Source organism: Dasypus novemcinctus, chromosome 6 (genome assembly GCF_030445035.2).
Source record: "Dasypus novemcinctus isolate mDasNov1 chromosome 6, mDasNov1.1.hap2, whole genome shotgun sequence".
Lineage (NCBI taxonomy): Eukaryota > Metazoa > Chordata > Mammalia > Cingulata > Dasypodidae > Dasypus > Dasypus novemcinctus.
The window spans coordinates 14219408-14363586 of record NC_080678.1 but is presented as its reverse complement, the minus strand read 5'-3'; the positions used below and the strand labels follow the sequence as shown (position 1 = coordinate 14363586).

The 144179-nt window shown below is 39.5% G+C and overlaps 3 protein-coding genes, 1 long non-coding RNA gene, 1 other non-coding gene and 1 pseudogene across 13 annotated transcripts; 3 read left to right on the top strand and 3 right to left on the bottom strand.

Moving 5' to 3' along the window:
* Positions 1 to 28001: 28001 nt before the first annotated feature.
* Positions 28002 to 44130, top strand: PSTK (phosphoseryl-tRNA kinase). 2 transcript variants are annotated; one of them, XM_004474596.5, is made up of 6 exons: positions 28002 to 28691; positions 30895 to 31186; positions 31410 to 31608; positions 38404 to 38479; positions 38985 to 39078; positions 40942 to 44130. In XM_004474596.5, exons 1-6 carry the CDS (start codon positions 28476 to 28478, stop codon positions 41142 to 41144), a joined length of 1080 nt encoding a protein of 359 aa, XP_004474653.2. In that variant the 5' UTR covers positions 28002 to 28475; the 3' UTR covers positions 41145 to 44130. The 2 variants fall into 2 exon arrangements, with proteins under 2 accessions (XP_004474653.2, XP_071071741.1); XM_071215640.1 differs by lacking the exon at positions 40942 to 44130 and adding an exon at positions 39470 to 39667 and having other exon boundaries at positions 28388 to 28691.
* Positions 41587 to 66402, bottom strand: IKZF5 (IKAROS family zinc finger 5). 8 transcript variants are annotated; one of them, XM_058298184.1, is made up of 6 exons: positions 66127 to 66396; positions 65717 to 65849; positions 64588 to 64735; positions 50870 to 51042; positions 48619 to 48801; positions 41587 to 45731 (listed from the first exon to the last, which is right to left on the bottom strand). In XM_058298184.1, the coding sequence occupies exons 4-6, from the start codon at positions 51000 to 51002 to the stop codon at positions 44788 to 44790; spliced, it is 1260 nt and encodes a 419-aa protein (XP_058154167.1). In that variant the 5' UTR covers positions 51003 to 51042; positions 64588 to 64735; positions 65717 to 65849; positions 66127 to 66396; the 3' UTR covers positions 41587 to 44787. The 8 variants fall into 8 exon arrangements, with proteins under 8 accessions (XP_058154167.1, XP_058154168.1, XP_058154162.1 ...); XM_058298185.1 differs by having other exon boundaries at positions 50870 to 51055; positions 66253 to 66396; XM_058298179.2 differs by having other exon boundaries at positions 50870 to 51055; positions 66127 to 66382.
* Positions 66403 to 66483: 81 nt separating this feature from the next.
* On the top strand, positions 66484 to 128959 carry ACADSB (acyl-CoA dehydrogenase short/branched chain). The gene is made up of 11 exons (XM_004474594.4): positions 66484 to 66675; positions 75331 to 75490; positions 80747 to 80847; positions 86135 to 86341; positions 86889 to 87059; positions 87767 to 87892; positions 116564 to 116656; positions 121641 to 121730; positions 125090 to 125227; positions 126475 to 126574; positions 128116 to 128959. The coding sequence occupies exons 1-11, from the start codon at positions 66634 to 66636 to the stop codon at positions 128184 to 128186; spliced, it is 1299 nt and encodes a 432-aa protein (XP_004474651.2). The 5' UTR covers positions 66484 to 66633; the 3' UTR covers positions 128187 to 128959.
* LOC139439138 (mitogen-activated protein kinase kinase kinase 3 pseudogene) lies at positions 68599 to 69904 on the bottom strand (annotated as a pseudogene).
* Positions 72060 to 74679, top strand: LOC139439211 (uncharacterized). The gene is made up of 3 exons (XR_011648982.1): positions 72060 to 72140; positions 73120 to 73183; positions 74631 to 74679. It is a non-coding gene; the product is annotated as an uncharacterized lncRNA (long non-coding RNA).
* LOC111759463 (U6 spliceosomal RNA) lies at positions 82174 to 82280 on the bottom strand. The gene has a single exon (XR_002793437.1). It is a non-coding gene; the product is annotated as a U6 spliceosomal RNA (small nuclear RNA).
* Positions 128960 to 144179: the final 15220 nt, after the last annotated feature.

Genomic DNA, 144179 nt, shown 5'->3' with positions numbered 1-144179 from the left:
ACCACCCTCCAAAGACAGAATGAGACTTCATTAAGTGTCATAAGAAGCCCTAACAGATGTCAACGTAACCAACCTTGTGAATATAAAACTAAAATTCATGAGTAGACCAGGAAAATAATCCTCACTCATGTGTCATGTCCTTTATTTTTAATCTTAAAAGAGGCTCTGGTATTTTGCCTCTTTTACGTTATGGTCGTTTGTACTTTGATATTGGTATTTTCTTAACCTTTGTGAGTGTTTCAGTATTAACACTGTGAAAACTTTAATGTAACTTTGAGTACATTTTAATTGCCTTCTTTTTTTAAAACCCAGTCATCAGTTGGGCTTTACAATAATTACGTGTAACATATACATCTGTCTGAATATATTTCTACTCTTGACCAAAATTTTTTAAGAAACAACACAAGATTTGGGGCAGGAGGATGGGAAGGGAGGATATGTTATTGAGTACTACTTACAAAAGACTTATCTGTAAGTTTGAACTTGGAAGTATAGTTTTCGCTATCTAGGCTCTTCTCTATTTAACCAGCTTTTGCTTTAAAACAAAGTGTTTCTTAACAATGAAAAAGAACCTGCTAAAGATAAAACAGGAAAATTTCATTAAAAAATATATTATTTGGACATCTATTTTCCACTGGTGCTAAAATATGCCCAAATATGGGATGGAATTCAGAATGCCAAGAAAAAGAGCCAATGTCTGGGGAGCTGATGTCACACAGCCTGTGTCCTGACTGGTGATTGGACAGTGGCTCTTCAGTCTATTGGTTTGGACAGAAGAATGAGCTTCTAAAAGCGATCTCTTCAATCTCAAATCTGAGTTTTTCCTTACAGGAATAATCAGAACTTTATCAAATTAATAGCTTAGGGATTCCTGGGAAGATGCCCAGCTTCCTAAAGCTTCTTTTCATTGTGATTTTGTTTTACTGCCCACTCTCATCCAGCTATCAGGATGAAATAGTTGATCCTGAGGAGGCCCCGGCTTCCCTGGACAGGGCGCTGCCTGACTCTGACCTGGATGTCTGCGGTGAGTTCCCGTTTCTCATCTGACTCACCTAGGGCGGTCTCAGAAGGCTAGCTTCAACAGATTGTGTGTTCCAAACACACGGGATTTCCCAGGAGGGTTTAGGGTGTAGGAGGGAGAATGGCAGGGGAAGGCATGATCTAGAACTAAAACAGGATGAGGGACAGGGGACCTCTGGAGAAGGGGCTCCTGGTCTGAGCGTGTGGAAAGGGTCTCGCAGCCCTCTAGAACCTCTTAAACCCTGGGATGGTATGACCCTTTACCAGTGGGGGGATTGTAAACTTTTTTTCTTAAAACATGTCACTTCCAAACTGGAGTTGCCTACTTTGGGCATTTTGGAAAAGTCATTCCCTTAGCCATTCCCGTAGGAGCCTTTTAAGGCTGATGTGTGTAGTAAGCAGCCAGTACTGACTCTAGCAGAATTTCGAGAGCCCAGGTTCTGGGGTGGGGGACCATTTGCTCAGGTGCCAGCCTGGGCTTTTGTTTATAACGTGCATCACTCCGCGTGAAGAAGAGCTGGCAATTCTTCCCGCTCCCCGCTCTTTGGCTTTCTTTCTTTCCGGATTTTGTATTTCAGCCCTTTTTCATCCACAAACAAACCCTTCACCCCACCCCTGGGCTGGCTTAGACGCCATCCTAGGCCCCTTGGGAAGATTCCCTGGTGTTGCAGTGGCAGAAGGCCCTGTCGTTGGGGGTTCTGTGAGGTTGCTAAGGGGCATGGTGGGCGGGCGGCTGCTGTCACTGCTGCCTGCCCCTCTCTGCCTAGAAAAATGCAAGGACCTTGACATGAAGATGATGATTTTGATGGGCATTTGTGGCACCGGCCTGCTGGCCTTGCTTCTGCTGCTTGGTCTCGTCATATATCTTCACATCAAAATGAGCAGGGCAATAAAGTAAGTCACTGTGGGCCCAGGGGATCAAACCAAAGGGCTGCCTGGCACGTGCTGCTGGAGCAGGGCCTTGCCCTGTGGCCTCACCCCGGGGAAGGTCAAGAACAACAGGCTGGCTTCAAAAGGCAGTTAGCATAGAATCTTGGCTACTTTTTTTTTTTTTTTTAACCTCCATTCTTACAGTTGTGAGCTCACAAATAGAATGTTCTCAGCCTGGCAGCTCCTGAGTCAGGTTGCTTTGCTGTAACTTTGATTCATTGGATTTATGATCTAGTGTTTAATTCAGCACATTGGCTGAGTCCTGGAGACTTAAGACTCTGCAGCCCATCCTGTGTGAATGAGTCTCTGCCTTGCATGCAGTCATGACAGGCTGAATAGGTGGCCTCTTGCCTGAATTTGGCAGGTGGTGCCTGGGGTGAGTGAGGTGAGCCTTTCAGCAATGGGAAAGCTAAGCTGGGTGAAGATACTGGGGGGCACTGGCAGGGGGGTGCAGGACAGATAAAAGCTAAAGTTTGAGGAGAGGATGGGAGAGGTTAGAAGCAGTTTGTGTTTGCATTCTAGGAAAGTGAAGACTGTGAGTTAGAGGGTAAATCCCCAAGCCCAAGGCTTGGCAGACTGCAGCCTCTTCCCAACATGCCCTGCACTATTGGATGCTGCTCAGTGTTCTCCTGGACTCCAGAGTTCCAAAAGTTGGTTCAGATAGTTCCTGTCAAAGAGTTGTTTTGGTTCCTGGACCTTCTTCTCTGCCATCTTCCTATAAACCTGTAATGAAAAAAATTTTTTGTGTGTGTTGTGTTTTTCTTTCTTGTGCTTTTAGGCCTGGCAGATCCCTGAGGGATCAGTGTGATACTAGCCTCACAAGGGATTAGAGGAGTTAAACAACAGTACAGACCAACTAGATGTAACAGACATATATAGAACACTTCACCCAACAATATCAGAATGAACATTATATTTTCAAGTGCACATGAGTCATTACCCAGGATAAGACATATACTAGAACAAATGAGAAATCTCAATAAATTTTAAAATACCAAAATCATTCAAAGTAAATTCTCTGACCACATGGAATAAAGCTAGAAATCAATAACAGAAGGAAAACTGGAAAATTTACTAAGTATGAAAATTAACACATTCTCAACCCATGGATTAAAAAAGAAATCACAAAGGGTGTTAGAAAATACTAAGAATAATGAAAATGAAAACATAACACACCAAAACTATGGGACGCAGGAACAACTGTGCTCAAAGGGAAATTTATAGCTATGAAAGCCTATATTTAAAGGAAGAAAGATCTCAAAACTACTTCATATCTTGAGGCATTAGCAAAAGAAGAGCAAAGTAAGCCCAAAGTTAGCAAAAGAAAGGAAATAATTAAATTAGAGCAGAGATAAATGAAATAGAGAATAGAAAGGGTTGAGAGAATCAACAAAACTAGATGATTCTTTGAACAACAGATCAGATAATCTAGATGAAATGGAAACATTCATAGAAACACACAAATTACTGGGTGGCGGACTTGGCCCAGTGGTTAGGGCATCTGTCTACCACAGGGGAGGTCCGTGGTTCAAACCCCGGGCTTCCCTGACCCATGTGCAGCTGGCCCATGTGCAGTGCTGATGCACGCAAGGAGTGCCCTGCCTTGCAGGGGTGTCCTCCGTGTAGAGGAGCCCCACGTGCAAGCAGTGCACCCTGTAAGGAGAGCTGCCCAGCGCAAAAGAAAGTACAGCCTGCCCAGGAATGGTGCCACACACACGGAGAGCTGATGCAACAAGATGATGCAACAAAAAGAAGAAGAGAAGGAAGAAGCTGGAAACTGCAGTTAATATCAGTGAATGTCACCCTCTGTGCAGTACCTTCCATCCCCCATCTTCTAGCAGCATGGCAGGTAGCAGTAGGGATTGCAGCCTGAGCTCCCGGTGCAGCTAACTGGTGCCAAGATGTGTTATAAAACTTTCATACCAAAAGCACGAGCAGCAAAAGAACAAATAGATAAATGGGACTTCCTCAAAATTAAAGCCTTCTGCACCTCAAAGGAGTTTGTCAAGAAAGTGAAAAGAGGGCCTACACAATAGGAGAAAATATTTGGTAAACATATATCTGATAGGAGACATATCTTGCATATATAAAGAACTCCAATATCTTGAAAATAAAAAGACAAACAGACCATTTTAAAAATGGGAAAAAGATTTGAACAGATACTTCTCCAAAGATGATATACAAGTGGCTAAAAAACACATGAAAAAAATGCTCAAAATCACTAGCTATTAGGGAAATGCAAATCAAAACAACGAGATACCATCTTACTCCCATAAGACTGGCAGCTATAAAAAATCAGAGACTACAATTGTTGGAGAGGATGTGGAGGAATGGGAATGCTCATCCTCTGCTAGTGGGAATGCAGAAGGATCCAGCCATTCTATGGGACAGTTTGGTGGTTTCTCAAAAAACTAGCTATAGATTTGCCATATGACCCAGCAATTCCACTGAAGAACTGAAAACAAGGACACAAACTGATATGTGCACACCAATGTTCATAGCAGCATTGTTCACAATTGCCAAAAGTTGGAATCAACCCAAATGCCCATCAACAGATGAATGGATAAATAAAATGTGGTATATACATACAATGGAATACGACTCAGCTATAAGAACAAATACAGTACAAACACATGTGATAACGTGGATGAATCTTGAAAACCTTATGATGAGTGAAGCAACCCAGGCATTGAAGACAAATACTACATGACCTCTCTAATATGAAATAAGTAAACCAAGCTATCTCAGAGAGCTAGAGACTGGATGATAAACTTAAAGGAAGTTGGGGGGTAGAGGAAGGTTTCGAGCTGACCCCTACATGGGTGAAATCTATGATAAGCTGGAGGTAAGTATTTGTACAGGGAAGGGATAAAATGGGAGCGTAGGGATAATTTTGAGTGGGGCTGTGTGGGCTTTAGGGGGGCTAGGGATGGGAGGATGGGTCAGATGGCCCAAGAAATTGGGAGGGTGGGGGGAACATTTGAACATAGGAGATTGTCAGGTATGTGGTTGAAATTATAATGCAGAGAAAACTCTTTAGAAAATATATAGGAGGTGGCGGACTTGGCCCAGTGTTTAGGGCATCCGTCTACCACGTGGGAGGTCTGCGATTCAAGCCCCAGGCCTCCTTGACCCCTGTGGAGCTGACCCATGTGCTGTGCTGATGCGTGCAAGGAGTGCCCTGCCTCGCAGGGGTGTCCCCGTGTAGGGGAGCCCCACGTGCAAGGAGTGCGCCCTGTAAGGAGAGCCGCCCAGGGCGAAAGAAAGTGCACCCTGCCCAGGAATGGTGCCGCACACACGGAGAGCTGAAGCCAAAAGATGACGCAACAAAAAGAAACACAGATTCCCATGCCACTCACAACAACAAAAGTGGACAAAGAAGATGCAGCCGATAGACACAGAGAACAGACAACTCGGGAGGGGGGGGGAGTGGAGAGAAATAAATCTTAAAAAATATAAATATATATATCATACGGAAGGTTACCTGTTTAAGATGCTTAAGGGGGTCATCTGGCACAAGGCAATCTTCTAGGCAGTGAGTGAGTGCTCATTTTGTCATAGTGGGTTATATCACTGGGCGTAGACCCATACAATGAGAGTGAAGGTATACCCACATCCTGGGGAGGACTGATGTTCTCAAACAGAGGGAACTGTATCTCTCGAGAAAATTGGTGGCTCCCAATGGGTTAGGGCAGTCAAGTATGTCAGGCCCTCAACATTTTTGCAAGTATCTCTGAATATGGTCCTTCAAGTAATGAAGATTGGTTGTCATGGTGGGCCCTGAGGGGAGGAGAAAAGAGGTGTTGAATACATGGAATCAGTGTAACTGTGGGGCAATGGAAGTGTTCCACAAGATCATGCAATGTGATGGATATGGGACATGTTCAATTACACCAAAAATGTATAAAAGTCTATAGGCTAAAATATAAACCATAATATAAAACATAAGATAACTGAAAACTTAGAAAATTGTATAGTCTAAAATATAAACCTTAATGTAAACCCAAATGGAACCATGTTTGAAAGCTATTGTTTCAATTTCTGTTCATTAGCTGCAGCAAATATAATATGACCATGTAAAAAGATCCTTGTTGGGGAAGGGATAAAGGGTTTGAAGGTGGATATGTGGGAGTACCATATATTGTATATGTGAATTACTGTGATCTAAAACTTATGTGAAGACAAACTTAATAATTAGAAAACAAAAAAAAGGAGGTAGACACTGAGGGTGAAATGGAAGAAATTGCCCTGCCACTGTACATACAGGGCAAACCTATAGCATTGATGAAAGGCAAAATATCAAAAACAAAGCTTTTTCATTTTTTCTTTTTGATACTCCAGTTTATTTTTCCTTTATTTAATTTTTCTGAATTACTATGTATTCTATATCTAACTTTAAACCCATCACTATATTCCATTTTACTATTAATGGAACCTGGCAATATATTGGGCTTCCTTTTTGAAGAAGTTTTGGACTACAGAGAGGTTCAACTATGGTGGGGGAGGAGCACTTGTGTGGGGTATTATTGATGGGGGACACATGGTTGGGAGGGAGTTCTCCAGGACATGTATACAGGGTACATAGAAATGTTTGGGTATTTTCATAGTGGTTTCAGTTGGAAACGACAGATGAGAGAGTGCTGAGTTCCTGGCCAGGGGAACTCTATAACATTTCCCAGTGGAACAGCAACAATCCCCCAAGTGCAATGGCAAAGACCAACAAAGATGAATGATCCAACAATGAGCCCTTGATACTGATGGCTCTGATTATGAGCCTGTGTGCCTGAAATATGAACTAGGCCTAGAGCTGCAGGGTGCCTAAGAGTTACCTCCTGAGAGCCTCCATGTTGCTCAAATGTGGCCATTCTCTAAGCCAAACTCAGCATGTAGATGCATTGCCTTCCCCCCAGCATGGGACATGACTCCAGGGGATGAGCCTCCCTGGTGCTGAGGGATTACTACAAAGCACCAACTGATGATGTAACTAGAAAAAGAACTTAAATAAAGAGGTCGACTCAGACTGGCAGAATATCTCAGCCTACATGTAATATCAGGTGCTAAAAACTGCTTTTTCACTTTGGATAAAAGGGGGAAATGGAAGGGACAAGTGAGTTTATATGGCTATAAGTCTCCAAAAAAGAGTCAGGAGGTCATCAGAGGGGTGATGCTTATGCACACCTCAGCAGGGTACCAGAGACAGCCAAGGTAGATGGAAACCCAGGTGCTGGTTCTCCTGAGGGCTGCAGAGACCCAAAGATTCTATGGTCATGGCAGATGGCGCTGGAGTTCAGGGCCATGTCAATTGGCCCTAGTTTGGAGTTTGTGTTCCTGAATGTGATGGAGTTGGACTCAGATATGACTTTTCTACACATGCCTCTTCTGTTACTTTTACCAGACCTGTGGTTGGCATTTGGGTTGGTGTATACTCAGGACACCTGAATCTCTGAACTGTCCATGCGACGGCCAGGCCCTGGACCTCAGCAGACTTGCGACTCCTACCCTCTGGTTTCTTGGACTTACCCTGGCCAGTGGACAGGGAGGTGAAGAGGGTCAGCCACCACACCAGGGAGTCAAGAGTGCCTACAGCTGCAAGCAGGAGAATTGCATCCATCATCCATGTGGAATCTAAGCCCTCTCTTAAAGTAGAGGGGGACTGGACATAACCATCCCAGGGTCCACATGATGGAGGAATGGAGTATGGATTAGAGTGGACTTACTGGTGTTCTGTTGGGGAACTATTGTGATTAGTAAGGGAAGAAATTGTAGTAGTGATGTGGAGAGGGTGGCCACAGTGGCTGCTGATGGTAGGGAGACGGAAGAAGAGATATGGTCTGGGGGCATTTTTCAGGATTTGGAGTTGTCCTAGGTGGTGCTGCAGGGATGGGTACTGGACATTGTGTGTCCTGTCGTGGCCCACTGGGTGGACTGGGGGAGAGTGTGGACTACAATGTGGACCAGTCCATGTGGTGCAGTGGTGCTCCAGAATGTATTCGCCAGGTGCAGTGGATGTGCCGCAATGATGGAAGAGGTTGTTGATGTGGGAGGGTTGGGGTGGGTGGGGTGGGAGGTATATGGGAACCTCATATTTTTTTAATGTAACATTTAAAAGAAGAAAAAATAAGTTGCAGAGAACTTTAAAAAAATATTACATTGTAAAAAGAATAGAAAAGCACATTATGATAAAAAGATCCATTCAATAAAACTTTTCTGAGCTAAAAAAAAAAAAAAGATGTGTTATTAAGACCTAGTCATCCATCATCCATGTGGAATCTAAACCCCCTCTCGATATAGATGTGGAGTGTACATAACCATTTCAGGAGCCACAGGATGGAGGACTAGAGTATGGATTAGAGTGGATTTACTGATATTCTATTCATGAACTATTGTGATTAGTAATGGAAGAAAATGTAGCATTGCTGTGGAGAAAGTGGCCATGGTAGCTGCTGAGAGTAGGGAGTGGAAAGAAGAGATGTGATGTGGGGGCATTTTCAGGACCTAGAGTTGTCCTGGGTAGTACTGCAGGGACAGTTAGTGGACATTGTATGTCCTCCCATGGCCCACTGGGTGGACTGTGGGAGAGTGTAAACTATAATATGGACCACTGACAATGTGGTGCAGCAGTGCTCAGACATGTATTCACCAAGAGCAATGAATGTCCCATGATGATGGAGGAGGTTATTGTTATGGGAGGAGTGGGGTGAGGGGGGTGGGGAGTATATGGGGACCTCATATTTTTTTAATGTAACAATAAATAAATTAAATAAATAAATAAAAAGACCTAGTCACCCAAAATCTGGGCGAGTGTGATCTGGTCACTGATCGCTGACTTTGATCAGCTACTTCAAGTCACTGGGGGCTAGTTCTGTGGGCAATTTATCTACTATGAATATATCCAGAAGAACTGAAGACTGTGACACAAACAGACACCTGTACACTGATGTTCACAGCAGTGTTATTCACAATTGCCAAAAGGTGGAAGTATCCCATGTGTTCATCAACCAATGAATGGATAAACAGAATGTGGTATACACATACGATGGGATATTATGCTGCAGTAAGAAGAAATGAAATTGGGGCAAATATGATAATATGGACGAACCTTGAAGACATTATACTAAGTGAAATAAGCCAGATACAAAAGGACAAATATTGTGTAGTCTCAGTAATATGAACTAAATATGATGAATAAACCCATGGAGTTAAAACCTAAAGTATACATTATTAGGAGACAAGAGGAGGACTGCAAAGGGGTACTGATGCTTCATGTATGTAGACGTTTTAATTAACTTGACTGTAAAAGTGTGGAAATGACAGTTGATGGTAACACAGAGTAACAACTATTTTATTTGTAATAAAAATATATTTTTAAAAATAAAAAAAATAAAACTTGAACCAATATTTGCTGCTTAATAAAAAGTGAAATACATGAATAAATTAAATGCTTCCCCCCTTTCCACCTTAAAGAAAAAGGAAACTTCAAATCAACTATCTTAAATATGTTCAATGAACTAAAGGAATCCATACACAAAGAACTAAAAGAAAAAGAGGGAAAAATGCTCTGAACAAAATAAAGAGATGGAAATTATAAAAAGGAACCAAACCAATTTTGGAGCCACAAAGTACACTAATTGAAATGAAAAACTCCTTAGATGGTCTCAACAGCAGATTTGAATAGGCATTAAGAGAGGATCAGTTTGGGGGAACCTCTGGGAAGATAAAGGATTAAAGAGGCTGAGGGCTCACCTCTCTCCTAGAAAAATAGCTAGAGGACAGGCAGAAACTGTCTGGAAAACTTTTCTAGGGCTGGGGACACCAAGTGAAGGCTAGTCACCACCCAGAAGAAAGAAGGGCAAAGGAGGAAAGTCTCAGATGGCTGGAAAAATCCTGTGAGTAATGTACCCCCTCCCCACCCACTTCAGAGCAAACAGCACTGGGTCTTCCAGCCCCTGGCAGATGGGTACAGACTGACAGGATACAGACTGACAGGATACAGACTGACAGGTTTACAAACTGACAGGGTTACCTTCTTCCTCTAGAAAACAGAGGGAGAGATGACACAGCCTACGGCAAATCCAGATTTTGCTCAGGGAACTTGGTTTGCTGAATTGAGGGGTGCACACTTCCAGGCCAGGTGAGGCCATGACATTGTCCACCCTGCGAGTTGGCAAGGAGCCACGGAAGTTGCTGAAGGCAGGTAGAGGGAAAAGAAAGTGTGATATTGGGCATTTTCAGGACTTGGAGTTGTCCTGAATGATATTGCAGGGACAGATGCAAGACATTATATCCTGTCCTAACCTACTGAGTAGACTAGGAGAGAGTGTAAACTACAACATAAACCATAATCCATGCTGTGTAGCAATGCTCCAAAATGTACTCATCAAATGCAATGAATGTATCACACTAATGAAAAGTTTTTGACGTGGGAGGAATGCGGGGTATGGGGAGTGAGGTATATGGGAACCTCATATTTTTTAATGTAACATTTTGTGTAATCTTTCTCTTTTTAAAAAAGATAATTAAAAAATGGGGAAAAAATCCTCAATGTAATACTGGCAAACCAAATCCAACAGTATTTTTTTAAAGGATTATGGAAGTGGATGTGGCTCAAGCAATTGAGCTCCCACCTACCACATGGGAGTTCCCAGGTTCAGTTCCCAGTGCTTCCCAGTGCTTCCTAAAGAAGATGAGCAAGACAGCAAGCTGACTCGACAGGCTGGTATGGCAAGCTTACGCAACAAGATGATGGAGCAAGAGACATGAGGAGGAAAACATAGTGAGAGATGCAACAAAACAGTGAGTGGATGTGGCTCAAGCAATTGAGTTCTCCCGCCTACCACATGGGAAGTCCCAGGTTCAGTTCCCAATTCCTCCTAAAAGGAAGACAAGCACACAACAGACACAGCAAATGCAAACAACAAGGAGGTGGGGAGAAATAAATTATTTTTTTTAATGAAAAATAAAAGGATTATACACCATGACAAAATGGGATTTATTCCAGGAATTCAAGGATGGTAAAACATAAGAAAAACAATGTAGCACACCACCTATATTAGTTAAGCAAAGAGGTGCTGATGCAAAATACCAGAAGCCCATTGACTTTTATAAAGGGTCTTTATTTGAGGTAGGAGCTTACAGATACCAGGCCATAAAGCATAGATTACGTCCCTCACTAAAGTCTATTTCCATGTGTTGGAGCAAGATGTCTGCCAATGTCTGCAAGGGTTCAGGCTTCCTGGGTTCTCTTCCAAGGTCTTACTTCTCTCTGGCTCAGGGCCTCTGTTTTCTCCTCAAGGTGAGCTGTAAACTATGAGCCTCTCTAGACTTTGCCTCTCTCCACAAGGTCAGCTGTAGACTCTCAGGCAAATGGCTGTGTCTCACTCTCTGGGGTTTCTGTCATGTCTAAGAAGCCGTCTCTAATCTTCTATGTTCTTTTCCTGGTTCAGGTCCTCTCTTCCCGGTGCTTGCTTCTCTTTCCTCTGTGTGCTTACTTCCTGGGATTCCAGCTTAAGACTTCAGCATAAAACTCCAACATCAAACACTTATAGCATCAGAAAGCTCCAACTCTGTCGTTTGCCATGCCTTTTATCTCTGAGTCCCCACCTACCAAGAGGTGGGGACTGAATACCCTACTGATGTGGCCAAATCACAACCCTAATCATAATTTAATGATGTCCAGGTACAGATCAATTTGCAAACATAATCCAATATCTATTTTTGGAATTTATAACCATATCAAACTGCTACACCACCTTAATAGAATGAAGGAAAAAAACCATACGATTATCTCAACTGATGCAGAAAAGGCATTTGACAAAACCCAACGTCCTTTCAGGATAAAACATCCGGAAAAGTAGGAATAGAAAGGAATTTTCTTAACATGATAAAGGTATTTATGAAAAGCACACAGCAAATATGAACAAGAGTAAAAAAAAAAAAAACTGAACAAATTCCCCTTAAATCAGGAATGAGACAAGGGCCCCCATGTCAAAACTGTTATTCATTATTATACTGGAAGTTATAGCCAGAGCAATCAGCTAAGACAAAGAAAGAAAAGACTTCCAAATTGGCAAGAAAGAAGTTAAATTATCCCTATTCAGAGATGATATGATCATATTGTATTAGTCAGCCAAAGGGGTGCTGATGCAAAATACCAGAAATCAGTTGGTTTTTATAAAGGGTATTTATTTGGGGTAGGAGCTTAGAGATACCAGGCCATAAAGCATAAGTTACTTTCCTTACCAAAGTATATTTCCACGTCTTGCAGCAAGAAGGCTGCTGATGTCTGCCAGAGTTCAGGCTTCCTGGGTTCCTCTCTTCCCAGGGTGTGCTTCTCTTTCCTCAGTGTGCTTACTTCCTGTGGCTCCAGCTTAAGATTTCAGCATCAAACTCCAACATCAAAAGTCCAACATGAAGAACCCTCAACTCTCTCTGTCCTTTTCCATGTCTTTTATCAGTTCTTTGAAGAAGCTTGGGAAGTGCGTTGGCTCTGAAAGCTGTTGTAACTTTTAGGACTGCTCGTGAGCTCTGCATTGCTTGGAGGCTACTTCACCATCTTTGCCAGAGAAACTCATATCCTCATTTGTGAATTCAGAAGGACTTGATCTTTGCTTTCTAACATCTAGTCAATCCACCAAACACCTCTATGGGTGAATATTCTTATCCTCATTTCGAGGACAAAGGGATGAAGTCCCTGGGATGAAGTCCGAGCCAAGAGTGGAGCCAGAATCACTCAGTGCTGACTCCAGGGTGGCAGAAGAGTCAAATGAGGGAGAGCTCACACGGGGCCCTGGGAAGCAGCCCTCTACTCCATGGGGTCTCCCCAGGACCACAGGAATGGGGCTGGAGCACCCAGGGCCTGAGGATGAAGGTCACAATCCTGCGCATGGCCTTCAAGGTGTCCCCATCATGCCTGACTTACCTCCCAGCCTCCTCGCCCACTGCCTGTCCCCACAGCCCGTGCTGTTCACCCCACTGAGCCTGTCCCCCTTTTGGCTGGATGGGCCCCCCCCTCCCCTCCCTGGTTGAATCCTGGTCCAGCGAGGCTGCACCCCAATGCTCTCTGCTCCTGAAGCCTTCCCTGATCCCCCTGCCCCCTCCCTCTTAATTACTTCTCTTCCACCTCCCCAGACCCTTTTGCTTTAACTCTATGGAAACTGGAAGTTTGATTGACCTAGGGATTTCCAGGCCTTGCTTTTGCCCCCTGAATGGAAACTCAGCTTGAGCTCAGGAACTAAGGAGTCTGCATCTGGCCTTCCCTCGCTGAACCCACTCCTAGTCCCAGGAGGTGCCCAAGTAAGGAGGATCTGGGGATTGTTAGCTCTTCATGGTACTAAAATGACTCTGCAAGCGTTTTGTATTCCTCCCTGCTAAGCACCTTCTCAGCCACAGGACCCGGTTTGGGATGCGTGTCGCATCCTAAAGGAGAAGCTGTGGGCACCTCCCTGAGGAACTGGCCAGTGCCTCTCCTGGGCCCCTCTTTACCCGAGGCTACTGGATTGCTCAGTTTGATAACATTTTGGGGGTGTGCTTTGCAGATTTATTCAAGGTATTTGTGAGCCCTTAAAGACAGCGGGATCTCTGGATTCATATGTGCCTAATTAGGTGTCATGGCAATGACACAAATCTAAATTATGAAAAACTGGTAACAGCTTGGCCCACCTGAATCTCTATGTCCAGATACTGCAACAACTAACTCAGACATGGTTTAGGAATTGCCTACGTTAACAAGTTGACCCCAGTGCCCCCAGCATGCTTAGAAGTGTTTGCCTGTATTCCAGTGGAGACCCTGGAGGCAATGGCTCAAACCCTTCCTTGCAGATGGGGAAACTGAGGCTCCTGGACAGAAGTGACCCTGTGGGCCCCACAGCAGGGCAGACTGTGAACTCATGTCTGGTTCTGGGACCTTCCCCTCTCCTCCCTCCAGATCCAGTGCCCTTCTACCATCAACCTTCTGGAACCCTCTGAAATGTTCTCTTGTTCCCCATTCTCTGTCCCCCTAACTCCTTGACCCAGATGCTGAACTTTTGCCTCTGAGCTGGAAGTCTGCAAAGAAAGTCACAAGGGAGGTGCTGTTTTTGCTTTTTGCTTTGCATTCTAAATAGTACCTCACCGGTGATCTGCATTTAACAACTCTCAGGAGGGCTGAGAGTGATGTGAGTCCGCAGAGGTCTCACAGAAGGAGCAAGGGCAGCAGTTGTGCTCAGAACCAGTGAGGTGAACTGCATGGAGCAGCCAAGGCAGAGCCACCTGCTCTACCTGTGTGGGAAATTTCTTATCTTTCACACTCACAAGGACTCTCACCAAGTTCACTGATTTTGCACGTGCCCATCCTGGGACTAACACCTGGGTCAGGTGTTTGCAATCACCCTGATACCTGCAAGACTGCACCTCAGAGCAGCCCCGGGCCCAGACTGCATCAGCCTGGATGCCTTTCATCCTTGACCCAGGACCATGTCTGCCTCTTCCATCACTCCTTCTGGACTGCTTCTGGATTCTCATCTTTACCTTCAGACCCTTCCATCGAGGATGACCTTATGAGGGCCCTGACAAGTGCCCCAAGAAGAATCCAGTATTGCCAAGAGTGGACCTCCCTAATTGAAACCCTTTGCTCTCTGAGCCCAATGGTGTCCAAGGGTCAGGAGGAAATAAAGACCTAGAGATAATGGACCCTCGGGCTGAGGGCAGGCTGAAGTTTCAGACTGCTTCTGAGTCTTCTGTAACACCCAAACCAAAGACCACCATTTTTCCAGAATGTCAAAGAGAGGATTCTATGTATTAAACTCCAAGAAGAATTTCACACGAGGTAAAAGCTTTGTGTCATTCAAAGACATCATGTTTCCTTTTTGCCTGGGCTGCTAGAAGTTTTGGTCTAATCGAAGTTTTCAAACACTTATTTTTTCATCTCAAGCATCAAGCACAATGTAACAAATAACAGGAATTACTGGAGGCAGAGAAGATTATTTTCAGTGTTGCACACTTATACCAAAGTACATAAGTATAATTTTATATAGTACATAATATAATGTAAACATATTACAAATTGAATAATAAAACATTCTACCACAAAAGAAATATTGCTCAGGAAGGTTTTCACGCCCACCGTTCCTAAATCAGTCTCCTGTTTTTTGTTCGTTGGTTTTACAGAAGCCAGGTGGGTGATGTTAAGCCCTGCACATTCCTACATTCTTCACAGACCTCTTCTGCTCTAGTGGCCACAGGTGTGGCAGCTTTGACCTGGGCGACACTGCTGACATTGTTCAAACTCTTTGCCTCTCTTTTTACATCAATACGTGCCTTTTGAGCTCTCAAGAAGAAATCACAAAGAATTGAATTAAACCTTAAAAAAAATATCTGCTGCAGTTTTCAGGAGAGTCTGGGAACTTTGAGTCTGGAGCCAGTCAAACATGTGACGCCAACCTTGGATTAAAGCTCTCTACCCGTGTCCTAAATTCCTGTGTAATCCCTGGGCTCTGGAATTTATTGTCTAGCTCACAGGCTTTACTTTCCTAGAATGTAAACACGATCTACTTCCTACTACTCATCTCTCCCATCTTTGCAGTTTCCTCTACTCAAACAGTAGCTCTTCTCTGTCTTACACCCCCTTGCCAGGTGTCCCCCAGGATCTTCACCCAGATTAGCTTTCCCATAGGCTAACAGGCTCACCTCACTCTTCCCAAGGCACCAGCAATGAATGAGAGAACACCTCAAGAGCTCCCTAATTCAGGCAAGAGGCAATCAATTCAGACTGTCTTCTGAGTGAATGCAAGATCAAGACATATTCACACAGGATCCTACTCAGACTCTTAAGTCTCCAGGGCAGAGGAGGGCTGAGGCAATGTGCTGATCCAATGAATCAACGTTACGGCGAAGCAGCCCAAGTCACAGGGTTTCCAGGCCGAGAACACTCTATATTTATGCGTTTACAACCCCAGTAGTGAAGGAAACAAAAGCCAAGATTCTACACTAACCTACCTTCATTTTGCAAACCCACCTGCTGTTCTTGACCTCACCCAAGGCAAGCAATGCCCCTGTGCAAGCACAGAGCACCCATCCATTCCATTTTGGGAGTTTTATTCTCTGTGACTCACTTCATTACGCTGACCAGTTTGGAGAAAAGAAGGATGATAGCACTTAGCAGCACAAAAGTAGCAATCAGTAACCTGCCACGAATTCCCAACATATCCCTTGTCTTGAGGTCAACATCTAGGCAGAGGTTACAGGCAAGCAGTGACTGCAGCTACCCCGACACCAAGCCCCTTAGGTACCTGTGTGTGCTTCCTTCATTTCTTCTGAGTTTAAAACACCAGGGAATCTTCCCAGGGAGGCCTAGGATGGATCCTAAACCAGCCCAGGGGTGGAGAAAAGTGTTTATATGTTGGTGATAAAGGACTGAAATACAAAATGTAGGGAGGAGAAAAAACAGAGATGAGGAAGTAGTAAGAAGCGTTTTCTTTTTCAAATGTAATAATGTGCAGTTGTAAACAAAACAGGCTTGCACCTGATTAGATAATTTTCCTTGCTAATACCTGGACCTCCTGAACACTGCCACAGTCAACACTGACTCCCAAACTGTACATCAAGTTTTAAAAAGCTCTCCTTGGGAAGTGTCTGTGGCTCAATCAGCTGGGTTTCTGTCTGCCATATGGGAGGCCCTGGGTTCACATCCTGGGGCCTCCTTGTGAAAGCAGGCTCGCCCACATGCTGCAGAGAGCCGCCTGGCCTGCAAGCGCCACAGAGAGCTGACTCAGCAAGGTGATGCAACAAAAAGGGAGACAAGCAAAAATGCAGAAGAGCACACAGCGAATGAACACAGAGAGCAGACAACAAGCAAGCCACAAAGGGGGGGGGGGGAAATAAATAAAAATACAGATACAGAAGAACTCACAGCAAATGGACACAGAAAGCAGACAGCATGCAAAAAGCCACAAGGGGTATGGGGGATAAAAATTTTCAAATTAAAAAATTAAAAAAAGATGTCCTATGGGAATGGCTAAGGGAGTCAGAGTGACTTTCTTTTCAAAATGTTATGCTTCATAAATGCAAATCCATTTTGTGATACATGTTATGAGAAAAAAATTTTTTCAATTCTCACATTGATCACAGGCTCACACCATTTCAGAGTTTAAGGAGATTCTAGAGCCACCAGGCAGCACCTTTCCTGAGAAAGAGTGGGAGTGTCCTGCACAGAACAGAAGCCCGTTTCTCCAGAAGCCCCTTGCCCCTCACACTATCTTTGTTCCAGGTAACATGACTTCCTCTGCCATATTCCCTCCTAAATTCTAAATCTTCATGGGAAATCCAATTTGTCTGGAATAAGTAATTTGTTTCAACTAATATTCTGAAATTGGGGGGAAGTGTGCTAAAAGAGAAGAATACATAATCTGACTGCTAAACTTACTTACCACAGTCAGCCCATCCAGAGCTGGAGGAAGGTCAACCATAAAACAAAATGAAAAAGAAAAAAAAAAAACTTTACAAAACAGGACGTTTTATCAGGAATTTCTTAAACCTGTAATTTGAGAGAGAGAGGTCTAGTGATCCTTCTTAGATACACTTCAGCTCTAAGGCTGAAGAGCTCCCTTTTAGAAGTACAGTCTAACAGACAGCCACCACCCAGCCACCACTCAGGACACACGCTGTGTGATATCAGCTCTAGGGCCTCAGCTCTCTTTTATAGAGTTCTCAATTATCTTCCATGTTGAGGTATATTTTAGCCACCTGGAAACACAGAGATGATTTCAAATCATTTAATTAAAAGTTTTTGCCTTTTCAGGTTTTATTTCTTCCAGAATAATTTCAGGGTTGGATAATGAAGAGCAGGTTTGAGATTTCAATTTAAACAATAAAAAGAAAAGAGCAATGGGGGAGATGAATACCTAAAATTACCTATACCCCCAAAATTTCAAATATACAGGACTGGTTAGCCTGCATGTTTTATCCACAAGATGAAATGACATGTAATCCCTTAACAGGATTCAGGTATAGATTGAGACTGGAAGATTATCACATTTTATAGTTAAGACAAAAGATTTACATACAAAACAGAAAATTGTACTGGATACCTGTTCTATCAGGTTTGTCTGACTTCAAGGTACTCATACCCACCAATCCAATAAAATTAAATAAGGAGACCCCTGGTGCAGACAAAATAGTACAGACTTGTTCCCTGTTCATCCCTGCTAACTACAAATATAATCCCTGAAAATAACACAAGAATCAAACAAAGGATAACTCTTAAAGTTAGCACCTGAACGGACAACCTGGCAGCAGAACAGAGAAGGTAACCCAGCCCAGGTATTTCCCATTCCCAGTCTAGCAACAGAAGGTCACTCAAGGGGGCTCCTTTCTCAGCTGGGTCTAATGGGAGTCTCACTGACAATTCCAGAACAGTCCAGCAACAGGGGCAAAGTGGATGGATCAGGAGCTGTGCTGAGAACAACTGGAAAAGGGACATGTTCTCTTTCCGTCTTGGTCCTGAGAGTCCCCTCCTATATTGAGACAGCAGGGTAGCCGGTTAGGACCGCAGAGGGGATCCCACCACAACAGGCAGCCTGGCTGAGAAGCAAGATTTGTCCTTTCAGGCCAGAGATCACTTTTTCTCTGAAAGTAATCTTCCTGAGATAGCAGGAAGCCAGCGGAAACTCCTTCCACCCTTCAGACAGCATTATCAGGGACCAGTGGGAGTTCCAGTCCCACTATATAAAAAAATAAACCAAAATAGTACCACTAAGTCTCTGAAAATTAAATTATCATTGGAACCTGACATCACAAAACTGGGTCAAGGCCCCACTCCAATCAAGATGATCAAGTGGATTCCCCAGGTTTCCATCCTCTCATAGAAATTTTAAACAACAAAAAAGATCTAGAAGAACCATGTTTATTAATGATCTAGAAAACTATTAAAGGTCTGCTGTAAGAGGGTAACTGGGTGAGTGCCAAATCAAGAAAAAGTCTATTTAAATATGGTAGGATCTTGTGGTTCCCTTGCTGGTTGCTACCCTACCCCTTTGCCCGCTTTACAGGGAGCCAGACCATGCATCAGGTGCAGGTCCCTGGTACCAGTTCCAAAGGGAGCAGAGTAACCCTCTTGCATATACAGAGTACATGCATGTCAATGCCAATCTATCTGATGGCAGCCTGAGTAAATGAATCAGGAAACTTAGCACAGGCTTGCCATTCTAGAACTTGTCCTGTGCCTGAGGTAGCCTGCAGATTACTGTGGGAAAGTAGTCAAATTGTAACCTGGGGTGGCAGACTGCTGACTGAGGATATCTGGCTATGAACCTAGAAAATAGGTCTTGCCAAGTTTTGATGGGCACTTAAGATAAAAAAAAAATGAAGCAGACCATTCCATAAAGCAAAATACTAACAGTATATAAGGGAACTTACAGACCGGGAATCTGGTCCTGGGTGGCTTCGAGATGTTCAGAGTAGTGCTGTGTACCAGCCAGCAGGTTATAGAGCATTATATAGGGCAAGAACAGTGCCAAATCAGGATTTTCAAGATTGGAAAGATGTTTCTTAGAAGTTACTGATATGCACCAGGAGTAGTTTAGTTCAAATAACTATAGTGCTTAGGAATTTGCACATGCATTTTTATGATGCACTTATGAAGGGGGAATTATTTGTCTCATTTAGGAATGTATGGCTTCTCTGGTTTATGGCCTCATAGAGGGGCATTCAGGGTGGTGCCTGGACCATGAGAAAGCATGGTTTCCTGGAGGGAAAGGGAACAGTCAGATCTTTGTAAATAGGGGAATTCCTAAGGCCATGCATGTATGCCTAGGACAAGATATAAGTTCAGAAAAGATAAGGGAGGACTCTATGCTTTTGCCTTGGGTTGTTCTCTAAACTTATTTTTAGGATAGCTAAGCTCTGAAGGAGAGCACTCACAGGCTAATGTAAAGCACTAGAAAACGTGTTTTTTTTCTTTTCTTTCACTTTTTTTTCTTTCTAATAATCTCCTGCATTCAAAGAAATCTCTGTCATACACCAGCTGGGTACAAACTTAATGAACAGATGAATCAGTGTTTAAATTCCAGAGATACATTAAAATATCAAAATGCCCAGGTTGTACTCATATAAAGAAACAAGAAGTTATGGCCAGGCAAAGGAGATTAAAGCATTAGAAACCCATCAATGTGGAGGACCAGACATAGGACATACCAGGTCAACTTTTAAAAAATGGTCCTAAATATGCTCAAAGAGCTAAAGGAAAACATGGCCAAAGAACTAAAGGAAATGAGAAGAATGATAGATTAACACAGGGTAAATATCAATAAAGAGATTGAAAGGTTGAAAATGAACCAAACAGATCTGAAGACCAGAGAAACAAAAATAAAAAATTCCCTAGAGGGAATCAACAGCAGATTGGAGCTAACAGAAGAGAGAATCAGTGAACTTGAATTCAAGACAATTGAAATCATTCAGTCCAGACAGCAGAAAGGAAAAAGAATGAAGAAAAGTGAACAGAGACTGAGAAACCTGAGGGACATCACCAAGCATATCAATATATGCACTGTGGGACTCCCAAAGAAAAAGAGGGAAAGAAAAGGGCAGAAAGACTACTTGGGGAGCAAATGTGGCTCAGGCGGTTGAATGCCCCACCTCTGACATAGGCGGTCCCAGATTCAGTTCCCTGTGACTCCGGAAAAAAGAGAAACAAACAACAAGCAAAACAAATGAAAAAACCAACTCAGGGAAGCTAATGTGGCTCAATGGTTGAGTGCAGGCTTCCCACATATGAGGTCCCAGGTTTGATCCCCATCCCTTGGTACCTAAAAAAAAAGAATATTTGAAGAAATCATGGCTGAAAACTTCCCAAATTTAATGAAAAACCTGAATGCACACATCCAAGAAGCTCAACAAACTCTAGACAAAATAAACCCAAACAAACCCACACTGAAATAGCTGAAAATCAAACTGTCAAATGCCAAAAGAGAGAATTTTGAAAGCCACAAGAGAAAGGCAACACAATGTGTACAAGGGATCCACAATGTGATTAAAAATACTGATTTCTCACTGGAAACCATTAAAACAAGAAAACAATGGGATGATATATTTTAAATGTTGAAAGGAAAAAACTGTCTACTAAGAATTCTATATCCAGTAAGACTATCCATCAAACATGAGGGGGAGATTAAAAATTTTCAGAAAAACAAAAAACTGAAGGAGCCTATCACCATTAGATTGACCCCACAGGAAATGCTATAGGGAGATCTGCAGATTGAAATGAAAGGATTCTAGACAACAGACCAAAGCCATATGAAGTAATAAAGATCTCAGGGAAGGACAAGATGGTGGCAGAGTAAGGAGCTTCGAGAGTTAGCTCATCCTTCAGGGCAGTTAATAATCACTCAGAGCTATCCTAAGCATCTGTTTCGGGGCCCAGGAGACCAGAAGAGCATCCTGCAACATCCTTGGAAGAATGGGAGGAGGGGACTGCCTATCTACAGTCAAGAGTCATGAGTAGCGCACTCCATGCCATGGAGGCTGGTGCCCATCCTCCGCTGAAGGCACAAGCCACCTCAGGAGCTATTCCATGGCTGGAGATGGAAGCTCCATTTCCCAAAAACCAGGGAAGAAGAATGATTGGGTACCAATTTTAGCTACTGATTAGTAAATGTAGTTGGCTAAAGTATAATAGTTAAGAATAGCTAAAGTTTGAACCTGTCCAAGTCAGAAAGAGGCCAGTAGTGACCATTTTAATTTCATCCCCAGCATGAAGGGAAGCAGGGCTGATTGAAAATCACAGTGACAATAGGGACAGGACTTTTTCTACCCAGATGGGATTGCAGCCCTAGCCTAGGTCCCAGTCCCAAATGCCAAAGACAGAGAGAAGATTCTGAGAGCAAGAGAAAAGCAATGCATTACATACAAGGGACACCCTATAAAATTAAGTGCTGATTTCTCATCAGAAACCACGGAGGCAATAAGGCAGTGGTAAGATATATTTAAGATATTGCAAGAGAAATACTGCTAGCCAAGAATCTTATATTGGGCAAGGTTGTTGTAGCAGTTTGATATGGTTATGAATTCCAAAAATAGATATCGGATTATGCTTGTAATCTGATCTATACCTGGGCATGAATGAGTTATGATCAGGGCATCGCAAGGAATAGATTTGAGGGCTTCTGTTGTTGGAGTTTTGATGTTGGAGTTTGATGCTGAAGACTTAAGCTGGAAACCCAGGAAGTAGCTCCCAGAGGAAAGAGAGCCAGCCCCAGGAAGAAAGAACCTTGAACCCAGAGAAAAGCAAGCCCCAGGAACATAGGAACCCAGGAAACTTGAACCCTCACAGACATCGGCAGCCATCTTGCTCCAAATAGACTTTGGCGAGGGAAGTAATATGCTTTATGGCCTGGTATCTGTAAGCTCCTACCCCAAATAAATACTCTTAATAAAAACCAACCATTTTCTGGTATTTTGCCTCAAGCACCCCTTTGGCTGACTAATACAATTGTCTTTGAGAAATGGGGATTAGATATTCATAGATAAATGGAAACTGAGAGACCAGCTTTGGAGGAAATACTAAAGGGAGTGCTACAGTGTGAAAAGAAAAGACAGGAGAGAGAATGGAAGAGAGTCTAGAAATGAAGATCATATCAGTAAAGTAATTAAATGTGTAAAAAGAGTGGTGAAAATAAAATATGACAGATAAAACCCAAAGGTCAAAATGGGTGAAGAACTGCTTTACAGTAATAACACTGAATGTTAATGGATTAAACTCTCCAATCAAGAGACACAGACTGGAGGAATGGATAAGAAAATGTAAGCCATCTATATGCTGTCTAAGAGACTCACCTTAGACCCAAGAATATCAATAGATTGAAAGTGAAAGACTGGAAAAAGAGATTCTATGCATGCAGTAACTGAGAAAAACAAACACTGGAGTAGCAATACTTACATTGGATAAAATAGACTCTAAAAGCAAAACTGTTATTAGAGTCAAGAAAAGACACTATGTAGTAATAAAAGGGGCAATTCACCAGGAAGAAATGACAATCATAAATGTATATGCATCTGGGCTCTGAATAGTCAAAAATGTCTTTAAAAAAGAAGAATGAAGCTGGAGGACTCTCACTTCCTGACTTTAAAGCATATTACTTAGCTACAGTGGTAAAAAAAAAAAAAAGGCAAAAAAAAACCCACCAAAAAAACCCCCAGCTTGGTACTGGCATAAAGACACAGATATTGGCCAATGCAACCAAATCAAGGACTCAGAAATAGACCATCACATCAACAGTCAAGTGATTTTTGACAAAGCTGTTAAGCCTACCCAGCTGGACTAGAACAGTCAATTCAACAAATGGTGCTTGGAGAACTGGATAGCAATATAAAAAGTAAAGAAAGAGGACCCTTATCTCACACCTTATACAAAAATTAACTCAAAATGGATCAAGGACTCCTAAACATAAAAGGGACAACCATAAAACTCCTAGAAGAAAATGTAGAGAAACATCTGAAAGATCTTGTGGTATGCAGTAGTTTCTTAAACCTTACACCCAAAGCACGAGCATCAAAAGAAATAAATAAATGGGTACCTCCTCAAAATTAAACTCTTTTGCACTTCAAAGGACTTGTCAAAAGGGTGAAATGGCAGCCGACACACTGGGAGAAAATATTTGCAATCACATATCCAATAAAGGTTTAATATCCAGGATATAGAGAGAGAGCATATAACTCAACAATAAAAAGACAAACTACTTGGTTAAAAGATGGGCAAAAGACTCGAAAAGACAGTTGTCCAAAGAAGAAATACAAATGGTCAAGAAATGCAACAAAAAATGTCTAACATCACTAGTCATTAGGGAAATGCAAATCCAAACTACAATGAAATATCATTTCACACTAATTAGACTGGCCGCTATGAAAAAGTCAGAAAACTGTAAATGTTAGAGGATGTGGAGAGATAGGAATGCTTATTCACTGTTCATCAGAATGTAGAACTGTACAGCCACTGTGGAAGACTGTTTGGCAGTTCCCAAGGAAGTTAAACATAGACTTGCCATGTGACCTGGCAGTACCATTACTACATATATACCCAAAGGATCTGAAAGCAGTGACACAAATAGATATCTGCACACAGATATTCATAGCTTTATTATTCACAATTGCTAAAAGTTGGAAACAATCCAGGTGTCCATCAACTGATGAATGGATAGACAAATTATGTGTATATACAAGACAGAATATTATGCCCCGGTAAGAAGAATGAAGTCGTGAAGCATATGACAACATGGATGAACCTGGAGGACATTATGTTAAATGAAGCAAGCCAGACACAAAGGGCCAAATACTGTATGACTGCACTATTATGAACTAAATATATTATGTAAACTCATGTAGTTAATAATTAGAATACAGGTGACCAGAAAATTGAATGAGGGTAGAGAAAGGAAAGCTGACAGTTAATCTATTGTATGACAGTGGTTGAAAGGTAAAGTCTAAGGACATGTATATTACTAGAAGAAAAGCTAAAAAATGTACCATGGGACTGTATAACATAGTGAAACCTCATGTAAAATAAGAATATGGGTGATATTGCATATATAGGAATGTTTTTACAAAATATAAATACAAATAGAGAGATGGAAACAATAGCAGTTATGTATGGTGGGGAAGTATAGAGAGATTGAGAGGTGATGAATTTTGTTTGGTTGGTTTTTGTTTTTTAGCATTATTGTTTTTGTTACTGGAATAATGAAAATGCTCTAAAAATGACTGAAGTGATGAACGCAAAATTATGTGAGTATTCCAAATACCACTGATTGTACACTTTGGATGGGTTTATGCTTTATTAATATGTCTCAATAAAATTGACTGTAAAAAAAAATGTACATGCAAACATGGGATGCCCCAAATTACATGAGGCAACCACTGGCAAAACTGAAGGGAAAAATAGATGTATCTACAATAATAGTTGGAGACTTAAACACACCACTCTTAGCATTGGATAGAACATCTGCAGAGGAACAATAAATAAACAGGGAGCTTGAATAATAAGATAAATAGACTAAACTTAACAGATACATATAGAACACTGCACCCCAAAACAGCAGTATATACATTCTTCTCAAGTGCTCATGGATCGGTCTCCAGGATAGACCATACGTTGGGCCACAAAGCAGATCTTAATAAATTCAACAAGATTAAAATTACACAAAGAACTTTCTCTGATCATAATGCTCCAACAAGCAGAAAAAGGGAAAATTCACAAACATATGGAGACTAAACAACACACTCTTAAATAATCAGTGGGTCAAAGATACATTGCAAGAGAAATCAGTAAATATCTTGAAATGAATGAAAATGAGAACACAATATTTTAGAACCTATAGGATGTAGTGAAGGCAGTGTAGAGAGGGAAATTTATAGCCCTCGTGCTTACATTAAAAGAAGAAGAAAGAGCTAAAATCAATGTCCTAACTGCACAGCTGGAGGAAGTGAAAAAGAAGAGCAAATTATTCCCGAAGCAGGTAGAAATAATGAAATAACAAAGATCTGAGTAGAAATAAATAAAATTGAGAACAAAAGAACAATAGAATAAAAACAAAAACTTGGTTCTTTGAGGATATTAACAAAATTTACAAAGCCTTAAGTAGATGGACAAAGAAAACAGAAGACACAAATAAAATAAAAAACGAGATAGGGACACTACCACTGACCTGCAAAAATGAGAGAGATCATAAGAGGATTCTATGAACAACTGTATGTCAAAAAAAACTAGACAATATAGAGGAGGTAGACAAATTCCTAGAAACACACAAATCACCTACACTGACTCTAGAAGAAATACAAGAACTCAACAAATCAATCGCAAGTGAAGAGACTGAAACAGTACCTAAAAGCTCCCAAAGATGAAAAACCTGGGACCAGATGGCTTCACAGGTGAATTTTACCAATTATTCAAAGATGATCTAATACCAATCTTGTTCAAGCTCTTCCAAAAAATTGAACAGGAAAGAACACTACCAAACTCATGAAGCAAATAGCACCAGAATACCAAAGCTAGATAAAAAAATTATGAAAAAAAAAGAAAATTACAGACCCATTTCCCTAATGAATTGGATGCAAAAATCCTAAACAAAATAATTGCTAATCAAATTCAACAACACATTAAAAAAATTATTCATCATGATCAAGAGGGTTTCATACCAGGCATGCAAGGTGGTTCAACACAAGAAAACCAATTAGCGTAATACACGACATTAATAAATCAAAGAAGAAAAATCACAGGATCCTATCAATTGACACAGAAAAGGCAATGTGCACTAACGTACACTAATGTGAATGAAGATGGTAAAAAGACTGGATTGAGGGAAGCGAACTTGGCCCAGTGGATAGGGTGTCCGTCTACCACATGGGAGGTCCGCGGTTCAAACCCCGGGCCTCCTTGACCCGTGTGGAGCTGGCCCATGCACAGTGCTGATAGGTGCAAGGAGTGCCTTGCCACACAGGGGTGTCCCCCATGTAGGGGAGCCCCACGCGCAAGGAGTGCGCCCCGTAAGGAGAGCCACCCAGCACAAAACAAAGTGCAGCCTGCCCAGGAATGATGCCACCCACACGGAGAGCTGACACAAAATGACGCAACAAAACACAGATTCCTGTGCTGCTGACAGCAACAGAAGAGGACAAAGAAGAACGCACAGCAAATAGACACAGAAAACAGACAACTGGGGTGGTGGGGGAAAGGAGGGGGGGTGGTGGGGGAAAGGAGGGGGGGGTGGTGGGGGAAAGGAGGGGGAAGGGAGGGGGACGGCAGGGGGAAGGGAGGCGGACGGGAGGGGGAAGGGAGGGGGACGGGAGGGGGAGGGGGAAGGGAGGGGGACGGGAGGGGGAGGGGGAAGGGAGGGGGACGGGAGGGGGAGGGGGAAGGGAGGGGGACGGGAGGGGGAGGGGGAAGGGAGGGGGACGGGAGGGGGAAGGGGAGAGAAATAAAATAAATAAATCTTTAAAAAAAAGAAGACTGGATTGAAAAGGTAACCAGTATGAGTTATATGGTATCTACAGAAAAATCCAACCTGGCTTAAAATGGGCTTCCCTAATGGATCCCCTCTATGGGGTTGTTCCGTCCTCAGGATGCAACTGTGACAGTGAGTTATACTGTTTACCTATTGTCTTAAAAGAAAATCTAGGAGAACCAACTCTTCCTTTATAAGTTAATAATGAATGAAAATGGCACCCAAGCTAAATCAACTGCAGGATTTGTGTTTTTTTGTTATGCTTTTGTGACACATGCACATTCTGAAGAAATTACCCACCAAAAGTCTACATACACGCTGACAACTGATTTTGAAAATTGCAGGTTTCCCACAGAAAGTACCCATCTTTATGCAAATGATATGTGAGATATGTTTATTAAAATCCTTTCAGAGATATATTGTACTATTGGATTACAGGTTAAGGGGAAGATATAGAATGCTCTTTACCAGCTTCATCTCTGATAGCCGTGATTTTATATGTACCATAATGTGAACAGTCGAGTGTAAACTTTCTTAATTTGTAGATATATTTATCTCATTGAAGGGGAGAGGGAATGGGTGTGGAATATAGAGGATATAAATGAAGAGTCCGTTTAACTCAATGTCCTTACCCTGCAATCCAAGAGAAAGAAAAAGAGGTAATCTATGTGTTATGTAACTACAAACTGTAATAGGCTTTAGCACTGGATTGCTGGTTGTATTTTACCCCAGTATACAGTGACTCTATCCTCACTTGTTCACATTTTGAACACTCAATGAACAAACCCCTATGGGTAAAAATAAAGCGAAAGCTAGAATCTTAATTTAGTTTTTCTACACCCCACCCCACCCACTCCTCACAAGGTATTTGTTTTATACCCCTCACAGCCCGTTATTAAACATACACACACCTATTGTCCTCTGCCTGCACTGGCGGGGGAGGGGGATGTGTGTGGGATCGACCTATATAAGAAGAATTGGCTTACGGATGTTCCTTTACTATCCCTAATACCCCACACTCGCTGTCAACTCTTGGTGTTGGAGCGCAATAGCTAATTTTTACTTTGCCCATGAATTCTCCAAAACGCCGTTCACATCTAGGAGGGGCAGCGGGATGCAGTCGTGGAACTGTCAGCTTCGCCTCCTATTCTCTGATTTTCAGTAATTAACTTCCAATGATGACCCGTAACGATTTAAAGTCTCTTCTGTCATCTTCCTAGGCGCGGTAATCGTAGGGTCAAGGTAGAGAAATCCGGGCTCAAACCCAGCTAATGGCTTGCAAGTTTCGGGTAGGGAGGATGATTCTAATTGAAGATTAAACCCAACTCTGTTTGGAAATGTCCAGGCATTAAGACATGCAGCTCCCGTCACCTCGCCTGCTCCAGGATTCGCCTCACCGAAAGGCCGGCTCCAGCAGTTCCGGTATCCTGGCTAACACCGCGCTCGGAAGTCTCGCCTATTTCCCCCACCGCCCCAGGCTGCGCAGCAGGGAGACATTGCGCCTGCGCGCTGGGCGTACCGTTCCGGAAAACTTCCCAGCTAACTTCCGTCTCCCTGAGAAGCATGAAGACCAGCGAGGACGACAGAGGGACGGCCAGCCGAGGGCTGCGAAAGCTAGGACTCTGCGTCCTAAGCGGCCTTCCCGCAGCAGGGAAATCGACCTTCGCGCGGGCCCTTGGCCACCGGCTGCGACAGGAGCGGGGCTGGGCCGTCGGTGTCGTCGCATATGATGACGTCATGCCGGACTCCTTCCTGGACGAAGCGAGCGCACGGCCATTGGTCAGTACGAAGGGGGCGGGGCCTGGGCTGTTGCCGCAAAGTAAACAGTACCCAGCTTTTCGTTTACTGGGGTGTGTGTAGATTTCTATTGGGTGCCTACTAATGCCTGGTACGCTAGATGACACCGTGACAGAGAAGACAGATGTTCGGGGGAAGATGGAGCTGGTTTAACATAGCTCTTGCCACGTGTGAGAGAACGAGTTGGCTGTGGAAACATCAGAAAATAGACGCAAAACATACGTTTTAGAATGATGCATTGTAGTGGTTTATATGTATATTTCGTGCAAATATGTATTGTATTTTCTGTGCAGTGGGGTCTTAAGACAGAATTAGGTTCTCAAGTCAGCATGCAAGGTGGAAGGTGGAAATCCCCCAGAGTTAAATGTACTCCTGGAAATACCTTGGGACAGAATCTCTCAAATATTCCAACACAGTCAATTTTCTGTCCAGCCACGGGCAGACCCAGATTTTGTAGGGCTTGAAGTTTATATAATTTGGGGAACCCTCTTTAAGGAAAAGAATACAAAATTATAGCACAAAATGGCTAGAGTCCCTGCTGGGACTTTGGAAAGACATTAGAATGAAGCTTAATCTTGGTTCACCCTGGGGTAACACCACCTCTGCCAGCATCGGAAAAGATGCTGATTTCTTGATTGACCACTAGATGAAGTAAGCTTGTATGTTGGAAAGAAATAATTCTCCTTAAGCCTTCAAATCACAGCACAGTGAAATGCACCCCTTTGGAGACACATGTGGGGAAGAGACACGTGGGGGAAGAATAAATTCATGTCTTCCACTTCATGCTCACTTTAGAGCAAATGCCCTTTGATTGAAATATTCTGAAATTCTTTCATTGTTATTTTGGTTGTTTTGTGTCTAAGTGTAGATAAATTCACATAAATCAAATGCAAATGTGATGTGATTCCACTCTATTAATATATATGCATAAATGTATATTTAGTGTACTGACAAATTCTGGCCCTCTCCAGCAAAGTTTATCTACTTCCTCATTCTTGGTTAATTATGAGTCAAATACAGTATCAGGCCCCTGGAAGTGGAGTATTTACTTGGTTGATAATATATTTTCACCACTCAGGAAAAGACAAAAACCCATTTGCAGAAATTGTTGTATTTGCTGGGCTTTTCCTTCATTTTTATTGTTATATTTGTGTCCACTCTTCCCCTGTAGACAAAGGCCATGGGATTCATCTAGTAACCATGAGTAGGACTTTTCATCTTTTAGGAAGTGATACTTGTTTTCCTTTTAATGGGTTTTACAGAGGTAATTGTGTGTGATGTAATCCCAGCCATGTGGTACAATGTAGATGGGCAGTATCCATCCTCACGTCTTCCCTCCTGACTTCAGCACATAGCGAGGCCAGTGCTCACCACAGTCCAGAGCAGCACAAGGTTGCTCGTGTTCTCTAGTTGCTTATATTCTTTCTCTCAGTCTGCTTGTTTTACCTTTGCCTATCCTGCTCCATTCCTATTGTTAGCCTGAGGTCTTTTTGTCTTGGCCCAGGAACCTACTAATTACTCCTCTTGCTATTTAATTGGATTAGAAAATTTATATGGATTGTTTTTAATTTTAAGAGCTAGATATTCAGTTGCAAATGGTTTTACCTGATGCAGCTAGAATAATTTGTCTAATATATATATTTTTCTCATTTCAAGGACAAACCAGCTTTGCTACAACTTAGCCTATTTTATTTTGTCAGGAAATTGACTTTGGCTCCTCTTTTCCCTTGGATGGTAACAGTGTTTCATTCTTTCATGTATTCACTCATTAGTCATCTCATACACATTTCTTGAGTACCTGTTAGGTGCCAGACTCTCTGCTGGAAGCTGGGTACACAGTGGACTAGAGATCTAGACAGGAGGTAAAGATGTACAAATGCCTAAAGAGTGTAAGCCCTGCTAGCATGGGGACCTACTATATACAGAATGATGTGCCAGGATAGGTAAGGGAGGGGCTAAGCTGCCTTCTGCATGGCTGAGTCTGAGAAGACTTCACAGAGGACTAGCATCTGAGGAGTTTTCCAGGCAAAGGGAAGGGCTTATACTAAGGCTAGAGACATAGAAAACAAGGTGTGTTTAAAGAACTCCAAATGGTTCTGTAGAGCTGAAATATTCATATGAGGCCAAGATGATCATCCAACTGGGCAACACCTAATATAAATTACAATTCTCTGATCTTTTTTAGACATCCCAGTGGAAATTGCTTCGACAGGAACTGTTGAAGTACCTGGAAGGCTTTTTGATGGCTGTCATTAGCCAATGTCAGATGTCTGTCCCTCCCAACAGGAGTGGAGCCATGTGGGAAGATTTTATTACATGCTTAAAGGATCAAGATCTGATATCTACTTCTGCACTTGAGTCCCAGTCTTGCTACCTCTTAACGAAGATTGCAGTTTCCAGACCTTTGGTTTTGATTTTGGATGACAACTTTTATTATCAAAGCATGAGATATGAAGTATACCAACTGGCTCGGAAATGTAATTAAAACATTTTTCTCAGCATATCAAAATAACTAATGTCTCCGTGAAGACTTAATTGGATTAGGAAATTTATATGAACTATTTTAATTTTAAGAGCTGGATATTCAGTCACAAATGGTTTTATCTGCTAGCAACTAAAAGAATTTGTCTAAAATATATTTGTTTCACATTTTTTGAAAAATAGTGCACCAGTAATATTGTGGTTTTAAACTGTTTTCAGATTCACTGGGCTTTTGCCAGCTCTTTTTCGATTGTCCTCTTGAGACCTGTTTACAGAGGAATGGCCAGAGATCAAGAGCACTGCCTGCCGAGATTATTCATCTCATGGGAAGAAAGATAGAAAAACCCAACCCCGAGAAAAATGCTTGGGAACACAACAGCCTCTCAATTCAGAGTCCAGAAGGTTCTTCTGAAGTCAGGTATTCTACTCAAAGATGCCATTCACTGGGTACCTCCCCTGTGCCGGGCTCCGTGCTACAGGCTTTGCCCTTATCAGCTTGGGTCACTCTCACATGAGCCTCAGAGAGAGATTGTTATTTTGCCCTTTTTGTAGAAGAAGAAACAGAAGTGAGAGAATTCACTTTGCTCAGGGTCACTAAGCAGAGATGTGAACCCAAGTTTTTTGCAGACATGTACTCTTAACTGTTAGGATTATACTGTCTCCTAGAGGTCAGAGTAGAGAATTCAGAAGAGGATGCATCTTTAATAGTCTTGCTAAAATAGTTTAGTCCAAATCTGTTTCCCAGTAGCTTTCTCATAGAAAGAAATTTGTGAAAGCGTGGAACAGGTCCCGGATTCTACTTTTGCTTTAACGCTCACTATCGCTAACAGCGTGGGGCTTATGGACTGTGGCGTCTACTGCTTTTCATCACGATATGTGTCTTGAGAGTTCTAGAGCAGCACATTTCTAATAGGAATTTCGGTGATGAGGGAAACATTCTGTATCTGCACTGTCCAATATAATAGCCACTACCACTATGTGGCTGTTAAGCACTAGAAATGTTGCCAGTGCTAAGGACTTTACTTTTTAACTGTATTCACTTTTAGTTATTTTACATAGCCTCATGTGGCTATTTTCCCAGGATACGTTCTCCCATCCGTTTTATAAAATATACTTAATAACATGCTAAAGAAAAACCAAAACTGGATATAGGTAATCATATTTATAGAGTGTATGAAATAAGTTCCTGGTGATATTTCTAATTTTAACTTATAAAAATATCCTGAAACTTGGAGCAGGTACATAACCAATTGATTGCTACTTTTCCTGCAATATTAAGATTTTTTCCTTTGGAAAATGAATAGATGGCTGAGGCTGTGAGGTATTCCATGAATTAACCCATGGGAGTGGCATAAGATTATCACCAATGCCTTGAGGCCAGTGAGAGCCAGGCCTGGCAAGCAAGAAATAGGGAGAGTGAGCTTCTCCAGTGCCATTACCAACCCTCATCATAAGCTGCATGTTTGTCTTGGGTCCTAAGAACCTGATCACCTGCTCTTACAGATCCAAAATAGTCAAAGTGTAACTTTGAAGGGGTTGTTTGAAGTCTGGTGACCCTGTATTGGAAGCTGAAAGATGATTTGACTAATGTTCCTTTCCCAAGCTGCTATGAAAATAATAAATATAATGAAATGATAGTGATGATGAAAATGGCAGCAACAGCTATTAAGCAATTACATTTGTAAGGAATGTACTAAACACTTGATATGTATAATCTCATTCAGTCCTCACAAAAACCCTTTGAGGGCACATGGGGTAATGGGTCTAGGCTGGTAAAGTAACATAGCCAGGTAATAAGTAGCAGTGTCAAGATTTGGGCCCAATACAATCTCACTCCAGAACCTGGGCTCTTTTCAATGGCAGGAAGATCACACTGAGGTTGATATTTAATTGAGCTCACTGGCTACACTTTTTCAATGAAACCTTCTGCACTGTTGGCTAAAATCCAAACTCTTTATGTGCTCTAATTCCAGTGAACTCTCCAGACTCCTATCCTACCACTCCCCCCGAACTCTGCTACTTTTCAGCCAGACAGGCTGTCTCTGTTCCATGAACACAAGAAGCTTGCTCTTGCCGCAGGCCTTTGCATTTGCTGTCCTCTGCCCTGCCCACAATTTAGGCTTGGGCAGCTTCCCTGACCACCCTATCTAAAGTTGAACCACCCAGTCACTCTCTATCATTACCACTTTGTTCATTTTTAAAAATTCAAACAAACCAAGTTTTATTCATTTAACAAGAGTCACTGCAACATTCCAGACTAGCAGTGAGCAACCAATTTGTTGAAATTGGTTAGCCTGGCTCTCAGCCCCTAACCAACGTGGAGTTTTTTTTTTTTTTTTATTCATGTTCAGTGTTGAGATGTTAGGTGAAAATATTGACATGCTTATTAAATTGACTTCGGGTATAGAAAAATACAATTTCTGATATGGCACATTTTTCCCCATGTACCACCCTATTATTAACACTTTGCATTAGCGTAATATATTTGTTAACATTGATGAAAGAACATTTTTAGAGTTGTACTACTAACTGTAGTCCAAGGCTTACAGTAGGATTCATTGTGTTTTGTGTTTTTTTTTAATGTTTATGCTAGTAACCTTTATACAACCTAAATTTCCCCCTTTTAGCCCCACTTAAACATTCACGTATATAATTCAATGCTGTTAATTACATTCACATTGTTGTGCTATTGTTTCCACCATCCATAACCAAAAGGTTTCCATCAAGCCATATAGAAACTCTGTGCAATTTTAACATTAAATCCCCATTCCCTACCCCTGCCCCATCCCCTGGTGATAACCTGTATTCTAGATTTTGACTCTCTGAATTTGCTTATTCTAATTATTTCATATCACTGAGGTCATATAGTATTCTTTTCTGTTTGGCTTTCTTCACTCAGCATGTCTTCAAGGTTCATCCATGTGTCAGAACTTAATTTGTTTTTATGGCTGAATAATATTCCATTGTGTATATATGCCACATTTTGTTTATCCATCTATCGATTGATGGGTACCAGGGTTGCTTCCATCTTTTGGCAGTTGTGAATAATGCTGCTATGAATATTGGTGTGCAAATATCTGTTCAAGCCCCTGCTTTCAATTTTTTTGGGTTTAAATATAGAAATGGGATTGCTGGGTAATATGGTAGTTCTATATTTAATTTTCTGAGGAACTGCCAAATTGTCTTCCATAACAGCTGTGCCATTTTACATTTCTACCAGCAATGAATGAGTGTTCCTGTTTCTCTATATCCTCTCCAACACTTTAAATTTTCCATTTTTTAAATAGTAGCCATTGTAGTGGGTGTGAAATGTTATCTCCTTTGTGTTTTTTACTTGTATTTCCCTAACGGCTAATCATGGTGAGCACCTTTCCATGCAGTTTTTGGCCATTTGTTTATCTCCTTTGAAAAAATATCAATTATATCTTTTGTCTGTTTTAAAATTGGGTTGTTTGTCTTTTAATTGTTGAGTTAAAAGATTTCTTTATATATGCTGGATATTAAACCCTTCTCAGATATGTGGTTTCCAAATACTTTCTCCCATTTGTGTAGGTTATTATTTTACTTTCATGATGAAGTCCATTGAGGCTCAAAAATTTTTAATTTTTCTGAGGTCCCATTTATCTGTTTTTTCTTTTGTTGCTTATGCTTTGAGTATAAAAGTCTAAGAAACTATTACTAAACACAAGGTCCTGAAGATGCTCCCCTACCTTTTTTTCCTAGGAATTTTATGGTTTTGGCTCTTTCATTTAAGTCTTTGATCTGTTTTGTTTTTTTAAAAGATTTATTTATTTATTTATTTCTCTCCCCTTCCCGCCCCCCTCCCACCCCAGTTGTCTGCTCTCTGTGTCCATTTGCTGCGTGTTCTTTGTCCGCTTCTGTTGTTGTCAGCGGCATGGGAATCTGTGTTTCTTTTTGTTGTGTCATCTTGGTGTGTCAGCTCTCCATGTGTGCGGTGCCACTCCTGGGCAGGCTGAATTTTCTTTCGCAGTGGGCGGCTCTCCTTACAGGCGCAGCTCCCCTGCACAGGAACACCCCTGCATGGCAGGGCACTCCTTGCGCACATCAGCACTGCACATGGGTCAGCTCCACACGGGTCAAGGAGGCCGGGGCTTTGAACCGCGGACCTCCCATGTGGTAGACGGACGCCCTAACAACTGGGCCAAGTCCGTTTCCCTGACCTGTTTTGATTGATTTTTATGTATGGTGTAAAGTAGGTATACATCTTCATTCTTTCGCATATGGAATCCCGTTTTCTCAGCACCATTTGTTGAAGATACTACTCTTCCACAATTGAGTAGACTTGGTACCCTTGTCAAAAATCAGTTGGTCATAAATGTGAGGGTTGATTTCTGAGCTCTCAGTTAGATTCCTTTGTTCTATATGTCTGTTCTTGTGCCAGTACTATGTTATTTTGATTACTGTGGCTTTGAAAAAGTTTTAAAATCTGGAAATGAGAATCCTCTAGCATCATACTGATTTTGGGATGCTTATCTTGTACCGTAGCACTTTGCTAAATTCATTTATTACCTTTTGTGGCTTTTTTGTGGATTTTTCAGAATTTTCTGTATATAGGATCATGTCATCTGCAAATAGGGAATTTTCACCCCTTGTAATTTGGAATTAGGAATGCCTTTCCAATTTGGATGCCTTTTATTTCTTATCTTGCCTAATTGCTCTGGCTAGAATTTCCAGTACTGTGTTGAATAGCAGTGGTGACAATGGGCATCCTTGCCTTGTTCCTGATCTTAGGAGAGCGTTTAGTCTTTCACCCTTTAGTATGGTGTTTGCAGTGAGTTTTTCATATATGCCTTTTATCACATTGAAGTTTCTTTCTATTCTGATTTTTCTAAGTCTTTTTGTCAAGAAGGAATACTGGACTTTGCCAAATGCCTTTTTTGTGTTGATTGAGATGATCATGTGTTGTGGTTTTTTCCCTTTGTTTTGTTAATGTAATATATTACATTAATTGATTTTCTTATATTTAACTAACCTTGTGTACCTGAAATAAATCCCCACTTGATCATGGTGTATAGTTCTTTTAAGTGCTGTTGGACTCAGTTTGCTAATATTTTATTAGGAATTTTTGCATCATGTTTATAACAGATATTGGTCTATAATTTTCCTTTCTTGTGTTATCTTTATCTGTCTTTGGTATGAGGGTAATGTTGACCTTATAAATGAATTATGGAGTGTTCCCTCCTCCTCAGTTTTTCAGAAGAGATTGAGCAAGATTGGTATTAATTCTTGAAATTCTTGGTAAAATTCCCATGAGCCATCTTGTCTGGTTCTTTTTCTTGAATGCCAGGAGCTAATCAAAACCAAAACAAAATCCCCTTTCACAATCTTTGCAAATTGGCTCTGCTTTGGCTGGTGGTCTCCTTCAGAGCTTAGCTCTCCCATCGAGATAGGAAGTTCAGGGTCCTCTCTGTCTTACCTGAGCCTGTAGGGAGGTGCAGAGTCTTCTTTTCCTGGGCTTGTGCCTGCAGTGCCTTAGGATTTCACCCTTTACAGTTTACAGGAGTTCAAGTGAATGCCTCCTCTACTCCCTGTAAAATAAACTTTCACCCCCTCCTGGGTGCTCTCTTTTGTGACTTAATGCAGGTAGTCCTTTGCCCCAGGCCACTTCATCTTTAGTGTTTGTCACATTGCCCCAGCTGTATGAAGCACTGACATTTTACAGCCTTCCCATAATTCAATACTTGATAACCTAACAGTTCAACATGTATGTGTTCGGTCATTTTTGGCAAACATTTAGAAATTGGAGTTTTCCCACAGTGTCATAAAATCATCTCTACCATCCATACCAACCTTTTTGCAGAACATAGACTCAGAACATGCTACATCAAAATAAAAATCATACTAAACCCAAACTATATATTTAATAAATATGTCACATCTGTACCAACATGTCCCCACAAGAATGTTTTTTGAATTTTCAGTTCAAACTCATGGACTCCCTGAAATCTGGTTAAGAATCGCTGCTCTAGACAGTTTCAAAGTTGATTTAGACAGTTTCTGCAAGTGCAATAGTTATTTTGATGTAGGGCTGAACCTTGGGAGTGTAGAGCTTTCTACTCCACCATCTTCTCACCGTCCTCTCCTGATATATCCTCACTTTATTTTCTTCACTTACTTATTAGTATCTGAAATTTTCACTAAAATAATAATTTTTCACTTAATTTATTAATGATAATAAATGTCTCTTTCCAGCACATTATCAAGCTTGGAGAAGATAGGGATCTTGCTACACCCCCAGCTTGGTACATAGTTTCACATATATAATTACCCAATGTTTTTTTGTTTTTTTTAGATTTTATTTATTTCTCTTCCCTTCCCCCCCCCCCCCACCAGTTGTCTGTCCTCTGTGTCTATTTGCTGAGTCTTCGTTGTTCGCTTCTGTTGTTGTCAGTGGCACAGGAATCTGTTTCTTTTTGTTACGTCATCTTGTTGTGTCAGCTCTCTGTGTGTGCGGCATCATTCCTGGGCAGGCTGCACTTTCTTTCACGCTGGGCAGCTCTCCTTAGGGGGCGCACTCCTTGCACGTGGGGCTCCCCTATGCAGGGGACATCCCTGCATGGCAGCGCGCTCAGTGCGCCCATCAGCACTGCGCATGGGCCAGCGCCACACGGGTCAAGGAAGCCCAGAGTTTGAACCGTGGACCTCCCATGTGGTAGACGGATGCCCTATCCACTGGGCCAAGTCTGTTTCCCTACCCAATGTTTTACATATAAGGTGATGCTCTATAAATATTTGTTAAATGAATGTGTAACGTCCACCTCATCCTTCCATGAACCCTTGCCCAGTGAGGAACTTTGCTAATCCATATCCAGTGAATAGGCAGAAGCCAGAATGTAAAGACTAAACATCCTTCTTTAGGGAATAAAATAGAAGTCTAGTAGCCTACAGTTGAGCACTTAGTGGGGCACGAGAGAGAATAACTTTCAAAGTTTTTTGATAGGCCTGAGGAAAGTAATACTTTTTAAATGAGGGGATTTTTTTTGGCTATAATTTGTTTTGAGCTTCTACATTTGGATTTTACTACTGGAAGGTAATTTCCAAACTATTTGGTTTAGGCTTTTTTTTTATCCTATTGTATTTAGTATCTTGGATTACAAATTTTATTCCTGTAGAATTCAGTTTAGTATTCATAAATGTAAGTTCCTTTATAGAAGTGTTTGGTATAATTTATTTTATCCATTTTCTCTTATAGGCTAGAAGTGACTGATTTATTATTTACTGCTTTGGAAAATCCAGTAATATATGTTGAGGAAAATATGCAACAAAAGGTAAATCGTACCAATTTATTTTTGAGAAGGAATGACTTTTCATGAGATCTTTTTGAACTAGGTATTAACAGTAAATGTGAAAGATGCCTTGTCATTGGTTTGATGTTTTGCCAACATTCAGTCTGACTCCTGGGTGCAATGGTGTGTTGTGGCAACTCATGCTGGCTAGCCAGAGCTGAATGCTAGATTTTCACAAATGTTGGAGTCAGTTGGCATCACTTTGGTAGCTTAAAATGGGTCATAATGGGAGTATTTATACCAAAGAAATTGGTAAACATCACAAAGAGGTTTTGCTGTTTCTGTTTTTCTGGAGAATATGTTAGTAAACATTTACTAGCTCACCATTGCTAGTTTACACCTGAACTTGTTTCATTAGGACTTGCTCCTAGGAGAGAATAACTGGAAAAGAAAAGCCATTTTAACTTTTCTTTTAGTCCCTTCAAATAAGCATCATCTCCATTAGCTGTTCCTTTACAACTATCTCAACAATGTTTGTATTGCATAGGAAACAGACAGAATTATTTGTTCAACCAACATTCTCCATCAAGCTGATCAAACACTCCGAAGAATTGTCTCTCAAACAATGAAGGAAGCAAAAGGTATGTTGGGTAGTCACGTGTAGGTTAGTTGACATGATACTGATTCTCTATGCTAATCTTACTCTCTGGATACTTGGGTAGTTTGTTCACTTCAGTAATAAAGTTTAAATCATAATGTTCTCATTTTCAATATATAATTCATTACATATAATTAAAACTTTACCTCTAAAAATGGATATTCATTCATTCATCCATCCATCTAATACATTTTTGCATGGCTACTCTGTACCCTTGCAGCAAGAATATTTTAATGGGGAGACAGATGAAAAAATATGTATGAATACATGCCAGTGCTGAAAAGAAAAATAAGGGTAAGGCAATATAGAATGTTGGGAGGATGTATTTTTAAAGGTGTAATCATGAAGGCATTTCAGAGATGATATTTACACAGAGGAAGTGAATGAAGGGAAGAACATTCCAGACAGTGGACACATCAAGCACGAAAGCCCAGAGGTAAAGTTGTTTGGTATGTTCTGTAACAGGAAAGAGGCCACCGAGCCTGGGGTGAAATAAGGAAGGGGCAGAGATAGTCAGGGACCAGTAATGCAAGTATCAGCACTAAGTTTGAACACTGTGTTTAGAATCTTAATTTATGTCATAAGAGTTGAAATATATGGTAATTATGGCTTTATAATTCCTTTAGGTTTTAAATAGTTTGAACTATTTGGTATATTAAATTTTTATTTAAAAATAATAGCTCACATGTATTTGTTCCTTTTATATGCCAACTATTTTTCTGCCTTTTTTACCCCAAATACTTTATAAATATTGTTTCTAATATTTACAGCCCTAAAGTCAGGTGTAATTTGTGTTTTGCTTTGTAGGTGGGGAAATGCAGGATTAGAGAGGATCAGGTCATTGGCCCAGGGCTGGACAGCTACTAAAAATTCTTGGCAACCTGGGTTCAGAGTTAAATCCAGTTCCAGTCTGCCTTATTAGACACCCCTGCATCAACAGCGTTTACTTAACCCCTTTACAAAACCTTAGGATAATGGAAGAAACTATATACTAACCATATTTTTTCAAACTTTTTTTAAAAATAAATTTTATATTGTAACCCACTCTAACACAGCACACACACACACACACACACACACACACACCGGAGCGGAAGAAAATGTTCATACATTTAATTGTGTGCCATTTGACTGATTTAGAAAACCACTGGTTCTAACTCAGAGGTCACAATCCAAACCCTGAAAAACACTAGATAGAGGAATGGAACAGAAATGGCAGCATTATTAGAATAAAAACAAAATAGTTCCAAGGGTTTTCAGTCAAACTGTTTGCCTTTCTTCATTTCTGCCTATAAAATGAATGGTTTTATGCCCCAAATCACTGTCTCACTTCTCACACATTAAAAAAAAAAAATCAATCTAGATGTTTTTTGTAGGGTACTAGCTTCTAGATCAGTGCTTAAATAGAAAATTCAGTTCCTGAATCACATAAACCTCTTGCTGCTAAACCCATGAGAGTAGCTATAGAACATTTCCATCATCGTAAAAAGGTCTATTGGACACTGTTCTAGGTATTATTACAATTTCAAAACCAAGTGATAATTTTACATTTCTGCTTTTTTGCCTATTAGTTCAATAAGATAACTGTCTTCTTGTCAACAAAAATCCCTTTCAGATTGGTCTTTTCTGCTCTGACATTTCATAGCAAGTTATTTAAATTCTTTGAATTGTTTGAGCTGCTTTTATCAGGTTAATGTGAACTTTGTCCAAATTATATCAACTCAGCTGGGATTCTTTATAGAAGCTGATTTGTCTGTCTGAAGTAATCAAATTTGTGATAGATTTCCTGATGTCATTAGCCCTGATTAATTTACACAAATAATTTGAGAATATATTTTTATTTTAGAAGAACATGTGCTTCCTTATAACTTGAAGCGTCTTGCAGAAGAACTGAACAAGCTCAAAGCAGGGTTTCTTGAAGATCTAAGACAAGGCAACAATAAAAAATATCTGTGCTTCCAAGAAACCATTGAGATATCGGATGTCATTTCATTTTTTCATTTTGAGAAAGATAACATTGTACAGAGGTATTTTCCAAAGCAGCATTAAAATTTCTAAATTTCGAGTTAGTGTCTGATTTTGGTAAGCTTTTGCGCACTAATTAAAACAGTTTTTATTACTTGGTGTTTTCTAGGCCAATATTGAAATCAGTTCAACTTAAGTTCCATTTGTTGTAAGAGAAGTTATTTTAGTCATTCATCAGATGTGACACGGATAAATAAGCATCAGAGGCAGCCTTCCCCATTCCTTGCCAGACCCCTCACAGTAGGGCTAAGGGGACAAGAGCCAGGTGAAATAGATAGGGAGGAAACAAGGAAGAAGACAGATGTGTATGTATGGAACTGTTTTTTGTTTTTAACTCATGAGTAAGGCAGCCTAGAAATTCAAACCAGTGTAGCCATAAAACTTTATTAACTGAACATTTGGCATTCCAGAGAGTTACTAAGAAACTAATTTGATCCTAATTTTCAAAAAAGAAAAATCAAGGTCATTAGGAAAGTGTTATTTTTTTATTCATATATTACAAAAGCAGAGCTTCACAACATGAACTACATACTAGACAGTTATTTCAGCATTAAAATGCTTTCTGAAATCCCTAAACAATATAATGTATTTTGCAGCCATAACTCAAAATTTTATGTTTTGCATACAAAATATGTGCTTTATATCAAAGTACATATTAACAAAAACAAGTTCTAGAAAGCAGATAACCTCTAGGAGTATTTAATGAAAGTCCTTTGCAGGGAATTTATTTTTAATAATACATCATTTGATAAATATTTCTTTAGAACTTAAAATTAGGTTTATCTCTGAACATAGTTTAGTAATATTCCCTTTGTAAAAAAATTCTGTAAATGAATAGCTAAACACACATTTCTAAAATGAAATAGCACTGGAAAATATCCAGTGGAATTCTTTCAAAATAAAAGTCTAGCCTTTACTTGAATTTCAGAAAGCTGTAGCTAAATACTACATTAGTAAAATCTGAAATAAAATTATTCCCTGTTAAAATCTTCACAGTTTCTTAAAAAAATATTAGTGGAGATAAATCATTTACCAATTTTAAAAATCTAAACTTATGCTCACTAAACAAAAATAAATTTAGTTTCAGAACATTGCTTGTTAATGGCAAAGTACTATAAATAGTTCATGTTAAACTTTTCTCAACAAATTTTATAAAATATTTTATTAAAAATAAAATGGAACATATTCAGTACTTAAAGGAAGATATATCTTTCCAAATACAGAAAATAATTCGAATTTAAATAAGATCATAAATCTTTTTAAAAAATATAATATGAAAAGAGTTTCTAAGGTAGATTTGCTTCAAAATATTTAGTGCATTTAGAATTGTAGCTTTCAAGCATTGACCGCTTTGGAATACCAATTGTGCTCTTTAATTCATAGGAAAATTAAAAAGATACTTTCTAGTTTTTAATTAAGAAAAATTTTTTCAGAAAGATATGCTTATGTTAAAATTAAACATGTTTAAATTAAAATGCACCTTCAAAACATCCATCTTCACTTGTCAGGAAAAAATTGTGTCACTTTTTGACCCAGAAAATAGTTAGTAAACTGGTTTTAATAGTTTTTCCTTATTTAATGAAAATGTTCATTAAACTGTACTGTTCTATTGTGCCGTACTGACTTTTAGTTGAAGAAAATAAGTGAAGAAAAAAATAATCTCAAACGCTTCCAACTGTAAACAACCTATTTCTTTTGGGCAATAAATACTGGAGCCAAGTTATACATTTGGAGATGGCTGCTTTAAAATTGAGCTATGCAGTCAGCAATTTAAGCAGCAGAGTGAAACAGAATTGTACAATTTTAGATGTACAAGACTAAACCCTCAGATTTGACAAGGAATTATAGTTGTTTGGAAAAACTGTCCTAGATGCTTAGGTTCTTCAAATTATGCAGCTGAAGTTAGTTTAGATTAGACACTAAACCACAAGAACTCATTTTAATGGCTTTCTAACATTTGAAAAGGAGGGCAGAGGATCCAGTAAATTAGCATCTGGGGTTTTTGTGGGCATAAACCATCAATATTTTCAGTTACTACAAGGGTAGCAGTCCTTTTAAGAACACTTAATAGGCTATTCATTTTAAGAAGCCAATTAGTAGCACTTTTAAGACTTGAACCACATTAAAAACATTTTTGCAAAGTACACGGAAACCAAGTTAGTAACAATATATTTTATTGTTTGACCAAGCCATTTTTCAGAGTAAACTATTACACAATATAAAAACAATAGCCTCCTGTTCAAAATGAATTACTCTAGATTTATTTAAAAAGTCTTATTTTTGTAAACAAATTAAATATCAAGTTTAATTTAAATGCATTTTGCATCCATTTTCAAACTTTATCCTTTCCTCCTAAGCTGACAATTCACAGTTGCCATATAGTTGTTTTTTTAACTATACATGGAGATTAATGAAATTGCAAATGAGCATTATAATTTGAATTCACAGAAAATATTCAAAATGACCAATTCTGAAGAGGAAACCAAAATCCATTTTGAATTCATGCTCTTGTTTTTGTAAATTTAAGTTCACCATCTCATTTTCCACGTGTTTCAGTACTCACCTTTTCTTGGAAATTATGGATAGAAAGTAGAAGGCAGGAAAAGAAAATTTCAAAGATTTTTTTGAAGGACTGCATTTCCTGTGACTAAGAAGTTGGGTGACATTCCACTGTAACTCTTTGGTCATCAAAGGAATAGGAAGAATAACAGATTCTCAGATGGTTATCAATCTCCACTGAAGCTAATACCATCAGAATAAAGGATTCAAGTGAATGGTTCAAGTTAAAAGAAAAAAAGGCGTCTTCAATAGATAATCCTCTGGCATTGCTAATGTTCACATTATTCACTGTGGTTTTGTTTGTTTTTTTTAAATGAACTGGAAATATAATCAAAAGAAACCAACTGAAAGCTGACATATGTTGAAACCAGAAATGGAAGAAACATTATTAAACATTAAACTCCAATTTCTCCTGTTACAAAGGAAAAACACAATAAATTTTCAACTTAAAGTCTTGGGTTTCATTTCTTTTCAAACTCTCACTTCATATTTTTATAACTTTCATTAAAATTAATTGCTTTACATTTTCCTTTGTAGAAAACAGATTTACTACACTGAAGTAGCTTCACTTTTACCAGCTCAAATGAAACTACTGCTTCAACTTAAATCATTTGAGTTAAACAGTATTTCAATTAAGAGGAAATTTAAAACCAGTTCCCCTATTAAACACTGAAATAAGTGGTAACAGATTTTATGAGGAAATAATCTAGTCTATCATTCTGACATGTGGCAGAAATAACATCTACCAGCAATGAGTATAATGATATAGTAAGAGTAAAGGTAAGCCTTGAAGTTTTTATGGACCATAAAAGTGAGAAATTTAAATGAACACCTATAAGATCATTCTTGAATTCCAATTCTCAAATGTCTAGATGAAAGAAAAAACAGATATCAATCTTCCTAACTGTTCTAACACATAAATAACCCTGACCAAATCTTTATGAAAAAAAGGGCAACATTTTGTTTGTACTGCCAAATTTACATTCTAGAAATATAATGTAAAAACTTTAAATTAGAAAATGCCATAATAGGGATGACCAAAACAAACAAAAAACCCACAAAACCCAAAAAGGTAAAAACAAATAAGCACAATGTGATTATTTTTCAATCAGTGTTGGTTATGTTGCCCTCTTGCAAAATGACAGGCAAAATCATACTTGTTTTTACATTTGCATCCACATATATTACACTGGAAAGGATTTTCATACCCATGACATCCCATATGGATAGTGTAAAGAATATTGTCTGCAAAATACATGTCACAGTGCTGGCAGTGGTGCAGAAGCTGAGGATCCTGGACCGGCAGGGTAGGGACTGGAGTGCTTGGCTGGCTATTTCCTAAGCTAGGGGTACTTGTGTGGGCACTTGGTTCACTACTTGGACCTGCCACTGGACTATAGTTCCTTTGACTATGTGATGGTCGAGGTTCAGGGCTTGTGGGAGAGGAGCTCTGAGGAATATTTGCTGACACGGCAGAAACTACTGCTTGGGCTGAGGACTGCTGAAGCATAAAAGGCTTTTCATCAGGGCAGGGAACTACATCAGGAGATGTAGGGTTTTGGTTTTCAGGTGGCAAACTGGACAACTGTCCTGCTAACGTTGAGAGCTGATTTAAAGGGTTGTCAACCATGAGTTCTTGTGGGTCCCTTGGTAGGCCACCAGTTGGTGTGGTTTTCCCCATACTTTCAAAGGAGTCCGTCTGAATATTTGGGATTTCATGGGTAAAATCATTAAGGTAGTCTGGTTTCTGAACCACCATGGAAGGTGGACTCAAGTTGATTAGTGCTCGTCTACTATATCCCAGATTGCTTGTTTTCTTCTGTAAAACCCCCCACATTTTCTTGCTGCTTAAGGAAGACCTGGTACCCTTAATTGGTACCATTTTATGCTTGCGTCTTCGATGATGGGACAGGTTACTTCGATCACTGCAGCGGAAGGAACATAATTCACATTTATATGGTTTTTCTCCAGTATGAGAACGCATATGGGCTTCCAGATGACGCTCATAAGCAGATGCAAATGGGCATAAATGACATCTATGAGGTTTCTCGCCTGTTTAAAAATAAAAATGGGGGAGAAATTGCAAGAGAATTTCAACTATGGCAAGTTTCATGTTTGTCTGTTCACTGGATTTAGACATTGATCAAAAAATAAAATGTTTTTCAGAAGTTCTGGAAAAAATTTATTTTACATTTATAAAAGAAATAGTACAATTTTCATCTACACAAAAAATAATAAAAATTTGTAAAGAACACTGCAAACCTCTCGTCAGCAGCAATCTGAGATATACAGATACATTCATCCTATCAGTCAGTAGAATATATTTTGTGGCTTCAGCTGGCATTTGGGAAAAAGAAATGGCACAAGTGACAATATTCTAATAATTGTATTCCCTACATAAAAATGATTTTATCAAATGTATGCCTCAAGAGTTATATGCTCATGTATATATAAACACTTATTTACATATTCACACACATAAACACTTATACATATCCCTTTTTTGGAGAAAAAAATGAAACAACAAAAAAACTTAAAAAAAAATTCTTATATGAAATAAAATGCTCAAAGTTGAAATGGGCTTCCTAGTCCACACAAGAATTATGTAATGTGTCCCTTCAAAACTGTCATAACTTCACCTCTACTTTTCTACTCTTCAGTTGTCAAAAGGGTCAAATTTAGTTTGTTCAATGAAGATTGCCCAATATGTAAACATTTGGAATATGGGATTTGGAATCATTCATTTACCAAATAAGTACTGAGTACCTACTATGTGCCAGATGCTCTGTGCTAGGCTTGGGGATACCAAGGCACTCTGGCACAATCCACATCCTCAAGAATTCAGGGGAAACAGATGTGGCTCAACCAATTGGTCTCCCGTGTACCATACAGGAGGTCCAGGGTTCTATGCCCAGGGCCTCCTGGTGAAGGCAAAGCTGGTCCACGTAGCGAGCTGGCCCACATGGAGTACTAACCCATGCAGGAATGCGGCCCCGTGCAGGAGTGCCAGCTGAGGCAGAGAGCTGACACAGCAAGGTGACACAACAAGAGACACAGAGGAGAGAAAATAAGATGTAGTAGAACAGGGAGCTGAGGTGGTGCAACAGAGTAATCACTTCTCCCACTCTGGAAGGTCCCAGGATCGGTTCCCAGAGCCACCTAATGAGAATACAAGCAGACACAGCAGAACACACAGTGAATGGACAGAGAGAGCAGATAATGGGGGGAACGGGCTGGGGAGTGGGGGGAAATAAATAAAAAATCTTAAAAAAAACAGCATTCAGGCCACCTGGGACTTGTATAACACAGTGAATCCTGTTGTGAATGATGGACCATGGTTAATAGCAGAAATACAAAGAATTTTCATGAATTACAACAAATGTACGACACTATTACAATAGGGTGCTATATGGGAAAAAATACACCTAATGTAAACTATATACTGTGTATATGTATATATAACAATAGTATATTAATATTTTCATCAGTTGTAACAAAGGTACCACACATGCAAATAGGTGGGTATATGGGAATATTGTATTTTTTATGACTTTTTTGTAAACTACAACTTCTCTAATTCAAAAGTAAATTATAATTAAAAAAACACATTATACTAAGTAAAAGAAACCAGACTCCACTACAGATTGATGATTCCATTTATATAAAATGTAAATATAAATAAATTTATAGACACAGAATTAGATTAGTGGTTATGTAGGACTGGGGAAGGATAGAGGGATTGAGAGGTGACTGCTTAGGGGTATGGCATTTTTCTTTTTGGTGCAATAAAGATGTTTTAAAATTGACTGTGGTGATGAATGCACAACTCTGTGATTGTATTAAAGGTCTGTGATTGTATACTCTGGATGGAGAGTGTATGATGTGAATATATCTATTTTTAAAAAACTGCTTGTAAAAAATAATTAAAAATAAACATTCAGGTCACCCCCCACAGCATGAGAAGTGCTGTGATGAGTGATCACAGGATGCCATGGAACACAGAGGAGGGCCATATGACCTGGTCTTGGGCCAGAACAGGATACTAAGAAAACTTTTATCCCTTTTGCAATTGAAATGTACTTATTATAATAACATTTATACTACCTCCAGTGCTAACCTAACCAACCTAAGAAGCAGATAGATGTTGAGAGATTATCTGGATCAAGAAGGAAGATGGCTAAGGAAGGGGAAGCTGCAAAATGGGCCTCACTTCCTACCTGTTTGTATGTTGTTATACTATAGCTTTGTATTCAAACTTTCCATAAGGCTTCACTTTTTAAAACCTTTTATTTTTGAAATAATTTCAAACTTATGGGAAGTGGATGTGGCTCGACTGATAGAACATCTGCCTACCATATAGGAGGTCCAGGGTTCAATACCCAGGGCCTCCTGGCTTGTGTAGTGAGCTGGCCCACGCACAGTGCTGCTGTGCACAAGAAGTGCCGTTCCACGCAGAGGTGTCCCCCACGCAAGCAGTGCACCCCGCAAGGACAGCTGCCCCTTGCGGAAAAAAAAAGGAGTGGCGCCGCACACACAGAGAGCTGACACAGCAAGATGATGTAACAGAGAGACACAGAGACCTGCTGCTGCCTGACAAGAATGCAAGAAGACACAGAAGAACACACAGTGAATGGACACAGACAGCAGACGATGGGGGGGGGGGAGCAGGAAGGGGAGAGAAATAAATAAATCTTAAAAAAAAATTTCAAATTCACAGTACAGTTACAAAAATACAAACCCCATAAAGAGTACAACACAGCCCCATCCCAGACACCCAGGTAAACCGATTTTAGCATTTTGCCACCTCTGCCGTATCATTTCTCTTTTATCAGCCTTCATTTTGAAACTATCAGAACGATTTATATGACAAATCAACCAGCCCTCCTTGGCCCCTCTACTGCCTCCAAATAAAAGCCTCCTCCAGTTGTTCCCTCATTACCTGTGTGGATTCTGATATGTTCGATAAGCCGGGCTGTCCCTTTACTGGCATAGTTGCAGTACCGACATTTGAGCTTCCCATCAAAGGTCCGTTCAAACCCGTCTACTAACATTCCTGAGTTTTCATCCAGGGAAACTTCAACAGATGGGTGATCAAGTCCATTTTGATCACCATCTGTTCCAGCTATAAACAAAGTAGAGCAAAAGAAATTATGCAACTCAGAAATCAACTCAATTTAGCATTTTAGTCTTGAGTGGCAGATAATCTTCCATAAATTATAAATTGACAATCTTTCATAAAAATTATGCTCTCTTACCACAAATATTTAAATTCATAAAAAAATTCACTCTCTGAATCAAGGTTAATTCTTATACAAAAGAAGTATTATACTTTTTTTTTTAGGAGGATCTCAAATAACTTACATACACGTAACTCTCAGTCTCCAACATGCTTTTAAAAAAGAAAAAAAGGTATTATCCTTATTTGACAGGTTAGAAGACAAGTAGAGGAAAGAGATTAACTTGAGAGTGATGGCATAATTACATGTAGGTGTTAAAGAATTTTTAGTCACCCCTATGAACATTTTAACTGGCAACCATGATAATCTCTTTAAAAACCCGTTTACTTTAGTCTAGTGCAATTAATGTTAAGCATTGCAATGTTCTACTCAGTTTATACATTTCTAGATTCTGCATTGCATTTAGGATCTTAAAATTCTTTTTAAATAAAGGAAAGTATTGTATTTGATACCTCTGAATGTTAGGATTGTGAGCATTTCAGGGCAGGATGATGTTTTATTTCGCTGTTTGTTTTTAATGTAATCCAACCACTTCCTTGTATAGATAAAGAAACTGAAGGGACAGGTGCTCATAATCAGGAAAACCAAGAGTGGGGACTACAATTTTGGTCTCTTCACTCCCAATTCAGGAATCTGTACACCAGAGTGTTAGGAGAATATTTCTACTGCTTCATGGGAAAATGACTTCTATTCCATCCCCAAGAGGTAGCAGTGCTGGTGTGAACAATTCAGCCCCTTGCTCCACTATCTTCCCAATTCTTCTCCAGGAGGAGTGATTTTGCTGATTGGTCCAATATCCAGCACAGTCACTGCACTGGAGAAAGAGTAAGGCTCATTGTCTCTCTCTCTCCCCCACTTGCTTCCCCAAGCCAGTGATTCTCAAATTTAAATATGCACATGAATCACTTGGGATCTTGTTAAAATACAAATTTTGACCCAGTAGATCTGGGTAGGGCTGAGATTCTGCATTTTTAACAAGTTCCCAGGTGATGCCTGGTTCCTGCTACTCATCCTTGGATTACACTTAAGAGTAGCAAGGCCCTAAACCATTTAAGTCAGGGGTCAGAAAACCTTTTTAAGGGTCAGAAACTAAATACTTTTAGGTTTTGTGGGCCACAGTCTCTATCACAACCATTCAACTCTGCCTTTGTAGTACAGACACATCTATAGAAAATAAGAAAAAAATGGGTGTGGTTCTGTTATGGACAATGAAGTTCGAATTTCATATAATTCTCAATGAATAATATTCTCAAGGCATATTATTCTTTTATTTTTCAACCACTTTTAAATGTAAAAATGACTAACTCATAAGCCTTACAAAAATAGGCAGCAGTACATATCTGTTCCACATGCTATATTTTACTAACCCCTCATCCAGCTTCAGGAATAAATTCCAGTCTTTGCATAGTAATCAAACTAGACAAAGTCTACCTCTAGCACGTTCAGCCAGGTCACTGCTTTCTCTATTCCAATTTTTCCTCTTGTATGGGTAAATATGGTCAGCCCTTTCTAGGGACCAATCTTCATTTCAGGACAGAAGAAAGAAACTATTTTGGTTTCAGGACTAATCCAAATTTCTTGGATGGACTAACTCTTTGTGTAACAAAGCTGATGTTTCCATCCTCTTTGGGTTCCTTGTGTCTATTGTTAGCTAATAGAACCTGGAGGACAGGAAGGGTATTTATAACTCCTAACCTTCCAATAAGACAATAATGCATCTCTAGACCATGTTAATTAAGCCCCTTGGTACCTTCTGCCCCGTCCCCCGTCCTCTCCCAGGAAAAAGAAAAATCTGACATATTTATATATAAAGAAGGAAAAAATGCCCTAAATCTTCCTAGGAAACAACAGAGTCAAGTAAGTGAATGGTGGTCTTCACAGTGTGGATAAGAATATACAACAATAACACATTTTTAAAAAGTGAATTATTTAATAGTATTAAGATGAGTCTACCTCCCTGAAGACCCTCTGCTTCTTTGTCCCCACTAACTGATCCAGAAATCATGTTCACATGATGGGTCTGCTGAGTCAGGTATTCCTGAAAATCTTTCACGAAGTCCAAAGGCTCTGGTTTTTTTTCACCCATCTTCACTTTTTTTTTTTTTAAAGTTTACAGTTTGTTATACCTAGAAAAAAAAGCTGAAATAATTTTACATTGTTTAGGAAGATTCAGTAAGTATTAAAACATGTTACTGATAAAAACAATTACTTGCAAGGCACTATACAAAGCAACAGAGAATATGGTCCCTACCTTTAGATGCCTAATCCAATCTTCCCAATGAACTAAAGACATACATGAAATAGTAAAAAATTACATAATATATTTAATTAATTAAACAAACGAATTAAAAACTTAATCCTAGTGGATGCAAAAAAATTACAAAAAAAACCCCAACCCAGATGAAAGAAATAGGCACGTCAGCAGGATACCAATGAAAGGCACAGTAAAGAAACCAAGGGGCTCCATCAGGGCTGTCCAGAACCTTCTGCGATAAGGGAAATGTTGCATATTTGCAATGTCCAAAACAGTTGCTACTAGTCACTTGTGGCTACTGAGAGGCAGTCTCTGTCACAGCTATTCAACTCTGTGGTGGTAGCCCAAAGTAGCCATAAAGATACATAAAAACTAATAATGTGTCTGTGTTACAATAAAACCTGTTTTACAGAAACAAGCAGTGAACCAGGTTTGGCCTGTAGGTTCTAGTCTGCCCAACTACTTGCTCTAGAAATAACCAAATAACTACAATTACCACCAATCAGCCTACCCATTCTGGGACTGCTTTAAAAAAATCCCCGGTGCTAATGTAGAGAGGTGAACTATCCACTGAGATTTTATAACCTGTGTGAAGACCAGCTTCATATATGTATATATGTATATATATATAAATAACCAACATGTTTTTCTAATAAGAACATGATGAGGAAGTCTAGCACAGTAAGAAGACAAAGGTGTTTTCTTTCAGCAAAAATATTTTTATTCAAATGTACATGCTCTTCTTAAATACATCTTAATTTCCTAAATGCAAACTATTTCCATGTAAAAAAGTTTTCTTCCTTAATAGCCAGCAGTAGGCATCTAAAGCTAAAGACTACTCCTCTCCCAGCAAGTTGTCTAACACATGCTGTCTCAAACAGAAAAGTACACAAATCATAAGGACACAACTAAACAAATACAAATTATTGCTATGTTACACATTCACATAATCAGTACCAAAGTCCCCTGCACCCTGTCAGTACTATTCCCCTTTGCCACAGAAAGGGTTACCACAATCCTGCAGATTAGTCTTGTCTGTTTTTCAACTTTATATAAATGGAATCATACACTCTGAAACTTTGTCTGGCTTCTTTCATTCAACAAGATTATGAGTTTTTCACATTGTGGCAGGTAGTGAGAAATTTGTTTATTTTCATTGCTGTATTCCATTGTGTGACAATGCCACAAGTGATTTATCTGTTTTATTGATCTGGTTTGTTTGGGTAGTTTCCAGTATTTGGCTATTGTAAATAAAGTTTCTGTGAACATTTTACTACATGTCTTCTGGTGAACTAGGTACACATTTCTGTTGGTTGTATATGAGTGAAATTGGTGGGTCATAGGGTATCCATATATTAAACTTCAGTAAATAATAACAAATGGCTTTTCAAAGCAGTTGTACTAATTTACAATTCCAATGGCAGTGACTGTGAGTTCTGCTAACATTTGGGTTTTGTTATCTTATACATTTTAGTCAATCTGGTAGGTGTGTGGTGGCACCACTGGTTTTAATGTGTATGTCCTTGATAATTAAGCTTGTAGCTTTTTATTTGTTAATTAGTCATTTGAATATCCGATTCTTTTGTGAAATGTCTGTTCAAGTCTTTTGCCTTTTTTTTTTTTTACTGGGTGGTTCTATGTCTTTTTATGATTATGTAAAAATTCTTTGTAATATTCCAGATATGAGTTTTTTTATTAGATAGGTGTAATCTTAATATAATCCAATTTATCTAGGTTTTTCCCCCCATTTAGGGTTTTCCTGTGACCCATTTAAGAAGTCCTTGCTTATTTCTTACTTGAAGATGTTCTCCTATATTTTCTTCTAAAAATCTTGTGTTTTACTTTTCATATTTTTGTCTGTGATCTACCTGGAATTGAATTTTGTGTATTGTTTAAGCTAGGGTAAAAATATACTTTTCCCAAGGAGATAGCTAATTATCCCAGCAACATGTATTTAATAGACCAGCCTTTCCACTAAGCTCCTTTCTGTCCTAAATTATGTGATTATATGTATGTGAATCTGTTTCTGGGTTCTTATGCTGTTCCACTAGTCTGTCTCTATCCTTGTACCAATACCACATATTCTTATTAATATCAAGTCTACATATCTTGGTAATTTAAGTCCACTAGTTTTATTGTTCTTCCAGATTGTCTTGGCTATTCTTGGTCCTTTTCTTTTTTTTAAGATTTATTTATTTATTCCTCTCCCTGTTGTCTGAGCTCTATGTCCATTCGCTGTGTATTCTCTCATGTCTGCTTTTATTCTTATTAGGCGGGTCGGGAAACCGATCCTGGACCTTCTGGAATGGGAGAGAGGCGCCCATTCTCTTGCGCGACCTCAGCTCCCTGGTCTGCTGTCTCTCCTCTGTGTCTCTTTTTGCTGCATCGTCTTGCTGCACCAGCTCTCCACGTGGGCCAATACTCCATGAGGGCCAGCACTCCTGTGCAGAGCAGCACTCCGCATGGGCCAGCTCTTCACTCAGGCCAGCTTGCCTTCACCAGGAGGCCCTGGGTATTGAACCCTGGACCTTCTATATGGTAGACAGGAGCCCATTTGCTTGAGCCACATCCATTTCCCTCTTGGTCCTTTTCAACATACATTTTTAAATGGCAGAACTGTGTGGTTGTGGGATGAGGGGCTTCCACAAAATTTTTCTAACAAAAGCTATGACATAGTATAGGAACTTAGGAAATAATAAAGAACCCAGGGCTATTTTTGTTTTCCCTTAATGTTTATTGGCCCCAGATAGCCATACTTTATTTTTGTATTTCTTATCTTCTTCTCTCCTTACATCTAACCTTTTCTTTATTCTAAACACAATTAATTAACCTAATGAAGATCTGCTGGTGACCAAATTATCACTTTTCTTTTTTCTTTTTTTAGATTTATTTTTTATTTATTACCCTCTCCCCTCCCCCGGTTGCCTGCTTCTGTGTCCATCCACTGTGTTCTTCTGTGACCACTCTTATCCTTATCAGTGGCACCGGGAATCTGTGTTTCTTTTTGTTGCGACATCTTGTTGTGTCAGCTCTCCATGTGTGCGGTGCCATTCTTGGGCAGGATGCACTTTCTTTCGCTCTGGGCAGCTCTCCTTACAGGGCACACTCCTTGCGCATGGGGCTCCCCTATGCAGGGGACACCCCTGCGTGGCAGGGCACTCCTTGTGTACATCAGCACTGTGCATGGGCCAGCTCCACAAGGGTCAAGGAAGCCCGGGGTTTGAACCGCAGACCTCCCATGGGGTAGGTGGATGCCCTATCCATTGGGCCAAGTCCACTTCCTTATCATTTTCTTAATGCAACCTTTGTATTTCCTTTCCTCCATTCTTAGAAGTTGCCCAGAAGTTTTAAAAAATCACTATTTACTACCTCTTTCCACTGTTTTCTAGAAGGCTCAAGCTATTAAAAGTCCATCTCTAGATAAATACCATATTACTGTACTAGGTTACATTTACTAGCTGGAAGATTCTAAATAGGAACTTCTCTCAGCCTTAGTTTTCTACCTCATAAGATGGGATAATAAGTACCAACTTGCTGTGTTGTTTCTAAGTTTTATAGTAAATACATATAAAGTATCTCATAACATGTAGCTTATGGTAGGCTCTCAAACAATAGAAGCTATTTTTCTAAATTATTTTTACAGCAAGAAATGGTTATACTTTGGATGAAGGAAATCATCATCATCCCAGATTCAAAGCGTTTCCCCTATTTCTATCAGTTCATTCACTTGGTTGGAAAATATACTAAGAATCTTGTTACCAATTTTGTTTCTGTTCCTTAGTCATGATGAAACGAACAGGGTCCACCTTAATTTCATTAATTCACACATCCCAAATTGCAATTTCCTAAATCAATTTGCAATTTCCCATCTTGTCTTATTTTACTTCTCTTATTTTACGTTAGACCATTTGCTTTGGTCTGGCTCAACTTTCTCAACCTTAAGGACTACTGCTGACTTCTGAACAAATTTGTTTCCATTGTTCCTTCCCCATCTTACCATATTTACTTGAACTGTTACCTAGTCATTGTATTACTATTTGATTCTGACTACCGTTTATTCTGCTAGCTTTATGGGTTCTAAAATTGTTCTTTGGTTAGGAAAAAAAAAAAAATACCAATCATTCCCAATGAAAAAGATGATCAAGATTTGCTTGAAATTATTTTTCAAATTGTAAAAGGCTTAAGGCTTTATAAATTGTTTTAATTATGAAAACTACACTTACGAAGGAAATCCCAGTATTTACATTGAAACTTAGCATCATTTCTTGTCAGTCACATAACTGAAACATTTCCACTGAAATTTGAATAAATATACTTGATAGGTTTAACAAGCAAGATAAATGTTACCAAATTTTAGTTAGAAAGCATAACACTTCTATGGTATAGACATGTGACAATGTAGGGAAAAAATGCAACAGACTGCCAAAAAGCAACAAGAAAAAAATATTTTTGTATATGCATCTCAAGTTTTAAAACACAAACATGCCTAATTAAAGAGGATAGCTGGCATATTTTGACAGTCTTCGTTATTATCACATTGTCACATTATAAATTTCACTGGGTTCCCTGCCATAAATTCTGTGCTGCTTTTCAATCATATCATAATGTACAATGAACTAAAAAAAACAAAGGACATCAGTGAAAAATAGAAGTTAACATTGGAAACATAAAAAAAAATTATTCTTCAATTAAAATTTTAAATATACTGGTATAGTTTATATTAGACATTCCACAATGGTTTAAGAATCAGGTATTTTGTCCCTGAGCATTTTGTGCCCACTTGACTTATAATCGCATATATCACATCTATCCATATATGTGTGTGGCATGCCAGGTGCTTGAAGAGCTCTAGTTGGGGGAGCAGATGAGGGTGATTTAAGGGTACCTAAATCTAAGTGAAGTCTTTGGTTCAAAGTCCAGTTTTCTCCTCAAGTCAGTATCTCTAAGCTAAACACATGGATTAAAAAACCCACAATAATTCTGAAATTAGGGAAGATTTCCTGATAAAGAAATAAAATAAAGGTTTTATTTTATTTTTTTAAGATTTATTTCTCTCCCCTCCCCCCCCCCACCCCAGTTGTCTGTTCTCTGTGTCTATTTGCTGTGTCTTCTTTGTCTGGTTCTGTTGTTGTCAGCAGCACGGGAATCTGTGTTTCTTTTCGTGTGTCATCTTGTTGTGTCAGCTCACCGTGTGTGCGGCCCCATTCCTGGGCAGGCTGCACTTTCTTTCACACTGGGCAGCTCTCCTTACGGGGCGTACTCCTTGCGTGGGGCTCCCCTACGCAGGGGACACCCCTGCGTGGCAGGGTACTCCTTTTGCGCATCAGCACTGAGCATGGGCCATCTCCACACGGGTCAAGGAGGCCCGGGGTTTGAACCGCGGACCTCCCATGTGGTAGGCGGACGTCCAAACCACTAGGCCAAGTCTGCCGCCAAGGTTTTACATCTTAAACATCTTCCTACCTTTGAAAAAATCGCCATCAGTCTCAGGACTAAAAGTTTAATTTAGGGACTTCTGGGAGGATAGTGGACTAGAAAGACATGGGACTCTCTTCTCTTCTAGAAAAACAGGTAGAGGACAGGCTAAAACAGCCTGAAAAAAGGACTTCTAGGGTTTAGGATACCAGGCAAAGGCTGGACACTGCCCAGAAGAGAGGAACAAAGGAGGGGAATCATGACAACAGAAATGTGAGTTGAAATCAGCAGCTACTGCTGCTGGCACCCTCCCCCACACTAAAGACACTTTAGAATACTCAGGCCTCTGGGCCTACAGCTACAAAGGGGGACTCAGGGATTTACCACCCCAGGAAGGAGAAGAGAGAAGGACACAGCCTAAGGCTGACTCAGCTTCTGACCCACAGATTTGGTCTGTTGTATCCCACCAGTCTTTCAGACCAGGTGGAACCGTACCATTGTTTGCTGTGGCAACTAGCAAGGGGCTAAAGATACATGACCCTCCCAATCTCCTTCTGTACTAACTGGGACTGACTGCTGAGGAGAGGGGAGAAGAAATATTTCCTAACCAGGAAAAGGGAGGGGGCTGCCAGAGAAGGTTGAAGAACTGTCTCTGAGAAAGTATGAATTACAAGTCTCTTAGCCTCCAGGCAGGAATTTCTATTACATTGATCCAGTCTGTGTTGCAACAAACAGGTCCCAAACAGGCACTGAAGTGAGAGAGCTGCCGAAGCATGCCATCTGCTGGCAGACCAAGGAAGTGCACATGAGAAAATTAAAAATAAGTGAGAGAGGCTTTTTCTGGCCTTTACAGACTCCCTCCCCAAGGCCTAGGAAGCAGGCCTGCAACCAGTTACTGGGTCCAGGGCCCCGTTTTGAACAACTAGCAAGGACAATTGTAATGATCCAGACCAAGCCAAGAATCAAAGAGCAGCGGTAACACACAGCCTCCTGTTACTAAATTCCTACAAAAGAGAAAAAAAAACTTGCAAGAAGAAAAAAATTGAGCACCTGAGTAAACTACATTCTAATCAGATGCCTAGACATCAGCAAAAATTTACAAGCCATACTAGGAAAACGGAAGACATGGTCTAAGAAAAGGAATATATCAAAGCCTCAGAGGAGATGCAGTATTTGAGAGAATTAGCGAGATGCGTACAAATTTCCAAAATCAAAGTGAGTTGAAAGTCAATATGGCTAAAGAGATAAATGATATCAAGAAAATACTGAGCAAGCGCAAAGAAGAATTTGAAATCATGAACACAGAAGTAAGAGGGCTCATGGGAATGAAAGACACAATAGGTGAGATAAAAAACACATTAGGGACATACAACATGCAGACTCGAAATGATAAAAGAAAGAATAAGTAAAACTGAAGATAAAACAGCCGAAATTGAAGAGAGAAAACAATGGAAAAAATTGAGCGGGGGTTCAGAGAGTTGAATGACAACATGAAACGCAGCAACATACATAGCATGGGAGTTCCAGAAGGCGAAGAGAAGGGAAAAGGAGCAGAAAGAGTATTTGAGGAAATAAGAGCAGAAAATTTCCCAACTATCATCAAAGAAAAGAACCTACATTTCCAAGAATTACACCATGCACCAATCAGAATAAATCTGAATAGACCTACTCCAAGATACATACTACTCAGAATGTCAAAGATAAAGACAGAATGCTGAGAGCAGCAAGGGAGAAGCAAACCATCACATACAAGAGACACCCAGTAATACTTAGCGCAGATATCTCATCAGAAATCACGGAAGTTAGGAGACAGTGGTATGATACAATTAAGATACTCAAAGAGAAAATGTGCCAGCCAAGAATTCTTTACCCAGCAAAATTGTCTTTCAAACATGAAGGTGAGTATAAAATATCCACAAACAAACAGAAACTAAGAGAGTTTGTAAAAAAAGAATCCATCTTTGCAGGAAATATTAAAGGAAGCCTTAGAAACTGAAATAAAAAGAAAGGAGAGAGAAGCTTGGAGGAGAGTATAGAAGAAAGAATAGTAGGAAGGATAATCAAAAGACAAGACAAAAATACATGTATATGAAAAAGAATAAAATGGTGGAAGTAAATAATGCATTTGCAGTAATATCATTGAATGTGAATGGATTAAACTCCCCAATCAAAAGATATAGGCTCAGGAAAAAAAAAAAAAAGAGCCATTCATATGCTGCTTAAAAGAAATTCACCTTAGACTCAGGAATACAAACCGCCTGAAAGTGAAAGGGTGGAAAAAGATACTCCACACAAATAGTAACCAAAAAAGAGTAGGGGTAGCTAAAGTAAGATCAGACAAAATAGACTTTAAATGTGAGAAGTTATAAGACATACAGAAGGTCATTATATGTTAATAAAAGGGACCATCCACCAGGAAGATAAAACAGTCATAAATATCTATGTACCTAACCAGGCCGCCCCAAAATACATGAGACAAACTCTGGCAAAACTGAAGGGAGAAACAGACATCTCTACAATAATTGCTGGAGACTTCAACACCCCACTCACATCATTAGATAGATCAACTAGACAGAAGATCAACAAGGAAACAGAGAACTTGAACAATATGATAAAAGAGTTAGACCTAACAGACATATACAGAATGCTGTGTTGTGGGAAAACAGTAAGGCACATGGCTTGAAGTTGAAACGTTTCCGTACTGCAGACAAAAAGTGTGGGATTAGGAACATGGGGCCTTGACTAGATGGAACACCATCTGGTCAGCACAAAAAAAATGTTTGCGTGAGGAGGCACTTGAACTTTGTATGACCTGTACCTTATTATCGTAAATGTTGCACCTGTCCTTTATAATAGTAAATAACAAACAGCTACTCGCTAGTTCCTAAATAAATACAATGTGGAAACAGGATTGAGGCTCTGTTTCAGAAGCTGTAAGTCCCCTGGTTCCATCTTTATTTCCTCTCTTGTGTCTTTCTTTCTGTCTTTTTATTCAGTTCTGCGTCGCCTTCCCTTTGTGAAACCCATTGCTGAGCTGATCTCAGCAACACTGCATCCAAGCTCAGTGGGTTATACATTCTTCTCATGTGTCCATGGATCTTTCTCCAGGATAGGCCACATGTTAGGGCATAATACCACTCTCAATAAATATAAGAAGACTGAAATTATACAAAGCATTTTCTTAGATCATAATGAAATGAAACTGGAAATCAGTAATAGACAGGAAAAAAGTAACTTTGTGAATGTGTGGAGGCTGAACAACAGACTTCTAAATAATCAGTGGGTCAAAGAAGAAATTGCAAGTGAGGTCAGTAAATATATCGAGACAAATGAAAACAAGAACACCACTGATACAGTGAAGGCAACCTTCAGAGGGAAATTTATGGCCTTAAATGCCTATATTAAAAAAGAAACAGCTAAACATAGAGATTTAACTGAACAACTAGAGAAACTAGAAAAAGAATAGTAAACCAATCCCAAATCAAGCAGGAGGAAAGAAATAATAAAGATTAGAGCAGAAATAAATAAGAAACAAAAAAATAAAATCAACAAAATCAAAAGCTGGTTCTTTGAGAAGAGCAATAAAATTTACAACCCTCTAGCTAGATTGACAAAGGAAAAAAAGAAGATGCAAATAAATACAACCAGAAGTGAAAGGGGGAAGTTACAATTGACCCCATAGAAATAAAAAGGATCGTAAGAGGATATTCTGAGAAACTGTATGCAAACAAACTGGAAAACCTAGATGAAATGGACAAATTCCTAGAAATGCATAAAAAACCTATACTGACACTACAAGAAATACAACTTAACAAACCAATTACATTTAAAGACATTGAATCTGTCATCAAAAATCTCCCAGCAAAGGGAAGTCCAGGACCAGATGGCTTCACAGGTGAATTCTACCAAGCATTTTGACAAGAATTAACACCAATCCTGTTTAAACACTTCCAAAAAATTGAAGAGGAGGGAAAATTACCCAACACATTTTATGAAGCAAACATCACACTAATACCAAAGCCAGATAAAGATACTACAATAAAAGAAAATTACAGATCACTATCTCTAATGGACACAGATGCAAAAATTCTCAACAAAATACTTGCAAATTGAATGCAACAGCATATAAAGACTTACATATAACAACCAATTGGGATTTATCCCTGGTTTGCAAGGCTGGTTCAACTGTAGAAAATCAATCAATGTAATATACCACATTAATAAGTTAAAGTAAAATAACCCCACGTGATCATCTCCATCGATGCAGAAAAGGCATTTGACAAAATCCAGCATACTTTTTTGATAAAAACACTTCAGAAGATAGGAACAGAAAGAAAATTTCTCAATATTATAAAAGGCATATATGAAAAATGCACAGCCGACATTATACTCAATGGGGAAAGGTTGAAAACCTTCCCTGTAAGATTGGGAACAAGACAGGGATGCCCACTGTCACTGTTGTTATTCAATATTGTACTAGAAGTTCTAGCTAGGGCAATAAGACAAGGAAAAAAAATTAAAGACCTCCAAATAGGAAAAGAGGAAGTAAAACTCTGTTTGCAGATGGCATGATCCTGTATTTAGAAATTCCTGAAGTATCTACAACAAAGTTACTTGAGCTAATAAGTGAGTTCAGCAAAGTGGCAGGATATAAGATCAACACGCAAAAATCAGTAATGTTTTTGTACCCTGGGACTGAACAACCTGAGGAGGAAGTCAGGGGGAAAATCCCAATTACAATAGCAACAAAAAGACTCAAACACCTAGGAATTAATTCAACCAAAGTAGTACAGGACCTATATGCAGAAAACTACAAAATGAGGCTAAAAGAAATCAATGAAGACATAAACAAATGGAAAGACATTCCACGTTCACGGATTGGAAGACTAAATATCATGAAGATGTTAATCCTACCCAAACTGATTTATAGATTCAATGCAATACCAATCAAAATCCCAACGGCCTACTTTACAGAATTAGAAAAGGCAATTACCAAATTCATTGGAAGGGACAGTGCACCTGAACAGTCAAAAACATTCTAAAAAAGAAGAGTAACATAGGAGGAATTTCAATGCCTGACCTTTAAACATATTACAAAGCTAGAGTAGTCAAAACAGCATGGTACTGGCATAAAGACAGACATATTGATCAGTGGAATAGAACTAATAATCCAGAAGTAAACCCTCACCTATACGGTCAACTGGTTTTTGACAAACCTAGCAAGTCCATGTTAATGGGACAAAACAGTCTCTTCAACAAATGGTGCTGGGAGAACTGGATATCTATAATGAAAAGAATGTAAGAGGACCCCTATCTCACTTCCTGTACGAAGATCATCTCAAAATGGATCAAAGACCTAAATATAAAAGCCAGGACCATAAAACTAATAGAAGTGGGAAGCAGATGTGGCTCAAGCAATTGGACTCCCGTTTACCACATGGGAGGCTCAGGGTTCGATTCCCAGGGCCTCCTGGTGAAGACGAGCTGGCTTGCGCTGTAAGCTGACCTGAGCAGAGTGCTGACCTGTGTGGCAAGCTGGCCTAAGCAGAAAGTTGGTGCAGCAAGATAATGCAGCAAAAAGAGACACAGAGGAGAGATAATAAGAGATGCAGGAGACAAGGGAGCTGAGGAGGTGCAAGGGATTGAGCACCTCTCACCCACTCTGGAAGGTCCCACTATCGGTTTCTGGTGCTGTCTAAAGAGAAGACAAGCAGACACAGAAGAACACACAGTGAATGGACACAGATAGCAGACAATGGTGGGGGGAGGGGAGGGGGAAACATTGTCAAGACCTTGTTGTAGGTGGCGGTTTCTTGGACCTTACACCAAAAGTAAACAAAACGAAAGAAAAAATAGGTAAATGGGACCTCAGAATTAAACACTTTGCACCTCAGAGGACTTTGTCAAAAGGCTGAAAATGCAGCTGACTCAACAGGAGAAAATATTTGGAAATCCCATATCCAATAAGGGTTTAATATCCAGGATATTTAAAGAGATGTTTCAACTCAACAATGAAAAGACAAATGACCCAATTTAAAAATGTGCAAAAGACTTGAACAGACATTTGTCCAAAGAAGAAATACAAATGGCAAAAAACACATGAAAAAATGTTCAACATCACTGTTGATTAGGGAAATGCAAATCAAAACTACAATGAGATATCATTTCACACCTATCAGAATGGCTACTATTAAACAGACAGAGAACTATAAGTGTTGGAGAGGAGGTGGAGAGATAGGAACACTTATTCACTGTTGATGGGAATGAAGAATGGTACAGCCATTGTGGAGGACTGTTTGGCATAGAATTTGAATACAGACTTGCCACATCACCCCGAAATACCATTACTGGGTATATACCCAGAAGAACTGAGAGCAGTGACACAGACATCTGCACACCAGTGTTCATAGAGGTCAAAAGTTGGGAACAACCCAGGTGTTCATCAACCAATGAATGAATAAACAAACTGTGGTGTATTCACACAATGGAGTATTATGCAGCATATGACATGTAAAGCATATGACAACCTGGATGAACCTGGAGGACATTATGTTGAGCGAGGTAAGCCAAACACAAAAGAACAAATACTTATTCTTTTCCATTACTATGAAACAAATACACTGTGGAACATATTGTATGATTCAAAAAAAAATTTGTACGTATCCAGTACATTTAATTTAGAAATGTATGTTTTTATTCAACTGTATTTTTTTATTTAATTATCTTTATATTTTCAATTATTAAATGTACAAAATAAAGGTTTAACAAAAGTTTAGTATCTCCTCAAACTAACTGATATCTGAAGGTGCAACTAAGACACTGATAAATTAAAAACCTTTTATAAACATAAAAATCTGCATTAGGGAGTCAGTAAATTATGTTTTTAATCAATGGTATTTTTCTGATTAGCCATGAATTCAATCAACACCTTAGAGGTTGTTAGCAAAAAAAATTACTTAACACAAAATTTCCAAGCATAGAAACCACATTATCAGATTTGGGTGGTGCATTCCAAACCAGATCAACTCTTTCTGCTAACTGATAACTATGTCAACCAAAGAGAAGAATTATTCCCATATCTTACAAATATCATTCCTTATGATACAGCACAATTTCTAGGTGCTTTCTGTGATTAATCTGATTAAAGTAAGGCTGAGTCTAGTGTACAATTCCATGGGTAACTGTGCTATCTTTTTAGAAACTGGCTAAAGTAGAACTAAACTATTTTTATGCTGGTAGGATCTTCCAAATTATCCATAAAAGGCTCAGAAATAATGCTCTTACAAGAGGTATTTGAGAAATAAGTTTTATATCCTAAAAGAACATGAAAGCCTCTTTACCTTCGAGGGAACTAACTTGAGTATTCTCCTATCTCACTTGCTTTCAGAAAAAGGATTTATCTTGTATAAAGCCCTCTGACCTTTCTTCTTCAGACTCATAAACAGGAAGTTTTTGATCAATACATACATTTATATGTATGTACTAATACATTTAAACAGAGGTTGCATAATACCAATTAGAAGAGACCCACACCCAAAAAGGTTCTTTAACCTACCTTCCTCCCAAAGTCTATTTTTCTAAAAAATTGTGGAAGAATTTTAAGAACAACACAATTAGGGAATGGTAGTATTGTTTTATTCACCTGTTAGTTTTCAAGAAAATTTTAAAGGGTTATTACCATAAAGAAGACTACTTAGCAGCTAACTTACTTTTACAAAGAAAACTTAATTTGGGGGTTCAGCAGGCCAATAGATGTGTTTACCTGTATAGATTTACTCTGCCATAGAATATGTATCAATAAAGACTAACAAATGAGGCCAGGTTTGTATGCAGTAGAGTAACATGGGCCTTCAAAAGTAATTAATTACAGAACAGTCAAAAAACCCTTTGAAGGCAAAAGGGACATTCTGAGGCTTTGAGTAATCAGAACACAGAATATAAACGTAAAATATAAATAAAACCGTATTGGAAGAAAGTCAAAAGAGGAGTTACACAAGCTAACCTTTTCACCCAAATCAGCTCCTCCTTTTTCTTGCCACTCCAACATTGATGAAATGTAGAGTAATCGAAATTTACTCTGGAGACACACCATGGGACTCCAAAAGGCCATACAGGGAATTTCAACTAAAATTGAAAAGCCATACAGAGGTCTGCAAAGAAAAGCACACCACAAATCAAAACCTTTACAACACAAACTTAGTTAGCAACTACAGGATTAATAAACTAATAAAATAACTTGTACCAATCCTACCATTACCTGAAAAGAAAACTAAGCTGACAAAGAACAAAGCAACAAGTTCACTTGAGCAAAAGTGCCATAAAATCACCAAGAAATAACATGCACTAGTGTGACTATTGTTTTTTAACTGGTGGATTTAAGACTTCATTTTTGGCAAAAATATTTAATGTTTTTCTAATTTTCAATTACTAATTTCATTTGTTCACAGTACACTTCTAAAAGGGCCCAGGCTTAGTACTGCTGAACCGCTATAGATGGCATAAAGATAGTGTGCACCATCTCTACAGGTTTTAAACCCAAAGGGAAACATTTGTGGAAAAGGGTTAAAAGAAAAAACAACCCACCCACAAAAGGCACAATAAGGACATATCTGGGTCCCATTTTTATTGTCCTCTACTGCAACCCAACACTAACATTTTTTTCTGGGAAATACTCTGGATCCTTGGGGGAAAATGCACCAAACATGTCTCATTTAGCTGTAGAAAACTTCCAGGAATATATCCATCTCTGAAGCGAGGATATCAATCAAAATTAAAAAGGAATTTAAAAATTGTTACTCTAGAACTTAAAAAAAAAAAAAAAATCAGTTTTGAACAGTCTTTGTTTCTTCCAAACTGGATTTCCTTAAATCTCACAATTTAAAGTGCCTTTTTTTCTTCCCCTTCCTTCGAGTTCTGAACAGCATATTAAGAACACGCTAAATGGGACACGTGGTTAGTGGCAGATGGAACCAATTTAACTTCAGTTCAGCTAGACATAGTTATCTAGCACTTACTGGATGCAGGGTTTGGCTACTCACGCTTCAGACAATTTCATGAGAAGATTTAAACCCTGCATGAACCCAAATGATTAATTTTCTACTGCAAAGTCCTTCCCAAATCTCACAACTTGCCAAAATTAGAGTGCTCTTGCAGTAGAAACGGACGTGGGCAGGATCATTAGGTAAAAGACTGGGCTTCAAAGTCCTCCCAACATGCAGCCCGGGACCGGTGTCGCGGCGGCATCCTCATCAGGATTCGCAACACCTAGGAGACACACTTCTGGGCTGACCACCCCCCAGCCCCTGAGACCCCGTAAAGACGCAAACTCGGGGTGCCCCCTGCACAACCACCTGTCAGAGCGTGAGGCTGTCAGCCCCCAACCCGAAGCCTCCAAGCCCCTGTCGGGCGACGACAACCCGCAGCCCTGCAGACACCACTCCCTCGGGACTCCCGCCACCTCAGACTTCGCACCCCTCCGCACTCCAACAAAAAGGCCCGGGGTCGTGACTCCGCCGACCCCCGGGTCACGCCCGCCCCTCACCTAGGGCTGAGGTCCCGGGTGGGGTCCGCCGGCCCGCGGCTAACTCGGCTCTCGGTTCCCGTCGCTCCTTCTTATCCGCCCTGCTCACCGCGTCGCCACCGTCCGAGCCGACAGCCTGCTACCTACCTCCTGACAGCCGCACTGAGTACCCCCCACCGCCTTGTTCAACGCCGGTGCCGTCGCCACTACCGCCGTCTTCGTCACCGTCGCAGCCGCCGCCATGTTTGCTAGGTCTCCGACTCCCTTCCCGTCCCCCCTCCCTTGACCAACTCTCGCGTGAGTAGGGCGTCGGGCGAAAACGAAGAGGGGGCTGTATGTCTCTCTTGGGGCTCCGTAGGCTCGAGGGGGCGGGACCACGGGGGAGGCGTGTGCGGGACGCTGTGGAGTGGGCGGGGCCATAGCTTGGCTGGCATTTAGGCGCTGGCGCAAGGCCCAGAAGCTTAGGGTAGCGGTAGAGCTGGAAGATTGTGCTTTTCTTCCTGCGGCGCGACTCGGCTTGCGGCACCCATGGCGAGCACGGCTGTTCGGCTGCTGCGCGGCCGCGAGCTGGTGAGTGCACTGGCGGCGGGCGTCCTGGCGCGACTTTGGTTTCCGGCGGGGAAACCAAGGCCGTCGGCGGGGCCTTCTCCTAACCTGCCCCAGGCGCCCGCCAGAGCCCTTCGCCACATCCCCGGCCTGCACCTCCCTCACTCCGCGGAGTCCATCTCTGCGGACCCTGCGACCACAGGACGACCCCGACCCTCCTGCCGGTCTCAGGCAGGGTCGGACTCCGCTTCTGTACGGAAGGCTGGGGCGACAGCTGTGGGAAGGGGGCTGGTCTGGGCTAGAAGCTTCTTTGGCGAACAAACACCTTGAGCGGAGTGGCGAGGCACGTGGCCAGTTGTCCTTTGCTGGTCATTGAACCCTGCGAGTCCCCGAGTCTCAGATCTCTGGAGGCATTTTGTAGAAATGTCACCTCTCCTAAGCCCTGACCCGCCTTCTCCAGCGATTCCACGTCACCCGTCCCTCCCCTCAAAAAAGAAAGGCTGATGTGTAGATAAGCACGGTCTCGTTCTGTCACGTCTCTCAGTCCTCTCTTCCTCGGCCCTTCTCGAAAGTTAGGAAGGGTCCCGAGTGTTTGTCGGACTTCCCAGCCAGGGCTGGAATTCCCTCTCCACTCACCCGCGGCCGGTGCCTGCTCGTCTGCAGCGGCAGGACTCCGCGGGCCAGAGGGGAGCCCATTTCAGCTCTGCCGCCAAGAACCTGAGGTGAAACCTGCGGTCCAGGAACATCTGCTTTATGGACCTACTCAGACTTGGTTCTTTAACAGCCCTATGCCAGGGTTCCCAATGCCAAATTAAGTGTTAGAGTACCCTCTTCAGCCCTTTCCTGGCCTGCTTTCCAGAACCCTCATGGTTTTGGATACATTTCGCGTTTCTCCGCCCACTTCATTGGGAACTTTTCCACAACTGAAGTTAGCTCTCTTTATTTACTCGCCTTTTGCTTTAATAAGCTAAATATGCCCGGAGGCAGGACTCTCTACCTTTTCTTCTCACATTAGAGATAATTACGTTGACTGTTTTACAGGCTTGCGGTATTAAGAAAATTAGTTAAGTCATGTTAGTACATTGTTACAAAGGAACAGAAAGATGTTTCTCTGGTTAGTCTTTAATATTATTTTATAATTGTTTAATTATTAAACAATTATTAATTAAATTCCTTGGGTTTCACGATTTGAATATCTTAGTTTGAGAGCCATTTATTGACCACATATCGTGTAGTGCGCTTGGTGCTTTACCTGTGTCATTGCTTGTAATTCTCACAACCATCCTAAAGTAGTTTTAATCTTCAAGATGCAGAAGCTGATGCTGAAAAGAGAAAGTGACTTGCCCAAGTCACTCAGTAGAAAATGGTAACGCTGGTGTTCAAACTCTGGTCTGACTCTAAACTTAATCTTCATGCTCTATTTCCCTGTCCTCAGATGTTAGAGACTTATTTTTGTTTGGATTCGTTGGTTTTATTGTGGTTTTTAGTCCTTCACAGTTTTAAAAACTCTATTACATATATTCGGTAATGTAACTGAATGTTGACTGTGGCATAGTGGTTAAGAATCTGGGTTTTGCAGTCGGACTGCTTGGGTTTGAACCCAGGCTCTGTCACTTCCTAGTGGTGTAACTTTGGGCAGGTTACTTACCTTCTTTGGGTCTCAGTTTCTTCATCTGTAAAATAGATGAGAAAGTAGTACCTACTTCATAGGGTTGTTTTGAAGATTAAATGAGTTCATATGTACATGTAAGGCCTTTGGACCAGTGTCCAGTATAAGAACAGTCAGCAGTCAATAAATGTTAGCTTTAATCATTATTCAAGAAGTTTATCTTTTAATGGGGAATTTAGAACTATATTCAGCCAGCCTCATCTGATTTAGGTGTGATACAAATCCTTAGGGGTCCCTAGTCTGCCTTCAGCTGTTCTTTCACTGAGTTCCCTGGCATATCACCCCATGAGGATGGCACAGTCCCGCAGGCAGCCACAGTACTGCACAATGTGCTCATGTTGCAAGTTCTGCAGCAACCAGAGCACTCACCTTGTTTGTCTCAGGACTGTCTAGTCAAGGTGGACCCGCTTAGAAACAAGTTCACACCCTGTGTCTGAATCATAGCACAAATAGAAACGGCTAAAGACACCCTGGCCCAGAATGTTCCCCCAGCACCCAGTTGATGGGGACACTAGGAGGCTTGGTTGGCACATTCCTTTTCTGTACAGAGAGGGAGTTCTCAATATCCACACTCTGCAAGCACCGCGGGGATCCAGGTATTGCACAGCCAGACCCTAGTTCTTGCCATCTGTGCTGAGAGAAGTGGCTGGAGGGTACCAGGGTGAATAAGTTGCGTTGATGACACCATGTTCGTGGAACTGTCCTTGTTCTCATGGTGCCATCCTTTTAGTCTCATGGTGCATAGGTACATGGTAGTGCCAGGGGTGAGTTCTACCTTTGACTCCTTTGTCATAGAGCTGAGTTTCCCAATCCACATATTACTGCCTCTTATCTGGGAAGTTCTGAGTTTGGGGCATTCGTGATTTCTGGAAGGATGGGCTGTCCAAGGACTGGCAGCTTTCTGACAATTTTCAACACTGCTCAAGGGATCCAGCATGGACTGCTCCCTGGTCTCTGGGATGAACTCCCCCTCACTGTTGATGCTGGTGTAGGACCCTTGACAGGAGATGTCCTGCTGCCACTCAGGCACATAGCCAAGGAGCTTCAGCCAGGCTTCTGGAAGCTGTCAGAGGTGCCTGCTTCTGAGCTTGGGGGGCTAATGGATGGAATTTATATCCCCTGCAGACTGGGGCACCTTGATCAGCACCTGCTTGGACATCCCAGAGTGGGGAGAGGAACTGGTATGGTTTCTTTTCTGAGACAGCAACAACATCCTAAGGCTTTTTGTGATTGAGCTGCTATACAGAATGTCAGTTGCTTTATCGAGATCATCTTGGTTTTTCAGCAGGAGAGAGAGCTTATTGTTCAAATGATGGAGATGGAGAGGCTGCCCTAATACTGTCAACCCTTATGTTCCACATCTTCATATCTCACAGGCAGCTGGATGGTATAATTTGCCTCTCTCCCTTGTACTCAAACTTAATCCTGACATCACTTAAAAATTTCTTTCTCACTGGCCCCTTCCCATAAATTTGTTGTTACTGTGGGGCTATTCAGAAAGGCTGAGCTGCTGCTGTTGTATTTTTTCTATCTATTTGGGTGACCCTTGTGCTTGTTCTTTATGGTCTCAAATCCAGGCAGCCAGGGATGTCAGCTTATCTGGAGGGTCTCCAGAGCCTTCCTGATCAAGTCCATGGCAGGGACGGCCCCAGGCCTGGTTGCATTCAGCCTGGCATCAGCATGCCAAACCTTCAGCCCTGCAGTCGCTCCATCCAGCGATTGTTCTGCACCTAATATGTGCCTCTTAAATAAGATCTAGCAGCAGTTCTAATAACAACTATAATTTTGAAGTAATGATGAGCACAAAAATATCTTGAGATGTTTGCACCAACTGTGGTGCGTTATAAAATTTTTTTGGTGGCAGAGTCACAAATACAGCTACAGTAGTTTGTTACCTACATTCATAATTGAAGAAATGCTGTATTTCAGTTAGAGGTTAGTGCAAATAAAGATGTCATTTTTTCCCATCCAGACTGATGGAGTTTTGAATTCTGCCCACACACCCCAGGTTTGATCATCAATACTTCTGAGTGTAACAGAACTCTGGTCAGTTGAAAGAAAACACATCAAACTAAAGCTCTGAAGAGTATTTGGCAAAGCATAAATGACCATTATTCCATTCAAGTAGCAATTGCTGTCCTATACCAAAAAAAAAAAAGTTTTGATGTGGTATAATGGGTTATAACTGTGGAAAATCATTTTGACAGTGGACACCAAAGCTGCAAAGGCTAAGCTCAACACTATAGGGCAGGGGACATTAAAAAATTGTCAAAACCTCAGGCTGTGCATTTAAAGCAAGGTGTATTAGTCAGCCAAAGGGGTACTGATGGAAAGTACCAGAAATCTGTTGGCTTTTATGAAAGGTATTTATTTGGGGTAGAAGCTTACAGTCACAAGGGTCTAAAGAGTCCAACTCAACATACCATAAGAGGCACTTCCTCTCCCAAAGTCTGTTGTCATGTGTTGACACAAGATAGCAGGTGATTTTTGTGTGATCTATGTATCTTTAAAAAAAAAAAAGACGAAAAAAAAAATAGGTGATATCTGCACGTGTTCCACCTTTCTCTTCCTCTTAAGGCTCTGTGGGTCCAGCTTCCACCAATCTTAGCTGTAGGCTGGCATAAGGCTCACCTCTGTCCCCAGGGCTCATTTCTTTCCAGGCACAGCTGCTCTGGTCACTTCACAAGGTCAGCTCTCTTCCTGGGCCTCTGGTTCCTCTGTGTATCTTCTCTGTGTGTCTACTGTGTGAGAGTCTGTTTTATCAGCCCACCAAGAGGATGGGGACTTAACCCTGCATGCCCTAATGATATGGTCGAATCAAAGCCCAATCTAAACATTATTTTATTAAAGACGTCTCAACTGAATCTCATACAATCAAAGGGTATCAAGCTCAGAGGTACAGACCAGTTTATAAACATAAATATTTTTTTAATCCATAAATAATAACAAACTGCTAAACAAGGAAAGGAAAAGTTAACCTTTATAAAGACGAGCATACTAAAGTGAAAAGCAACTGTTTTTTTCCTGCAAGAAAGGATAGGTAATATCTCTCAATGCTTTGGTTAAAAATGGACTCCATGCATTAAACATATAGCTACTCTGTTTATGATGAGAACTTCAGTAACATTGTCCTGCATTCATGTACCACTTTTTTTTTGGTTCTTTTTTTTTTTTTTATTCTTTTTTTCATCTTTGTTTTTCTTCTTTTGTGTGCCACTTTTAAAAGTACTTTTGCCTCTCTTAGCTCATCCTGTGACTCAAAAATACTTGATATTTTTGAATAATCATATACTTCATCAAGAGCAGAATTGAGCCTAAGGACTTCACAATTGTGTTAGCCAAAAAATGGGTATCAGAATAATCAGGATTCTTGAGAAACAGAACCAACGGGGTATACATATATACATAAATATTAACCAACTTATTATAGGAGTTGACTGGTACAACTGTGATGGTTGGCAAGTCCACATTCCATAGGGCACTTAAGTTGGAAACTATGATGAAGGTAAAGTTGAATTCCCCAGAAGACGCTGCCAGCTTGAAGTAGAGGCAGTAATTCTTTCTAAATTCTGAAATCATTCTCAGTTTCTGGCTTTTAAGACCCCTGTCATTGCTGAAGGCAGTCTCCTTTGTGGATTTTAGATGCAATCAACTGACTATAGATGTAAATCCATGATGAAATACCATCACAGAGGGAAGCAGATGTGGCTCAAGTGATTGCGCTCCTGCCTACTACATGGGAAGTCCTAAATTCAGTTCCTGTTTGTTGCCTTCTAAAGAAGATGAGCAAGACAGCCAGCTGACAAAAAGGGCAGGCACAGTGAGTTGATGCAGCTAGATGATGCAACGAGAGACATAAGGAAGAAAACATAATGAGAGATACAACAAAAGCAGGGGGTGGAGGTAGCTCAGGGATTAGGCACCTCCCTCCCACCTAAGAGATCCCAGGTTCTGTTCCCGCTGGTACCTCCTAAAAAGAAGAAGAGCATACAGCTAGGGGATGGGGAGGAATAAATACATTTTTAAAGAAACAAAAACCCTTCACAGAAACATCAGGGCAGTATTTGCTTGACCAAACAGCTAAACACCATAATGTAGCCGAGTTGGCACATGAAATTAGCTATCACAGGGTATTACCCAAAGACTCACTGGCTTAAGTTTCTCAGTTTTAGGTTTGCTTTTTTAAAGATAAACTTGAGTACAAGGTGGTAAATTGACACTCTGTCTTGGGTTTAGTAAAGTAAATCACTTACCCTAGAAATAAGAAATTTGGGAAATGCATTGCAATTTTTGATATTTAACAGACAAGTTTCATGACCATTTTGATGAGAAGACTAATTGATTTATTCTTTAATTCATTCAATATATTGAGGACCTGGTTCCAGACTCCACCGCCAACCACTGAGCAAAATTTTTCCCTATTATCTTTCTGCTTCTCCATAATATTTCCATTCCTTCTCCCCCATTCTTCCTTCTTTCTTTGTGCCTGCTGCTACTGACCACTCTCTCTTTCTGCTACTGACCACTCTCTCTTTCTGCTACATAGTTGTACTTCTCTTTTGTCTGCCCTTTGTTTCCATTTCTTACCTCTTTTTTTCCTTTACCTGTTTCATTCTTTCCATCTGGTTTGTCAAGAATACCTCATATATTCCCCCTTCCTTCTTGTCCCCAAATCTCTTAATGAGAAAAAAAAAATGTCCATTTGTTTTGTCCTAAACTGTCTCCTAATACTGAAAACAAAAAGCTAGAAAAAGGGAAATATGTTTTTCATCTGACCAGCCACTGTTTTTTTTTCCCAGATGAATCCAGAGCAGAGGGCATCTGCTGTTAGGCATGTAATGACAAAGGTTGCTCAGTACTTAGGTAACAAAGATTTACAATGTTTTTCTTTTTTTTTCTTTCAATGTTTTTAAACGTGTTTAAACACCGTGATTCATTTTTTTCTCTTAACAGTCTTTCAGTATATAGGGAAAACTATTCAGAAAACATTGTATTATTATTATTGCATTTCTCTGATTTGCCTCTTTATTTTGCTTCTTCATCGTTTTTTTTTTTAAAGATTTATTTATTTTTATTTATTTAATTCCCCTCCCCTCCCCCGGTTGTCTGTTTTCTGTGTCTTTTTGCTGCGTCTTGTTTCTTTGTCGGCTTCTGTTGTCGTCAGCGGCACGGGAAGTGTGGACGGAGCCATTCCTCGGCAGGCTGCTCCCTCCTTCGCGCTGGGCGGCTCTCCCTATGGGTGCACTCCTTGCGCGTGGGGCTCCCCTACGCGGGGGACACCCCTGTGTGGCATGGCACTCCTTGCGCGCATCAGCACTGCACATGGGCCAGCTCCACACGGGTCAAGGAGGCCCGGGGCTTGAACCGCGGACCTCCCATGTGGTAGACCGACGCCCTAACCACTGGGCCAAAGTCAGTTTCCCTGCTTCTTCATCTTTGACTTTGTTTCTTGCCTATTGCAAGAGTTTGTATCTTATTGCCCTAACTGCTAAATCAGTAACTTCTCAGAAACTGGTGTGCTCATCCCGTCCTCTCAAACTCTCAGGCAAATAACCAACACTCAGTACATTCCTTTTTTTTTTTTTTTTTTTTTTAGAGGTAGCAGGGATTGAACCCAGAACCTCATACATAGGAAGTAGGCACTCAACCACTGAGCTGCTACATTCCCTTTTAATTGATGTTTGATTAGAAGGGAAGTATTAATTCTTTTTTAACAGTTTATTAATATGTAATTTGCATCATAAAATTCACTTATTTTAAATGTACAATTATTCACTGGTTTTTAGTAAGTTTACAGAGTTGTACAACGATCACTAGAATCCAATTTTAGAAAGTTCCCGTTATCCAAAAAGTTCAGTAGGCCATTAGCATTCATATCTCATTCCCACCACTAGCACTAGGCAACCACTAGTCTGTCTTTATTAACTACTTCCTGTCTTTATGGATTTCCCTATTCAGAACATTTTCTAGAAATGGAATCATATAATATGTGATCTTTTGCTGTTGGCTTCTTTCACTTACCATAATGTTTTTAGGTTCAGGAAAATACTAATTACTTGTTTCTTATGTACTGTAATTTGTAAGTATATGTGGAAAAAAAAAAAGAAAGGTGTAGCAAGCATTTAAAATTGGATGGTATCTTTCACCAAAAGTGTAGCTGAGTAGAACTGGCAAGTTAAGGGATTTGGAAGACTGCAACGGGGAGGCCCATTACTGACAAGAAAAGCTAGCTGACAGTTTAACTGAATTATTTTTACTACCACTAGTTGTAGAAATAGTAAATATTTATTGAGCTCTTCCTATGTGTTAGATACTATGCTCAACCCTTGATGTGGACCATCTCTTAATCCTCACACTATCTCACAAGGTACTGTTATGCATATTTTACAGTTGAGGAAATTGGGAGTTTTTAACTGAGAAGTTAAAAATCACTTGCCCAAGATCACATAGCTAGTAAATAGTAGCTGCTGGGATTTAAAACTCTCAGATGCCAGAACCTATTTTCTTAACCCTCGTGTGTGCTGTCTCTTAATGAGAAGCAGGAAGAAAAAAAAAAACATAGCTACTGGGGGATGGAGTGGGGGGTGTCAGGCTCAGGACCAACCAGGTAGCTCTGTGCCCTCATTTGTCCCTGTGCCCTCACAAGTTCCTGCCCACCAGAGTATTCTTTTTACAGTGGCCATTCTTAGACAGCAATAGGGTATTCTATTGAGATTTCCCTATTCAAGAAGTCAGTGAAATGTGAAATACATTTTGAGAATGAGTTCCATCTACAAAGTTGTTGCCTTAATTAGTAAAAGTTATCAGATAAATTTGTTTATTTAGACCAGTTTATTGCTGGTTAAAGGAGATATATAATTTTAACTTATTAAGTTGTATTTATGTTTGAGAGACAGTGAATTTAAAATATGTACCAGATTTCTGCTCCCTTAGTTTGGTGATATAAAATATAAGAAGAGTTCTTACCTTTTGTCTATATGTTCTCTCTTCAATGGCAATTATTCCTATAGCTAAGAAGAAGCTTCCCAACTTGCCTGTCTTCTTGGAAAATTCCTCCTCGTGTCTTAAAATCTTTCCAGGCAGGAGCTATACTTAATATAGCAAATGATGGACTACTCTGTGCCCCACTGCAAACATTTACAGAAGAGGAAATGATGATAAAGAGCACAGGTGGGTAAACTTTCCAACTTCATCTCATTATCTCTGTAGACATGGGTAAGATCTGCTATGTGAAAATACATATGGCATGAGTGGGAGTTTGTGAAAGGAATTTTTGACATCAAAAACATTTTTTTTGTTGAAAAAAGTAATGCCCATAGTTTTTTAAAAAAATTTTTCAGGTAAAAGGTTATATGGTTAAAAGTGATGTCCTTCTCCACCTCTGCATCCTGGTTCTCCAGTTCTTATTAGATGTCATCTTGTTACAGGTTTCTTATGTATCTTTCCAGAGTTAGAAGTTGCATGTATGTGTGTATGTATTTTTTTTTTCAGGTAGTGGGGTTTTAATATTTCACAAGGAAATTAAAATTTACCTTTATGTTTGAAAATGCCTATGATTTAAGCAGGGCACCTGAATCAAGAAGTTGTAAAACTTCAAGCAGTTTACACTGATTCATTTGTATGTGTAGATTGTGTGTGTGTGTGTGTGTAAAAGTGGTATACTTAGAAGTGTGTGGCATGATATCAAAATTGTTGTACTTGGAGACAATAGATGGATGGATATGTGTATTAGTTTTCTACTGCTGCATAACAAATTACCACAAATGAGTGGCTGAAAACAATATCTATTAGTAGTTTACAGTTCCATAGGTCAGAAATCCAGGCACAGCATGGTGGGGTCCTCCACTCACAGTCTTACAAGGCTAAAATCAAGGCGTCAGCTGGTTGCATTCTCAGTTTGGTCCAACCCACCAAGGATAATCTCCTCTTAATATCATTTGACTTGGGACCTTATATATCTCTAAAAATCCCTTCTCACCAGCATTTAGATTCATGTTTGATTGAATAACTGTAAGAAGACATATATATATATGAAGGGTTGATAATTTGGGGAGCCTGGTGAAGGCAAGCTGGCCCGTGCAGGTGTGCTGGCCCGTGCAGGTGTGCTGGCCCGTGCAGGTGTGCTGGCCCGTGCAGGTGTGCTGGCCCGTGCAGGTGTGCTGGCCCGTGCAGGTGTGCTGGCCCATGTGGAAAGCTGGCATAGCAAGATGACCCAACAAAAAGAAACACAGAGGAGAGACAATAAGAGACACAGCAGACCAGGGAGCTGAGGTGGTGCAAGAGATTGAGCACCCCTCTCCCATTCTGGAAGGTCCCATGGTGCCTAAAAGAAAAGACAAGCAGACACAGAAGAACTCACAGTGAATGGGCAGAGAGAGCAGACAGCGAGAAGGAGAGAATAAAATGAGAAGGAGGGAATAAATAAATTTTTTAAAAACTTATTTGTATTAAAAATAATGTGATAAATGACATGGATATGTACAGAGTGTTTGGGAGCAAAACAGAGAGCCTCTAAATTTTTCTAGGGGTGGCTGGAAGTGGGGGAGGAAAGCAGTCAGCAAAGGCTTCCCAGAGAGAGTGATGCTTAAGCTGTACCTTGACAAGGAAAGGGAAGACATTCCAGGCAGAGGGAATAGCTTGTGCAGAAACAAAGGAATTCTGGAGCAAGCCTACATGCAGTGACATTTCAATTTGGCACAGTTACCTTTGCTCTCTTTTCACAGCACCTGGTGTCATGATGGTAGTGAAGTTAAGAAGGTACTTGTGTACCTTAATCCTTGCATCAAAATGAATTCCAGGTACATCCAAGACTTAAACATTAAAAAAAAACAAAACTGGAAAGGTTCTCAACAATTTTGGCATGGCTAGAGACATTTTTGGTTGTCACAACTGGTAAGGGGGGACCTTTAGTATCTAGTGGGTTGAAGCCAGGGATGCTACCAAATGTACAACAATACATGGGATAGAAGAAATATCTAATCCAGAATTTCAGTAGTTCCAAGGTTGAGAAGCCCTGTATTAAAAGGACCCCCAGTTACGGAAGCAATTGGGCTCCTGCCTACCATATGGGAGGTCCCCGGTTCTGTTCCCAGTGCCTCCTAAAGAAGACAGTGAGCTGGTGCGATAGGTGGGCATGGCAAACTGATGCAACAATATAATGCTGTTCAGAAGTAAAAAGCATAACCTTGTAAAATATCTAACAACTCACTCCTGCCCCACCACTTCAGTGGATCAGCCTGAGGGCATATAGTCTTGCAAGAATATCAAATGAATAACTCCTGCCCCTAGTTTGTAAATCAGCCTGTGAAAACATGACCTAGCTGCAAAACATCAAACGAGTGACTCCCCCGCCCCCCTGCTTCTGTAAATCAGCCTGCAACCTTGTACCTGCATTCTGCTTCTGTAACCCCACTTGCAAAATTTTGCCTAGCAACACGTTAGTCAATGAGCAAAAGTCATGCTGACCCCACATAAAATCTAGCCGATGAAGCAGTTTGACAGGCGACCAAAAAGACCCTCAAACTGCAACCCCATCACTGGTTCCTTTTAAAACAACACATTAAAAAACTAAACTATACCCGGGAGAAACAGGAGTGGGCAAAGAGAAAGAAAGATACCAGACCCCAGAGGAAAACTGGGTCCTTCCAGATAGCCAAGTCTTATCACAGAGGGGGCTGCCTACATCCTTGTTCAACAATACCAGCAGCTCACCCACTTGAAAAAAACTGCTTTAAAAGCCCTGCTCAGAAAATATTACTACCTTGTCTGGATGACCTCGGTCTGCACCACTGTTAGCAGCCAATGCCAAACCTGTGCTATAAACAACTCCTCCCAAGATCCCCAGACCCTGGCTGGCATCCAACACACAGGAACAGCCAGTTTTAAAAACTTAACAATGGACTTTACAGAAATAAAACCAAGTCAAAGGTATAGGTACTTATTAGTAATAATGTGTACCTCCTTAGGCTGTACTTATTAGTAATACTGTGTACCTCCTTGGGCTGGATCAAGGCCTTTCCCACCCACACTGTAAAACAAGAAAAGTAACTAAAGCTTTGCTCTGAGAAATAGTTCCCCCGCACGGGATGCCTTTATCCACAATGGCCCAGCTCTCGTGTCAGCTGTCATCTAAGAGCTAGCAAAATGTTAGGAATTAAGTAAAAACTTCACACAGCATAGAGGCCCCAAAGCTCAGGGAAAGTAAAACCCATAAATCAAACCCTCAAAACCACCCTAGCCAAGGTCTGTAAAAAAAAAATTTTAACTGGCCTCCCATGAGTAAATCTACTCCCATTAGCCCTCCTTCTGTCAGACTGCAACCCCTGGACCCTCAGGCTTTTCACCTTTTGAAGTTCTGTTTAAACAACCACCCCCCAATTATTCAAACCTTCAAGGGAAATCTCAGGCTCCTAGGAAAAACTGGCCAGGATCCTATCCTCCCGCAGTTAAAAAAAAAAAAAAAACCCTAGCCCAAACACACAGAACTGTCCTGTCTCAGGATCCCATCCCATTAAGCAACCCAGTATACCCACACTTGCCCAGAAACCTAATTTGGGTAAAAAACAGAAAAAGCCCCTCCAACCTACCTGGACAGACCCACATACTGTTATCCTTGGAACCTCCACTGCTCTCAAAGTTTCAGGTATTGGCCCTTGGATTCATCATACTAGAGTTAAAAGGGCACACTCCAACAAAAAACAAGACAACTGGACAACTCACCCTGTTCATGGCTGCCCCTTGAAAATCTGAATTACCCAGAGCCACCAAGAATCACCATCACCTGAACAGATGAACTCCTGTTCCCTATAGTTCTTACTCCTCTTCAAACTGCTCTGTTTACTGTTTGGGACTGAACTAACAACTACATCTCCCAGAAACTGGAATGTAGTTTAAAAAAAAAAAAAAACTTATCTTAATTACTTGTGTTTTGTAAAATGCTTTACTACTTTAAGTTGTTTTTCCACTTAGTTTGAGTAACGCCCTATAAAAATTATAAGGGCATTAAAGGGGGGAATTGTTGAGAAATAAAAAGCATAACCTTGTAAAATATCTTAACAAGTCATTCCTGCGTCTGCTTCTATGGAATGGCCTGTGAGGACATGACCTTGCAGGAGAATATCAAATGAATAACTCCTGCCCCCTGTTTCTGTAAATCAGCCTGTGAAAACACAGCCTAGCTGAAGGATATCAAACCAGTGACTCTCCCTTACCCCCACCCCTTCCTGCTTCTGTAAATCAGCCTGCAACCTTGCACCTGCGCTCTGCTTCTGTAACCCCGCTTGCAAAATTCTGCCTAGCAACACGTTAGCCAGTGAGCAAAAGTCATACTGACCCCACATAAAATTCTAAATAAACCTATGAAAACTGAGAAACAGGGCTCAGAATTTGGAGATTGACTCTCCTTTGGGCCCGTGTGTAATAAATCTGTTCCTCCACTTCTCCTGAGAGCCGGTTTTGGGTTTTTCTGCGGTTCAGAACTCCTGGCTTTGCTGCAACAATGCAACAAGAGACGCAAGAAGAAAAACATAATGAGAGATGCAACAAAGCAGGAAATGGAAGTGGCTCAAGTGATTAGGTGCCTCCCTCCCACATGGGAGGTCCCAGGTTCGGTTCCCAGTGCCTCCTAAAGAAATAAGGAAGACGAACTAGACTCAGCAAGGACAAACAACAAGGGGGTGGGGAGAAATAAATAAAATAAATCTTAAAAAAAAAAAAAAAGATCCAGTTAGATGGTTTGTACTCACATAGATCAAGATACATTAAGTAGGGGGAAAAAAGCAAGGTACAGCTGGATGTGGATCTTACTATTCCTTTCTGTAAAAAAAGAGATACAGTTTAAGTGTAGGTATAGATATAGATGATTTTCAAAAAGATTATACAAACTTGATTACTCTTTAGGGAGATGGATGAGAGTGCTGAAACAGGGAACAAGACTTTTTTGTTTGCATTTTTGCAGCTCATATATGTTTTGTTTTGTCAATTTTTATTTTATTTAAAAAAAAATTTTTTTTAGGAGGTACCAGGCATTGAACCCAGGACCTTGTACATGGGAAACACGCTCTCAACCACTGAGCTACATCCACTCCCCAATGAGAGTTGGATTTTTCATTTGTTTGTTTGTTTTGTTTTTTGGAGATACTGGGGATTGAACCTGGGACTTGTACATGGAAAGCAAGCACTCAATTACTTGAGCTCTATCCGCCCCTCATATTATTTATTTTTTAAAGCATCAAGGGCTACAAAGGGGTGGGGAATTAAACCTTTATGTATTAAAAAATAACTTCATAAATTATATTTTTTAAAAATAATTATATAATTTAAAACTTTGAAAATAATGTCAGTGAGCTGTTAATGAACTATTATCTTTATTCTGTTGATATGATTACTACTTGAACATAGACTTACTGGTATTTCTTTTTCCTACAGTTAAAAAATTTGCCCAGGAACAAATTGCTCCCTTGGTTTCAACAATGGATGAAAATTCAAAAATGGAGAAATCAGTCATACAAGGATTATTTCAACAAGGGGTATATATTCCATAATTTTTCTAAACTCAAGCTTTTGTAAATACATGGTAAGGTTAAATATATATGCATACTTTTATTTATTTTTTTGTCTTTATTTTTTTAATGTTACATTAAAAAAATATGAGGTCCCAGTATACCCCCCAACCCTTCACCCTGCTCCTCCCCCCATAACAACAACCTCCTCAATCATCATGAGCCTTTCTTTGCATTTGGTGAATACATCTCTGAGCACCGCTGCACCTCATGGTCAATGGTCCACATCATAGCCCACACTCTCCCACAGTCCACCCAGTGGGGCATGGGAGGACATACAGTGTCCGGTAACTGTCCCTGCAGCACAACCCAGGACAACTCCAAGTCCTGAAAATGCCCCCACTTCACATCTCTTCCACTCCCTACCCCCAGCAGCCACCATGGCCACTTTGTCCACACCAATGCCACATGGAATCTAAGCCCTGTCTTGATAGAGATGTGGAGTGGACACAACCATTCTAAGGTCCACAGGATGAACGAATAGAGTATGGATTAGAGTGGACTTACTGATATTCTATTCATGAACTATATGCATACTTTTAAATTCAGGGCCTCTAATGATAGCATAGTAGACACTTCATTTCCTCATCAAAAGTATCTGTATTCTCTTTTAGATTGAGGTCCTAGTTAATGTTTATGTAAATATTTCTTTTAGATGAATTAATATTTTAAATTAGAAATACTGTGCTTTTTAAGTAAAAGTTTGGAAGCAAGAGACATTTCTTTTACATCAGTAGTTCTCAAAGGCAGGTGATTTTGCATCCCAGGGGACATTTGGCAATGTCAGGAGACATTTTGTTGTTGTCACAACTGAGGAGTGCTACTGGTCTCTAGAAGAGTAGAAGCCAGGAATGTTGCTAAACATCCTGTGATGAACAGGACAGCCCCCCACAATTATCCAGCTCAGTAGTATAGAGATGAGAAACCCTCCTTTAGTAAAACCTCATAGTATAGCATGTATTTCATCTGAATCCCTGTGTAGTGGTAAACTTAGAGTTGATATCTGAATTCCACAATAACCAATGTGGAAGGCAACAGATTTCAAACTTGAGTCATATAGCCCTTTACATGGATGCATAAAATCAATAATAGTGGAACTGCTCTGGCTGAGGTAGAAGAATAGGTTATCACCGTGGGGTGCCAAGAATATTTTGAACATCACTGCATTCAGTCACCATCTCCCTCCTCTACAGGAGTAAAGTCACGTATTTTTATTTTTTATTTATTTATTTATTTTTTTAAATTATTTATTATTTTTTTAAAAAATTACATTATGAAAAATATGAGGTCCCAAAAAATATGGAACGCTTCACGAATTTGCGTGTCATCCTTGCGCAGGGGCCATGCTAATCTTCTCTGTATCGTTCCAATTTTAGTATATGTGCTGCCGAAGCGAGCACTATTTTTTATTTTTTGAATACTGAGGAGGACATCACAGAATTAGTATCTGCTATTCAGAGCCCTTGATTTAAATCTTGCCTGTTATCCTGTTTGAAAAATAACCTTTTTTATACATTTAAAAAGTTTACTTCTTTTCTCTTTTAAAGGGATCAGCTTTCTTATATCATGCACAGTAGTGATTGTTTTCAGCTTTCTTTCTGCAATAAATCTCTTGACGATGTGGAATCTTACATGGAGCTACAGTGGGTCAAACAGAAGCCTGATGTGTAAAACAGCATTATCTTCACTGTGTGCAAAACCTTTAGGCTTCTTGGAAAATCCCTTTGGTTCCAGAGTTTGGAAACCACCCTCCTGAGGTAGTAGTTCTTGTGGTCAGGGCTGTATGCAGAGGGCTTAGTTGCTTACACCCCACTACCCACCTCCATAGACTGACCTCTCCTGGAGAGGCTGCTTGGCTACACAGTCCTGCATCAGATATTCTCAGCTTCACCAAATTCCTAATTCCTGTCATCCAGCTATATAGTCACCTGTCGTGATGGCTGACAAAAACAGTTATTTCCAATTTAGGAACTATTGGTAACTTGTAGAGGAGCAGCATCTTTCCAGCTGTTCAGGATGTGATAATCAGATAGTTATCATGGCTTCCTTAGTTTTCAGGCACACTCAGATCCTTCCATTGTTCTTCCTAGAACATCCTTTCTAGGTTCTCTCACTATTTTAATTCAGTCATCTCCCTCTGTGGTTCTACCTTTATATCGCCTAAGTTCTCCTTCTACCTAGACATAGCAACTACAACCAGACTGTAGTGTAATTCCAAATGTGTCTAGAGAGAAGAGGGGTATTATCCTTCTTTGATTTGTTAACAGCTTTGGGGCTTGAATTACATGTACACACCTTATTTGAAATGAGGACATTTAAAAATGGAGTACTGTGAAAGTTTCGTGTTTTAGACATAAAAGTAGTTACAGAACAGTCAGAGTTTTGCTAAGGGTTATTGGAAAGCCTAGGCCAACCTTCAGTCATATTTACCAGGCAACTGTGCCTTGTGCAGTGTGGCTCCAGCAAATGCCACAGAACATTGTCAGCTAACCATCCTGAACCTGTTAAAATGACTCATTACCCCACAAGGAATGGCCATTCATATAGTGACCAAAAGAGTCAACATAAGAAGGTGGAAGGGCCTGACTGGAAAAGATTATATGTCAAATGAAACTGTGATAAAGATGCTTCCACCATGGCTAGACTAGTTTCTTTTTATATTGAAAGCAGTATAAAGGGGCCAAACCAAAACACCACTGAAAGTCTTTAAGGAAACAATGACAATTCTTAGGAAGAAAGGGTATCAGAATATAGTTTATATAAGATACTTTCTCATTTTATTTTATTAGTTCATTCAGTTATCCCTCAAAGCATTTTACTTCTCTTATTTTCATTTTTTGAATTCAAACAAAGGAAACAAGTGATAATTCTAGCGTATAATTTCATCCTTTTCAAATATACACTATTTCTGCTATAGATTTTTTATTTGTGTTCAATGTTGGGGTGAGACAATTGGGATGCGAAGACCAGTGATTGCAGGCAATGATTTATTGAGAAAATCCAACAAGAAGGGGACTGAAGATAGAAACTTCAGCCCAACCCTGGCAGAGGCAGTTGTGAATTTATACAGTACTTCTCGAGGTGGGAACAGGCTTAGTTAGTGGGACTAGGTTTGGGCTTAGGTACGACCTGAGGGCCTATAGGAATGGCTAGGGGGTGTTGGGCTAGGGCAGTGAATTCTAGGGATGTGGGGAGGGGTTGGTGGGTGGTATGACTTCTTTGTCTATTCTTGTGAGGAAATGAACTGTATCTGGACATGTAGTCCCAGGATGTCACGGGATGTGGTTTCTTCAGAGTAAACAGTTGGTTTCCCATTCACAATGGGGTAGATTTAATAATAAACTTGCAGCTTCTGCAGGTTGTAGCTGTTATGGGGGCCAGGGTTGGGCCTTGTCCTGTCAACTTGTAACATAAAAAAAGTTCAATATCAAATTAAAATAAAACATACATACAAAATTTTAAAATATTTTTTAAAATACTTTAGATTATACAAATGTTACATAAAAAATACAGGGGATTCCTATATGCCCCACTCCCTAACCCTCTCACACTTTTCCCACATTAACAACATCCTTCTTTAGTGTGGTACATTTCTTACAATTGATGAACACATATTGGAGTTTTGCCACTAAGTGTGGATTATAGTTTACATGATAGTTTATGCTCTGACCCGCACAATTTTTTAAGTTATGGCAAAATATATAATGGCCTGTATCCATCATTGCATCATCATTCAGGACAATTTTAATGTCCTGAAAATGCCCCCATTATACCTGTTTTTCCCTCTCCCTCCCCTCAGAACCTCCAGTGGCCACTGCCTCCACATCAATGATAAAAGTTCTTCCATTGCTAGGATAACAATAAGTCTATAGTAGAATAACCATATGTCTACTCTAGTCCATCATTCATTCCCTAATCCTGAGGATTCTGGAATGGTGATGCCCACTCTGACTCTAATTGAAAGGGGGCTTAGATCCCATGGGGCTGATGGATGGAACTGTTTTGCTGCAGTTGCAGACTCTCTGTTCCTTGGGATGGATGTTGTCCATCATCATGTCCTGATAGTTGTCCTGGGAGAGTCCAATGAACTGGAGATGGAGAGCATTTGTTGCAACTCTGTTGGGATTCAGAGCCCAACTGGCAAATGGACAGCCCAAAGATTTAAGTCTCTTGAACATATAGCTCTCAGGTCTAGTACTAACTATAGTTTCAAATAGAAGGGGCAAAAGAGCCATGTGTAGGGAAACCACAAATGAGTCCAACTCTGTCACACTGAGGAACATAAATTCTAAAGTAGGGTGCACTGGCAGGGCAACTCCTGAGCTGTCTGCCCTGCCTATAGAGTCTGGATGTCTCTAGAGGTCTCAGGAGCCCCACTATTTTAGGCAATATCTACTATGATGGTCAATGAGATCCTCCTGAGATATACATAAGTATAACTTCTGGAATGACCTCCCACCTCACTTTGAAGTTTCTAAGCCATAAAAACTCATTTGTATTTACCCTTTCCCCCTTTTGATCAAGGTCTTTTTACAGGTGCATTGCTATTTGGTGCTTGGTAATAATTCCTCAGTGCCAGGGAGGCTCATTCCCAGGAGTCATGTCCTATGCTTAGAGAAAGGTAATGCATTTATATGCTGAGTTTGGCTTAGAGAGAGACCACATTTGAGCAACAAGGAGGCTTTCAGAAGGTAACTCTTAGGCAACATATAATATTAGACTGTTTCATTTTTAAAAGAAAAAGTTCATAAGTACAGTCATCAATTCCAGGTGCCTGTCACAGTGGTCCCTCCTTCATTAGGCACTGCCCCTGTACTCCAGGGATTCTTGATGTCCCATTAGAGAATGTGGCAGAGCTCCGCAGGATGGAAATTTGATATTCTTTCAGTTAGTCTGTGGATCTCCACCCACTGTGACAATGCCCCATGAACTGGCCAGGGATTGAACCTGGGACCTCATTTGTGGGAAGCCGAACACTCAATCCCTGAGCCACATTGGCTTCCCTGAGTTGGTTTTTTCATTTGTTTTGCTTGCTGTTTGTTTTTGTTTTGTTTTGTTTTCAGAAGTCACTAGGAACTGAACCCAGGACCTCCCATGTGGGAGGCAGGAGCTCAAACGCCTGAACCACATCCACTCCCATATAGAAGTTTTAAATTCAGCACATATGTGCTTTTATTTCTGAACTTGTTCTTACAAGAAATTTACCCATATAAAAATAGCTTTCTTAACGTGTGTTTCCTTCATTTACCTTTAGTTAATGGGTATTGAAGTTGACACAAAATATGGAGGAACAGGAGCTTCATTTTTTTCTTCTGTCCTGGTGGTAGAGGAATTGGCCAAAGTTGATGCATCTGTGGCTGTCTTATGTGACATCCAGAATACAATAATTAACACATTGATTAAAAAACATGGAACCGAAGAACAGAAGGCCACCTATTTGAGCAAGCTGTCCACAGATACAGTGAGTTGAGACAAGTTGTTGAAATGGATCTTATCTTTTCTATTTTAGGATATTTTCAGAAGAAAAGCAACTGAGATGTAGAATTTACTATCCAAGACCACAATGCAGTACTATTAATATTAGCAGTGCTCAGTAAGTTAATACTGCTTAGAAAAATACACTCTGTCTCTCATTTTCTACTTGGAAATTTAGAGAGTAAACATCAGGTGATAAAATTATTTCTTTTTGTCCCAATTATATTTTCCAGTATCTATGTTGATGATATTTATATTGTGTTGTCTTTCTACTCTAATTATTTGAAGCAATTTAATGAAAATTAACCTTAAATATATTAAGTTTTTAATTTGTACCTTAAGCAAATAGTAGGATAAATTTTGGAAAATAATAAATACTTGGAAAGAATACTAATTTTGATAAATACAGGCTTTTAATACCAGCTAAAGGGTTGATTTAGAAATGCCCATTTGCCATAAGTAAGTATAAGAGTATAAATATAGTTTAATAATTCATAATTTTAATTTGGATTTTTTTTCCCTCACATGTATAGATAGGAAGTTTTTGCCTTTCAGAGTCTGGAGCAGGCAGCGACTCATTTGCTTTGAAGACCAGAGCTGATAAAAAGGGAAATTATTATGTCATCAATGGATCAAAGATGTGGATCAGCAATGCCGAGCATGCAGGGCTTTTCCTGGTGATGGCAAATATAGACCCTTCCGTTGTAAGTCTGAAATAAAATTGCTTCCTGCCCCCATACCCATCTTTTTTCTTTATTTCTTTTTCTTTTCTTCCTTCTGATTCTTTTTTAGGACATAGTCTTACATTCTTCCCCAATGAAAATGCTAGAAGTGAGTTTGCATCTTTTCATCCTCTTTTTTTATCAATCTCCTAAAATAAATATTGTTGATCCAACTATTAATTACATGAAGGACATTTTATTTATCACCTGATATGTTATTTAGGAAACTAGTCTTTAATCTTGTGGAGTTTCAAAATTTTTACTTAAAAAATTAAGTAACTACTTAGAATGTTTATTTTTAAGAATAATTAGTTTGTTAAGCTGGAAAACAGACATACAGCAAGATGGTAGGTACATTTTAGGTTTTGTCTTTTCTCTAAGGTAAACTAAATAGTTAAAACTTTCAAGTATTTAATAAAATTAAATTTAAAGCATGGGATATATAATACCTTAGGGTAACTTAAAAATTTTAATATCTATGGTAGTTGCAAAAAAAGTAAAAGAATTGGTAAATTTCTTGATTTGGGGCTCTGATGTCCTCAGTCATTCTTGTTTCATAATACACATATTGTGATTCTGAGTCCATTGGTATTTACTATTGTAGTTTCCTTTTTACTTTGAGTTCTCTGGAGGAAATGAATCTTATCAATCCAAGTAGTAGTGACAATTTAAATCTTTTCTTTTCCTAGGGATATAAAGGAATTACCTGCTTCATAGTAAATCGTGATACTGAAGGCCTTCATGTAGGGAAAGCAGAAAACAAAATGGGAATCAGAGCATCTTCTACCTGCCCATTAACATTTGAAAATGTTAAGGTGGGTATCTTAAAATTTTCAGTGAAAGATCTGGTATTTAATAAGCTTTCCATGGAATCATAAGGAGATATGCAAGAAAGGTGTTAAAATATTAAGTGGCTACAAAAATACAAAGAAGATTTTATATACCCCTTAAGAATGTTCCTAGGATTGAGTTGTGACTAAATGTAGTTGTCTCAAGAGTTTATGCCAAGAGTGGAAACCTTTCTGCTCATCAGCTGGCCTCAGAGCAAATACCAAGATGTAATCTCATTTATACTTTATAATTTCTACATTTGTGAGCCCTGTAAACGTTATAAACGTTATACAGCTTCAGAGAAGTATGGTGTCGGAATACCAAAGTCCACAAGGTAGGCGAGTTGCTCAGTGAGAATGGAAACAGCCAGGCAGCAACCCACAGTGTAGAGTTGTCTTTGGTTAAACAAGAATATTGCCACAATACTTATGCTTTAAAACTTTAGATAGTGTTTTTGTCAGAGTTCTCCAGAGAAACAAAACCAGTGGATATATATACATACATAAATAAGTATTATGAGGTGTATCATAGGAATTGGCTTACACAACTGTGTAGATTGGCAAGTCCAAATTCCATAAGACATGCTGCAAAATGGGAACTCTGACAAAGGTTTCAGCAAATCCCAAGGAGAAGCTGACTGGCTGAAATACAAGTAAAAATTCTTCTTTCTGACTGCCAAAATCATCTGTTCTCCCTTTGAGGCCTTAGCTGATTATATGAAATTTTTCTTGTTCCTGAAGGCAGTCTCCTTTGTTGATTGCATTTGTTGTGAGTCGTAGATGGAATTAATTGACTAATTATTTAAATCCCCCAAATTCCTTCACAGTAACAATCAGGCCAGTGCTTGAACAAACAACTGGATACCATAACTTAGCCAAGTTGACATATGAACTTAATGGTCACAGCTTGACACCCATTCACATCTCCTCAAACCATACTTAATATTTAAATAAAAACAGTCATACCTAAAATAATTCAACTGTCCTGGGTACAGTTATAACCAGAAATTCACTAACCCTTTCCCCAGAAGAGGATACAAGTCCTTAGGTAATAGTCACTTTTCAAGTTGATATGCTGTGTATTATTAGTCAGGGTTCCCTGGAAACAGAACTAACAGGAGATATCTAAATATCATGAAAATGTGTGATTGCACAAGTCCAAATTCTGTAGAGCAGGCTGCAGACTGGAAACTCCAATGAAAGGTTTTGATGAATTCCCTGGGAGAAGCTTGCTGGCTAAAGTAGAGATGGAAATTCTCTCTTCTGAACTGCTGAAATGATCACTTCTCCTTTTAAGGTCTTCAGCTATTTGGATGAGACATCTCTCATTGCTGAAAGCAGTCTCCTCTGTTGATTGTAGATGTTATCAGCCATAGATGCAATCAACTTACTGTTGATTTAAGTCCACAAATTGTCCTCACAGTAACAATTAGGCCAATGTTTGCTTGACCAAACAACTGGGCATCATAATCTAGCAAAGGTGACACACTATCACATCCTGTAACTTAACTGTAAGGGCATAAAGTTAAACTTACATTATATGGTAAGGGAAGAAAACGCTTGAGTGCACATGGCTTATTCTGTATAATAGGCCATATCTTAAGTCACAAAACAAGACTCAATAAATTCAAAAATATTGAAATCATACAATCTTCTTCAATCACAACAGAATGAAGCTAGAAATCAATAAAGTAGGAGAAATGGAAAATTCACAAATATGTGGAAACTAAAGTACCTTTTTCTTTCTTTTTTTAAAGATTTATTTATTTACTTTTAATTTTTCTTTATCCCCGCCCTCCCCCAGATTGTTCTTTTGTCTGTCTGCTCATTGTTTGCTTGCCTTTTCCAGGAGGCACTGGGAATAAAACCTAGGACCTCCCACAGGAGAGGCAAGTATCCAAAGGCCTGAGCCATGTTTGCTCTCAGTGAGCCACAGTGTCTACTGGTTTGTGGCATCTGCTTATTATGACAAGGGTGGCGTCTAGGTCATTGTGTCAGGGATAGTGTCTGTCTGTCTTTTTTTAGGAGGTAACAGGACCTGAACCTGGGATCTCCTATCTGATAGGCGCACCCAACTGATTGAGCAACATCCACTTCCCAATAAAGTACTCTTATTTATTTATTAATTTTTATTATCTTTTTTTTAAAGACACATAAATTATACAAAACCAATCATGTACTTTTAAACAACCAATGAGTTAAAGAATAAATCAGGGTGGCGGACTTGGCCCAGTGGTTAGGGCATCCGTCTACCACATGGGAGGTCCACGGTTCAAACCCCGGGCCTCCTTGACCTGTGTGGAGCTGGCCCATGCACAGTGCTGATGCGCGCAAGGAGTGCCGTGCCACGCAGGGGTGTCCCCTGCATAGGGGAGCCCCACGTGCAAGGAGTGTGCCCCATAAGGAGAGCCGCCCAGCGCAAAAGAAAGTGCAGCCTGCCCAGGAATGGTGCCGCACACATGGAGAGCTGACGCAACAAGATGATGCAACAAAAAGAAACACAGATTCCCGTGCCACTGACAACAACAAAAAAGTGGACAAAGAAGACACAGCAAATAGACACAGAGAACAGACAACTGGAGTTGGGGGGCAGCGGGGGAGAGAAATAAATAAATCTTTTAAAAAATCGTAAGAGAAATAGGAAATATTTTGAGGCTAATGAAAGTAAAAATATAACATAAAAAAAAACTTATGGGATGCGACAGTGCTGAAAGGGAAATTTATAGCTCTAAATGCTTACATTGAAAAAGAAGAAAGATTTCAAATCAGAGACCTAACCTCAAAACTGGAAGAACTAGAAAAAGACAAGCCAACTAAACCTAAAAAGGACAGAAGGAAGGAAATAAAAAGAGCAGAGTTAAATGAAATCAACAATAATGAAATAATGGAGTCAACAAAACCAAAAATAGATTCATTGAAAAGGTAATAAAATTGACAGAACTTTAGCTAGACTGGCAAATTAAAAAAGAAAGAAGATATAAATGACTGCAATCAAAAATGAAAAGGGGATCTTACTTCCAACCCCACAGAAATAAAAAGGGCTGTAAGAAGATACTATGAACAACTATGCCAACAAGTTAGAGAACCTAGATAAAATGGACATATTCCTAGGAACACACAAAGTACACTGACTCTAAGAAATAAATGATCTCAACAAATCAATAGCTAGTAAAGAGATTGAATCAATAATCAAAAACCTCCCACCAAAGGAAAGCCCAGGACCAGATGGCTTCACTGGTGAATTTTACACACATTCCAAGAGTTAACACTAATCCTGCTCAAACTGTTGCAAAATAATTGAAGAGGAGGGAGCACTCCCTAATTCATTCTGTGAGGCCAGCATCACTCTCACCAGAGCCAAAAAAAGATACCAAAAAATAAAATTACAGACATATCTCTTATGAGTATAAATGCAGAAATTCTCAACAAAATAAGAGCAAACCAAATTCAACAGCAAATTAAAAGAATTATGCTTCATGATCAAGCAGGATTTATCCTAGCTATGCAAGGTTGGTTTAACATTAGAAAATCAATTAATCACCACATAAACAGAATGAAGGAAAAAACCATATGATCATCTGAATTGATTTAGACAAGACATTTGACAAAATCTAGCACCCCTTGATAAAAAACACTTAGAAAACTAGTCAAGAAAGTTTCCATTATAAAGAGCCTATATGAAAAACCCACAACTAACATCATACTTACTGGTGAAAAAAAAGACTGGAAAGTTACCCTCTAAGATCAGGAACAAGACAAGGATGCCCACTGTAACTGTTATTCAACTTAGTACTGGGAGTTCTAGCCAGAGCAATTAGGCAAGAAAATGAAATAAAAGGCTTCTAAATTGGAAAGAAGCAAAACCTTCCCTATTTCCAGATGACGTGATCCTACATACCAAAAATCCTGAAAAAATGCACACACAAAAAACTTTTAGAACTAGAATGAATTCAGCAAAGTGGCAGGGTACAACATCAACACCCCAAAATCAGTAATGTTTCTATACACTAGCAATAAACAATCAGAAGAAGTAGTCAAGAAATTTTTTTTACAATAGCAGCAAAACAATCCAATATCTGGGAATAAATCAAACCAAGAATGTGTAGACTTACACACAAAAAACTACTAAACATTGTGAAAAGAAATCAAAGAACTAAATGGAAGGACATTCCATGTTCATGAGTTTGAAGACTAAAAATTGTTAAGATGTCCTAAAGAAAGAAGTTCTACCCAGAGCATTTTACAGATTCAACACAATCCCTATCAAAATTCCAATAGCCAGTGGGGAGGAACAAGATAGCAGAGTAAGGAGCTCCAAGAGTCAGCTCATCCTATAGGACAGCTAGTAATCACCCAGAGCTATCTAAAGTGCCTATTTGGGGGACCCAGGAGATCAGAAGAGCATTCTGCAACATCCTTGAAAGAATGGAAGGAGGAGACTGCCCATATGCAGTGAAGATTCATGAGTAGAGCACTCCATGCCATGTAGGCCAGTGCCCATTCTCACAAGCCACCTCAGGAGCTACTCCATAACTGGAGTTGGAAGCTCCGTATTCCCAAAACCAGGGAGGAAGAGACAGTTGGCCACCAACTTCAGCTACTGACTAGTAGATTTGGCTGGCTAAAGTATAATCCAAAGAACAACTAAAGTTTGAACTTGTCGAAGTCAAAAGAGGCCAGTAAATGCCATTTTAACCCCACCCCTGGCATGAGTGAAAGCAGGGCTAAATGAAAACTGTAGGGACTGGCTTCTTTATACCCATATTGCATTGCAGCCCTAGCCTAGGCTCCAGCCACACCTCTAGCAGGGAGGAAGCTGGGGGTATCTGCACCAGCCTCTGGGCAACCACAGGTGCTTTTGTCCTGCACTAACTGGTTTGTTGAGAACCTTCAATTCCATTTATACCCTGCTCCCAAAGGAGAGGAGGGGGCTGGTAATTCTTCAACCTCTCTGGGTAACTGCTAGTGCTTTCAGCCCATATAGACAGGATAGTCAGACATGTATAGCTCCATCTCCAGCCCCCAATAGGATAAAAGGGAAGCTGTGTCCCTTCAGTCTCTTTGTGTAACTTCAGGTGCTTTTGGCCCACACAGACTGGATGTTCAGATACCTGTAGTTCCATCCCCACTCAGCAATAGCATGGTGGGGAGGGGGTGCAGGGGAGCTGTGTTCTCTCAGCCTTTTGGCAACTGCAGGTCCTTTCAGCCTACATGAACTGGTTTGTTGAGCTCCTGGGACTCCACTCCCACTTGCCCTTCCCATAGGATAGGAGGGGCCTGGTGTTTCCTCAGCAGGCACTTTTGACCTGCATGAACTAGACTTTTGGGTAGCCATGGCTCCACTCCACCCCTGATAGGACAAGAGAAGGTGGTGTCTCCCTGGCGTCTCTGAGCAATTGCTTGTGCTTTCAGCCCACACAGACCAAATAGTTGGACACCTGTGACTCCATCCCCACCTCCTAATAGTATAGAAGGGGAGCCTGTTTCCTTAACCTCTCCAGGCAATGGCAGGTACTTTTGGCTTGCACAGACTGGATTGTTGGGCAACTATGGATCAACCCTCTCTAACAATAGGATAGGATGGGGCTGGTGTTTCCTCAGCCTCTCGGGACAATGGCAGGCACTTTTGACCTCTATCGACCAGAGTGTTGGCTCCACCCCACCCCCCAATAGGGTAGGAGGGGACCAGTGTTTTCTCAGCTTCTCTGGGCAGCTGCAGGTGCTTTCAGCATACACAGACTGGTCTATTGAGTGCCTGTGGTTCCATCTCCACACTTTGAAGGGCATAAAGGACAATATTTCCTCAGCCTCTCAGGGCAATTGCAGGTACTTTTGGCCCACAGAGATTAGATTATTGGGCACTCCATAGGATCCATCCCCAACCCTTGTTGGGCAGGAGGGGAGCAGTTGCTATGTCAGTCTACCTGGCCAACTATGGTCACTTTTGGCCTACACAGCTTAGTTTGCTGCCCACAACTACAGTGCCATGCACACCCCAGGCAGGGGAGAAGAGGACACAAAGCTTCATCAGTCCTCCAGGCAACTAAAGACAGTCTTGGCCTGCACAGCTTGGATTAATACATATGACTACAGGTCCATCCTACCCCAGTAGAAGAGAAAGGTGGGAGAAGCTTCACTGATTCCTGGGGCCATAAGCATAGACCTTCACAACTTACAGTACCAACTACATCCTCAGCTCCTACTACACAACGAGCAAGGGAGAAATGCCAGGAAAGTTTCACTAAGAGAGAAACTGCACCTAGAATATATACATCTAGTAAGCCAGATGCCAAGACATCAAGAAAAAATTATGGTCCATTACAATGAAACAGGAAAATATGACCCAGTCAAAGGCAGGATAAACCTCCAGATGACATAAAGGAGATGAAACAACTAATCTTCGATGTTCAAATAAATCTCCTTAATAAATTCAATGAGATGGCTAAAGAGATTAAGGATTTTAAGATACCGGGTGAGCACAAAGAAGAATTTGAAAGCATACATAGGAAAATAGCTGATCTTATGGGAATAAAAGGTACAGTAAATGAAATTCAAAATACTCCAGAGTGCTCTCTGCTTGGAGGGACCTCCACCAAATCTTGGTATGTGTTTCTGTCTTTCTCTTCCATTTCTCAGCAAGCTCTGTTCTTCCCCCATTTCCCAAGTTAATTCTTTTTTTGGCCTAACGAAAAAAAACGAACAAACACTGGAGGGGGATGTGGATGTGGCTCAAGTGATTGGGCTCATGTCTACCATATGGTCCTGGGTTTGATTCCTGGGTCTTCTGGTGAAGGCAAAGCTGATCTGTGCCACAGACACCTGGCCTATGCTGCGAACATAACAAAAAGACAAGAGGAAAGACAATGAAAGACACAACAAACATGGGAGCTGATGTGGCTCAAGCAGTTGGGTGCCTCTCTCCCACATAAGAGGACCCAGGATCAGTTCCCAGTGCCTTCTAAAGAGAAGATGAGGAGAGAAGACAAACAAATATAGAAGAGTGTGCAGCAAATGGACACAGAGAACAGACAGTGAGCCCAGGCTTTTTAAATATATATTTTAAAAGTAAATCTTAAAAAATAAAAAAACCACACTGGAGGCATATAATAGCAGATTTGAGGAGGCAGAAGAAAGGCAGAAGACAGCTTGCAAAAGTGAATATGCAAAAGAAAAGATGAAGAAAAGAATGGAAAAAATTGAATGGGAACTTGGAAATAAATGATAGCAAGAGATGTGTAAACATACATGTCATGGGTGTCCCAGAAGGAGCAGAGAAGGGAAAAGGGGCAGAAGGAATATTTGGAGAAATAACAGTTGAAAATTTCCCAACCCTATTCAAGGGCATAGATATCCGTGTCCAGAAGCACCGTGTACTCCCACCCAAATCTGAATAGTCATACTCTGAGACACTAATCAGAATGTCAGATTCCAAAGGCAGAAGAATTCTGAGAGCAGCAAGAAAAAACAATGCATCACATACAAGGGATACCTAATAAGATTAAGTGCCGATTTCTTATCAGAAACCATGGAAGCAGGAACACAGTGGATTGATATATTTAAGATATTTGCAAGAGAAAACCTGCCAAGCAACACTCTTATATCAGACAGGATTGTCTTTCAAAAATGAGGGAGAGGACAACCAGCAAGATGGCAGCAGAGTAGGGAGATTCTAGAGTCAGCTCATGCTATGGGGTAATTAAGTAAACATGCAGAGCTATCTGGAACTAGCTGAAGCACCTGTTTGGGGGCTGCAGGAGACCAGAAGAGCATCCTGCAACATCCTTGAAGGAGTAGAAGGAGTCTACTCATCTGCAGAGAAGATTCATAAGTAGAGTGCCCCACACCACAGAGGCCGATGCCTATCCTCCACTGGAGGCACAAGCCGCCCTCAGGAGCTGTTCCATGGCTGGAATTAGAGGCTCCACTTCCCAAAAATGGGGGAGGAAGAGACAGCTGGGCACCAACTTTAGCTACTGATGAGTAAATTCAGTAGGCTAAAGTATCATCCTAAGAACAGCTAAAGTTTGAACCTGTTCAAGTCAGAAAGAGACTGGTAGCTTCCATCTTAACTCCACACAGGGCAGTAGGGGAAGTGGGGCAGACTGAAAATCACAATGCTGGTAGGCACCGGCTTCTTTCCATCCATATCAGATTGCAGCTGTAGCCTAAGCCCCAACCCCACCACTGGCAAGGAGGGAACTAGGGGAACCTGCACCAACCTCTCCGGGAAATTACTGGCCAACCCATGGAGGCTGGTGATTGTCCTACTTTCACAGTGCAAGCTGCCCCAGGAGCTATTCTGTGGCTGGAATCGAAAGCTCCATTTCCCAAAAACAGGGGAGGAGGAGATGCTTGGCCACCAATTTCAGCTACTGATTAGTAGATTCAACTGGTTAAGGTATAACCCTAGGAACAGTGAGGGTATGAATCTGTCTAAGTTGGAAAGAGGCAGGTGACCACCATTTTCACTCCACTCCCAGCACGAGGGGAAGCCCAGCTGACTGAAAATTACAATGATGGTAGGAACCAGTTTATTTCACCCAAATCAGCCTACTGCTCTAGGCTCTAGGCTTCAACCCCACCTCTGGCGGAGAGGAGGCTGGCAGACCCTGCAGGTTACTGCAGGTACCTTTGAATGGCACAGACTGAATAATCTGAAGTCTACCAGGGTAACTGTGGTCATGTGGGACCCACACTGCATAGATTGGGAAAGGGGCATGAAGCTTTGTTAGTGTCTCTGGGCAGTTACAGTCTAGGCCTGCACAACTTGGATTGTTCCACACAGCTGTGATTCTGTCCCTACCCCTGGCAACGGAAAAAGTTGGGAGAAGCTTCATCAGTCCCTGGGGCAATGAGGGCAGCTTGAACCTCCACAGCTTATAGCACCAACTACATTCTTGGCTCCTACTGCATAACCAGTGAGGGAGAAGGGTCAGGAAGCTCTAAACTAAAGAGAAAAGCTGCACCAAGAATAAATACTTGAGTAAACCAGATGCCAGGACACCAACAAAAAATTATAATCCATGCCAAGAAACAGGAAGATATGGCTCAGTTAAAGGAACAAGATAAGCCTCCAGGTGATGTAAAGGAGTAGAGATAATTAATCATAGATATTCAAGCAAATCTCCTTAATAAATTCAATGAGATGGCTAAAGAGATTAAGGATATTAAGACATTGGATGAGCATGAAGAAGAACTTGAAAGCATACATAGAAAAATAGCAGACTTTATGGGAATGAAAGCCTCAATAAATGAAATTTTAAAAACATTGGAATCATACAGTAGCAGATTTGAGGAGGCAGAAGAAAGGGTTCCTGAACTTGAAGAAATGGCCTTTGAAAGTGAACATACGAAAGAATAGATGAAGAAAAGAATGGAAAAAATTGAGCAAGGTTTCAGGGAAATAAATGACAGCAAAAGATATGCAAATGTACATGTCATAGGTGTCCCAGAAGGAGAAGAGAAGGGAAAAGGGGCAAAAGGAATATTTGAAGAAATAATGGTAGAAAATTTCCCAGCCCTATTGAAGGACGTAGATATCCATGTCTAAGAAGCACAACATGCGCTCATCCAAAAATTCTGAATAGACCAACTCTGAGACACATACTAATCAGAATGTCAAATGCCAAGGCAAAGAGAGAATTCTGAAAACAGCAAGAGAAAAGCAATACATAACATATAAAGGATACCTAATAAGATTAAGTGCTGATTTCTCACCAGAAACCATGGAGGCAAGAAGACAGTGGTATGATATATTTAAAATACTATAAGAGAGAAACTCCAGCCAAGAATCATATCCAGCAAGATTGTCTTTCAAAAATGAGGGCAAGATTTGAATATTCAGATAAACAGAAACTGAGAATTTCTAACCAAGAGACCAGATTTTCAGGAAATACTAAAGAGTGTGGTAGAGCCTGAAAAGAAAAGACAGAGAGGCCTGGAAGAGAGTCTAGAAGTGAAGATTATATTAATAAAAGTAACTAAAAGTGTCAAAAGAGTGGTGAAAATAAAATATGACAGATAAAATTCAAATAGGAATTAACTTAACCAACGATGAAAAGCACTTGTATTCAGAAAACAACTCAACAGTAAAAGAAAATTTAAAAGCCCTAAGTAATGGGAAAAACATTCCATGCTCATGGATTGGGAGACTAAATATCATTAAGATGCCACTCCTACTCAAAGTGATATACAGATTCAATGCAATCCCAATAAAAATTCCACCAGCATTAAAAAAAAAAATTCAAAACACAATCATCAAAAATTTATTTGGAATAGTAAGGGGTCCTGAATAGCCAGAAATATCTCAAACAGGAAAAGTGAACCTCACCTCCAGACTTTAAATCATATTACCTAGGTATAGTGGTAAAAACGGCTTGGTACTAGCATAAAGACAGACACATAGACCAATGGAACCAAACTGAAGTTCAGAAATAGACCCTCACATAAATGGTCAAGTGATTTTTTTACTAGTCTGTCAAACCCTAGCTTGGGCAGAACAGTCCATTCAACAGGTGGTGCTGAAAGAACTGGATAGCCATAGTCAAAAGAAGGAGGGAGGACCCCTATCTCACACCTTATCCAAAAATTAACTCAAAATGGATCAAAAACCTAAAAATGAAAGCAAGAACCATGAAGCTTCTAGAAGAAATTGTAGGAAAATATCTTCAAGACCTGGTGGTAGGTAGTGGATTCTTAAAGGAGATAAAAGGAGGACTGAGATGGACTTCTAATGTTTAATATATGTAGAAGTTTTAACTAGCTTTACTGTAAAAGTTTAGAAATGTATAGTCAATGGTGGCACATAGTGAGAAACAGCTAATTTATAAATGGGGATGTGGCTGAAAGTGGTAGTCTGTGTATGTAAATACCAGTTGAAAGAATGCTAGAGAATAATCTAGGAACTGAATAGTACAGTAAACCAAGAGGTGGATGAGAATTGTGGTTGGTGGTACAGATGCAAGAGTGTCCTTTGTGAGCTAGAGCAAATGTACATTACTACTGCAGGGTTTTGGAAATGTGGAGAAGCATGGGAAAAATACAGCTGAAGTGACCTATGGACTGTGGTTAGCAGTAATTGTATAATATTCTGTCATCTTTGCCAAAGATGTACTATGTTGATAATGGGGCAGTATGGAAAATGTGTGCCAAATGTACACTATGGATATGGTAACAATCAGAAAATATTACCTGTAACAAATGTACAGTGTGGTGTATTGATAGAGGGGTGTTGTTTGGGAATTCTGCACTTGTGCATGATGATTTTATAAGTTTGCAACTTCCGTCATAAATATATTTTAAAAATAATAATAGGGTGGGTTGGGGGGAATACACCAACTGTAAGATAAAGACTATAGTTAGTAGTAAGATTTTGAGGATATTCTTTCATAATTTGTAACAAATGTCTCATGACCATGCAGGGTGCTGGTGGAGGGTTGATGTGGGACACCTGTATGATGTTATGCGTGTTTGCTTTGTAAGTTCACAACTTTTACTATGTATATATGTATGTATGTTCATATATAAATGATATAAAGATAGTAATAGGGTGGGTTCAGGGAAAAATATTTTGGATAGCTCCTTAATCATTAGTCAAAAGTGTTTAACAGCAATACAAGGTATTGGTGGTAGAGTAAGGTATGAGAGTCCTGTATGATGTTATATATGTTTGTTTTGTAAGTTCACAACTATTATTATGCACTTATTGTTTATGTATGTTTAGGTATGAGTGATATACTTTAATAAATTAAAAAGTGAGAGAGGACACAACATACTAAAATCAGAAATGAAAGGAAGGCCATTACTGATCTCACAGAAATAAAAGGAATTATAAAGGATACTATGAACAACTGTACACCAATAAATTAGACCGTCTAGATGAAATAGACAAATTCCTAGGAACATACAAATTACCTATACTGACTCAAGAAGAAATAAAAGATTTTAAAAGACCAGTAACAAGTAAAGAGATTGAATCAGCCATTAAAACCTTCCAACAAAGAATGTTTGGTGAATTTTACCAAACATTCCAAGAAGAATTAACACCAATTCTACTCAAACTCTTCACACAAAAAAAATTGAAGAGTAGAGAACACTACCTAATTCATTCTGTGAGGCCAGCAACGCCCTAATACCAAAGCCAGGCAAAAATACCACAAGAAAAGAAAATTGTAGACCAATATCCTTTATGAATATAGATGCAAATGTCTTCAACAAAATATTAGCAAACAGAAGCCAAACACACTTTTAAAATTTTACACCATAATCAAATGGAATTTATCCCAGGTATGCAAGGGTGGTTCATTATAAGAAAATAAATGACTGTCATACAGCTTTAATAGAATGAATGAAAAAATACATAATCTCTATTGATGCAGAAAATGCATTCAGTAAAATCCATCACTGCTTCTTGGTAAAAAAACAAAAACAACCAACATTTAGAAAACTAGGAATAGAAGGAAACTTCCTCAACATGATAAAGAGCATATATGAAAAACTCACAGCTAATATCATACTCAATGGTGAAAGACTGAAAGTTTTCCCTCTAAGATTAGAAACAGGATAAGGATGCCCATTTTCTCCACTGTTTGTCAACATTGTACTGATGTTGTAGTCATAGCAATTAGGTAAGAAAAAGAAATAAAAGGCTACCAAATTGGAAGGGAAGAAGTAATATTTTCCATATTTGCAGATAACATGATCCTAGATATAGAAAATCCTGAAAATTCCACAACGCTACTAAAGCTAATAAATGATTTCAGCAGAATGACAAGGTTCATTCAAGATCAACCTGAAAAAACAGCAGTATTTCTGTACACTAGTGATGAAAACTGAAGAGAAAGTCAAGGAAAAATCCATTTTACAATAGCAACTAAAAGAATAAAATATTCAGGAATAAATTTAACCAAGCATGTGAAGAACCTATACAAAGAGAACTACAAAACAAAAGAAATCAGAGAAGAACTAACTAAAGGGAAGGCCAGTTTGTGTTCATGGGTTAGAAGACTAAATATTGGTGAGATGTCATTTCAAGCCTAAGGATTTTACCCATTCAACACAATCCCAATGAAAATTCCACCAGCCTTCTTTGCAGAAATGGAAATGCCAGTCATCAATTTTATAAGGAAAGGTAAGGGGTCCCAAAAGCCAAACCGTCTTGGAAAAGAACAAAGAATCACACTTCCTGATTTTAAATTTTACTACAAAGCTAAAGTAATCAAAACAGCATGGTACTGGCACAAGGACAGACAGACCAATGGAATAGAATTGATAGTTCAGAAATAAACACATCCATGACCAATTGATTTTTTGGTTGGGGGGGTGGGGATATACCAGGGATTGATCCCGGGACCTTGTACATGGAAAGCTGGTGCTCAACCACTGAGCTACGTTGCCCTCCAGGCCAATTGATTTTTGAGCAGGGTGCCAAGTCCGCTCATTTGGGAAATAATTGTCCCTCCAACAAATGTTACTGGAAAAACTATATCCATATGCTTATACTATATCCATATCCATAAGAATGGACCCCTACCTCACACCATACACAAAAATTAATTCAAAATAGATCAAAGACCTAAATTCTAAGGACCAAAGCCATAAAACTCCTAGAAGAAAACATAGGGAAGAATCTTTCAAACCTTGTGTTAGGTGATGGCTTCCTAGACTTTACACCAAAAATACAAGCAACAAAAGAAAAAGGTAAATGGGACTTTAACAAAATTTAAAACTTTTTGGGAGCAGGTATATAGTAGTGGTTGAGTGCCTGCTTCACATGTATGAGGTCCTGGGTTCAATCTCTCGTACATCCAAAAAAAAATTTTAAGTTTTTTGCATCAAAGGGCTTTATCATGAAAAGAAAAATATAACCTACAAAATGGGAAAAAATATTTGGAAACCATATACCCAATAAGAGTTTGATATCTAGAATATATAAAGAAATCCTAAACTCAGCAACAAAATACACAAGTAAAAATTGGACAAAAGACTCAAATAGACATTTCTCCAAAAAAGATATACAAATGGCCAGTAAGTACATGAAAAGGGACTAAACATTGGGGAAATGTAAATCAAAACCACAGTGAGACACCATTTACCACCCACTAGAATGGCTACTCTTAAATTTAAAACAAGTGCAGTAGAAACACTTGTTTATTGTTGGTGGGAATGTAAAATGGTGCTGCTGGTATGAAAAACAGTTTGGCAGTTCCCCAGAAAGTTAAACATAGAATTGAAGACAAAGGGACCTCGCGATCCCATTTCTAGGTATATACCCAAAAGAACTGAAAGCAGCATTATTCACAGTAACCAAAAGATGGAGGCAACCAAAATGTCCATCACTGATGAATGGGTAAACAAATCTTGGTAGATTCATAAAATGGAATATTATTCAACCATAAAAAAAGAAATGAAGTTCTGATACATCTTTCGATATGGATGGCCCTTGAAAACATCATGTTTAGTGAAATAAGCCGTACACAGAAGTATAAATATTGAATGACCTCACTGTTGTGAAATGATTAGAAAAAGTAAATCCATAGATTCAGAAACTAGAATATAGGTTCCCAGGGACTGGGGTGGAAGTAGGAAATGGGGTGTTAATGCTTAATTGGCATAGAGTTTCTGTTTGGGGCAATGGAAAAGTTTTGGTAATGAATGGTGGTAATGGTAGCACAACATTGTGAATGAAATTAACAACAATGTATTACATGGTTGAATGTGGGTAAAAGGGGAAATTTTAGGTTGCATCTATGTTACTAGAACTAAAATTTTAAAAAATATATACTGTACAACACAAAGAGTGAACCTTAATAGAAACTGTTAATAGCATAATTTTAAGAATACATTTCAACAATTGTAACAAATTTACCAAACTAGTGCAAAATGTTAATAATAAGGAAAACTGTGTGTTTGTGTGTGTGCGGTAGGGGAGTGGTATATGGAAATTCTGTGTTTTATGCATGCTTTTTCTGTAAGCCTACAACTTCTCTAATTTAAAAAAAATTATTAAAAGGTTAAAAAAAAAATGAGGGCAAGTTTAGAATATTCACAGATAAACAAAAACAGGGAGTTTGTAACCAAGACATCAACTTTGCAAGACATACTAAAGGGAGTGCTACAGCTTGAAAAGAAAAGACACTAGAGAGAGGATAGGAAGAGAGTCTAAAATTGAAGATTATATCAGTAAAAGTAACTAGAAGTATAAAAAGAGTGATGAAAATAAAATATGACAGATAAAACCAAAAGGTCAAAATGGGTGAGGTAAGAACTGCTTTTCAGTAATAACTTTGAATGTAATGGATTAAACTACCCAGTCAAAAGATACCGACTGGTGGAATGGATTAGAATATATGAGCCATCTATCTGTTGTCTACAAGACACTCACTTTAGACCCAAGGATACCAACAGATTGAAACTGAAAGCCAGGAAAAAGATATCCCATACATGCAGTAACCAATAAAAATCTGGAGTAGCTATACTTATATTGGAGAAAGTAGACTTTAAAAGAAAAACTATTAGAGACAAGGAAAGACACTATATATTAATAAAAGGGGCAGTACACCAGGAAGAAATAATCGTAAATGTATATGCACAAAACAAGGATGCCACAAATTACATAAAGCAAATACTGGCAAAACTGAAGGGAGATTTAGATGTCTCTAGAATAATAGTTGGGAGACTTCAACACACCACTCTCAGAGTTGGATAGAACATCTGGGTAGAGGATCAATAAAGAAACAGCTTGAATATGATAAATGGACTAAACAATAGACATATAGAGGACATTGCATCTCAAAACAGCAGGATATATATTCTTCTCAAGTGCTTATGGGTCTTTCTGCAGGATAGACCATATGTTGGGTCACAGGACAGATCTCAGTAAGGTCAGCAAGGTCAAAATTATACAAAGCACTTTCTCAGATCATAATGGAATAAAGCTGGAAATAAACAACAGGCAGAAAAAGGGAAAATTCACAAATTTATGGAGATTAAACAATGTACTCTTAAAGAGTGGGTCACAGATACATTGCAAGAGAAGTCAATAAATATCTCAAGATGAATGAAAATGAGTACACAACATATCAGAACCCATGGGATGCAGCAGAGGCAGTGCAGAGAGGGAAATTTTTTTTTTTTTAATTTTTTAAATTTTTTTATTGACTTTGTAATAATATTACATTAAAAATATATATGTGAGGTCCCATTCAACCCGACCCCCCCACCCCCCCCTCTCCCCCCCCCCAACAACACTCGTTCCCATCATCATGACACATCCATTGGATTTGGTAAGTACATCTTTGGGCACCTTGCAGAGAGGGAAATTTATAGCCCTCAATGCTTACATTAAAAAAGAAGAGGGCAGTGGATGTGGCTCAACTGATACAGCTTCTGCCTACCTAATGGGAGGTTCAGGGTTCGATACCAGGGCCTCTTGGCCCATGTGCTAAGCTGGTCCATGCAGAGTGCTGCTGCATGCAAGGAGTGCCGCCCTGTGCAGGGGTGTCCCCCGTGTAGGGGTGCTGTCCCACACAGGAATGCCCCCCATGCAGGAGCACATTCCACCCAGGAGTGATGCCATCCACATGGAGAGCAGTCGTAGCAAGATGATGCAACAAAAAGAGACACGGATTCCCAGGGCCACCAATGAGAGTACAAGCAGACACAGAAGAACACACAGTGAATGGACACAGAGGGCAGACAATGGGGGGGGGGGGAGGGAAGGAGAGGGATGGATGGATAAATAGGTAGGTAGGTAGGTAGGTAGATAAAAAAAGAAGAGTCACAGTCTGTCCTAACTACAAAACTGGAAGAACTAGAAAAAGAACAGCAAACTCTCCCCAAAGCAAGCAGAAGTGATGAAATAACAAAGATCAGAGCAGAAATAAATGAAATTGAGAACAAAAAAACAATGGACTTAATAAAACCTAAAGTTCCTTCTGGAGAAGATTAACAAGATTGACAAATCCTTAGCTAGATTGACAAAAAAAAAAAAGATACAAATAAATAATGAAAATGAGGATGTTTTACTACTGACCCCACAAAAATAAAAGAGATCATAAGAGGATACTGTGAACACTGTACACTAGCAAACTAGACAATGTAGATGAAATGGAAAAATTCCTAGGAATGTACAAACAACCTACACTGACCATAGAGGAAGTAGAGTACCTCAAAAAAACAATCACAAAGGCCAGGACCAGGTGGTTTCACAGTTGAGTTCTACCAAGCATTCAAAGAAGATTTAATACCAATCTTATTCAAACTCTTCCCAAAAAATTCAAGATAGAACACTACTGAACTCGTTGTGTGAAGCCGATATCACTCTAATAAAGCCAGGTAAAGCTATTACAAGAAAATTACAGACCCGTTTCCCTAATGAATATGGACGTAAAAATCCTCAACAAAATATTTGCTAATCAAATTAAACAACACATTTTAAAAAATTATTCATCATGATCAAGTAGGTTTTATACCAGCCATGCAAGGGTGGTTCAACACAAGAAAATCAATATAATATACCACATTAATAAATCAAAGAAAAATCACATTCTCTTGATTCATGCAGAAAAACATTTGACAAAATATAGCATCCTTTCTTGATTAAAAAAAAAACTACAAAAGATAGGAATTGAAGGAAACTTTCTTAACACAATAGAGACTATATGTGAAAAACTCATAGCTAACATCATATGCAGTGCTGAGAGACTGAAAAGCTTTCCCACTGAGATTGGGAACAAGGCAAGGATGCCCACTGTCACCACTGTTGTTTAATATAGTGCTATAGCCAGAGCAATCAGGCAAGAAAAAAATAAAAGGCATCCAAATCGGAAAGGAAGAAGTAATATTTTTTCAGTTTGCAGATAATATGATCCTATACCTAGAAAGTCCAAAAAATCTACAACAAAGTTGATTGAGTTAATAAGCTATTTCAGCAGGGTGGCACAAAATCCATAGTGTTTTATACACCAGTAATGCGCAATCTGAGGAGGAAGTCGGGAAAAAATTGCATTTACAATAGTGACTAAAAAAATATTTAGGAATAAACTTAAGGACGTAAAGCATGTGTATTCAGAAATCCACAATACATTGCTAAAATAAATTTTGAAAGAATCAAATAAATGGGAGAACATCCATGCTCATGGATTGGAAGACTAAGTATCTCTAAGGTGTCATTTCTACCCAAACTGATATACAGATTAAATGCAATCCCAATAACAATTCCACCAGCATTTTTTACAGAAATGGAAAACAGAGTTATCAAATTTATTTGTAAGGGTAAGGTGCCCCGAATAGCCAGAAATGTTTTAAAAAGGAAATGTGAAGTTGGAGGGCTCTCACTTCCAGACTTTAAATCATATTGCATTGCTACAGTAGTCAAAAGCATGGTAGTGACTTAATGATAGATACAGAGACCAATGGAACTGAATTGATGGTTCAGAAACAGACCCTTACATCTATGACCAAGTCATTTTTGACAAGCCTGTCAAACCCACCCATCTGGGGCTGAACAGTCTATTCAATAAATGGTGCTGTGAGAATTGGCTATTCATAAACAAAAGAAAGAAAGAGGACCCCTATCTCACACCTTATACAAAAATTAACGCAAAATGGATCAAAAACCTAACTATAAAATTGACAGCCATAAAGTTCCCAGAAGGAAATGTAGGGAAACATCTTCAAGATTGGTGGTAGGTGGTGGATTCTTAAACCTTATACTATAAACATGAGCAATGAAAGATAACGTGGATAAATGGGACCTCCTCAAACTTTTAAACACTCTTGTAATTCAAAGGACTTTGGCAAGAAGATCAAAAGGCAGCACACGCAATATGAGAAAATATTAGGAAACCACATATCTGAGAAGAGTTGATTTCCGTTCTGTATAAAGAGACCATACAACTCAACAATGAAAAGCAACAATCCAATTTTAAAATGAGCAAAAGATTTAAATAGACATGTCTCCAAAAGGAAATACAAATGACCAAAAAGCACATGAAAATATGTTCTCTATCACTCGGTATTTGGGAAGTGAAAATCAAAACAATAAAGAGGTATCATCTCACACCCACATAGAATGTAGAATGGCCATTATTAAAATTAAAAAACCAGGAAGTAATACGTGTTAGAGAGGATGTGGAGAAATAGGAACACTCCTTATCTGTTGGTGAGAATGTGAAATGGTGCAGCTTCTGTGCAAGACAGTTTAGTGGGTCCTCAGAAAGCTAAATATAGAACTGCCATATGATCCAGCAATTCCTCTACTAAGAATATATTCAGAGGAACTGAAAACTATGATGTAAATAGACATTTGCACACGAATGTTCATAGTGGCATTATTCACAACTGCCCAAAGATAGAAACAACCCAAGTGTCCATCAGCCAATGAATGGATAAACAAAATGTGGTATAGACATAAGATGGAATATTACACTGCTGTAAAAATTGGGATACATATAACATAGATGTACCTTAAAGACGTTATGTTAAGTGAAATAAGCCAGACACAAAAGGACAAATATTGCTTGGTCTCACTAATAGGAACTAAATATGAAGAATAAATAGGGAAGCGGATGTGGCTCAAGTGATTGGGCTTCCATCTACCATATGGGAGAACCCAGATTCGATCCCCAGCGCCTCCTGGTAAAGGCATGCCTACACGGCGAGCCAGTGACTGTGTGGCGACATGCGTGGCAAGCCACACAGCGAGATTATGATACAACAAAAAAGAGAGATGAAGGGGAAAGTCAAGGTGGGGTACAACAAACCAGAAACTGAGGTGGCGCAAGTGACAGGGAACCTGTCTCCACATCGGAAGTTCTTAGGAGTGAATCTCAGTGAATCCTAGAGGAGAAAACGAGAGGAGAAGACAAAAAGAAATAGGCACAGGAGATCACACAGCAAATGGACACAGACTGCAAAAACAGCAGGGTGGGATGAAGAGGGGAGAGGGAGAAAGAAAGGATTAATAAAAGAATAAATGCATGGAGTTTAAACCTAGAGTATGGGTTATTAAGAGATAAGAGGAGAGCTGAGAAGGTGTACTGATGCTTAATGTATGTAGAAACTTTAACTTGACTGTAAAAGTGTGGAAATGGATACAGTTGATGGTAACACATTATAATTAGTAGAACTAACGCCGCAGGTTTATAAATGGATTGTGGTGGAAAAGGGTGGTCTAGGGATGTAAGTCTCAATTGATAGAAAGCTAGAGAATAATCTATGGACTGAATAACAATACAGAGGTGGATGAGAATTGTGGTTAATAGTACAAATACAAGAATGTCCTTTAGAACAAATGTACATCACTATTGCAAGGTGGTAAGAATGTGGAGAAGCATGGGAAAAATACAATTAATGTAACCTATAGACTATAGTTAACAGCAATACTGTAATCTTCTTGCATCAATGCCAGAGATGTACTGTGTTAATAATAAGGGGTAAGGAGAAAATATACCAAACATACGCTATAGACCATAGTGGTAAGTCTCTTGATAGTACCTCATAATCTGTGACAAATGTTCCACAACAATATACTGTGTTCATGGAGGGGTGTTTTATGGGAATTCCACACATGCATGATTATTTTGTAAGCCTCTGTAAAAAATAAATATTTTTTTGAAAATCACCTTTTTAAAAATTACTGATTCGTTGGCCCGACATTAGGTCAGTTAAATCAGAATTTCTGAGGGTAGGACCTGTGTATTGCTAATTTTTATTTTAAAGTCTCTTCTAGTGACTATTATTCTGCCAAGTTTGAGAACCACTGGCCTAGACCAATGATGGCAAATGTCGGCCATATATAACAGCACCCTCTCCTAAGCTCACAAGAGGTATTTAACAATTACAGCATTATTGCTACAATATCAGGCATTGTACACAATTCCTGGTACATAGTAGGTGCTTGTAATAGATTGAATTATGTGCCCCAGTAGAAGACATGTTCTTTATCTTAATCCTCATCCCTATGGGAGTGAACTCATTGTAAATGGGACCTTTGGAAAATGTTATTTTAATTAAGGTGGCCCAGCTGAAACAGGGTGGGCCTTAATCCTTATTACTGGAGTCCTTTATAGAAAGGTATTTGGTCACAGTAAATCAGAGAAGGCCACATGGGAAGAAGCTGGAATTCAGTGAAACCAGAAGAGCAGACTCAAGAAAGAGTGATTGTCATGTGACTGGAGGCAGAGATGCAACTAAGGATCTCCAGTGATTGTGGTGAGCCAGACTTTGGCCTTGTAGACTTCCAAAACATGAGACAATAAATTCTTGTACCTAACACAGAAAAAAAGTTTTAAAAAATTCCAACAATCTTCTTTACAGAATGGAAAAGGTCCTCATATAGAAGGGTCAGGGGCTCAAGATAGACAAGGCCTTCTTAGATATAGTTACCATATTACCTAGCAATCGCACTTCTAGTTTTATACTCAAAAGAATTGAAAGCAGGGGCTCAAACATATTTGCACACCAATGTTCATAGTGGTATTATTCACAATTGCCGAAAAATGGAAGCAACCCAAGTGTCCATCAACCTATGAATGGATAAACAAACTGTGGTATATACATGCAATGGAATATTATTCAGCTGTGAAAAAAAATGAGGTTCTGATACATGTGACAACATGAATGAACTTTGACGATATCACATTGAGTGAAATATGCCAGGCACACAAGAACAAATATTGATGGGAAGTAATTAGAATGAGTAAAATCATAGAGTCAAAATTTAGAATATAGGTTATTACCAGGGGATGAGGTTGGGTGTACAAAATGGCGAGTTAAAATGTAGAGTTTCTGTTTGGGATGATGGGAAAGTTTTCCCAGTGGTTGGTGGTGATGGTAGTACAACACTGAATGTAATTAACAACCCTGCATTACATATTTGAATGTGTTTAAAAAGGGAAATTTAAGATTGTATTTATGTTACTAGAATTAAAAAATTTTTTAATCCATGAAGCTGCACGACACAGTGAACTCTAAGTTAAACCATGAACTATAGTTAATAGTACAATTATGAAAATGTGCTTTCATCAATTGGAACAAACTTACCACAGTAATGCAAGGTATTAATAGGGTGGTATGTGGGAACCCTGTATTTTATGCTTGATTTTTCTGTAAACTCTCTACTTCTCTAATAATTTTTTAAAAGGTAGTGAAGTAAAGACATTTGCTTTATGTATATATACAAACATATTCATAGCAAAACAATCAAGAAATACTTATAACCATTCTAGTTTTAGTTTCTTCAACTGGTCATGTGCATGTAGCTTGTATTTATAATGACCCTTCTACTACCTAGACTGTATTCTCTTTACCCTTACCAATCATCTCAGCATGTCTTAATTCTTTGCCTTTTGGGATGACCCAAAACTTCATTCCTGAAGTTTATGGGCCATTAATAGTCCTGCCTAGATTGGAATGTTGCCAGTTTCCATTGCCTTTAATCACAGGGCATTTTAGTACTAAGAGACACCCTAAGGAATCTCCTGTATTCTAGGCAAACTCTGCCTTACCTTCATTGTGTTGTAGCAGTCCTGTTTTCCTTTCTAATTAGGATCAGGCACCCCAGCTGGTACAGTAATTCCCTGTTTTGCCTCTTGATTGAGATGCACGAGGAGCCCAAAGTGGCCCATTGGCAATCTTAACTTCCAATTCAATGGAATTGCTGTGTTTCTTGGTGGAAACACTCCTTTTGGAACTAAAACCTGTAGACCAACAGAGCTTAAGATTTCAGGGATAGGAAGCAAAAACTTTCCTAGTGGATCATTAGGGGTAATGGTGAGTGGTGCCACTCCCATATGCACCCTTTGATTCCTGGAACCATGAATCATAGCTATTGAGAAACAGCATGGTAAGAGTGGCCATGAATTTAGGGCATATACAGCTTCCTAGAGAGAACACCTCCCCAGACCTGCAAGGTATCACCACCCAATTGGTGCCATAATTGAGTCTTCAAAAGGCCATTCCAGAAATTTTTTTAAAAGAGGAAGTAATAGGTATTTGGGGGAGTATTAGACACTGGCTCTGAACTAACATTAATTCCATGAGACCCAAAAATGTCACTGTGGTCTTCCAGTCAGAGTAAAGGATCATGGAGGTCTAGGTAACCACTGGGGTTTTCGCTCAGGTCCATATCATAGTGGATCCCTTAACCCATTTTGTGGTTATTTCACTGCTTCCCTGACTTGTGTGTGAGGACTATTATGATAGGGAAAGGCCAAATAGAAGCCACCAGAACTACCTCTACCAAGTAAATCAAAAGAATCACCACATTATTAGAGGGATTAGAGATTAGTACTCCATCAAGGACTTGAAAAATGCAGGGATGGTGATTTTCACTATATCTGTCAACTTTTTTGGTGTCCCATGCAAATGCTCACCAGAGGGTGACTTCACCAGAGGAAGGTTTTAATAATCAAATGAATAAGATAACCTGCTCTGTGACTAGCACTCAGCCTCTTTCTCCAGCCACTTCTGTCATTGCCCAATGGGCTCATGAACAAAGTGGCCATGGTGGTAGGGATGGGGATTATGCTTGAACTCAGCAACATGGACTTCCACTGGCCAAGGCTGATTTGGCTACAGTTTTGTTCACTTGATCTAGAGTTTTTTTCCTTACACTGATCAAATAAGAATTGCATAGACTACCCGTCTATTTCACAACTAACACTCTAGGTATTTACAAGTCATACCATTCTGACTACTGCTTTGACTTTGATTTGACCATTCCCATGTTGGTTCCTACCATGAGATCTGGTCATTTCCATTGTTTAAGGCTCCAAGTTCAATAGCAGCAGTTCCCACAGTAATATTTGACCTGCAGAGAAGAGTGCCTACAGAGCTCTTCAGGGATGATGGAGTTGCTCTTACAAATTTATTCTACACATTTCTGGTGAAAGGTGTGTTCTCTGGACTTCCTGGGTTGGGTGAGCAGGTCCTACATCATAAATCCATTCTTAACATTCTACTCATCTACGTTATACCAGGGCAGCTCTGTACTTTCACCTTTAGGCAATTGAAGTTACCCTTTGGTCTATGCTTCAGCCAACCACCTGAAAAAACTTAGAGCTCTTTTTTCTTTTTTTTTTTTTTAATATTACATTCAAAAAATATGAGGTCCCCATTTACTCCCCACTCCCCTCACCCTACTCCTCCCCCCATAACAACAATCTCCTCCATCATCATGAGACATTCATTGCATTTGGTGAATACATCTCTGAGCACCACTGCACCTCATGGTCAGTGGTCCACATCATAGCCCACACTCTCCCACAGTCCACCCAGTGGGCCATGGGAGGACATACAATGTCCAGTAACTGTCCCTGCAGCACCACTCAGGACAACTCCAAGTCCTGAAAATGCCCCCACATCTCATCTCTTCCTCTCACTCCCTACCCCCAGCAGCCACCATGGCTACTTTCTCCACACCAATGCCACATTTTCTTCGATTACTAATCACAATAGTTCATAAATAGACTATCAGTAAGTCCACTGTAATCCATACTCTCTTCCTCCATCCTGTGGACCTTGGAATGGTTGTATCCACTCCACATCTATATCAAGAGGGGGCGTAGATTCCACATGATGCTGGATGCAATCCTCCTGCTTTCAGTTGTAGGCACTCTTGGCTCCCTGGTGTGGTGGTTGACCTTCTTCACCTCCATGTTAGCTGAGTGGGGTAAGTCCAATAAACCAGAGTGTAGGAGCTGAAGTCTTTTGAAGTTCAGGGCCTGGCTATCACATGGTCATTTCAGAGATTCAGGTCCCCTGGGTAAACATTAAACCCCAGCACCAACTACGGTTCCAGTAAAAGTAACAGGAGAGGCTTGTGAACAAAGATCACATCTGAGTCCAACTCCATCACACTCAGGAACACAAACTCCAAAGTAGGGCCAACTGACATGGCACTAAACTCCCATCTACCATAACCATAGAACCTGTGGGTCTCTCTAGCCCTCAGAAAAACCAATACCTGGGGTTGTATCTATTTTTATCTGTCTCTGGGACTCTGCTGAGGTGTGCATAAGGGCAACCCCTCTGATAACCTCCTGGCTCTTTTTGGAGACTCATAGCCATATAAACTCATTTGTCCTTTCCATTTCCCCCTTTGATTCAAGTCAAAAAGCATTTTTAACTCCTGGTATTATATGTAGATTGACATATTCTGCTGGTCCGAGTTGACCCTTTTATTCAAGGTCATTTTCTAGTTACATCATCCCCTGGTACTTGGTAATAATCCCTCGGCGCCAGGGAGGCTCATCCCCAGGAGTCATGTCCCATGCTGGGGGGAAGGCAACACATTTACATGCTGAGTTTGGCTTCGAGACTGGCCACATTTGAGCAACACGGAGGCTCTCAGGAGGTAACTCTTAGGCACCCTGCAGCTCTAGGCCTTGTTCTTATTTCAGGTGCACAGGCTCACAAGCATAGTAATTAGGATCAGGGGCTCATTGTTGGACCTTCCTTCTTTTTTGGTCTTTGCTATTGCACTTGGGGGATTGTTGCTGTTCCTTTAGGGACTGTGATAGAGTTCCCCTGGCTAGGAACTCAGCACTCCCTCAGTTGTTGTTTTTAACTGTAACCACTATGAAAATATCCAGTCATTTTTATGTACCCTGGATATATGCCCTGGAGAACTCCCTGTCCCCTGTCAATAACATCCCACACCAGTATTCCTCCCCTGCCATTGTTGAACCTCTCTGTGATCCAAAACTTCTTCAAAAGTGAAGCCTGATATATTGCCAGGTTCCATTAATAGTAAAATGGAGTATAGTGATGAGTTTAAAGGTTAGATATACATATTAATTTAGAAAAATTAAGGTAAAAATAAATTGGGGCATCAAAAAATTTAAAAATGCGAAAGCTTGGTTTTTGATATTTTGCCTTCCATCACTGCAATAAGTGTTGCCCTGTATGCAAATTGGCAAGGCAACTACTTCTGTCTTTTCCTCAGTGTCTACGTCCTACCTTTTTCTTTTTTCCCCTAATCATTAAATTTATCTTCATAAAAGTTTTAGATCACAGTAATTCATATATACAATATACAGTACTCCCACATATCCAACATAAAACCCTTTTCCCTTCCACAGCAATAATCTTTTTCCATATTCATACTATATTTACTGAAACTGATGTACAGATATTGAGACAATAGCTTTCAAACAAGGTAACATTTGGGTTTACATCGTAGTTTATATTTTAGACTACAATTTTGTAAATTTTTAATTATCTATGTTTTACAGTGTGATTTACATTTTTAGCCTATCAGCCCTTATATATTTTTGGTGTAATTTTACATGGCATATCCATCCTTGTGTACTCTTGTGGAACACTTCTATTGCCCACACAGTTACATTGGTTCCATCTATTCAATACCTCTTTCCCCCTCCCCTTAGGGCCCACAGTGACAGTCAATCTTCATTGCTTGAAGGGCCATGTTCACAGATACTTGCTCTTTCTAACACTTCATGTTACAGTATTGAATCCAGAATCTCTGCTTACTGGGTCCATATCAGTAAATGCAGCCTGATTCAACTTTATGTTCCTTCCACCATTATCCCACACCCTTAATATTCATTCCCACACATATTCACCTGATTGCTGTTTACACAAATTGGGAAAATTATGCAGTTCTTTGGAGGGTAGTACATCCTCTCATGGACCATACTTTGTATTTCACTATTCAAGTCCTGTTGGGACTTCAGTCCAGTTACAGATCTGGGTAGTGAGAGAAATTAGTAGTGTCTTGCATGCCAACTGCCCCAGGATATTTCATTATAGTTTCATCTGGTGAAACATGGTTAATCTTTTCAGATGGACATATGAAAACAGTTTCCTCAAGGGAGGAAGATACACGCTTTTTGAGTACACCAGTATTAATCTCTTCATGTGGAGATTTCCATCTCCTTCATGTGGTACATGAGCTGGGAATTTGAAGCCTTGAGTACATCTCTTCCTTGAATAACTATATCCAGTGTATTCAGGAACAACCAGCCAACATCATTATACTTTTTAACCCCACAAAACTCTATTAAGGGGGAGGAGACGTAGCTTAAATTGTTGCGCACCTACTTCCCATGTACGAGATCCTGGTTTCAATCCCCTGTACCTCCTAAAAACAGAACAAATGAACGAAAAAACCAACTGTTTTTGGAGAGTGGATTTAGCTCAGTGGTTGAGCATCTGCTTCCCATGTATGAGGTCCTGGGTTCAATCCCCAGTACCTCCTAAAAACAAACAAAAAAAGCCTCTATTAAGGCACCAAATACAGTTTCACCCAGAGTGTTACCTCTTGCAAGTATACAGGTATTCAAGTAGCAATATCCAATGATGATATTTTGCATACCTCTATTGCCAGTTCATACCATGGGCTGTGAGTGCCATCTTCATCGTTAGAAATAGAGTCTACTATAATCAGATTAGATTATAGTCTAATATAATCAGATTAGAGAACCAATTTCCACAACTCCAAAACCAGCTCATAAATGCCATATTAGTATTCTGTTTCTCAAGAACCACTATCAGTACCAAAATCTGTATTAGGTTTTTCAAGAGAAACAAAAATATGAGATTTAATATCGGAGTTTGGCTCACTCGACTGTGGTGATTAGCAAGTCCAGATACTGTAGGGCAGGCTGCAAGTCAGGAACTCTGATGAAGGTTTCAGTGAAGTCCCCAGGAAAAGGTGGCTGGCTAAAATAGTGACAGAAGTCCTGTCTGCTGAAATCATCAGTTCTCCCTTTAAGGCCTTCAACTGATTGGGTACGACTTCTCTCATTGGTGAAAGCGGTCTCCTCAGAGTATCAATTAGGCCAGCACTTGCTTGATTAAGCAACTGGATACCATAGCATAGCCAAGGTGACACATAAACCTTACCATCACAGATAGATAAGGCTTTTAATCATATTTTTGGTAATGTTTAACCATTTTTAAAACTTTAACAAGTTGTGATGGGTTTTCCACCCCTAGTATCAGAAATTGATCTTTGTAATCATTGATAGATGTGTTTGTGTCAGTGGAGGAGAGAAGCGGGGAGGGCTCTTTCCAGGTGTCATCTCGGCCTCAGTATTTACCCCAACTTTCCAATTTTTTTCCTACATCCCCTCTCCTGTCTCTATTCTACCCTCCACAGCCTTCCATATTATGAAGCTATTTAGTCTCTTTTCTCTTTTTCCCCATCGTCTCATGCATACATGTGTGTACAAACACATACACACACACACACATTGTACTCTTCAGTTGATTTTTATAGGGGTGAATAGTCTCAACAGAAGAAAGGTTTAATACCCTTGTTGTAGCAGAACATGCTTTCTGTAATTCCTCACATTATAGCATGTAGATAAGAATGCAGGGGTGAATTTGTTACTGCCTTATGTTGTTGAATCATATGAGACTTTTTATAGATTCATTCATTCATTCATTAAACATATATCTATGCAAGGCTCTGGAGGATGCAATAGTAAATAACATAAACTTGAGTCCTTTCCCTGAAAGAGCTGTTTGGGAAAGTTTATAGAGCAAGACACAAAGACATCACACAAATTCATTGGAATTTAATGCATACTAAATATCATGCAAAATGAGACTATATAGGCATTTTAAAGTGTGTAATAAAAATTCTCTCAGTACAGCTGAGAAATAACTGCACATTTTTATTTTTAGGTTCCAGAAGCCAATGTCCTAGGACAAGTTGGACAGGGATATAAGTATGCCGTAGGGAGTCTTAATGAAGGTAGAATAGGAATTGCTGCACAGGTAAGTAAGTAAAATTTTAGCCATTTCACTGGACTCGTCCACAGTGTGAGTTATTAAAACATAAAAATAAAAAATATGTAAGACCAATGAGTATTTGGAAGCTCATGAACACAAGATGGCGCTGTTTTCTTTCATAACCTGAGAGAATGGCTTCTGATTAGGATGTCTTTTCAAATTCCATTTTGGTCAGTTACTTAAGTGTCCTGAGAACCAAACAATGGCTAGCTAGTAACACATTTTCTGCTTTGAGGACATGAAAGTATTATCTACCACCTGGATTAATCTAAATGTGGTAAGTATTTTAAGTTCTACTTTTCAAGTCATGAAAGTCATTCTGGAGGAAATTTTAAGTTAGGAATAAATATTTATTCTTCTGTGTAGTAAGGTTCTCTAATCAATAACTAATGAAAGGTTTGTTGTATAATGCTTTGGAAGTGAAAATCTGGCAATTCTTTTTGGTGACACTTAAAATAGCCAGAATTAAATAGATATGTAAAATGAGTACTATTCAGTTTCTTACCAAATTTGCCCTCTATAATGGATTGTACATTTAGTATTTTAAGTGATGTTGGTTATTTTCTAGATTAACAAGTGAATAAAGCCTTTGATTTTATGATAAATTATATCATCATGTAAAGTGTTTTTTGCTTGCTTTTAATTAGTCTAAAATTCAAGAACTTATATATAGCTTTTAGATTTTGAAGGTCTTAAATGTATATTAGCTATTGCATTAGTTACAATGTGGGTTATTCTAGGTTTGTTTTTTGTTTTTGTTTTTGTTTTTTTTTTGCTGCTGCTGCTGCTGTTACTTGGCTAACAATGTATTTATTTTTAACTTTTTATTTTGAAATGCTTTCAAATTTGTAGAGCAGTTAGAAAAATAATACTCCATACAGAGAACTTCCAATAAATTCCTAAATCACCCCTATACCCAGAGCCACCAATTTTAACATTTTGCTACATTTGCCCTATCCTTCTATCTCTCCATCTGTTTATCAATCCATTTTCTGAAGACTTGAGTCTTCAGAGAAAACATATATATATATAATTATGTATATATATTATACTCCTTGAACACTTAATACTGCTATGTACATTTCCTAAGAACAAGGATGTTCACTTATGTAATCACCTTAGGTGTAGTTATAAAGTTAAAGAAATTTAACATTGATATAATGTTTACAGTCTCTTTCATTGTTTTCATATGTCCCAATAATGTCTTTTTGAGCCTTTTCTCCTTCCTTATTAGATCCCATCCAGGATCATATATTGCCTTATCTCATTAGTTGCTCTTTCTTTTCTTTCTTTATCTTCTTAATTTCCTTTTGTTCTTTATCTGTGTTTTCCAAATCTTCTCTAGAATGCCCCAGATCTGATCTTCTTCACCAATGATGTCTAATGGCTTTTTTGTGGGAACATATACACCACATAAACTTTCCCATCTCAACCATTCTCAGGCATACCATTCAGTGGGATTAATCACATTCACCATACTACAGTACCCTCACCACCTTCTAGTACTAAAATTTTTCCATCTTCATAAAGAGAAACCCTACACTCAATTTTGCATTAACTCCCCCTTCCCCAGACTCCTGCCCCTGGCAACCTATATTTTAATTTCTGTCTCTATATGCTTGCATATTTTCTAAAATTTTCTTTGTATTACCATGGGACTTAAATTTAACATCCTATATATGTGACAGTCTCATTTGCTTTGATACCAACTTAACTTTGATAGTATACACAAAATACATTCCTATACTCCTCCACCACCCCCACCTTTTTGTAGTTCTTCTCACAGATTACAGGTATACAGTATGAATCCAAAACCACTGATTTCTCATTACATTTTATGCATATCCCTTTTAGATTATACAGAAGTAAAAAGTAGAGTTACAAACCAAAGATACCATAATACTGACATTTATATTTACCCATGTCATTACACTTACCATAGATATTTATTTCTTTATGCAGCATTGATATGTCATCTATTGTCCTTTCAATTTCTTTAGCGTCTCTTAAAGGGCTGGTCTACTGATGACAAACTCCCACAGCTTTGGTTGATCTGATATCATTCCACTTCCTTCTTGCCTCCATAGTTTCTGATGAAAAATCAGCATTAATCTTGTTGAAGCTCCCTTGTACTTGACCTGTTGCTTATGCCTTGTAGCTTTCAGAATTCTCTCTTTATCTTGGCCTTTGAAAGCTTGATTATAACATGCTGCTGCATGGGTCTATTTGGGTTTATCCTGTTTGGAATTCATTGCACATCTTTGACATGTAATTCATGTCTTTCATTAAATTTGGAAAGTTTTCAACCTTTATTTCTTTGAATATTCTTTCTGCCCCTTTCTCTCTGTTTTCTCTTTCCAGAACTCCAACAATGTGATTATTGGTATGCTTGATTGCATTCCATAAGTTCCTCAGGCTCTGTTCACTTTTCTTCATTCTTTCTTTCTTCTGCTCCTCAGACTGGATGATTTCAGTCGTCTCATCTTCAAGTTCACTGATTCTTTCTTTTGCCACCTCCAATCTGCTGTTAAACCTCTCTAGGGATTTTTAAATTTCTGTTGTTATGGTCTTCAGCTCTGTTTAGTTCCTTTTCATAATTTCCATCTCTCTCATGCTACTCCCTTTGCATTCACCTATCATCATCCTGATTTTCTTTAGTTCTTTGTCCATATTTTACTTTAACTCCTTGAGCATATTTAAGATCACTTTGTTTAAAGTCTGCTCTGGAATGTCCCGGGTCTGGTCCTCCTCACCAATAGTTTCTAATGCTTTAATCTTGTCCTTTGCCTGGACCATGGTTTCCTGTTTCTTTGTATGTTTTGTAATTTTTTATTGAACCTAGGAATTTTAATATTTTAAGGTGTTATTGCTGGAATTTAGACTGTGAGATGTCTATTCCTTTAGCTTGTATCCAGCTAGTGTTATGACAGAGGTTTTCTTGAATGCCAGGTGCTAACAACAACAACAACAAAAAAAAGTAGGAAAAAAAGAAAACTTCTTTGCCAGTTTTTGCAGATTGACTTGTGCAAGTATTCTCCTTCAGTTCTATCCTTACAATGAGTTTAAAGAAGAGCTCCAGGCCAAAGCACAGGGGCCACCCAGGTCCTTTCTTTGCTTGTCTTCACTTGGGCATGTGTGTGTGGCTCTAGGAATTCTCCCACTTACATGGTTCTGAATGTTCTTCTCCCCTACGAAACAGTTTTCTGATGGTCCCAGGCACTGACTATATGTCCTACAGTCAGCAGTCCTTTAACTGCTCTCCAGTGGTGTTCTGCCTTCTACATGCAAGGCAAGTTTTAGGATGGTGAGTCTCTCAGGCCCCACCAGATAGATGGGGCCATCAGTACATGCTTCTAGTATGTGCATGAGGGTTTTCTGCTCTCTCTGGTGCTCAAACCAGGAGTCCATACTGGGAGTGTGGGCCCGCTCTGTACTAAACTATTGGGTGATCGGGGAGGGATCAGCCAAAGTACCCCAAGATCTGCTTTTAAGTAATCTTTTTCTTGATTCAACACTTGCCCTCTAATGACAGCTCTTTAACTATTTTCTGGAGCTATGAGAAGATGTTTCTGCTAGTTCTTGTTGATCTTTCAAAGTTTCTATCGGAGGACAGAGCCCTGAAACATCTCACTTCATCGTCTTAATCCAGGCCTTTTAATTTTTGTGTGATTCAATTTCATTAGATGTGGCATTAAAAACTACAGTTCTAGATCTCATTGTTCCCAGACATATAAATAGTAAAGATGTTCTGGCAGTAAAACACATGGACTGAGCTTTAGTCTAATTACTCCAAGTTATCTTCTAACCTAATTAAAAGTTAAGGTCAGGGAGTTATTAAGTCTCAGTTAATACTGAGGGTTCCTTTTAGATGAAGAGATACATCTAACAGAATGAACTGAAGTCTCCAGCCTTGAAACCCTGTAGTGACAGAGAATTTAGTTTTTCAGTATTTGTAGTGAAAACATTTTGCTGAGATGGAAAATGTCTATTTTTATTGGCAGCCAATAATTTAAGTCTTCATGGCATTATAGGATATTTTTTACATACTAACTTTTCTCTTATCAAAAGTTTGTAGGCATTTCCCCCAAAAGCTTTAAGTATTCTTTTTCCCTACATAGTTTGACATAATTAGATAGTGATTGAATGGCTATCTAACATCAAAATTTAGAAACCATTTCTAAGCTTGAGTCATTCAATATGGAAATTGGATAGCAATGAGAAATTGTCACCACATCCTGACTTGTTCTTCAGGCATGTAAATTAATGTTTTTACCTGCTACTTTTTATCAGTTGTTCTCATCCCTAGCTATATACAGGAAATCACCTGCGGGGGTTTTAAAATGCTGATGCTTAGGCCATGTTCCCCAAACCTCTCCATTCTCAATTCAGTTGTTAGGCCCAGGTATCAGTATTTTTTAGGAAATTCCCCAAATAAGTCTTATATGCAGTAGGGGTTGAGAAGCACTGATCCTTTATGTTCTAATTCCCTTTCCCCTCAAGCTCTTATTATCCTGATCATATACAAAATGGACAGGAAAATAGAAGGTTAAGCAGTGACCTTCACATTTGACTTCTAGAAGGATTCGAGGGGGCGACACTACAGTCTCCAAGGCCAGTTCTGAGCAAAGCTTCTGTGACTTGCTTTAAGCTCTAATACTGCAGGCAAGGAGAAGATTCCTGAAAACTAGACTGGTTGTATGAGCTCATGCCAGGAGATTTGCATCTCTGCTGGAATATATTCATCTTCATATGAAATCACTCATATTTCTCCCTTACTGGAAGTTCAGTTCTACAACTCAGCATGTGAAGGTGTGTTATTAACACACACTTCATCACCTCAGTATTTCCAATTCCCACTCCCACAACATACTATTCAATATGCCTGTGATAGGAATTTACAACTTGAGTAATTAAAACATAAACTTGTAACAAAATAAGAGATTCTTTTTTGGTTTTGTTTTTTTCACAGATGCTGGGACTGGCGCAAGGATGTTTTGACCACACTATTCCATATGTCAAAGAAAGAGTACAATTTGGCAAAAGAATATTTGATTTTCAGGTATATAATTTTGAGGATCTTTCTACTGTACTCAACTCTTCTCTGCATGATAGGGAAGAACTGTGTTGTAGAGTCATGGAAGAAATCCTCTTGAGGGGATTTTAATGGGAGAGGGTAGAGGAAGAAGGAATAGGTCTCAGGAAACATGCTTTTGAATACCTTGACCTTCTCCAAGTCCCAGCTGTGGCATGAATCATGATATCTTCGTGAGAACTACAGAGCTGTTTTTCCTTGCTGCGTCATAAATTCCAGAGCTTCCTGGGTTCAAATCCTGACTCTTCTACTTACTAGCTTTAGACCTGGGGCAATTTGCCTCACCTTGTTAAGCCTCAACACCTAATCTGTAAATTGGGGATACTATGACCTGCCCAATAGGGTGATTTTAAATTAGATGTATATGTAAAGTGATTGACACATTGCCAGCTCTAACAAGTGCTCAATAAATGGTGACACTTGTTACAAATCCCTGCTCAGGCTTGAGCTGTGCAGTTACTCTCAGAGGACTACACTCTGTCACATGCATCTTACAGAAGATGCAGTTTGCCCCAGTAAGTGCAAATGAGATGCTGTCAGCCAAGCATATTGGGAAATACTGGCCTGGGGATGTGCAGTGAATTAGGCTTCCTGGGGCTCCCCAGCCCCTCGGGATTTGTTGGTGGTGATGGTAATCTTTCTGTCCACAGAATGGCAGCTTACCCTGCCTTTTTTTCCCCCTGCTTTTTCTTTCATTTTTATTTATTTTTTATTATTTTAGGTTTTTTTCCTTACCAAACCTTTTATTACCTCAAGAATATGACCTAAAATTCCCAACTAATTAGCTTATTTGGTTGCAGCATTTCCCTTTAAGCTGCTGAAGGTTCCAAACACAATTTCTTATTACACTGTCAGCACTGTCTTCCTGCCTTGTCTTCAAGTTCTATATAGTAATGATCAGGCTTCACGCAAGCACACTTGAATGGCCCACGTATAGAGATAAAGGGACTGTGGGCAAACACAGCTCAAAGCCTGACTATGCAGGCCCTGCCATACTGTCATCCCCGTCTGATACTAGCAACTGAGGCATATGGAGTTTGAGTTTTCCATGTCACACAGCTGCCAAAATGATTTTATTTTTTTTGTCTTGATCCTGGTCTAATTTTTATTTCTTATACTAGAGTGCTTTCTCAGAGCCAGCTACCACATAGATTGCCCCAAAAGTGACTGTATAATAAGATGGTTTTGAGAGAGACAAAGCCCTTGTACACAGGAAACTGTTTCCTTATGTATGTGGAGAAGGGGTCAGGTGTACTTATAGGAATAATTCTAATATTTTAAAAGATGCCTGTGTTTTAGGTAATTTAAAAGAAAACTTTCAGAAATTTGATCTTAAAATGCATCATTATTAACTTTATGTGAAACTTTGATTAAAATTTGTAAGTTGTATTTTTTTAGTTAGGTCAGTAAAAAAATAAATTATTGGGAAAATGGGGGGAAAGAACAGAGCTTGCTGAGAAATGGGAGAGAAAGCTGGAAATACACACCAAAATTTAATGCAGGCTCCTTTAGGCAGAGAGAGCTTGTAAGTTGTATTTTAAGTCTAGTGCACTTTATCTTGCTAAAGTGATTTGTTCTTTGGTCTGCATGTGATCATTTCTACTTTTCTCTCCTCTAAACTATAAACTCTTTGAGAGTGGGGACCAGGCCTCTTCATCTTCATTTCTTCTATTTGTTTATTAGCATAGATCTGTTGAGCATGTTCTCCATGCCATGCCCTGTTCACAGTGTAGTTGAGGAACCAGTATCCAAAGATGGTAAGTTCTTGTGTAGGCTAGGAAACATGCCAAAGTCAATTTTCTGCTTGTCATGGTGCCTGATACCCTTTTGGAAGAGACAACATGGCATGGATTTAATTGAATGAACTTTAATTGAACGTAAGTTTGTAGTAGGGGGAAGCGGACTTGGCCCAGTGGTTAGGACATCCGTCTACCACATGGAAGGTCCGCGGTTCAAACCCCCGGGCCTCCTGACCCGTGTGGAGCTGGCCCATATGCAGTGCTGATGCGCGCAAGGAGTGCCCTGCCACACAGGTGTGTCCCCTGCGTAGGGGAGCCCCATGCGCAAGGACTGCGCCCCGTAAGGAGAGCCGCTCAGTGCGAAAGAAAGTGCAGCCTGCCCAGGAGTGGCACTGCACACACAGAGAGCTGACGCAGCAAGATACGCAACAAAAAGAAACACAGATTCCTGTGCCGCTGACAACAGCAGGAGCGGACAAAGAAGACGCAGCAAATAGACACAGAGAACAGACAACTGGGGTGGGGAGGGGAAGGGGAGAGAAGTAAATAAATAAATAAATCTTTAAAAAAAAAAAGTTTGTAGTAGGTTCATGGGGGGTCAATTTATTATTATGCTTCATGGGCTACGTATGTATCTTGTATATATCAACTACTACAGAAAGAGAAGAATCTACAGAACACTTGTGGGTGGTGCTATTTTTCTACAGATGTCCCTGGTTTTTAGGAAAGGCTATTCCTGGGATTATTGAATAATCACCCTAATGGAGATTCTTTGTTTTAACATTCATCACACATTACTATAATTATTTAATTGATCTCTCTGCTAGACCATATAAAGCATAAGAACAAGTACTTAATCTGTATTGCTCAATGTGATATTGCCATTGCTCACTGCAGTGGCTGGCACAGAGTAGGTGCTCAGTAAATATCCGGGTAGATGGATGGATGGGCCAGGCATGACAGACATTTCAGTTTTTAATAAATATATCTATTCTTTATATTTCTGGGAAATCACTAACAACTATAAACTGCTCAAGTTCATATTCCCTTTCACTCAGTCATTTTTTTGACTAACATTTGTTTACGGGATATAAAATTTCAGGGTGGCAGTCATTTCTTTAGGGTGGTTTTTAAGTTTATTCTACTGTTTTCTGTAATCCTAAAGAAACTGTTCTTGTCCATGGATATTGCAGTGGAGTCACTTTAATAAAGTTCTTTGAAGGGGGAAAAATGATACTTTAAACATTCTTTCGTTACTTTGCAGCTAATATCTTCTTGTGCCTGAGGCTATATGCAGAATAAAACTTTTTTTAATTCAAGCAAACAAAGACCATTCAAAGTCTTGCTTTGCGGGGATTTAGTTTAAGCTCAAACTTGATCATAAAAAGGATTAAAAGTAATTGTTAAACAAGGCATGCTGTGCCACATTTTATTTTAGATGGTAGATTTTACTTAATAGAAATGCATATAATGATATTCTTTTGGGATATATTTGAGTTTGACCATATTCTGTGTCTGGGCAAAACTTTGAAGATGAGCTATGTTTCTGAAGATCATAATTCTCTAACTTAGGCCTGAATGTTACAGGGGCTTCAACATCAAGTGGCTCATGTGGCCACCCAGCTGGAAGCTACACGATTAATGACATACAACGCTGCCAGGCTTCTAGAAGCTGGAAGGCCATTCATAAAAGAAGCATCTATGGCCAAATACTATGCATCTGAGGTAAACAAATTATTTCTACAGTGTGCTTATTAACCTTGTCCCTTAGGAATGTTTGTTGAGAGTTTGTTTTTCAAGTAAAATCACCTGGACTGTCCAATTCCTGTGACAGAGAAGCAAATGAATAAAGCTGTCAAAGGAAAGTGCTTTAATTCTGTGAGGTCTCTCTTTCCAGGCTCTTAAATGGAAACCAGGTAACCCAATTCAAGTAGAACACCTACCATAAATCCATACCAGTAAGCCTCATGTGAATGATGGCATCAAGCCCATGATTTTAGCGTGGGGCAAAGTGAATGCCATGGGAGATATGGAAGGACTAAGGTTCATAATGTGAACCAGTGTTATAAAAAGATAAAGAAATGATTGTCTGTTTTTAATGGTTTCTGCTCATATGTTTGTGTTCTAAATTCAAAACACTAGAATTTGGCTGGAGAATTTCACCATATCACTGGGCAGTTATATCCCAGTCTCAGCATATATCTTATTCATTCCCGTGGTTTGAAATACTCCTTCAGCCCCTCCAGTCCCCCAATTTCAGCTCCTACCTTAACCTCGCTTTTGGATTCCAGACTAATATATCTAAGTTCTACTTCACCTATCTGTCCACTCACACCAGTTAGAACCCAGAGAGTCATCTTGACACTGTCCTTTCCCTCATCCCCATGTGGAATTCTACCTCCAAATATTTCTTGAATCCATCTATTTCTCTCCCTCTCCACTGCCAGCAGTCAGGTCTAAGCTGTTCAGACTACTCAGCCTGAAGTCCTCTCAACCTCTAACTCAGCCTGTAAGTCTCAGTTCAGCTGTAGTTTCCTCAGCTGTTCCCCATCTTAAGTCAGCTTTCCTAGCAAGCTGTTCTGCCCCATACCATTTATCGCAGTTTCTATGATGGTTGGTTGAAGGACGGTCTCTCCAAATGACCGTCACTGCCAAGAGGGTAGTGACCACCTCCCCTCCTCCCCCCCTGCGCTGTATACACAGTGGTGGGCCACACGCTGGTGTAAAGGAGGCGCTCAATAAGTATTTGCTGAATGAAACACCCCCTGTTGGCAAGTCTAGGAATCTGAACAGTACCTTAGTTTTCTTAAGAAAATAGGAGTTTTGTGAATTAATAGGATATTTTACAAAAATGGGATGGAGAATGGGACTGCATGCACAATGCTCTTGTATAAAATAACTGATCCTTCCAAGGACCAGTAACAATGAATCCATGGGTTTTCAATGTGTGATATACAGCTTATTTTCGGTAGGTTGCAGGACTAACCACTAGTAAGTGCATCGAATGGATGGGTGGAGTAGGCTACATCAAGGATTACCCTATGGAAAAATACTTCCGAGATGCGAAGATTGGTAAATTCTTTTTACATTTTGTGTTTTGTTTGCATCTGAAGATGTTTGCACTGTTATGTTTGTTCAATTTTATATTATTGGTAACCGGACACAGGCAATTTTAATCTCTTCAGTGTGTTTATTGGCTCACATATGATGGCTAGCTTTTTCCCCACCTCTTCTTTCAAAAATATGGCTATTTTTCGAAAAGTCAAACTGACTTTTTAAATGTTCAATTAAGCCTTTTAGTCAAACTGCAACAAAATTTGCTCGCTTAGTTTTTCTAACGTTTACTAAAAATGTTAATATTTATGATTACTGTAGTCTACTGCTGTTCTTTAAAGTCTCATTCTAAGTTTAGAGGTCCCACTCCCAGAGGAAAAGATGGAAATACAACAGCTCTGGAAGCTGCCTGTTCGTTAATAAGACCTATGCTTATGTACTGATTGTTCAGGAACCAAGAAACTGAACCGTTTAATACAGAATCTGGAAATCTATAAATCAAATGGAAAATGGTCCTCTCATAGGCAAAACTTAGCAAAAGAGTTAGGGAACGAACACACTGAATTGTATTTTAGCTGTGTATGTTTGCATATTTTTGAGTCTCGTTCCATGATGGACCAGCTGGAGGTGGTACTGGTCTGACCCACCTTTTCCACTCAACCAACAGGCAGTGTCACGATTACCCCGGAGGAGGCACACTAACCTGGGTTTTAACCCTGGCCTCATACTCATCTGGCCAACTTAGTTAACCTTTCTGAGTTTTAGTTTTCTCATATGTGAAAATGTGGTAATTATATAGGTGTATTGTACTGATGACAGAAACTGTGCCTTTGTTTTCTGTTATAGCCCCAGCACCTAGCACAGAGGTGCATGTTAAATATTTTGAGGCGAAAGATATAGGGAAAATATTTGGAATAGAATGTTATAATTAGCAAAACAGAATCTTTTATACCTCATTCCATATTTGCAGTATATACTGAGCTTTAGCATAACAACTAGATGAGATAAATTTCAACCCTCAGCTGTGTTTTAGTTCTAATTTCAGTAGAAGGGCAGAAAATTGGCAAGTAAAGTTTTCTGCAGAGCATTTTGACAACCTTTGATACTATTAATTTTATTTACAGATTTATGTTTCCTTTTTTTCAAAAAGATATGAGTTGATTCGCAGTAAAATATATAGAATTACCACCTAGCCTTTAAAACATGAAACCAGAGTCTGAAAAGGAAGAGAAAGGGACCATACTAAATAAACCATTTAAGCTAATCTGGTAAATTCAGCACTTTTTGGCAGCCAAGGAAATACTGTATATAATTCTTGATATTAGAAAGAGGAATAAGTATCAGTTCTTGAAGAAAATGGAGCTTCTTTGTACACTAAATTCTAATTGTGTTCTAAATTACTTTGTCAAAATGCACCATATTCAGGGGGGCATTGGATGATGTTACTAATAACTGTTTTATGGCAAATGCAGAGGCAATGTTTATAGAGCTATTTCTTGTATGGATTCTCTAACTATGAGTCCACTCCTAATTGTTCCTTTTGCTCCCTTTCATTTAAGGTACAATATATGAAGGAACTTCAAATATCCAGCTAAGCACCATTGCAAAGCACATTGATGCAGAGTACTAACATCCATGGGAATAGGACACCCCTCTGACGTCACTGGTGTAAAAGTTGGAACTATTGTGCCTTGTTGGAACTAAACCTCCATAGCATTGAAATATTTTATTTAAGCGCTTTGTGATGGTCCTTTCCAATCTATTAAACTTAGGCCCAGGAAATCATTTTTAACTTGAGAAGAAATGGATCCATATTTTCTCCAAAACTGTTTTTAAAGTTCTTTATGTATTCACATTACCATTCTAACTTAAGCATATACAAAAGTCTCACCCCATCAGCATTTGGAAAAATAAAGATGTCTGAAATTACTTACAGAAATGGCTAATTATATTCCAATTATTCTTTATTTTGTGATATCAGAGAAATGTTTGTTATGGTACTAATTTTTATACTACTTTATAGATTTAATTCTATGTTGCTAAATTAGGAGGAAATTGATCGTTTATTTAGAAAAATCTAAAAATTCTAGTTCTAAATATCTGAGAATGCATAGAAAATAAGGGTATAATTCTGTAGATCATATAACTGAAGAAAACATTATTTTAACCAAGTCAAGCAATATTACTATAATTGAACTGTATGAAAGATGCTTTTCATAATGGTTTCAGCAGATTGTTTTAAAAACAAGTCTCTTTAATATTCAGATATAATTTGTTTAATCAAAATATTCAATATTGTAATATTCATTCTATCATGCATGATTTTTCAATAATACAATACCTTCCTGTATTAAGATTTGTAGCAGTTTGATACAAAAATAAATATTGGATTATGTTTGCAAACTGGTCTGTACCTGGACATGATTAAATTATGATTAGGGCCTTGGTTGGGCCACATCAATAGATGAAACTACATGGCAGAGCAGAAAAGTTAACTGGCATTTTGATGGTGGAGTTTTGATGGTGGAATCTTGAGCTGGAGCCCCAGGAAGTAAGCACACAGAGGAGCTTGGTCATGAAGAAAAAGTCCTCAGGAAGAGAAATAAGCCATTCACCTAATAGTCTACAGCTGGCCTTGTGGAGATAACAGAGCAGCTGACCCTGGAGAGAGGCAAGCCTGGGGAAGAGAGGAACCCAGGAAGCCTGAACCCTGGCAGACATTGGCAGCCATCTTGCTCTAACACATGGCCATAGACTTTAGTGAGGGAAGTAACTTATGCTTTATGGCCTGGTAACTATAAACTTCTACCTCAAATAAATACCCTTTATAAAAACCAACCAATTTCTGGTATTTTGCATCCGCACCCCTTTGGCTGACTAATACAAGATTGCATACTATTTCCTCAAAATTGGTTACTGAACTTTAGAGTCATGATTCAGAAATTATGTTTTAGTTCCGTGATTCTGAGGGGGTTACCTTGCCCCATAGTCAAGGATATCAAAATCTTGTAAGGAATGGGGGAAGAAAGAGGGTTGAAGCATTTTTAAAAAGCATATTCAATATTAAAATAATTTCATATTCGTGAAAGCAAAAATCCATTGTTTCACAATACAAATTATAGGAATGTAAAGATCATCGAAATACATAGCTGGTGACAATTTTTTAGTGTCAGGGATTCTCCATCAGGAGAACAGACCCCTCTGGCTATATGTCCTCTCAGAAGGGATTGGACCATGGAGGGTAGGGAATTTCTGAAAAGGAGGCATCAGAGATGTTGAAAAATGTTTCAAGATTCATACAGTTACTTAAAATAGTTACTGCTGTTAAATAAGCATGTTAGGGAAAGGATAAATCTGATCTCTTGATATATTTTATATTTAACTGATAACATTTCAGAAGTATGATTGATCAGTGTCATCACTTGCACATATTAAACACCTGCCAAATACACTAATCTTTGGAGAACTCTCCCGAGGTATAATAGGTGTATGTCAAATGGGAAGATTATTGTGGGTCATCATTTGGTTTTATGGTTATGATGTAGTTTAGAAAATGCACAAGGTATATCCCTGCTGATGTGTTTTTGCTGATCTTTAATAAAGTGAAAATTTGTTTTAATGGTATATATCATACTATATATTCAATGTTCCAAAATCGTATTTTATGGAGATTGAAAAAGCAGTAAGTTAACCAGGAATTTTTGCAACTCTGATAAACAAAATGGTTTGTTGCTCATACAGATGAAATAAGGAAATGATGTAATCTTCCTATAAGATAGAGACATAAAACACCTGTGTATACCAGGTCTTTCTCTTACCTTGCATGTAAGCCAATTTTGTTTGTCTTCCGAGAAGAGACCTTACAATGTAGACCAAGTTTAAATTCTTGCTGCTAAAGGAAATTTTGCCAGAGGACCTTTTTTTAAAATGGCAAAATAAAGAGCTCTTCAACAGAGAGGTCACCTCTTTTGAGCACATCTTCCCAGTGCAGCTATTATTTGATATTTATGCCTGTGTTTTACATTATTACTTTTGGGAATTATACATGATTGCAGTTTTTACCCAATGATACACTATAATCTAAAGCCTTAAGAGATCTAAGCTTATCTGTTCCCCATTATTTCCTGTATTAGTTTAGAAATCTAGATACGAGTCCTTTTTTTCTCTTACCATTCAGCAACATTTGCTGAGTGCTCAACATATCCAGATACCATGGGTTCTGAGCTAGGGTGCAAAGATGAGTAAGACCAGTTCCTTATCAACAAGTATAACCATCTCAGGTGTCTCTTTTTCTGTTTTTATTAGTGTATCCTCATGAAAAGTTCAAGTAGAAAACTACCAAGTTCAATCCTATGCAAAAGTATTTCTTTAAACTATTTAGAATGATAATTATGAAAATTAACATCTCTTGTACTCTGTGTGCCAGCTTTATTCTAAACTCCTGATACATGTTAACATTCAACGGCCCTATGACTGGTGCTTTTATTCTCATTTCACAGAAAGGATACTAAAGCATGGAGAGGGTCAATAAGATGCTGATTAGCACCTGGCAGAAGGGTATTCAAATGCAGGCATTCTGGCTAATGAAGGCCCTCCCAGATTCATTCCTTTCAGTCTCTAAGATTTGGTAATTTTTAGGAGCCTTCCAGTAAAATGCCATTACCAACCACCCTTTTTTTTTTTAGCAAGCAGCTCTTCAGGGATGAGTTTCATATCTTCTCCAGCAGAGAAGCTAACTGAGAACCTGCAAGACAAGTAGGTGGGGTAGGCAGGAGAAAAAATGGGGGAATAGGTGGATGGGGAAATAAGAGATAAAATTAGGTGAGAAAAGTATTGAAAATGATGCTGAGGAGATGCCAAAAAAATAATCTTTTAGTGTTTTTGTCTGGGACATGCAGTATGCTATGTTCAATCTTGATATAGAGTTTGTTTTTAAGAAAATGAGAACTAAAAGCTACCCTGGGATGTGGATGGGTAAGCGTGGAGAATGAAAAGAAAGGGTAAAAATCTGGATGGTGGTTATAGGGTATTTGCTTTGTTTATTATTCTTTAATTGAACATAAGCATTTTATGTATTTGTGTGGTGATCACACAATATTTTTTAAATTACAAGTTTTCTTTTTTTGGTTTTAAGAAATGATAAATAGAAAACAAAATAAAAAGGAATATATCCATACATATTAGTAATCATGTGTGTGAATAGGTTAAACTCACATATTAAGAATCCAAGATGTTCCAAAGGGGAAAAAAGTTTTGCCAATTAAGAAGGCAGAGTAAGACGCTTCAGGGCTCCATCCCCCACAGAAGCTCTGAACAAACAGCAAGAACTGACAGAAACATCATTCTCAAAACTGCAGAAAACAGTTAAAGGGCTGCAGTAACAGCGCAATCACTAAATGAAGAAAAAGTTCACTTAAAAGCAATAGGATTGTGTGGCACTCTGACTAGCCTCTCCCTTGCCCCTCAGTGCCTCCAGCCCATGCTCCCAGTGCAGGTCCTTGGTCCCATTCCAGAGAAAGTAGAATAACCCTCATGCACATAGTGGAAGCATGTATGCCTGGCCCCATCTGTATTTTGGTTCCTGAGGAATTTGTCATTCCAGAACTTGCCCTGTCCATAGAAGGTGGCAGAATGCTGTGGTAGAACAGTCAAGTGACTCCCTGGGGCAAGGGTTGCTGGCTGTAGGGCCTACTGACTTGCAGTGCCCAAGACCATGATGAAACCATTTCCTAGGGAAGAGGAATATACAGAACTGTGTAAACAAGAGGATTGCTAGGGTCACACACACATACCCAAAGCAAGATGAATGCACAGAAAGGACCAGTGTGGCCCCTATGCTTTGGCATGGACCTATTCTCTACACTCAGCATGGAAGGAGAGGCCTGAAGGAGGGCACTTGCACAAGTCAATCTACAAAGACTAGCAAAGATGTTTTCTTTTATTCCTACTGTTTTGTTGTTAGCACTTGGCATTCAAGGAAAGCTCCATCATAACACTAGCTGGATACAAGCTTAAGAATAGATGCTTCAGAGTCAAAATTTCAAGTGATAACACATTAAGATATTAAAATTCCCAGGTTCAATCAATGATTACAAAACAAAGAATCAGGAAACCATGACCCAGGCAAAGGACAGGATTAAAAAATTGGTGAGGAGGATCAGACCTGAGACATTCCAGAGAAGATTTAAGAAACAAACAAACAAAGTGGTCCTAAATATGCTCAAAGAGCTAAAGGAAAACATGGACAAAGAACTACTGGAAATCAGGAAGATGACAGGTTAATGCAAAGAGAGTAGCAATAGAAAGACAGAAATTATGAAAAGGAAACAAACAGAGCTGAAGATCATAGCAACAGAAATTAAAAATTCCCTGGTGGGGTTCAACAGTAGATTGGAGCTGGCAGAAGAAAGAATCAGTAAATTTGAAGATGAGATAATTGAAATCATCCAGTCTGAGGAGCAGAAGAAAAAAAGAATGAAAAAAAGTGAACAGAGCCTGAGGAACTTGTGGGATACAATCGAGCATACCAATATTCACATTGTAGGAGTTCTGGGAAAAGAAGATAGAAAGGGCATAAAGAATATTCAAAGAAATAAAGGTTGAAAACTTCCAAAATTGAATGAAAGATGAATGTACCTGTCCAAGATGTACAATAAATTCCAAACAGGATAAACCCAAATAGACCCATGCAGCAGCATATTATAATTCAGTTGTCAAAGTCCAAAGAAGGAGAATTCTGAAAGCTGCAAGACATAAGCAACAGGTCAAGTACAAGGGAGCCTCAATAAGATTAAGTGCTGATTTCTTAACACAAACCATGGAGGGAGGAAGGAAGTGGAATGACATCAGATAAACCAAAGCTGTGGGAGTTTGTCATCTCTAGACCAGCCCTTTAAGAGAGGCTAAAGAGAAATCCCCAGGTTGAAAGGACAATAGACGATAGATCAAAGCCACATGAAGAAATGAAGATCTATGGTAAGGGTAACGACATAGGTAAATATAAATGCCAGTATTATGGTATCTTTGGTTCATAACTTTACTTCCTATAGGATCTAAAAGGGAAATGCATAAAATGCAATGAGAAATCAGTGGTTTTGGATTCACAAATGTATAAACCTGTAATTTTTGATAACTACATAAAAGGGGATGGAGGAATATAGGAATATAGTTTACATATACTATTGAAATTAAGTTGGTATCAAAACAAATGGGATTGTGGAAGTCACAAGAGTGAAGCAACATGTCACAAGGGAGCTTCAATGAGATTAAATGCTGACTTCTTCTGGGAACATGGCAGAGTAGAAAGACAGAGCACTCTCTCTTCTTCCAGAAAAAATAGAGGACATGCAGAAATGACCTGGGAAAATATGATTTAAGGTTTAGGACCACAGGAAGGTTGGACACTGCCTAAAAGAGAGAGGGGCACAGGAAAAGAAACTCGATGGTAAAACTGTGAGTTAAACCTGCAGCTGCTGGCACCCTTCCCCACCCAATGTTGAAATCTCAGGCATTGGGCTGGCTGCTACAGATAAGGGGAGTCACAGAGATCCACCTTCCCAGGAAACAGGAGAGAGAGGGACACAGCCTAAGGCTGACTCAACTTTTAACCCACAAAATTTTGACCCTCTAAGCCACCCTTCCTACTGACCAGGACTGGTTGTTGAGGACACAGAAGAAAGTGGAAGTATTTCCTACCCATGAAAAGAGAGGGATCTTCCAGCAAAGGTTAGAGAACAACCTCTGAAAAAAGTTTGAATTATGAGGCTCCTGTTTTGCAGCAAACACACTCCACTATGCTTTGAACTGAGAGGGCTGCCAAAGCGCGCCATCTGCTGCCCAACAAAGGAAGTACATGTAAGGAAATTAAAAGTAAATAAGAGCAGTTTTTTCTGGCCTTTACAGCCTCCCTCCCCAAGGCCCTTTGAAGCAGGTCTGCAACCCATTACTGGGTCCAGCGTCCATATTTGAACAACTGGACAATCCAAAAGAACCAGAACAGATTGAACCAAGAATCAAAGAAGCAGTAACACACAGCCTTCTGCCACTAAATCCCTACAAAGGATAAATTGAGCATCAGAGTAACCTTTATAATCAGATGCCTAGATATCAGAAAAAAATGACAAGCCATACTAAGAAAATGGAAGAAATGGTCCAAACAAAGGATTATATCAAAGCCCCAGATGAAAAACAGGATTTGAGACAATAAATGAGATTCATACAAATTTCCAAAGTCAAACTAATGAGTTAAAAGATAATATGACTAAAGAGATAAAGGACATCAAGAATATGTCATGAAGAATAATTTGAAAACCTGAACAGGAACATAACAGTTCATGGGAATGAAGGACACAATAGGTGAGATACAAAACACACTAGAAGCATATAACAGCAGACTCAAAATGATATAAGAAAGAATAAGGTATACAGAAGACAGAAGAGCTGAAATTAAGGAGAGAAAAGAATGGAAAAATTGAGCAGGGACTCAGGAAGTTTAATGATAACACAAAACACAAGAACATCTATGTCATGGGAGTTCCAGAAGGAGAAAAAAATGACAAAGGGGCAGAAAGAATATCTGAGGGAATAAGAGCAGAAAATTTCCCAACTCTCGTGATAGAAATGCACTCACATGTTCAAGAAGCACAGTGTACCCCAATCAGAATAAATCCAAATAGACCTACTGCAGGATACAAACTAGTCAGAATGTCAGACATCAAACATAATGAGAAAGTTCTTAGAGCAGCAAGGGAGAAACAAACCATCACATACAAGTGATGCCCAGTAAGATCTGGTGTGGATTCCTCATCAGAAACCATAGAGGTGAGAAGACAGTGCTATGATACAATTAGGATACTGAAAGAGAAAAACTGCCAGCTAAGAATTCATTACCCAGCAAAATTGTCCTTCAAATATGAAGGTAAATTTAAAATATTCACAAATAAACAGAAACTAAGAGAGTTTGTAAAAAAGAATCCACTTTGCAGGAAATATCAAAGGGAGATTGACAGCCCTAAAGAAAAAGACAGGAAAGAGAGGCTCAGAGGAGAGTTAGGAGGCGAGAATAGCAGAGAAGATAACCAAAAGAGTTAAAAGACAGATGAAAATAAGATATAACAGGGAAACGGACTTTGGCCCAGTGGTTAGGGCGTCCGTCTACCATATGGGAGGTCCGCGGTTCAAACCCCGGGCCTCCTTGACCCGTGTGGAGCTGGCCATATGCAGTGCTGATGCTCGCAAGGAGTGCCGTGCCACGCAAGGGTGTCCCCCGCGTGGGGGAGCCCCACGCACAAGGAGTGCGCCCATGATGAAAGCCGCCCAGCGTGAAAAGAAAAAGCAGCCTGCCCAGGAATGGCACCGCCCACACTTCCTGTGCCGCTGATGACAACAGAAGCGGACAAAGAAACAAGACGCAGCAAATAGACACCAAGAACAGACAACCAGGGGAGGGGGGGGGGGAATTAAATAAATAAATAAATCTTTAAAAAAAAAAAAAAAGATATATGAAAACCAAAGAATAAAATGGTGGAAGTAAATAACGAATTTACAGTATATCATTGAATGTGAATGAATTAAACTCCCAAATAAAAGATATAGGCTGAATGGATTTTTAAAAATGAGCCATCCATATGCTGCCTACACAAGACTCACCTTAGACCCAGGGATACAAATGGGCTGAAAGTAAAAGATTGGAAAAAGACACTCCACAGAAACAGTAACCAAAAAAAAGCAGGAGTAGCTATACTGATATCAGACAAGATAGACTTTAAATGCAAAAAAAGTGATGAGAGATAGAAGGTAATTATATATTAAAGGGGACAATTCACCAGGAAGAAATAAGTCATAAACACCTAACCAGTGTGCCCTGAAGTAAATGAGGCAGACTCTGGCAAAGCTGAAGGGAGAAATAAACATCTCTACAGTAATATCTGGAGACTTCAGCACCCCACTCACATCATTAGATAGAACACTAGACAGAAGATCAACAAGGAAACAGAGAACTTGAACAATATGATAAATGGACTATACCTAACAGACATATACAGAATTTTGCTTCTGAAATCAGAGGGTTATATATTTTTCTCAAAGGCTCATGAACCTTTCTCCAGGATAGACCACACACTAGGGCACAATACAGGTCTCAATAAATATTTTAAAAATTGAATTTATACAAAGCACCTTCTCAAAACATAATGGAACAAAACTGGAAATCAATAATAGACCATAAAAGGGAAAATTCACAAATGTGTGGAGGTTGAACAGAACACTCCTAACAATCAATGGGTCAAAGAAGAAATTGTAAGTGAAATTAGTAAATATGTTGAGATGAATGCAAACGAGAATACAACTTTTTCAAAATTTATGGGGTACAGTGAAGGCAATGCTAAGAGGGAAATTTATAGCCCTAAATGCCTATATTTAAAAAAAGAAGAAAGAGCTAATATTGAAGATCTAACTGAACAATTGGAGAAACTAGAAATAGAACAGCAAACCATTCCCAAAGCATGCAGAAGAAAAGAAATAACAAAGATTAGAGCAGAAATAAATGAAATTGAGAACAAAAAAGCAATAGAGAAAATCAACAAAACCAAAAGCTGGTTCTCTGAGAAAATCAGTAACATTGACAAACCCTTAGCTAGACTGACAGAAGAAAATAAAGAGAGAAGATGCAAATAAATACAACCAGAAATAAAAGCGGGAAGTTATGACTGATCCCACAGAAACAAAAAGAATCATAAGAGGATATTATAAGAAACTGTATGCCAACAAACTAGACAGCCTAGGTGAAATGGACAAATTCCTAGAAATGCACAAAAAACCTACACTGATGCTACAAGAAATATAAGAACTTAACAAACTAATCACATTTAGAGATTAAATCTGTCATCAAAAATTTCCCAGCAAAGGAAAGTCCAGGACCAGATGGCTTCACAGGTAAATTCTATCAAGCATTTCAAAAAGAGTTAACACCAATCCTGTTTAAACTCTTCCAAAAAATTGAAGAGGAAGGAAAATAACCCAACACATTTTATGAAGCCAGCATCACACTAATACCAAAACCAGATAAAGATACTACAAGAAAAGAAAATTACAGACCAATCTCTCTAATGAACATAGATGCAAAAATTGTCAACAAAAAACTTGCAAATCAAATCCAACAGCATATCAAGACTTATATATAATGACTAAGTACGATTTATTCCGGGTATGTAAGGCTGGTCCAACATAAGAAAATCAATTAATATAACACACCACATTAACAAATTGAAGGGGGAAAAAACACATGATCATCTCCATCAATGCAAAAAAGAATTTAGACAAAATCCAGCATACGGTTTTGATAAAAACACTTCAAGGGTAGATGTGGCTCAAGTGATAGAGCTTCTGCCTACCATATGGGAGGACCGGGGTTTGATCCCTGGGGCCTCCCGGTGAGAAAGAAGAAGAGAAAACATGTGAGGCAAGCCAGTGCCCTTGCGAGTGCCCGTGTGGTGAGTCAGTGCCCACAGGAGTGCCAGCACAAGTGCCCACGTGGTAAGCCAGTGCCCTTCACAAGTGAGTCATGCAGCAAGATGATGACACAACAAGAGAGACAAGGGGGAAGTCAAGATTAAGTGCAGCAGAAATCAGAACTGAGGTGGCAAAATTGACAGGGAACCTCTCTGCCCATCAGAGGTCTCCAGGATCGAATCCCAGTGAATCCTAGGGGAGAGAAAAGAAGAGGAGAAGACAACAAAGACAGCAAAAACAGCAGGGTGGGAGGAGGGGAAGAGGGAAAATAAATAAACAAATCTTTAAAAAAAAAAACACTTCAAAAAATAGGAATAGAAGGAAACTTCCTCAATATGATAAAAGGAATATATAAAAAAACCCACAGTCAACTTTGTACTCAATGGGGAAAAGTTAAAACTTTCCCTCTAAGATTGGGATCAAGACAAAGAGGCCTACAGTCACCACTGTTATTCAACATTGTGCTAGAAGTTCTAGCTAGAGCAATTAGACAAGGAAAAAAGAAAAAAAAGACATCCAAATAGGAAAAGAGGAAGTAAAACTCTCACTGTTCATGGATGACATGATCCTGTATTTAGAAAATTCTGAAATGTCTACAACAAAGCTATCAGAGCAAATAAATGAGTTTAGAAAAGTGGCAGGATACAAGATCAACACACAAAAACCAGTAATGTTTATGTACATTAGTATTGAAAAATCCAAGGAGGAAATGAGAGGGGAAAATTCCATTTACAACAAAAAGACTCAAAACCTAGGAATCAATTTAACCAAAGAAGTACAGGACCTGTATTTTTAAAAAGTACAAAACAATGCTATGATAAATCAAAGAAGACCTAAACAAATGGGAAGACTTTCTGAGTTCATGGATTGGACGATTAAATATGAAGATGTCTATCCTACCCAAACTGATTATAGATTCAATCAAAATTCCAACAGCCTACCTTACAGAATTAGAAAAGGCAATTATCAAATTTATTTGGAAGAGATAGTGCCCCAAATAGCCAAAAACATTCTAAAAAAGAAGAGCAATGGGAAGGACTTTTACTGCCTGGCCTCAAAACATATTACAAAGCTACAGTGGTCAACAGAGCATAGTATTGGCATAAAGATAGACACATCAATTGGTGAAATAGAATTGAAGAGTCCAGAAATAAATCCTCACCTCTACAGTCAACTGATTTTCAACAAAATTAGCAAGTCATTGTTAACAGGACAAAACATTGTCTTGAACAAATCGTGCTAGGAGAACAAGATATCCAAAACCAAAAGAATGAAAAAGGACCCACGTCTCACTCCCTATACAAGAATCAACTCAAAATGAATCAAATGAGGGGAAAAAATGGATCAAAGACTTAAATATAAAAGCCAGGACCATAAAACTACTGGAAGAAAATGTAGGGAAGCATCTTAAAGATCTTGTGGTAGGTGGTAGTTTCTTGGATCTTACACCCAAGGCATGAGCAATGAAAGAAAAAATAGATAAATGGAACCTCCTCAAAATTAAACACTTTTGCACCTCACAGAACTTTATCAAAGGAGTGTAAAGGCAGCCAACCCAATGGGAGAAAATATTTGGAAATGACATATCTAATAAAGGTTTAATATCTATGATATGTAAATATATAAAGAGATGCTACAACTCAACAATAAAAAGACAACAAGATTAAAAAATGGGCAAAAAACTTGAATAAACATTTGTCCAAAGAAGAAATATAAATGGCAAAAAAAAAAAAACTTGAAAAAATGTTCAACATCACTAGTGATTAGGGAAATGCAAATCAAAACTACAATGAGAAATCATTTCACACCTGCCAGAATGGCTACTATTAAGACAGAAATCTACAAGTATTGGAGAGGATGTGGAGAGAAATGAACACTTATTCACTGTTGGTGGAAATGCAGAATGGTACAGCCACTGTGGGGGACTATTTGGCAGTTCCTAAAGAAGTTGAATATAGATTTGCCATGTGACCTGGCAATACCACTAGTGGGTATACACCCAGAAAAACTGAGATCAGTGACACAAACAGGCATCTCCATACTGATTATCATCATAGTGGCATTATTCACAATTGACCAAAGATGAAACAACCCAGGTGTCCATCAACCAATGAATGGATAAACAAACTGTGGTGTATACTCATGATGGAATATTATGCAGCTAGCTTTAAGAAGAAATGAAACTGTGAAGCATTTGACAATGTGGATGAACATGGAAGACATTATATTGAATGAAAAGACACAAAAGGACAAACACTGTATGATTGTGCTATTATGAGCTAGATATTTTGTGTAATCTCATGGAGTTTATAACTTGAATATCGGTCACCAGAAAATAAAATGAGGTTAGAAATGGAAAGCTGAAGGTTAACTTGTGCAGAATTGGTAAAAAGGAAGTGTGTTAATCTTTGGAAGTGAATAGAACAGGTGAAAGCACAGCATAAGGTTTGTAAGTAGCAGTGCTATTATATGGGTATGGCAGTGGTTGAAAGGGAAAGTCTAAGGTCATGTATATTACTAGAAGGAAAGCTAAAAAAAAATGCAACATGGAACTGAACAGCATAGTAAAACCTCATGTGAAATATGAATATCTGTAATATTGCATATATAAGACTGTTTTTCTTTGAAACTGAGCAAACATATGTTAATGTTACATGATTATAATATCAGACAAAAATCATGCTAAGTGAAAGAAACTAGACACAAAGTACTACATATCATTTGCTTCAATTTATGGAAAATGTAAATATAAATCAATTTATAAAGATGAAATTTGATTAGTGGTTATGTAAAGCTGGGGAAGGATAGAGGGATTCAGAGGTAACTGCTAAGGAGTGTGGACTTTTTCTTTTTGGAGTAATAAAATTGTTTGAAAACTTTTTGTGGTAATGAATGCACAACATTGTGAATATACTAAAAGCCATTGGTCATGCACTGTGGATAGATTGCATGGTATGTGAATATACCTCAATAAAACTGCTTTAAAAAAAAAAAGATTAAATGCTGATTTCTCATCAGAAACCATGGAGGCAAAAAGGCAGTGGGGTGACATATTTAAAGTACTGAAAGCAAAAAATTGCCAACAAAGAATTATGTATCCAGCAAAACTGTCTTTTAGAAATAAGATTAAGACATTCCCAGATAATGAAAAGCTGAGGAGTGTTCACCACTAGACTGACCCTACAAAAGATGCTAAAGAGAGTTCTGAAGGTTGAAAAGAAAGGGTATCAGAACATAGATCAAAGCAGCATGGAAAAATAAAGATCTCTGGTAAAGGTAATGACAGGGGTAAATATAATTGCTAGTACCATTGTGATTTGGGTTTGTAACTCCATTTTTAAATTCCTACAGAATCTAAAAGGCTAGTACATAATATGTAATAAGAAATTAGAGGTTTTAGATTCATAATGTATAAACCTGACAAGAACGACATGAAAGTGGTGGACAGAGGGTTATAGGAACATAATTTATGTATGCTAATGAAGTTAGGTTAGTATCAAAGAAAATTAGTTGTTACAGATTTAGGATGTTAAATTTAAGACTCATGGTAACCACAAAGGAAATATCAGAGAATATACAAACTCAAAGGGAAAACAGAGTAGTTTCCAAGATTGGGAGAAGAGATAAATGAGCATAGAGTTTTTATTTGGGGTGAACAGAAAGTTCTAATAATGACTAGTGGAAGGGTACTGCAACATTGTGAATGTGATTAATCCCACTGGGTTTGTATGCTTGGGAGGCTTTGGGATGGGAAGATTTATGTTCTATGTTTCCACAATTTAAAAGAAATAATGTGAGAGGAGGGGCAAGATGGCATCTGAGTAAGTACACGGTCGTCATCTCTCTTATAAAAGACTGGCTGTGTGGTGACGGAGTCCTACCGGAGCAGGTTGTTTCGGGAACCTGCAGGGCAGGAGATGTCTGGACATCGATCTGGAGAGACTGTTGCAGAATTGGTGCTTGCTGAAGGTAGAACTGTGGGTTTCTAACACTGAACGCGGAAGCCGTGGGAAGGTACATCCCTCCCCCCTAGGGCTAAGAGCTGCTGCGTTCACTGAGAACTGCTGGTCTTGGGGCAGAGTTTCCAAGCCCTGTGTCCCCCAAACTCGTGAACCTCAAGGCTTTGCCCCCAGAACCCCCGTGGCCTACGCTAAATACCCCAAGTCTACATTCTCCCGGGCCACTGTTTCCTGAGCCCAGCACTCCCAGAAACCCGGCATTGCCCTACCCCTCCAGACGTGGACTAACTCCAGAAGTGAGAGAGTTTAGGTGGGAGGTGAAGAGGGGCCAAGAAGTGTAGGTTCAATTTTCTGGAACCCTCTCCCCTTTTTATTGAGTTTGGAGGAGATATTAGCTGACTTGGGGAGAGCCTAGGAATAGAGAAGAGGCAAATCTGGTGAAAGAGCACAATTTACCTAAATGCCCTGGGATAGGAAACTTGGTCTGGGAGAAGGTGGAGTCAGAAAATTAACCAGCCCCCTTGTAGCACACCTAAGGGAGAGGGACAGTAGGGCGTGATTTACAGGCTTCCAATAGCATATTTAGGGTTCCTGGCAAGGGGTGGGTGCTCTCTCAAGAAATTTTTTTTTAAAGATTTATTTATTTATTTCTCTCCCCTTCCCCCCAACCCCGGTTGTCTGTTCTCTGTGTCTATTTGCTGCGTCTTCTTTGTCCGCTTCTGTTGTTGTCAGCAGCACAGGAATCTGTGTTTCTTTCTGTTGCGTCATCTTGCTGCGTTATCTCTCAGTGTGTGCAGCACCATTCCTGGGCAGGCTGCACTTTCTTTCGTGCTGGGCGGCTCTCCTTACAGGGCGCACTCCTTGTGCATGGGGCTCCCCTACACAGGTTCACCGCTGCGTGGCAGGGCACTCCTTGCACGCATCAGCACTGCACATGGGCCAGCTGCACACGGGTCAAGGAGGCCCAGGGTTTGAACCATGGACCTCCCATGTGGTAGACGGACACCCTAACCACTGGGCCAAGTCCGCCACCTCTCTCAAGAAATTAAGAGCCATTATTTTCTCAGGTGAGTTGGTTCACCAGGGATCCATTTGAATTTCCTACAGGAGCCCTCATGCAGCCTTTCTGCTGCCTTGGGAGAGAAGGAAGTGAGGAAGGGGAAAGGTCAGACTCCTAAGCAGTTTATTCAATTGCAAAGAGGATTCTTTGCCTGGGGCCTTGTCTGGTCTTTTTTGTCAGTCTGTTTTCTTGTTTTTTCTTTATTCCCCCCCCCCCACCTTTTTTATTCCTTTTCTTTTTTTCTCCCCTCTCACTGCTTTTTTTCCCCTCCTCTCTTTTTTCTCCTTTTTTTTTCTTCCTTTTTTCTTTTTTTATATTAGTGCTGTAAGCAACATTTCTTATTTACTGTGCTTCCTCATCCTCAATTTTCTCTTTTCTGTGCGTACTGATTTTGGCTACCAATGCTATCCCCTTTCCTTTACATCATTCTCTCCTCCGTCATTTATTGTTTCTCTTACATTTCACCTCTCTCTGTTTAGCCCCCAATATTTCTGACTTTTTATCTCTAATACCTTTAATCTGTTTTCTATCATTTATTCACTCTTTATGTTATTGTCCTCTCTTTTGTTTTTCCCTCTCTCCTGACCACACTAACCATTTAATTCATAGTATATTCCTCCCCATAGTCAGTTTAATATCTCATTATAGGTACTCCACTTTTTTACGGTTATAACTATACACAGCTTCCATGAGTTCTATATACATTCTGCTAGATCTCACATGGTTCTTCTGCTAACACTCACTATCAATACTACTATTATATTTTTCTTTTCTTACCCATTTGCTTTCTCTGGATCTAATATTTTCCTTTGAGGGAACTTAGCCAACAACAAGGAAATAGAATAAGAAGAAAAAAGTGACAAAGAAAAGACTTAACACGCACACAAAAACAACAACTAGTTAAACCCCAAAGCTAGAATAAGAAGATAATCAACAGAATAAACCCAACAAGATAAAATGATGACCAGACAGCAACAAAAAACTACAGACCATACCAATAATCTGGAAAACAAGGCCCAATACAATGAACAAACTGAAAACGAGGAAGAGAAGTAGAACACTGAACAAGTAATTAAAGCTCTCAAAACAGGTATCA

Coding starts and splice junctions, on each gene's coding strand:
- PSTK (XM_004474596.5), top strand. CDS start 28,476: ATGAAGACCAGCGAGGACGACAGAGGGACGGCCAGCCGAGGGCTGCGA. Junction 38,480..38,984: donor AGGAAAATATGCAACAAAAG/GTAAATCGTACC, acceptor TGTATTGCATAG/GAAACAGACAGAATTATTTG. Junction 39,079..40,941: donor AACAATGAAGGAAGCAAAAG/GTATGTTGGGTA, acceptor TTTTTATTTTAG/AAGAACATGTGCTTCCTTAT.
- IKZF5 (XM_058298183.1), bottom strand. CDS start 51,002: ATGGGTGAAAAAAAACCAGAGCCTTTGGACTTCGTGAAAGATTTTCAG. Junction 48,802..50,869: donor AGCAGAGGGTCTTCAGGGAG/GTAGACTCATCT, acceptor CTTTGTTTATAG/CTGGAACAGATGGTGATCAA. Junction 45,732..48,618: donor ACATATCAGAATCCACACAG/GTAATGAGGGAA, acceptor ATTTTTAAACAG/GCGAGAAACCTCATAGATGT.
- ACADSB (XM_004474594.4), top strand. CDS start 66,634: ATGGCGAGCACGGCTGTTCGGCTGCTGCGCGGCCGCGAGCTG. Junction 87,060..87,766: donor CAAATATAGACCCTTCCGTT/GTAAGTCTGAAA, acceptor TTCTTTTCCTAG/GGATATAAAGGAATTACCTG. Junction 87,893..116,563: donor TAACATTTGAAAATGTTAAG/GTGGGTATCTTA, acceptor TTTTATTTTTAG/GTTCCAGAAGCCAATGTCCT.